General features: G+C 36.7%; 1 protein-coding gene and 1 pseudogene across 1 annotated transcript; both read left to right on the top strand.

The window, feature by feature from the left end:
- Positions 1-48,146: 48,146 nt before the first annotated feature.
- On the top strand, positions 48,147-58,995 carry sall3b (spalt-like transcription factor 3b). Its single transcript, XM_051664423.1, has 4 exons — positions 48,147-48,384; positions 52,102-55,038; positions 55,174-55,517; positions 56,399-58,995. Exons 1-4 carry the CDS (start codon positions 48,300-48,302, stop codon positions 56,792-56,794), a joined length of 3,762 nt encoding a protein of 1,253 aa, XP_051520383.1. The 5' UTR covers positions 48,147-48,299; the 3' UTR covers positions 56,795-58,995.
- A 620-nt stretch (positions 58,996-59,615) lies between these two features.
- Positions 59,616-125,004, top strand: LOC127421641 (probable phospholipid-transporting ATPase IIB; annotated as a pseudogene).
- Positions 125,005-132,916: the final 7,912 nt, after the last annotated feature.

The raw sequence follows: 132,916 nt of genomic DNA, 5'->3' as shown, positions 1-132,916 counted from the left end.
AACTGCAGATCAAAATAATAAGCGCAGATCAAAATAATTAGCAGAGATCAAAAAATAACAGGCATGAATCAAAAATATATAAACACACAAAAACAACAACAACAACAACAGAATTGCAAACAAAATCAAGTTTTCTTTGACTATATTACTGTTTTTGGTGCTCTGACAATTTTGCTCATATTTTCACTTGTTTGTACGCTTGCACTGTATTTTTCTTTGCTTTTGTTTCCAAGTTCTGCACTTGGTTTTCCAAAACTTGTGAGTAGAGTTTCATGTGAGTAAGGGGGCATTTTGCGTCCCCATTGGTCCACTAGTTCTTGATCGACAGCTCCTCCTCTAGCCAGTCATTCGAAGAAGGGAGTTGACGTCATTCCAATGCGACTCCAACGGCTGCTGCTCAGTCGCACAATGGTAGATGAAGATGGATAACCATCAGTTGGCAAATCCTAGACAATCACAGGTAATTGAATATGACTATATTATTTTGGTCACTTGTTTCTGATTTTGCTGCAGTATCGTGGAAAAAGAAACTACATGTAGCCATGCAAATGATGCCAACGTAGGATCAGTACAAAACGGCACATTCAGCAACATGGAAAAGTGGATCATGTTGGGTCCTGAACTCGTGACTACATTGGTACAGCTAGTAAAAACATGCATCAAACATCCACATCAACCCAGCCTTTTTTTGCTTTTTTAGATATGCAGCCAATAATCTACAAACAAGGAAGTCTTAAATAATGCCTAAACTAAAGACTCTGCAAACTAAATTCAGCTGACTTGATACATGTGTCAATGGACTATGATAATGCCTACTCGGACAACACATTGTTTCCTAGAGCTGGCAGAAAATACTCAAAACAGACACAAGCAGCATATCTATCAACCACAAATAATATAGTTATATATTAAATTACCTGTGATTGTCCAGGATTTGCCAACTGACGGTTATCCATCTTCATCTACCATCGTGCGATTGGCCCTGTACCAATACAATATCCCACTTGTGGTTTTGGTCTTGCCTACTTACCCACTTGTCTTACGAGTATACGGTGTTTGGCCACTAGTGTGCAAGTAGACGTGGATGACTTTTGATTGCACGTTGGGACACTTGTAGACTTAAAGATGTTGGTGCTGGTTGTGACAGCTGTTTGTCTTTTCACTCAGCTGTTTTTGGTAGCAGTGATTGTTATAGCCTACTTAAAATAATAAATAACTGAAAATTTTACCCATCTTTTAATTTATTAATACACTACTTGGAAGTGTATTGTGCTGTAGAAAATATGTAAGTAATTTTTTATAATGTTTTTATTGTGTGAAAATTTTTACTCATTTTGATTTTCAATACTTTGCACATTAAACATTTTTAACTGTAAAATTGCATCGTCCATAACTGCAGTAAAATATGAAATATAAGCTATTTCTTTCTACTTTGTTTCCCAATACACTGCATAAAACTTAATTTAACAAAATAAAAACTTTATTCTATAAACCTGTGTGATCCATTAATAGCTACTAATACAAACCATTAAATGATATGCTTTGGCTTGTTATTTATATAAGATGACCAAAGACTGCTTTACACAACAGTATGTGGTTTCATACAACAAATAAAAAACATTAAAACATATATTTTAAATACATAAAGATGAGAAAGAACCTGTGGTAGTAGTTGATAATTTTTTTATTTTAAAATAACATTTACTAGACTGCATATTGTATGCCACACTGGCTGATAAATGACCAAAATCACCAGCAGTATTAGGCAAGAACAAACAAAATAAGGTGATTACTGGGCGAGAAGGATATTTAGGTATATAAATATACACATAAATAATATTTTGTAATTATGATGCTGCAGATAACTCATCCTAAACACCTTACAAAATGTTGAATACTTTCATTTATACTAAAATAAATATATGCTTCACTTACGTTTCATTATCTGATTATAATAAATAACTTAGGTTGGAAAGCTTCCCTTGACGTCATCATGGCGAAAATACACAGATCACTCGGATAGACAGGATGTGGCTCTTGATCGTGATGAACTCTGGGATACACTTAGCCTGAAAGACCGCTCTGAAGCGGTATTCGCACTAGTGTGGATTTAGTGTGGGTTAAGCGCACTGAGCTTTGGCATGTTTTAGACATGAGACAGTCTTGAACACTTTGAGCAGCAGCCGCCAGAGTCGCATTGGAGTGACATCACCTCCCCTCTTCGAATGATTGGCTAGAGGAGGAGCTGTCGATCAAGAACTAGTGGACCAATGGGGACGCAAAACGCCCCCTGATTTATATGAAACTCTACTCGCAAGTTTTGGAAAACCAAGCACAGAATTTGGAAACAAAAGCAATTATTTTGATCTGCGCTTAATATTTTGATCTGCAGTTTTTATTTATTTTTGCACTTATTATTCACACTTATTATTTTTATTCACGCTTCTTATTTTTGGATCCATAACTACAGTACTTTTGACGGGATTTTGATCCCATATGCAGGCCTTACGGGAAGAATTGCAAAGAAAAAGCCACTTTTGAAACAGAAAAACAAAAAGAAAAGGTTAGAGTGGGCAAAGAAACACAGACATTGGACAACAGATAATTGGAAAAGAGTGTTATGGATCTTAACCCCATTTGTGGGATCAGCTAGACTGAAAGGTGCGTGAGAAGTGCCTGACAAGACAGCCACATCTATGGCAAGTGCTACAGGAAGCTGAACAAACTGACAGCTAGAATGCCAAGGATCTGCAAAGCTGTCATTGCTGTACATGGAGGATTGTTTGATGAGAATTCTTTGAAGTGGTTTAAAATTCTAATTGTAATAGTAATTTTTCATGTTATTAATGTCCTGACTACACATTGTGATCAGTTGAATGCTACTTTGGTGAATAAAAGTACCAATTTCTTTCCATAAGAGCAAAATATGTACATTATTCCAAACTTCTGGCCGCCAGTGTAAGTCGTAGAAAGCATGCGCATCCAATCAATATTATGAATACAGATGCATGACCAAAAACGTATGTCCACAAAATCTCCAGGAAAGTCAACACACTGTTGCTCCCAAAAAATGTAATGAGCTCATCACAGAAATTAACAAACATGACGTTTCGAGCTACATGATCTTCATCAGACTAAATTGACACTCACCAACACACCCATATATACACCTGTGTATACCAATCAAGAAATTACATGACAGTATCACATAATAACATCACAAAAATCTGAATATATAAACAACCATACATACCTGTATAGTATAAATTAAAACAAACATTTAATACAACAATCACAATTTTTAGTACATGTTTATATATATATAAATATATACAGTTGCAATCGAAATTTTCAACCCCCCCAAGACAGTAAGGATTTACAAAAGTAAGCTTTTCTGATGACCCAGAATTTTTAAACTTTATATCTATATCAGCTGAGTGACACATTCAAAGTCATAGTGTGAATATATAACCTTATATTTGTAAATAGCAGGATTTTTTAAAAATACTGCCATGTCATAATTATTCAACCCCTATTGAATGTAGCTGTTTCTTAAATATGTAAGGCTACACAAGTAATTGTTTTAAAACTAAATTAAGTCATCAATCTGCAATGGCACTTATTTAAGTTTTAAAATATAAGTTTAGTGTTGTAAGCAAAAATGTATTTCTATGCAAAAAATGCAATTAAAAATAAGCTATCACAAAAGCTAATAGAGGAGATTATTATATTACACAAGACCACAGCTAAAAGTACATTTCCAAGGCACTTCAATTTCCAACAGACAAAGTTGGCAGCACCATTCATACATTTTTTAAATATGGTACAACAGCAACCTTCTTGGGGTGTGGAAGAAAGCAAAACTTCACCAAGGGAAATTGTGACTTGAATATTCAAGAAGGCATTTGGAAAGACCTGTGGAGTCCTGGAAGAAGGTTTTATAGACGTATGACACTAAACTGAAAATGAGTTTTTGATCCATGGGTCAGCAGTACGTCTGGAGTAAGATGACAAGGTGATGACAAGAACGACACCATCCCCACAGTCAAGCATGGAGGTGGGTCAGTCCTGTTATGGGGGTGTTTTGCAGCTGCTGGAAACGGCTATCCTAACAATGTGACTGACACCATGGATTCTTTCAGGTATCAGGCCATTTTGGCATGAAAAATGTGATGCCTTAAGTGTGTAAATTGAAGCTCGGTGATCACTGGACTTTCCAGCAAGACAATAACAACAAGGATACATCCAAGTTGTCCAAAATCTGGTTCAGTCCATCATTAAAATCCCATTGCAAACCTTTGTTGGGATTTCAAGGAAGCAGTGGCAGCACAGAAACCAAAGAATGTCAATGAGCTGGAAGCTTTTGCTCATGAGAAATGTGTAAAAATTCTAATAGAGAGGTGTCTGAAGCCTGAGAACACTTAACTGAAACATTTATTTGATGTTATTAAGGGTAAAGGATGCTCCACAAATGATTGACTTTGGGGGTTGAATATTTTTGACATGACATTTGTGGAGAGAATTAGTTATTTTTTATTTAAAAATTTGGGTAAACTGAACTCTTTGTTCTCAAAACCACTCAAATGTGTATTAAAAACTTACTTTGACTGTTTACTGAGGTTTTAGTTGATGTGTTTTAATTCACATCACCAGAAAGTATTGCTGGTCAGGGGGTTGAGTAATTATATATATATATATATATATATATATATATATATATATATATATATATATATATATATATATATATATATATATATACAGTATGTTACATAAATATAAATAAATATGAGTGAATTGTTATTGCACATGATTATATTGTGCAGTAGTGAGTCTTTGGAGGCAGTTTTAACTGTTAAAAATGGATGGCCTAAGGGAAAAAAATGTGTCATGTGTCTGGCTGTTCTGGTGCTCTGTGCTCTGTAGTGCTGGCCAGAGGACAACAGTTTAAAGAGGTAGTGGCCCTTTTTCTCACGCTAGATGTGTGCATTTCTTGGAGGGTGGGTAGGGGAGCACCAATAATCCTCTCAGCAATCCAACTGTCCTTTGTAGTCTTCTGATGTCCCATTGTACTGTTAATACTCACAAATAATGTGTTTCCTTAGGCTCAATAAACAGGAATAAATTTTTATCTGACTTAAATAACTTTAGTCTCAATTAATAAACAGCTTGCGACTTCAAATGACTTGTTCTTGTTCTATTTTTAATACAGATTATAAAAGAAACCCAAGATTTACTCAAACGTTGACTTAAAATAATACTCTAATAGCCTTTTTATGGAATTATTATGCAAAATAATTAAAAGTCATTTACATAATTAGAGAAGAAGAATTCTCCAAGCACCTGCACACACACACACACACACACACACACACACACATATATGTTGGTGTGGCACCTTATGAGGACTCTCCATAGACATAATGATTTTTATACTGTACGAACTATACTGTAGATTCTATCCCCTAAACCTAACCCTCAAAAAAAAAAAAAAAACATTCTGCATTTTAACATTTAAAAAAACAAAAACAAAACAAAACAAAACAAAACAAAAAACATCATTTAGTATGTTTTTTTAAGTGATTTGAATTATGGGGACACTAGAAATTTCCTCATAAACCACATTTATAGCATAATACCCTTGTAATTACCAGTTTGTAACATAAAAAAAAGTCCTGGTAAACCACCCAAACCCGCCCACCCACCCATCCACCCTCACACACACACACACACACACACACACACACACACACACATTATTATTTTGTGTTCAACCAACAGAGGTCAGGCTTATACAGCATTTCAGGGATTGCACTTCACAATAAAACCCTCTATAGATTTACTCAAGTGTCACGTTAGTGGCACTAGAGCCCTCTTCATACAACCCACTAAACAAACAACATATGAATCCAAAATGATAACGATAATAATAATAATAAAAACACAGCAATAATATAAAAAGTAGAGCCTATTTTCACATTGCAGCAGAATGGAAACAGCAATTTGATAATTGAAACCAATATTTAATGAATAGTTACATTTAACCAATTATAAATAAAAAAGAGACAATAATAATAATAATAATAATTCTGCCAAGTAATATTATTTATTAACCTAACTTCAGGCTTGAATTCAACTGATTTGCGTCTATCACACTCACAGGTGCAGTGGGCTCACCCGAAATTTCTGCTTAGATTTTATTTCTGTAAAAATAATAATAAATAAATAAATACTATAAAATCATAAATATTAATAAAATCATAACAATTATTACAAACTCAAATGACAGTATTGTTATGCAAAATATTCCTTCCAAAGATATTCTTTTTTTTTTGTTTGTTTGTTTGTTTGTTTGTTTGTTTTTTACAGACAATTCAATCACGTTTTCACCATCATCAGCCAGCTAACTTGACATACTGTGCGTACCAGGGACTGCCAACGCAACGAGGTCCTACTTTTGAGTCTATCTATCTATCTATCTATCTTTTTAAATCTAAGTCTGTCAATCATTGCAGATAAGTTAGCACTTGTGGTAGGTGTGGCCAAGTGTTGCTGTAGCCTATAATTTTGATAAAAGAGTACTGAATCACCGGTACCAGTAGCAGCTTGCTACTTCCAGTGTCTTCAGCTCTTGTCAGAAAATGAAAAGGAAAATGCTGAGGATGGGAGTATTTTACCTACCTGGGAGTAGTTTAGTTTACCTCAAGTAACTCAGCTGCATGATATGTATTATCCAGGCTTCAACAGCGATTTTCGAGTCATAATTTATGTTTTGGACTGCAATGACACTGACTTTGCAAAATGTAGTCTACAAGTTAACAAAAACCTTTCAAATCAATTTTTACTGCTTTACTGATACTAAAATCTAAGCAATTTTCTTTACTTTCAGTGCTGAGAAGATTACTTCATAATTTATCAATTAGCCTACTGATTAAAAATTACATGACTAAAATCTGATTCAATTTGTATTACATCTGACCTTTTATGAGCATGTAACAGATCCAGACCAGTTATTTTGTGAATCAGTGTCACAAAAAAATCAAAGGTTATCATAAAAGCACATTCATGTACATTTTTGAAGCTGAGAACAAAAGTAATTTGTGATACCAAAACTAACTTTCAGTATTTATTTGTGAAGAATTAGGAATCTGAACTACTGCCATTTCCTGATTAACATGTAATCATGCAAGCCATACAAAAGTAACTGTAAAATAAAAATAATTACTTAAAATTAATAAGTAATATAGTAATTTAATCCAAGTTTAGATACAATTTTAAATGTAATTACTTAAACTTGAGTAATTTACTCAAATTACAAGTACTTGATTTTTTTTATTTTACTAGTAATCCAGATTACATGTAAACAGTTACTACCTAGCACTGATTACATTGTGTGGAAAGTAGCTCATTAGTTACTATTAAGTGAATACAACCACAGTGCAAATTATGGGGGTCTCGATGGGTCTTTTTTTTTTTTTAATTTGTGGCAAAAAGCTATTTTGCGAATAAACTGACTGTAGTCTCAGCAGATGCATATCTGAGCAGATCCACTCCTGTTTGCTGTAACTTTGCATGCGCTTCAAGCCCTTGCAAAACCGTCACCAATCCCCGCCCAACCGTCCACAGAGAAAAATCGTAGATTCCAATCTTTTCCTTCAGCGTTTTGAAAAATTGATAAACGATGGAAAATGTTTGGTTAAGGGAACCTCTGATTGCCACCTGTTGAGCAGCTATATTTAAAACTGAAGTGTGTAATTTTTGCACCACTAGCACCACCGAACGGAATTGCAAAACTAAACACTGTTTTCAAACATCTCAAACAAACAGATAGTCCCACCCCCAACTCACACCACTGGTTGATTCAGTGTTGTTGTGTCAGGCTGGATAGCTGCTCAAAACAAACAGAGAAATTTTTATAGGCACACAGACACAAAGTGTTTACATTTTTCGAGAAAATTAGTCTACGAATAGCTTACTTATAGTTCTCTCTGCATTTTAAGCTGGAATAGGAGAAAGTACACTATATGGCCAAAAGTCTGTGGACACCATATGTGCTTGATGAACATTTGATTTCAAAACCTTAGGCATCAATTTCCCCCTTTGCTGTAATAACAGCTTCCACTCTTTTTGGAAGGCTTTCCACTATACTGTATGTAGTAACATGGCTGCTGGGATTTGCTCTCATTCAGACACAAGGCTATCAGTGAGGTCAGGAACTGATGTTGGTCAATGGGGCCTGACTTACAGTTGCAGTTCCAGTTCACCCCAAAAGTGATCAGTGGGGTTCAGGTCTGGGCTTTGTGCAGGCCAGTCAATTTCTTCCACTCCAGACAGGGTAAACCATTTCTTTATGGACCTCACTTTGTTCACAGGGGCATTGTCATGCTGGAACAAAAAAGGGCTATCCCCAAACAGTTGCCACAAATTTGGAAGCACGCAAAGCCCAAGACATTACATAAAGAAACATTAAGATTTTTCTTTACTGGATTTAATGGAGTAACCAAATTCGTTAATTAGTAGGGGGTGTCCACAAACATTTGGCCATATAGTGTATTTTAACACACACACACACACACACACAAAAAGTTCAGCTTTAATAACGGAAACAAATACAGTATCTCCATTATACATTTTTAACCCACCCATAACTTTTGCAGCCCCTTCTAGTTGTACGCAGCTTGTCCAATTAGAATTTAGAGTCTGTGATCTCCATTTTTAATTATTTTATAACTGTACGTAAAGGTCAAGAGAGCTCATGCTGCTGTTATATTCCTCTCTCTCTCTCTCTCTCTCTCTCTCTCTCTCTCTCTTCCTTTTCCTCTCATGGTTTCAGCTGATGGCCACACATTTCTTAAAGAGCTCATTTTAATCAATAATATTCCAGGCTAGCCCTCAATATTGAGCTCTGTAATCATATAATACCGCAGCGTTTGTCATTATTTGTCCTGATGGCTGAGGTCTGTGTTATTCTCTGGGGAGCCGTTCCCTGGTCATTACCACTGTCATAAATAATATGCACTAATGAGATATGAATTGATTGCGTGTGCAAGGCTGACATTTTCATCTCTCACATTAAATGCTGTTTAACAATAGATTACCACCCAATGGTTCCTTCAGAATGTGAACAGACCGAGCAGAAGAGTGAATTAACACTCTATCAGACTGAATTAGAAAATGTAGGCCTACATGATAGACAGAGCTGTTATAAATTTTGCACAAATACTGTCAAATCACTGGGATTTTTTTTTTTTTTTTTTTTTTTTAGTCTGTCAAAGAATGACTGATTTCAGTTTAAATATTAAGCATAAATGGTGTGTAGAGTGCAGGTCAGCCTTTTTGTTTTCAGGGACCATTTGCATTATATCACTGAGGATAACAGTATTATGCTGCTTAATTATTTTTTTTTTTTTAATTAACATGTCACATAAAGAGCCTCTCAGAATAGAAAACTGACTGAAAAGCTCAATTTATTAAAAGACTTAAAGAAATGCTAACCTAAAATCTTAATTCACTCAATAGTTCACATATGGAGTGCAACCATATCTATAACATCTTCAGCAACATAAAAAGATCAAAAAGATGAGATACCGCGCAAAGAATGGGAAGTGTATGTGCATGCATGTGTATGCCTGTCACCTTTACTGATTAATGACACTGCCTTCTGATCTACAGTACATTGACACCCAAGAATATGTGCAAGTAAATGTGTGAGACACACTGAAAAAGTAAGAGGGTAAGAGAGAGTAGGAGAGATGGAGATAGGAACATGAAGAGGGATTGGTGTTGGTGTGTCCCTTTGTTCTCAAAGGAAATGGTGTCAGTGGTCCAGTGTTGCTTGCCATAGAGAGGTAAAGATTTACTGTCATCAAAGAGCAGATTAGAATACAGACAAACACATTGATCTGAGAGAGAGAGAGAGAGAGAGAGAGAGAGAGAGAGAGAGAGAGAGAGAGAGAAGAAGGGAAAGAGAGAAAATAGAAAGAGAAAGAGGGAAAATAGATAGAGAAAGATTAACATTTTTGGTGAGAAAACTCATTCCAGGGCTGACAAAGATATGATCAGCTTATTTCGAGAGAGGAGAACATGGCAGCTCCTTCCTGAATGAACGTTGAAAGAAGTAAATTGTAAATATTGATTTTTGCAATGAACTGTCAATCTCCCTCAGTCGAGATTATGCCGATCATCGGAGACGGATAAATTCGAAAAATGCTGACAAAGACAGCTGTATGGGATTCTTTTTAGCAGCGAGTGGAGTGGGCTTTATATTCTGATGGCTGGTAATGGTTGTTCAATTTCATCAGATAGCAGTGGAGATCTCATCAGCAGGGAAAAATGAAACCAAGCATGACACCACAGACAGACCTCCGCAGACAGAGGGCTTTGTCCACCCAGAAAGATCTGAGGCAGACCAGCTCTTCAGTGGTCCTGTCTCACTAAGCATGTCAATTTTGATTTACCGGGCAGGAAACCTTTTCTAGATCTGGGTTAAGCCATTGAACTTATGTCAGTCCTTCAGAATCCAAGCACAGTTTTTGATACACAGTTAACAGAAGTTTTTGTAGATTTAAATACATAACATTTATGTATAGTTACACTGTATGGAGTCCCTTAGAGGACATGCAGGGATTTTTGTTTTTGTGTTTTTTTGCGTTCCCTCACAATAGTTTTGCATCCATCCACAAAGTTTTTCATTCCCTAGCTTTAACCATCTTTTACCTGTACAGGAATTAAGCATGGTTTTACTACAGTAACCATAGTTAAACTATGGCATTTGTTGTAAAACCATAACCACAAAATTTGTGTAGTTAAACCATGGAAGTAAAACCATGGTAAATTTTGTGATTATGGTTTTACTTCAGTAACAACATTTTTGCAATGATATTCAAAGTAAAGCCTTAGTAATACTAAAGGAAAGCCAACACTTTGGTAATAAAAATCATAATCTTTGTGCAAAAAATATGGTTAGTACAGTTTTGCTTAATTTTGGTTAATTTTATGGAATGTGTACCTTGTTTTTAAAACCATGGTTTCCACCAAAAAGACATTTATACAAAAAATAACCATGGTTTTACTACTACAGTGCAGTAATTGCAGTAACCATGACTTCAGTAAACATTTTTGCAGTAAGAACCCTGGTTTTAAAAATCATTGTACGTACATGTACCACAAATTAACCATGATCTTACTGTAGTAAAACCACGGTTCATTTTTGTAATGGAAAGATAAGCTATTGCGAGGGAATGTAAAAGTAATTACAAGGCAATGGAAAACTTATTGTGAGGGAACGCAAACTATTGTGAAGGTACGTAAAACATTTTTTGTGAGGAAACGCAAAACTGTTTCAGAAAATAAATTCCTTTTCTGTCCTCTAAGGGGCTCCGTATTACCTTAAAGGTGAAGTGTGTAATTCTTTCAATGTAAATATATTTTTTCCTATTCTAGGTTAAAGTGCAAATTCCTTTTGTTTGTTTGAGCATACCGGCCAGCCAGACACAGCCACATTAGTTCATGGCATGAGTTTGGGACAGGGCCATCTGTATTGGCCACAACAGAAGACCTGTTTGAATACAGACATAAGTTTTGCAATTCCGTTTGGTTTTGCTAGATGCACAGAAATGACACACTTCACCAAAAGGCCACCAAATTTTGTAAGTTTAAACTATAATATTAAATATTAAACTATATTTAAGAAAGCCCAAAATTTTGCAAACAGACTCTTGAAGCTAAGGCCATTTCCACTTTAATTTGTTTTTGTTTGAAAATGCATCTTTTTCTCTAAGTTTTAGCATTCTGTCCACACTGAGAAAAAAACATTTATCCCAAGTGAATAAATTTGAGAAGCGTCGTCTTCGCACTGTTGTGTGGACTGGAAAAACTGAGATATTGGAAAACTATGACCTATTTGTTGTCATGTGATGCAGCATGTGATCCATTCAACCCAAAACAATCAAGACGGCGACCCATGTTGTAGCGGCGTTGTTGTGCCTGACATCCACTTTGATAGCGTTGTTAAAGAGAAATGTTACTTTGTATAACCTTAACATTGCATTCCTTCAAAGGCGACGAGAAGTTTACTCAAAATTGGTATCTGGCGGCGGAACAACAGGATAATTGCGTTTTAGATCATACATGGAAATGCGATTGTTTGCATGCGCAATCTAAGTAGGATTTCACTTAGGGCCCCCATATGTTCAGAAACAGCCCTGTCTCCCAGCTGCCCCAAGAATACAGTAGCTGGCAGGAGCCTGGCCTGGCATTTTCATACATTTCAGTTTAGACAAGCAAATTTTCGAAAACACTTGAAAATGGCAGTGTGGACGGAGAGCATTTTGAAAATGAAAACACAATTTTCAAATTTATCCAGATTAAAGTGGACGTAGCCTAGAGTTTCTTTGCAAAAACACTAGTTTATTTTTATTATTATTATTAATATTATTTGTATTTTTATTTCTTTGCTAATAGTCTCTTGTAACAAAGGGTTTTGGTACAAAGAGGTATATACAATGATGATGCACTTTAGTGTGACAGAAATAAAGATCAGCAGTGACCTGTGCAGGTTAGAACAGGTTGCCCCCCTTCGGCCAGATCAATAAGGTTTCTCGGCAGGTGGAGAGCGATTTATAATCCTCTGATGAGTTATGTTTCTGTCAAAACTGTGAAAAGGTTTTAACACTAACTCTTAGGACCTAGATAAACAGTGAGTAGCATGTATGGAACAGGGGCATGGGTGACGGTGACAGCATTTGAAATATTAATCCAGACGCGAGGAGTCTGATATGATGGCTGTGTGCTGTTTGTATATTCTGAACTGTCATTCAATCTTCATACTGAATATAGAGATGCTGGAACACTGGGCTTTCTGTGGACTCTATTATTATGTTTTTACTCATGAAGGAAAGGATCAGCCTCCTTCTGATGTTTCACCTGTTAATGTAATCTGAGAACTATAAAGTAAGTCTTTATAAAGGCTTTTAATAAGAACACTATGATATAAAACTATTCTTTTGGGTCATTGTTACTATGAATAATTTTTTTATGTCCTCGTCATATATATATATATATTAATATATTGGATAAAATATTAACTTTTTAAAGATGGAAAATATATAAGTGTATTTTATCACAACATCACAATTAAGTGAACATAGGGGGAATTTTAACAAATGTTACTACTTTTTGTGCCATTTTTGCCATTAAACAACCATGCGTTCTTCTTGCATATGTTATGCAACTTATTTCAGAATATTCCAGATTTTTCTTTTTATCAAAATGTTTAAAACAAAACAAGTTTATTTTATTCCCAGCAAATTTGTGTGATTTAGTTAGAGTTAATTCTGACCCTTTAATAAAAATGTTTTCGAGTGATGTGAGTAGGTGGGCTTCATTACATTTATCTATGATTGGGAAGGTTAATGTTATTAAAATTAGTTGTATTCCAAAATTCAACTACCTGCTACAATCTCTCCCTATAGATGTCCCCCTCTCTTATTTCAAGCAATTTGATAGCATAGTGAAGTCCTTCATTTGGAATGAGAAACATCCCAGATTACATTTCAGTAAACTGCATAGGCTGCAAGGTGGGCTAGGCCTAACCAAGATTTTGTTTTATTATTATGCATTCGGTCTCAGACATTTGGCTCTTTGAACAGGAAGTTCTTGCCCCTATTTTACCATTGCAAAGCCTTTCTATCAAAGTAATCGGAGAAGTTACACCCCATTATCTCATATTTGCACTCTGTATGGACAAAAGTGTCCAGAGTGTTTAATTTGGACATTGTTGGTCAGAGTGGATTGTGTGGGAGGTAAATACACTCGGTGATCTATATGAGAGTGGAGTGTTGAGATCCTTTGAAAATTTGGTTCAACATTTTGGGATTCCCAGATCTCAGTTCTTTAGGTATTTACAGCTGCGCCACCTGCTCTGTGCCATTTGTGGGAGTAGCATACACCCCGCTAAAGTGGCAGATACTTTGGGAGTGTTGATTACTGCTTTTGGAAAAGGTCATGAGGCATCAGTGTATTACTCCCTGCTAATTCAGAGTCTGGGGGATGGAGCTTTAACTTCTATTAAGAGATTATGGGAGAAAGATATAAACTTGGTATTGGAGGGGGGAGTGTGGGCTAGGATTCTAAAAAACGTCAAGTCTGCATCTAGAGATGTAAGAGTGTGCCTTCTGCAATTCAAGATTTTACATCGATTCTATTGGACCCCCTCTAGATTGTATAGGCTTGGTCTTAAAGACACACCAACCTGCTGGTGATGTCATCAGAATATGGAGACACAACCCATGTCTTTTGGGGGTGTGTTAAGATCCAAGAATTTTGGTTGAAGGTTCAGAGTTTTATGTGTGAAGTATTGGGCACTCAAATTTCATTTTGCCCCAGACTCTGGACTTGTGATCGCCAGACAAATTGTTTTAAGGGGATGGAAGTTGGCTGGAGCACCCCCATTTCAGGAGTGGTGCTCGGAGATGGGGAGGGTGGCGGCTTTCGAAGAAGGGTCATCTAGAAGACTGGGGAATTTGGACTCATTTGTGGGGAAATGGGGCAAATATTTGGCGTTCTTGGAGGGTTCTCGGGGAGGGGCAGTGGAGAGAGATGTATAGTTATTAATGTGTGTGATTATTATTATTATTATTATATATATATATATATATATATATATATATATATATATATATATATATATATATATATATATATATATATGGGAGGGGTAATAGTGGGGGTTAAATGTTGATTCTGTGTATATACAGTATGTTTTGCTTTTCTTTGTTTAATGTATGAATTAATAAAATATGTTAATCACAAAAAAACAAAACAAGTTTCCTTGAAAATATTGCTTTGATCAATTTATAGTTTTTTATGCCCTCAAGATCACTTTCCAACCTGTTAGTGTTTTGTAATATCCTTTAAACTAGCAAAAGCCAGTTTCTCAAGGAAGTTATATAATTCTTGCTGGGAAAAACTACAGCACAAACATCAGTATTTTATGGATTTTATGAATTCTGTGATGTTTTGTGGTATTAGTTGGTTTTTCTTACTCAAAAACATTCCATCCTGTTTGATAAAAGTACATAAATCGGTATAATAATATCAATATTTCAAAATATCTACAACTATTATAATAAACTTAACATTGACACCCTCAAGCAGCTTATTCTCAATAACTGAGCACGGGTTAACTTTAGTTTTTTATTTCCAACCCGTTAGACTCCATCCAGTTAATGTTCTTGCCATTGTGTAAATGATTGATACAATTAATAAAGTTTAAAGGTGCACTCAGTAACTTTTTACTTGTGTCATCTTGGACTTACAGTGACACCTAGTGGCCTGGATGCTGCATCATTCAAACACAGTAGTTTTCAGTGACCAATGCCATTGTAGAAATTATCTATGCACAATAAGCCAGGATTAATTTCATCCATGAGTGAAAGTGTCCAATAACAAGAAGGTTACTGAGATTAAGCGAGTAGTATTCAGCTGGTCATGTGATTCTAAAATGGCAGCCCCCATGAGTATGATCCTGCCCCATGTAGAATAAAACAGCTTGTATACGGTTAATGATATATGAATAGAGTCCTCATCTCAAGTGAGTGGTCATGATTTTATACATCTGTTTCAAAATTACAATTCATTTCTTTAGGAGTAAAACTTTTTTAATGGGGAAAAAATTACTGAGTGCACCTTTAAGTGCCTGCAGCTTGACCAGAGCATATTTCTTAAAGTCTGACACACCCTTTTATAGAAATACGTCCTTAAATTACAATAGAAGCATATAAATTTTTTCAGAGTTACAGAGTTCAAAATGTACTGTAAAACAGAAATGACCCTTATACAGTATTTGAGGCTAAAATGATTATTTCCGCATTGTTTTGAGGGAAAATGGTGGATTGCATTATGAAACATCAAAAAAGAAGACAAATGGAACACAGAGCAAAAAACAAGCAAACAGGAAAACATCTTTGCTAAATGTATTTCGCCGATGGCCACAATTCAATCAGAGAGCGCAGCGCATTTGTGAATGATGTGCAGAAAGCCGATGTTGGCACTTTGTTTTGTTAGCATGAGCACATCCAGGTCTCATAACATTAGGTCCACTCAATGCGCTGCTCTTTTGAATTACTGCTCCTGGACCAGGCCTGGGAAGGCTCATTTGCGAGCAATCGATATGGGAGAGGGATTGAGTGCAGATGGAGCAGTACATCAGACCGGCCTTGATGGGGAAATCATTGAGGTCAGCGCTGAGAAGGCTAGAGCTGATCAGCTGTGTTAAACTCCTGCAGTGTCTCAGGCTCTGGAGGACAGGGCCAGACACGACAGCAGAAACAGACTGCTCACCGCTGCATTTTACCTCTGAAACGTGCTTGATCTTACATATAGTACATGATGGTGAGAAGATGGCATTAGGTTTTTAAGCAAGAGAGGTGTCTGATAATCTCTTTATCTCTAGCTGATGTTGCGTTGGACATTACATTACTTTGTCAAATGAACATTAAAGTAACATTTGTAAGATGGCAAGCAGCATACAGTGTTTTTGGCTGTAAATGCCTTCAGATCACATCACATTATTACGATCTGTCGCATAGAAAAGTTGGATTCAGTTCAAAACATCCACCCTTTCTGAAGGAAAGTCTTTTTGTGATATATAGTGTGCACATCTTATACGCTCACGTCACCTGTTATATTGAAATCATATTTGATTGTCTTTTAATAACTATCTAATTGATTTAGAGAAGGCTTGTTTAAAAAACTTAAAGGAATATTCTGGGTTCAGTACAAATTAAGCTCAATCAACTGCATTTGTGGCATAATGCTGATTACCACAAAAAAAGACATTTGAATTGTTCTCCTTTTTAAAAATAGCAAAAATCGAGGTTACAGTGAGACACTTACAATGAAAGTGAATAAGGGCACATTTTTTGGAGGGTTTAAAGGCAGAAATGTGAAAATGTTTACATTAGTTATTTTAAAACTTGTTGTTTTGTTGTTTAAATTGTCATTTTACAGTCAGTTGAGGTGTTATGTTGTCATGCAATGAAGTTTTAAAATTGGATATAACTTTACCCAGAAATGGTTTACATTTTATCACGCTAAAATTATGTTAACATGCATGCTGTTTACGTGTTGTGGCTACTTTTGAAACAGTGAGTATTTTAATGTTTACTGATTGGCCCCATTCAATTCTATTGTAAGTGCCTCACTAACCCAGGTTTTTCTTTTTTTTTTTTTCTTTTTTTTTTTTTTAAAGAAAAGTCAAAATTATTAGAATTAAATTTTTATAAATAACATTATGCCACAAATGCTGTCGATTGTGATTAACTTGTATTGGACCTAGACAATTCCTTTAAGACTTTTGGGGGGGTAATGTTTGGGGATCAGTAATAAAGTCCATTTATTACTTATCATGTAAGGATAATGTAAAGGGTGATCAAATCAGGTCTCATATCATCTGAAAGGGGGTTATTTTGCAATAATGACTGACTGTACAGTACATTATCCTGCTTATTACATGATTTCTTACCATATAAGAAAAATTATGTAATTAAATATTGATTTGAGTTTAAATTATTTTATTACGTCAGAAGAATGAGATAGTGGAGTGATTTGAGAGACATAGTACTAGCACAGTCACATGCAGCTACAGTTTAGCTTCTTTTAAGACTAAATAACAATTGACCAACCACAGTCAAGTATTTCAGAGAACCGTGTTATGAATTAGTGATAGTCCACATGTGCAGCCATACAAATTGAATTCCTCAAAACTTATATGATAATAATAACCATTATTAATTAATTACAAATTAAATACATCCATAAGATCTATTACTCACCATAAACTGTTTGTTGCTCAATAGGCATTAATGTATATAATAACTTATACTATATATATATATAATATGCAGCAAACATTTTCACAAAATTGTAGACCAGTGGATTCAGCATTGTCTAATTTTTGGCTAACTAGCAGTCGTGTAAACGGTCTCGTACCAGTCACTTTCCCAATTATGCAGTGACTGTTGTTATAATGAATGTGAGCGACGATCATTTTTTTCCATTAACACAAATGTGTTAATGGGATTCTTGTTTTCTGGTATGAATACATCCACGGCAAACAGCTGCACTTGAACTTTTGTCCGAGCAATTAGGACACAAGGACAGTGCCTGCAGCACTAGGTGTCCTTTAATTGTCATTTGCATAGTGGGTTAATCATTTTCCAACTCCCCCAATTACTTACCCTCTGTGTCCATGTCAATGACGCTCTCACACAGATGCCCACATTTGGGATTATGGAGGCTTTGTTTTGCTTAAATGGTTATCGTCCCGGGATCCATCACAGTTTGTGCATTTAGAGAGCAGAGCATGTGGTTTTGCATTTGGATGCTTTCTCTGAATTCTGAAAGCACATCATGGGTCCCCATTCATAAAATTGTGCCAATATGTATATATATATATATATATATATGAAATATGTAATACATCTATCTATCTATCTATCTATCTATCTATCTGTCTGTCTATCTATCCAACTACTGTATACCAAAAAAAAAGCAATATATGCAATATGCACCATGATTAGTTGGTACAGAATGACAGTTTTGCATGGGCGTAATTGATAGTAATTGCCTAGTATTTACATCAGTCCATACATAAATGCCTAGCAAAGAAATTATATTTAATGACTCGCAAATGCATGGTAAGTACAAAATGTTTACCTTCTTATCGTGTACAGTAATTACACTTGCATTAGGGATTTCACATTAAGTTATGCTGAAGTTTGTGCTCTGTTAGATTCATTCAAGAGTAACAAAAGTGTTTCCATACTCCATCTCTGCATGTATCATGTGTCATCCAAATGGATATTATTTCTGATGTGGAAAAAGTTCAGGAGGATGAAAGGAAAGCAGGTACTGTATTCTGCAACCTGCTGACTTCCAAATAATTTATTGTTGATTCCCTACAATTTGGCATCTTGTTTTCTTTCCCTGGCTGGCTGTGTAGTGCCGACTTTGCCCTTTGCCTGAAAGGACAATATGAGTGTCAGATTTATGACCTGCTAAACTAGGCTGCCGGCCCGATTGTAATCTACTGCGGTGAGTAACAATGACAGAGTGAGGATGTTTGCCCATGATTAGCAGAAATGCTAGAGGTTAATTACTCAGATCTACGTTTATTGTTCCATTTGCACATTTCAGACAGACTGATCGTTATTAATTAGGGTCACCGATCCGATCGAGGCGAACAAGGAGCCCTACAGCCATTTCAAGCAGGCAGAAACCGAGGCACCATTACCTCGGCGGAACAGTTAGCGCTGTAAGCTATTGGCTTCATCTAAAGAGCTGCATTAGAGTGAAGAGTTGAGCTCATAAACAGTGTGGCCAGAGCTTTAAATGGCTGACTAGGTTTATGTGCTTCTCTGTTTGATAATGCTTTGCACTTCTAATGCATTTTTAAGTGGCCCTTAACATACTCATTTCCCAATAAAGTGGATTAGTTTGCTTTAAGACCTGGTTGGAAAGGCTAAATCAAACTAACAGCCAAATGAGATCTGGGGAATTGTTTTTCTTTTTTTTATCTATTTATTTATTTATTTATTGCATATGGAAAGAATCACTTGGCCAAAGCACCCTTCAGGAGAGTGTTTGCAGCTAGTAACAGGAAGTGTTCTGACTCACTGTAGTGTGACTTCCTGTTTTGTTTTGTTTTTTGTCTCAAAGTAATATTCCGGTTTCAATACATGTTTAGCTCAATCAACAGCATTTGTGGCATAATATTGATTACCACAAAAATATATTTTGACTCGTCCCTCCATTTCTTAAAAACAAATAAAAGCAAAAATCTGGGTTTCAGTGAGGCACTTACAATGGAAGTGAATGGGGGTCAATTTTTGAATGTTAAAATACTCACTTTTTCAAAAGTATAGCCACAAGACATAAACAATATGCATGGAAACATGATTTTACAGTGATAAAATCACTTACTAACCTTTTCTGTGTGAAGTTATAGCCAATTTTACAACTTCGTTGCCATGACGTTGCAATGTCAGCAAACTCTAAAACCCTAAAATGACTGTAAAAATGTCGATTTAAACAACTTTACATTTCAAATAATAGCCTACATGAGTTTTAACAGAAGAATTAATTTAAGTGATTTTATAAAATGATAAGCATCACATTTCTGCCTTTAAACCCTCCAGAAATTGGCCACATTCACTTGTAAGTGCCTCGCTGTAACCTTGATTTTTGCTTTTTTTGAAGAAAAGGAGGGACTTTTGTGACAATTAATATTATGCCACAAATGCTGTTGAGCTTAACTTGTATTGAACCCTTTAAGTTTTTGATGATGCATAACAGTTCACATGCAGAACCAAAAGTGCTTGATATCCCAAAAGTGCAAGAAGTCAAATAAAATCAGCCAATATACTAGTATACTAATGACAAAATGAGAGTTTGATGGTTGACATTTACTAGATATTATTTACTTAAGCTTGAAAATTGAATCAATACATTTTGGCAATTCCATAAATGTAAATGAGATTTTTAAAACAGGATTATCCTCAATGAGGTGATGTTATTCAGAGTCAAATGACTGACCACGAGAAATCAATCCAGCAAATTAGAGAAGGATGAATCAGACGGCATCCATGTGGACATGGAAAATCAATACAATAATTTAAAAGATAAAGGCTGTGGGTCCTTCAACTGTCCCCTGTGGCTACGTGACAGTTTATTCTCATTAAAGTTTTTGATAAAATGTCATGCAATAGAATTCGAAAACGTATCTATTATCTTCTTAAATGTAAGCAGAGTAGTCGTACCACTTACCTTTATGTGATGAGTAAAGTTGGAGTAAACCAGGTGTTTCTAATAAGTAGTTCTACATTGGGCCTTTTGGTTTAACTGAAGAGTAAGAGGTGTTTTGGAGTCACAGCATTCTTCAGCATTAGCTTTATAGTCGAATTTAGAGATCAGATGTTGCGTAAGCAGTTTTCAGCTTAGTGATATCATATCTTTATGGCTTCAATAGACAATATGATGGCAATCATATTTCATACCATGTGGTGGTGCTACAGTCCAGTTCCGTGCTCTGTAAGTTGGAGATAATATTTGTTTGTGACTTCATTACAGCATAGGCCTTATAATTAATTTTAGATATAAATGGCGAATAAATTATATGATTATATTTGAAAGTATAGAGTGGGATTCAAAATCTAATTTAAACATAAACAGTTTAAAGATTTTGAAAAAATAAATAAATAATAACCCAAAGAAATTTTATGACATTCAATGAAGAAAAATGTAAAATCTGTGACACTGACCATGTTAACACTTTTGTACAAAAGGTGAGATTTCATTGCTTTCATTGCTTTCATTTTCCAAATCATGCTGGGAAAAAAAACATTGTCATGTTTTGTACAAACTTGTGAAAGTCCATGCCAGGTTGAGTGCATGCTTTTAAAGGGTGACATAGCAAATACTAAGAAATAATAAAATTCATGTATTATTTATTATAGTACTAATTTTGCTGATAATATAATTTAGAATGTATTGAATAAGAAAAATGCAAAATATGGTCATTTTCACAAATCAACTCCACTGTACGCAAATATATACCATCGAGCAGTGGTTCTCAACCAGGGGGCCGGGACCCACTAGGGGGCCCCAGCACATTTCCAAGCGGGCCTCAAGATTACTTAAAATGATTTTTAAAATAAGAAATATTAAAATAATTAAAATAATCCAACTTAATTAAAATGCTAAAAATACTGTAAGATGTATGCCCACAAATTATAAACAGACTCTTTGTGAAACTTCTAGAATAAAAAATTTCCCATGATTAATTCAAATTAATCCTTCAAATATTGTCTTGGACAGTGGGGGGCCTTGGAGTCATAAAGGTCGAGAACCACTGCCATAGAGAGCATATATTTAGACCTTACCGGGCCTAAACTGATGTTTCATTTGAGTAACACAGAGCTGATGAAGGTAAATAAGATTGACAGTACATTTGACTGATGACGGACTCAGAGTTTCACAGAACAAGTTATTTCCAGGCATAGTGAAAGGTCATACTAATCTCTGAACAGCCAGCCATTGATTTTCAGTTATACCTTTTAATAACGAGGAGAAGGAGACACTTCTTTATATACAATATTTAGTAAGTGCCTCTGAATTATTAGGTGCCACTAAAATTCAATAACTCTCTCAGGCTTTGTTCTAAATCTTCTTTCTTTGTACAATAATGGAAACATTCTCCATGGTTCGACCTATTTAAAATGTTCATAGCCACAATATAGGCATGAAAACCCCACAATGGAGATGGCAAAATGAGCGCAGATTATTATTTTCTGAGAACTAATTGGTATGAATTACTAAAGCTATGGCTGTTTACACCCATCTCCATGTTGGCTGACAGGTCCAGACCCCAAAGGGCAGCCCCTTTGATTGAGAATGAACTCAGACTGCATCTGATGAGGTCAGGCTATTTGTTGATTAATATACAAAAGAGTCACACTAGGACTCCATTAATCAAATGAGAATGTCTCTTTCCGTATGATTTAAATGTCACCTCTCTTCTAGAAATTCTGTTTCGGATATGGCACAGGGTGGGAACAGAATGATGAGGGATGAGAAGACAGGACGATGAAGGGTATTTTAGAGATTTAGCTTACTGTATATGATGTCAGTCTTCGCATTGGGACAAGTTTCATTTACATTGTGTGTGTATCTGTCATAAATCTATCACTTCTAAATATACACATTCAAATGGCACAGCTTTCTGGTGTACATCAACTTGTTTGTTTATTTTTTTATTGTTTCATATTTAAATGGGGATGGAAATGCAAGTGTACAAATTATACTGTATAGTCTCGTTGCATTTACAGTAAATCAGGATTTGGAGAGAAACTGGAGAGGAATCATATAATTTGTGTGTTTAAAGTGGCCCCAAAAAGTATTTACATCATTTTTCTTAGCAATTACTTTTAACCAGCAGGTCTCAAAATAATTTCTAGTGGACGTATGAAGTTACCCTCCAGTGTCCACAGGTGTAGTTGATTACATTAACTCTGGACATGTTCCGCAAAGTTTTGTTTGTGCTATATGTCTTTAAAATAAATGCAACCTCATTTGATATTTTGTTATATAATACAATGATATTAATACAGTTTTAAATGTGACTTGCAATAAGTGTCCAAATTCATGTGGGGCCACTGTACAGTACTGTATGTGTTTGTTTGTTTTTGCAATACATTGTGTTCACACTGATGTATTATTAATAATCATGTATCAAAGGCATAGTTCACCCAAAAAAGAAAATTCTCTCATCATTTACTCACGGTCATCTTTTACCATAAATTCTCCTCCCTGCCCAGTAGGTGCATTTTTTCATGCATATGGCCAGAACTAAAGAAGAAGAATGTGAAAGTGAAAGTGGAGATTTATAGTAAAAAATAACTTTAAATTGATCTGTTTCTCACCCACACCTATCATATCACTTTAGAAGACATGGATTTAACCGCTGAAATCGAATGGATTGCTTTTATGCTGCCTGTATGTGCTTTTGGAGTTTCAAAATTTTGGTACCCATTCACTTGTATTGTAAGGACCAACAGAGCTGAAATATTCTTCTAAAAATCTTCTTTTGTGTACTGCTGAAGAAAGTCATACATCTAGGATGGCATGAGGGTGAGTAAATCATGAGAGAATTTAAATTTTTGGGTGAACTATCCCTTTAATATGATTATAATATAAATAATATGACAATATTCTAATTATTCCAACTTTCCAGTCTGATTCTGATTCTTATTCTAATTCCCAATCTGATTTTAAATCTTTATCTGATTACAAATCTGTTTACAATTCTCTCGACTCCGACTGTGATTTTGATTCTGACTCGAGGCTAGATAAGGTGATAAACCGCACAGCAAGAAGTTTTTATTTTCCCTCTCATGTCCTCTCTCCAGATGTGTGTGCAGGCTGGTGGTCAGATTCTACCCTGTCAGTCAGTGACCCTGAAAAATGACACACTGATTGACTCTTTGTCACTGTGGTGTCACATGGATGGTTGTCGTGGCAGCTGCGGGACGTTTCCGAGCACAAAAGCAAAGCCATCAATCTCTCCCAGAACACGTCTTGTTCCTCGCTCACTGCCCTGAGATGATTTCAGACACCACAGGTCTTTTCCTTCAATCTTTAAAAATGACAAATGCCTGTCAAGACTGCTCTCTCTCTCTCTCTGTATTAATATCTGTGTGTACACATATAGATAAAAATACACAGAGATGGATGAATAGAGTGTGAGAAAGATACAAACATTTTCCCAAACTTATTTTTGATTTTCCCTTCTCTGTGGAAGTTACAACTGTTTAAGAGGCACCACAGTGCACAGAAGCAGATGTAATTTAATTTATATGTGACGTTTCCCAGCATGCCCCATTCAGACACCAGAGCTAAGCAGGGGGGCCACTCTTTTATTCCCCATGTCTCAGGAGACTTTCTCCAGCGTTAAAGATCTCACCAGAAGGTGAAGTCAACTAGCAAACATCCCACAATAATGGCACAAAGTGGATTTAATGTCTCACAAAGCATCAGCCGTAATCCACAAAGATGATTCGCACAGTCTTTCACAGAGTTTTTATGATGCTAATCAGATCACTGACAGCTTGGGGTCAACGGCTGACAGCGAATAAAGCAAATGTAATTTTCTATTTTCACACAACGCAGCTTATTGAAACATACATTTAAAGGGATAGTTCACTCAAAAATGATGTGTTATTTATTTGCATTATTTATTACACATACTTTTTCTCCAAACAATGAAAGTAAATGGTGACTGAAGAGAAGCTAAGCACATTATGCTTAACATCTCCTTTTGTGTTTGTATGGGTTTGGAACAACATGAGGGTGAGTAAATGATGACAGAATTTTCATTTCAAGGGGGCTTTGATTACGGTGAACATTCGTTGTGGCATTATTTTGACAACTTTATGTAATGTCACAACATTTATTTCCATCCAGAGTGGCATTAATTTTTGGCCGAGATTTTGTATTGATGACGGGAGAGTCGAACCACTCCGTAAAGTTTTCTCCAGCACATCCCAAAGACTTTCAGTGGAGTTAAGTTCAGGACTCTGTGGTGGCCAATTCATGTGTGAAAATGATTCCTCATCCATTGATGGGATAACCTGGTCATTCAGTACATTCAGGTAGTCAGCTAACTTCATTTTATTGCCGCATAACATTGCGGAGTTTAGACCTGACCAATTGAAGCAACCCCAGATCATAACACTGCCTCCAGAGGCTTGTACAGTGGGCACTATGCATGACGGGTGCATCGCTTCATGCGCTTCCCTTCTTATCCTGACGTGCTCATCGCTTTGGAATAGGGTAAATCCGGACTCATCAGACCACATGACCTTTTTCCATTGCTCCACAGTCCAATCTGTATGCTCCCTAGCAAATTGAAGTCATTTTTGTCTGATTAGCCTCATTAACAAGTGGCTTTCTTGTGGCCACACAGCTGTTTAGTCGCAGTCTTGTAAGTTCTCGTCACATTGTGCATGTGGAAATGCTCTTACTTTCACTATTAAACATAGCCATGAGTTCATGTCGATTTTTTACGATGTGACTTCACCAAGTATTTTAGTGATCTCCGATCAAGATCATTCAAGATTATTTTCCGACCACATTTCTTCAGCGAAGCTGATGGTTCACCACTATCCTTCCAGGTTTTAATAATGCATTGGACAGTTCTTAACTCAATTCCAGTGATTTCAGCAATCTCCTTAGTTGTTTTCTTTGCTTGATGCAGGCCAATAATTTGCCCCTTCTGAAACACAGTAACATCTTTTCCACGACCACAGGATATGTCTTCCGACATGGTTGTTTAAGAAATGAGAAGCCACAAACTGCATCAGTTAGAGTTAAAAGAATTTTTGACAGCTGAAACATAGTAATCACTACAATAATGATCCAATCATTGGATCTTAAGTATCTGCTTATTTAAATCCAAACTGCAACTTTTATTTTGGCCAGGCAGTGTACATAGGTGAACACAGAGAGATGGAGTGTACAGAGAGAGAAAACAGTACTGCAAACTTGCTGACTAAAGTAAATTCTGAAACAAATGAAGCATAATTATATGAATTGTTTAGATACCTACAAAATTATTATACAGAATTTTGCCTACCATCATATGCGAGAAATCTGCCTTGCCCCTCGTCTACTTATTGTCAACATACTGTATATTGTACTCAACATACTGTAAATTCATACGGGTTTGTTGAGTATACTGTAATATTTTTGTTACAGCATTTTGTTATTTTTAACTATTCTTTTTACACTAATATAATGTATACAGTATATATAATTTCAATATTTATAAATATAAAATATTTAATATTTTATTATCCAAAATACAGCCATGCTTATATTAAGTTCAACAGCATATTATATTACATTATTCAATAATATATGTATACACTGGCAGCCAGAAGTTTGGAATAATGTACAGATTTTGCTGTTTCGGAAGGAAATTATACTTTAATTCACCAAAGTGGCATTCAACTGATCACGAAGTATAGTCAGGACATTACTGATGTAAAAAAACAGCACCATCACTATTTGAAAAAAGTCATTTTTGATCAAATCTAGACAGGCCCCATTTCCAGCAGCCATCACTCCAACACTTTATCCTTGAGTAATCATGCTAAATTGCTAATTTGGTACTAGAAAATCACTTGCCATTATATCAAACACAGTTGAAAGCTATTTGGTTCATTAAATGAAGCTTAACATTGTCTTTGTTTTTGAGTTGCCACAGTATGCAATAGACTGGCATGTCTTAAGGTCAATATTAGGTCAAAAATGGCAACAACAACAAAAAAGAAACCGCTTTCTCAAGAAACTCATCAGTCAGTCATTGTTTTGAGGAATGAATGCTATACAATGTTTGAAATTGACAAAAAAATGGAATTCATACAAAGGTGTACATTACAGTCTTCAAAGACAAAGGACAACTGGCTCTAACAAGGACAGAAAGAGATGTGGAAGGCCCAGATGTACAACTAAACAAGAGGATAAGTACGTCAGAGTCTCTAGTTTGAGAAATAGGTGCCTCGCATGTCCTCAGCTGACAGCTTCATTGAATTCTTCCCGCTCAACACCAGTTTCATGTACAACAGTAAAGAGAAGACTCAGGGGTGCAGGCCTTATGGGAAAAATTGCAAAGAAAAAGCCACTTGTGAAACAGAAAAACAAAAAGAAAAGGTTAGAGTGGGCAAAGAAACTCAGACATTGGACAACAGATAACTGGAAAAGAGTGTTATGGATCTTAACCCCTTTGAGCTTTTGTGGGATCAGCTAGACTGTAAGGTGCATGAGAAGTGCCTGACAAGATAGCCACACCTATGGCAAGTGCTACAGGAAGTGTGAGGTGAAATGTCACCTGAGTATCTGGACAAACTAACAGCTAGAATGCCAAGGATCTGCAAAGCTGTCATTGCTGCACGTGGAGGACTCTTTGAAGTAGTTTAAAAATGTCTGTACATTGTGATCAGCTGAATGCCACTTTGGTGAATAAAAGTACCAATTTCTTTCCAAAAGAGCAAAATCTGTACATTATTCCAAACTTTTGGCCGCCAGTGTGTATATATATATATATATATATATACACACACACAGTATGTATATTAACTATTGTTCCCTCATAATGACTTTGATAATACAAATGAATCATTATTTGTACATACCAAGAAAGTACATTGAAACACTGAGCGAGTGAGAGAGCAAGCGAGAGAGAGAGAGAGAGAGAGAGAGAGAGAGAGAGAGAGAGAGTCTTTCCATGTCTGCTGCATGTTCTCTTTGCCTCAGTCATTAGTGCAGCAGTGTGAGCAAGCGTGTGAGACCTGCTCTCTCTGGCCGCCCTGCTCTCTGCTCTGTTGTTGTTTATGAGGGCCGTGGAAGGGCCGGGGAGTTGCTGAAATGACAGGACATGCCAACAAATTGCATCACTTCTGCCTCAGTAGCTGGGGACAAAGCAACGCCATATGCTCAGAGCCGGCGATGAATGGGGCTCATTTCCATGGCCGCACCAGGCTCCCAGCATCCCCTCTGTCCACCCGGGAGAAAGCTATGCCAGAACATGTGACACAGATGAAACAGTGTGCACTTACCAAAGAGAAAAAGATCTTCAGTGCCAACTACTACTTTTACTATTAAGTAAAACTGGGCCCACTCCTAAAATGAAAGTTAACTTTGCTGGTGAATTCCTCTATAGGCTCATTATTCTCACTTCTGATTATCTGTTCTTATGATCCATCCTGTGTATCTCTTATAGAAAGGAACCACTGTAACCATCCGTCTCTCCGTCTATCCATCCATCCATTTTGAAATATTACATAGGCCATGTCAACAACAAATATTTCTTCAAATAGCACTTCTAAAAAGAATAACAATCATACCTTTCATAACATTTTCCTCATTAATGCTGTCTCTATATCTACCTCCTTGAGCAAAAATACACCATGTACCTTTTGCTTTCTCCTCACAGAGACCTGTCCCCCTCTGCAACTAGCCTCTGCCTCCTTATAATCACTCTAATTAGAGCAGTGTGCTGATAATCAATCAAAACGATGGGGCTAATCTGTTAACCTTCCCTCTCATCCTGCGCCTAATCCACCAACCCATTAGCAACTGTTTACGCCACTAAAAGCTGTTTAACTAAAGTCACGGAAACAGTCCAAAATCTTCAACAGTGGCCAATCTGTGTATATGTGTCCACTGATTAGTTATTTTGAGTGCTTAGTGACAAAGCCAATTACAAATAGAGAGACAGAGAGAGAGAGGGAGGTAGAGAGAAAGAGTGCGAGAGAAAGAGAGATATGATTCTGTCAGTGTTAAATTGAGCATAGAAAGTCCACAGGGTTTAGGCATGTCTGCACAGATGTTGGATGGCTGAGTTGTATTCATTACTACCCTGCAAATGACTGCAGATAGCCGTGGTAATGTACGGGCTCCAAGTGAAATTACCATTGATTAAATAACTCTCACATTACTGAATCAAAATGAAAACTGACATTGATGATAAGATGTTTTTTGTTTTTTTGAATAAATGTAGTGTGTAATCTTTATGTCTGTATTAGAGAATTTTACAACAGAAGCGGTGAAAACTGTCAAGTAGAGATACAAACAATAGACACTGCTCAAATGACAAAATCTGATAACAGAATTTAATATCATTCTGAGTTGCAACTGCCTCCTTATGAAGGTGTTATACTCGCTAACTTTTAGGCCAAACTAGTTCAAGGTTCTTTGTGAGCATATGTTTACTCCGGGGTGGTCTTGGGGCTGACAGGGGTTGGGTTGGGATCCTGAGTCAGCCCTGTTTATGATGTTTGCTGGTTTATACTTCAACCTTCTCCTTCTCTGAGTTGGTGCCAGCTGCTCTGCCAATCCTCAGCTTGGCATAGGTAGAGATCATGCATGCAGGTGCTCAGTCTCCCACCACTCTTTATGCCAGGAGCATGACCCTGAGGTAATTTTTGTGCTAGGGTTGTTGGGCCGCTGCCAGATATGGTGGTCATGTCAGATATGGTCATTAGTGTTGTGAAGATCATGCCAGATGATTTCCTCTTATGACCTGCTAAATGTTTGCACTCTGGGTTTAGAGTAAATCGGGTGTCTGGAGGGTGAAGTAATCTGTCGTAGTATCTTAAATCCTCAAAATGAATGACATATATGGCACTTATTTCTGACAATGAGATTTATTGGGAAAATGTTGTTTACTGTGCCACATTTTCCTCTTGGCAAAGTCGTTAATTAAAAAACTCTTTAATTAAAATACATATATAATAATATCTCTACATATACTGTATATGTAGACTAGATGCAAAAATATACTGTATATATATATATATATATATATATATATATATATATATATATATATATATATATAAAATTCAAGATCTGTTTTTTGCATTTAAACACCTTTTTTTGACACATTTTATGATTTAAAAATAATAAGGAAAAGTTCAGATAAAATGAAGACGAATAAGATTTCATTTTTGTTTATACAATTAGTATTAAATTAATTAAAAAGTAAATATAGAAATATAGATAAATATGTTTTTTTTCCTTTTAAACCAGGAAATAAAAAAGTTTTATGATTAAAATTTTTTTTATTAAATGTTAAGGTATTTGTTACGTTTTTAAGATTTGTTTTTACTTTCATGCACTTACATTTTGCTCAATTTTACTCTCATAATTTTTTTCATATAAATGTTAAAGCTATATAATATATACACTGGTGGCCAAAAGTTTGGAATAATGTACAACTTTTGCTCTTATGGAAAGAAATTGGTACTTTTATTCACCAAAGTGGCATTCAACTGATCACAATGTATAGTCAGGACATTAATAACGTGAACTTACTATTACAATTTGAAAAAAAATTAAGCTACTTCAAAGAGTTCTCATCAAAAATCCTCCACGTGTAGCAATGACAGCCTTGCAGATTCTTGGCATTCTAGCTGTCAGTTTGCCCAGATACTCAGGTGACATTTCACCCCACACTTCCTGTAGCACTTGCCATAGATGTGGCTGTCTTGTCAGGATCTTCTCACGCACCTTACAATCTAATGATCCCACAAAAGCTCAATGGGGTTAAGATTCATAACACTCTTTTCCAATTATCTGTTGTCCAATGTCTGTGTTTCTTTGCCCACTCTAACCTTTTCTTTTTGTTTTTCTGTTTCAAAAGTGGCTTTTTCTTTGCAATTCTTCCCATAAGGCCTGCACCCCGAGTCTTCTCTTTACTGTTGTACATGAAACTGGTGTTGAGTGGGTAGAATTCAATGAAGCTGTCAGCTGAGGACATGTGAGGCGTCTGTTTCTCAAACTAGAGACTCTGATGTACTTATCCTCTTGTTGAGTTGTACATCTGTCCTTCCACATCTCTTTCTGTCCTTGTTAGAGCCAGTTGTCCTTTGTCTTTGAAGACTGAAGTGTACACCTTTGTATGAAATCTTCAATGATTGACTGATGAGTTTCTAGAGAATGCTGTTTCTTTTTTGCCATTTTTGACCTAATATTGACCTTAAGACATGCCAGTCTATTGCACACTGTGGCAACTCAAAAACAAACACAAAGGCAATGTGAAGCTTTATTTAATGAACCAAACAGCTTTCAACTGTGTTTGGTATAATGTCAAGAGATTTTCTAGTACCAAATTAGCAATTTAGCATGATTACTCAAGGATAAGGTGTTGGAGGCTGCTGGAAATGGGGCCTGTCTAGATTTGATCAAAAATGACTTTTTTCAAATAGTGATGGTGCTGTTTTTTACATCAGTAATGTCCTGACTATACTTTGTGATCAGTTGAATGCCACTTTGCTGAATTAAAATACCAATTTCCTTCCGAAACAGCAAATTCTGTACATTTTTCCAATTTTTGTCCGCCAGTGTACACACACACACACACACACACACATATATATATATGTGTGTGTGTGTGTGTGTATGTATGTGTGTGTGCGTGTGTGTGTGTGTGTGTGTGTACAATTTACAAGGTCTGTTTTTTATTCATTTAAAACAGGAAATAAAAAAGCTTTAGGATTTTTGGAAAAAAAAAACTATGAAGAATGTAGATATAAAATGAAGAAGAATGTTTCAACAACTTTTCACTCAAATTATTATACTGTTCGAATAATTTTCAGTTATTTAATTTTGTATAAAATATTAGAAAAGATGCAATATAGAAACATATTTGATAATATATATTAAAAATTAGATTATTATGCTTTTTTTTTCATCTTGGATAGCAAAGTGAAGACGGGACTAGAAATTATTGTGTAGAGAAAATGGAAATAGATATACTGTATCACGTTGTGTCACAGTCCAGATTCGAACCTGCCTTAATCAGTTGAGCACTACTCTGCCTCTACTATAAAAAGCATGAATCCTACCACTGAACCACAGCTCTACCATTTTATTCAGAGAATTTTTTTTTCTTCATAAACATACATTATTCTCTCTTTTATTTATTTTTTGTGGAGTGTTTCAATTTGATCAGCCTGACTTTCACACTTAACAATATTTCGTACAAGAGGAACAATAATGAACTATGATGTACAACTCTTTGATACTGCTCAAGTAATAAAGAACGGAAAGTCTCATGGTGGGTTCTCTTTTTCCTCATCCTTTATCCCGTCTATCCTTCTTTTATTTTCTGAAAGGAGATTAAATGTTTCTGCATGACTGACTGCTGCACTGGCCCCACACTTATTGCTTAGACACACCGAGACGCAATGAAACCCCAAAAAAGCTCCCCCTGTCCCAGCTGTCCACAATGTAGGGGGAAAAATAATTTTCATTGGGAAGACAGAGAGCATGTAAAAGAGAGACAAAGAATTTTATGACCGGTTGCTTCTTTACAGGCAGGAAGAAGTGTCAGTGAAGCACACCAATACGTTTAAGAATACGTTTAACATTACTTCTTAAAGGCATAGTTCACCCAAAATCAAAATTCTTTTGTTGTTTAATCACCCTCTCCCTCATATCCCACTCTTTTCAGTATAATGAACTGAATGATGACTGGGGCTGTCAAGCTCCAAATTAAGAAAAAGGCACTATAAACCTGGTCCATGCAATTTGTGTGTTATATTCCAAATCTTCTGAAGCCATATAAAGTGATTGTTTAAAGAGCAGACATTAAGACAACTTTAAGCCCTTTTTGTCATTTTGGATCTTGACAGCCCCAGTCCTCATTCACTTCATTAAAAGAATCGCCTGGGTGTTCTACAGTTACAGTTGTTTCAGTAATCCAAGTTAGTTCAAGATTAGATCCTCATCTCGTTTTCTCTTTCTGTCTTTTGCAAAAGACAGAAAGATGTAAATGCTCTGATGTGTTGTGGTGGGAAAGGGGCGGATAAGGTAGTGTTCTGAGATGATCTTCTGACATCTCTATTGTGATTTGCCAGGAAGCCGAGACTGCCAGAGTAACTCGGGACACGCATTTATGGCTTCGGCAGAACTGTGTGAAATAACGATTTAATTTTGGAGAAAGTCAAATGTTTTCCCACCCACTTTTTTTCCTCTGTCTTTCAAGCACACCAGCTGACTAAATCCATGAAGTCAAACAGAATGTTTATCATTGCGGTAATTCTCCGTTTCGGATGAACGGCAGCAATATAATCACTGCTTGCACCACATTTTTTGCATAACTCCACTTATACAAACAGTGTTTTGAAAGAATTTAAGTCATCAATCTCGGGCTCCTGTGTCCAACTTTACAATGGTGTTTTATGGCAGATGAGCTGTCTGGGAAACTCAAAGGCTCTCAAAGTCAACTTTTATTTCTTTGTTTTTTTCCCTCCAATCTTCCCCAACTTGGATTTGAAACAAGAAAGAATTTCCTTGGAAACACCAATCTTGAAGAGTAATTTGCTATATAGTGATTCTCTGCATAAGCCCATTCCCTTCTCACTATGACTGCTTAATCTGCCATGGAAATGTCCAGTAGCTCTGTTTCAGGACATTTTGGGCATTAACCCATTAATCTGTGTCCATATTGTTCATTCAAGTTCCCACAATACTTCCCCATATTCCACACTGTGAAAGTTTAACTGTAATCTTAAACATCATAATCCCCAAAATTGTATTGTCAGTTAAGTTTGTCATGCAAAATGAGCATTTGTATGTGGCATGGTTGTGCTTTGAAGAATGAAAGTGTATACCTCGGTCCATGCAAATGTTTTAGCAATTCATGTCAAGTCCAGCCCTATTTAATGACAAGTTGTGTAATTGCTTGTTATGATTATTGGGGGAGCTTATGCTGATCTACTCTGCTCTTTAAGACCAAAACGCAGTAACTATGGCAACACCAACACAGAAAAAAAAAAATGGCTTAAATTTTTTTTGATTGTCCAGCCAAATGTGTATTTTAGAAAATAGCCTCACTCTGTTTTCTCTGAATTTGAGCATTGTCTGTCACAGAATGGATCATAGGCTATGAAATCAGATTTAGGTACGGTTGCCATGAAGTGCAAAACAAAACAACAAATCTAAAAACACAATGGCAAATCCAAAGACAAAATAATTCAGAAACACAACAACAAATAATAAAACACAATGGCAAATCCAAAAAAAAAAAAAAAAAAAAAAAAAAAAAAAGAGCAAATCAGAAAACACAACAGCGAATCTGGAAACAAAACAACAATTTAGAAAACACAACAGCAAATCAGAAAACACAATGGCAGTTCAGTCGAAACGGAAAGGGTAGGTTCCATAGCTTCTCACCTGGTTGGCTGTGTGAATGAGACCTAGTCCTTTCTTCAGGATTGGTTCACTGATTATATCAAAATCCATACCAAAAGGTCACTGACTGAAAAACTAAATCATTTGAAGTGTTTTCTCTCTCAGGAAAACAGTAACAGGAAGTTAGTAAATACAGTGAGCAGGAAATAAAATTAAAAAACAATCTGAAAACTGTATATGTATAATTCCACATCCTGGGAAAATCTCCTAGAGTAAGTCAGCATATCTAATTGCAGCCTTCTAGCCTACAACATTTACAATATGAAAATAATATCTTGGTTTCAGCTATTTTTTTCTAAAATAATTGAAAATCGTACTCATAATTGGATATGCTGACTTTAAATGTAGAAAGTGAGCCATCACATCGGCAGTCTACTGCAACCTTTTTTTTAATAACAGTGTTTGTTATGTTAGAATATGCAAGTCAATTGCGCTTGGACACCGGCATTTTAGCGTAGTTTGTGGAATTTTTAGACGGTCCCTTACACACCGCAGATGAACATCGTACCTAAAACTATATTTTCCCGCTCACTGTTCATGACTCTGTGTCATGAAGTGTCCCATTATTGTTTTACTGAGTGACAAACTACTCACAATTTTCAGTAATTGAGCATTTGGAATGAATTTTGAAATAATCGCACAAGTGGGCAGAGAACCAGTCATGATGAAAGGACTATTCTCCACACAGTCAATCAGGTGATAAGCTATGGTACTTACCCTTTCCGTTTCGACAGAATTTTGACTGCTGTTGTGTTTTCTGAATTGCTTTTGTCTTTTTTATTTATTTATTTATTTATTTATGATTTGCTGTTGTGTTTTCTAACTTGTTTTGTTTCTGTATTTGGTGTTGTGTTTTCTGATTTGCTCTTTTGTTTTCGGATTTGCCATATGTTTTTAGATTTGTTGTTTTGTTTTGCACTTCACGGCCACCGTATTACGGTCATAAAAGTCAGTTTTGACAAAATGTGAAGTTACTGCATTTTGCCTTTGCATGGCAATATTGTATTTTTAACAGTGCTGGGTGTAAACTGATTACAAAGTAGTTAGTTACTGAAATCAAATTACTTTTAGTCAAAAAGGAGTATAACACATTACATTTTAAATTCTAGTCATCAGATTACAGTTACTGATTTTCAGTTAAGCTAATTACTTTTGTGTACACTCCATGGGTTACACATATTCCTAAAAAAGTATTATTTATGTAGAATTTAAAACATGAATTATGTTCATATGCACATCTCTGTGACAGCTAAAGGGTGACCGCCCCTAATGAGTCATTGTAAGGGAGAAACATGTGGTGCTATAACTTGCGTGCAACAGTAATCAAGGAGGAAATATAGACATTATTTAAAATTTGTTGAACAAAAAGCAAAACAAAAAAACCTTTCTTTGAAAAGCATTTTAGAAAGTAACTTTAAATCACAGTAATTAGCAATGTGATCACTTTTTCGACGAAGTGATCTGATTATAATTCTATATAAGTTTTATAAGTAATTTGTAATTTGTAGTGGCTTACTTTTGAGTAGCATACCCAACACTGGTGTTTAGCCCCCTAAAGCTGCAGACACTCTCTGTATGTTGCTCACAGCCTTTGGAAAGGGGCATGAAGCATCAGTGTATTATTCCTCGTTGATTCAGAGCCTTGGTGATGGAGCCTTAACTGTCACGTATTCCCTGTGTTTTTGCTTAGACTTTTATTTTGAAATTCTTGTTTAGTTCCACGTTCCTGTTTCCTGTTAATTTTGTAGTCCTTTGTAGTTTTAGATTGTTTTCCCCAGGTGTTCATCGTTTCCTTGTTTGCCCATTTGTATTTAAGTCCTTGTTTCCCCTGGTTTCTTTGTCAGTCTTCACATGTATTGTCATGTTCTGTGCCTGGCCTGGTTTTGAGTACTTTGTTTATCTTTGGTTTCCATTAAAAGCTGCATTTAGATCCTCATTCCTCGCCTGCCTCCTCACAGAAAGACTGAGCAAGGAATGGATCTAGTGGCTGTCAGAATTCTATTCCTTCAACAAGGGGACTGTCCAGTTGAGGATCATGTCTGTGAGTTTTTAGAGCTGGCAAATGAAGTGCACTATCCAGACTGCTCTCTGGTGGTTTTCTTCCGGGCCGGTCTGAATAGTGCACTGAGGGAACTGATGCCTCCGGCTGATCCTCGCTGGACGCTTGGCGACTATGTGGAGCAGGTTCTGGAACTTTGCGGTTCCCATTATACAGTGGATTATGGCGGGAACCCTGGGCCAAAACCTTCGTCTTCGGCTCCCCGTCTCGAAGCCGTATGATCTGCCACTGACATCGGTGCGTAGGTCCATGAAGACCCTACCTCAAATTGTCTGTGCCCATGCCTGCCATGGTCAACAAGCCAGCGCCCACACCTGCCACGGCCAACGAGTTGCCAGCCTCATCCATCCCAGAGCCAGCGTTGCCAACTTCAGCCATCCAGAGGAGGAAGAGAAGTTTCTGTTCCTGAGTCTTCTCCCATGCCCGCGACCACAGAGGTCATTCCCCATTCATCCAGGACTCTTTGTCTTGAGCCTTCCACGGCTCTACCCCCTGAACCTATTTCCCCAGCGGCTCTGCCCACTCCCCCAGCGACAATTCCTACAGCGGCTCCGCCGCCTGACCCAGTCCCTGTCCTGCGGCTGCCTCCCAGGCCTCCTGTCCCCACCTTGAGGTCATCTCCCTGGTCTCCTGGCCGTCCACCTGAACTGCTCTGGTCTACTTGATCCTCTGAGCCTGCAGCGTCACCCTGGCACTCCATCTCGCTCTGGCTTGGTTTCAAGCCTCTCTGACTTTGCCTTGTTCCTCTGCTCCCCTGAACTACCCATTTTCCCCCATGGACAATTTGTTTTGTTTTTTTGGAGGGTCGGGAATCCAGCTCTGTCATGTATTCCCTGTTTTTGCTTTGACTCTTATTTTGAAATTCTTGTTTAGTTCCTGTTTTGTAGTCCTTTTTGTAGTTTTCATGATTGGTTTTCCCCAGGTGTTTCTTGTTTGCCCATTTGTATTTAAGCCCTTGTTTCCCCTGGTTTCTTTCAGTCTTCACATGTGTTGTCATGTTCTGTGCCTGGTTTCCCGTGTTTTGTTTCGAGTACTTTTCTTTCCATTAAAAGCTGCATTTAGATCCTCATTCCTCGCCTGCCTCGCATTAACAGCTCTTAAGAGGTTATGGAAAAGAGATTTGAATTTGGTATTGGAGGATGGGGAGTGGGAACTAATTTTTAAAGTGTTAAAACTATGTCTAGGGATGCAAGTGTACGCATCAATCTGTTTTTGATTTTGCATAGTTTCTACTGGACCCCCTCTAGATTGTAAATATTTATTTTTAGTTCTCATTGTTCATGTATAACTCAGGTGTTGACCACAGGGATATTTGTTGAGGGTCAGGGTGGGGATTGGGAGGGGGGAAAGGGAATAATGGGGTTAATTTCTGTGTGTATATTTAGCTTTACCCAGTTTAATTTCTAAGCATCAATGTGTTAATAAAAATACACTGTTTAAATTCTCAAATCTTGTTGAGGGGTGTGTGTTGTGTTTTTTTTTTTTGTTTTTTTTTAAAATACCACTCATTGAAGCCAGACCCTATTGTTGAGTCACACTTGCTCATGATATTAGTCAAACATGTCCCAAGATCCAGATCAATCTAGTGTGTGTGCGTGTCTGGTGATTAATGATTGCTGGAGAGAGTTTTGTAAAGGGCAAGAGGGGGCTTGGGGTATATTGAGGGCCCTTCAAATTCTTTAGTTGCCACATTAAAAAAGTTGTATCAAAGTGATCTGCAGTCCAGTGAAACCCCCACAGTATGTTTGAGAAATCCCGGCTCGTTGTAGGAATTCCTACATGATCCTTGCGACATCTGCACCCAGTGTGTGAGTCTTTACATCTTGTTTGTTAGTTCACGAACTCGCGCACACAGTGGATCATGCAGTGCATCAGAAAGAAATCAAGTGTGTTGTAATTTCACAAAAGCAAACACATTTTCTGTGGTGTGCATTTATTCCCAACCGAAGCACTTCATATATCTGCGCTAGCCCACCGAGTCTGCTGAGAACAAGAGCTAAAGTGATAAGCTCATTTTTGATGAGCAACATTTCAATTTGCATGTGAACACACGCATGGTGTGCTCATTCTCCCTCCCTCGCTCTCCATTTCTCTCCCACTCTCTCTCTTCCTGCCCCTTTCCCCTGACCGTGATTAATACACACATGTTGTACAAAGGGCTCCTTGTTAGCTTAATGGCAAGGCCTAAATGGAGACTTATATTTCCAGGATTATATCTGTATTCAATTGCAAATGATTTTTTGGGGGGACTTTTAATACCCTGCTCTCTTGTCTATGAATAATAGTATCATTTAAATGTAGCAGACACCTGGTGCAGGGAGGGGGGAGCTCAAGGCACCAAGTCTGGCTGGGCACCACTGCCAACTTCCCTCTTTCCCAGCCTTGCCTTATCCCCAACGACCAGCCTCCAATTTCACTCCCTTACCTTCAAATGCCATGCACTTGAAACTTTATTCTCCCTTCGGTAAAAAACTCTGCCTCTCCTGAAAGGGAGAGAGGGATGAAAAAAGCGGAGGAGATTTAAGGGAGGGAGGAAAGAAATTCTTATCAATCTTTTCTTAGATTTGGGGAAAAGTCATCTGAAGGGGCCGTGTAATGTTTCAAGGGACCCGTCCAATTAAATACTTTAAAAAAAGGCACAATAACAGTAGCCTCTCCTATACTCAATGGAGACATTAATGCTCTTTTGTTGATTTATTGTACATTAGCTTCTGTGGCTGAGGAGAAACAGGGGGGACTTTAGACGGGGGGCCATTTGTATGCGCCCCGCATCTCCCCCGCGTTTACAATCCGGCCTGTATTACATTTTGCAAATTTATACCAGGATGTTGGTTTAGAGTGTTTCCCTGGAAAGAAAGGAGAAGTTTTTCAAGTAAGTGTCTGCTTTCATGAGCACAAGTGAGTGAAGCTTACAAACAAAGCTTTGTTTCAAAACTCACAGATGTATGGCCGGTGCATGGCTTTGTTCACCAACCCTGAGATGTTTTTATAGATGTTCTGTTCGGGTAGAACGCAGACAAAAAATACTTGGGTGCTGGATGTCTGATATAAGTTTAAGCATTCCCAGGGTTATATTTTCCACCCAAGAGGCTTGTTTTGTATTTATTTATTTTTTAGCATAGAACAGGGTAAAGATTCTTTCTTGATCTCAGCGCTTTAGTATAACTAACATGAAATAGTTATTTTTCTATTAAACTCTATGGAAGACTCCAAGAGCGCTGGAATTTTATTCAGGCAAACAATGTACTTTTTTGAGTTTGTACATTGAACAATAGATAGAATTTCAAGAAGCATAGTGTTAGAAAACAAAATGTCAACAAAGTGCATCATAAAGTTTGGCATCCTTTTTTTCTCTCTCTCTTGAAAAATTAATTGAACACTCATAATATGAACATGCCAATGAACTGTAGCAGTTTATTTTGGAAATACCTGCTGAATTTTGTTTCTTCCTCAGAGTTTTGTCGAAGTCCATTTGCAGCTTTGCAAACAGCATGTGTTGAAACTTGGCTTGCTAACGCTCTTGTTGTGTCTAGACTGCAGGAAATGCAAAATTGCATTTGTTTACAACCATTAGGAAGTCAAAGCCAAGGCAACAATTAAAGAGCAGCTCCCAGGAAAAAAAGGCTTCACACGTACAGCAGATTTTCTAAAAAGAGAGAGGGAGAGAGAAAGCAGCAAGAAGATATGAAGAGAGAAAACGTCTTGTGAAAACATCTTTAAATCTGATTACACTTAAACTTCACTGTTCTTATTGGCCATTCTGACATTTGCTCCTGAAGCCTGTGAGTGCTGCAGTTTTCAGATCTAATCTTGTATCAGTCATTTACTACGCTTTCTTAATGAGTTACATAAGGACATGAGGGGAGGAAGTTGATCCCTAACCAGAAATTTTAGGTTACTAAAGTAGTAGCCTTCACTTCAATGCAATGCTGTTTTAAGAATGTTCTACCGTTCGAGTATTACGGCCTGTCATCTACATACACCACTGCCTGCTTCCATTTGTTTAAGATCCCTGGCCATGTCTTACATACAGTATGTAATTCTTTTTTTGTTTTTTGTTTTTTCACCTTTTGGGAAAATAACAGTGAATCAGGGTGGGCTTGTTCTGTGTTAACGGTGCATTGAGATATGTGTCTTCTCTGTGCCATGAGAATTATTGCATATGAGTTGATATGAGTGGGCTTCACCAATTCAGTGGTGGAGCAGACGTACAGCAAACACTACACTGTTGACTCACTGTGTCTACGTATTTTACACTGTCTGGCTGCTTATTCACTTATTTTAACAAATAATTAAGGCATGATAGTCACAATTACTGTACAGCATGGCATTGCTACAATTAGTACCCTTTCATAAAATTTTATTTTAATATATATTTATATTTATAAACTTTATCTATTTATAGTACATAGATCTAAAATATATAAATAATTAATGCTATTACTATAAACAATAATAAAATGTTTCTATATAAATTATATTTAATTTTATTAAGAATTGTATTATTATATTAATGGATCTGGCTCTTCACCCAATACCTGTCATACACATTTATTCTTACGATTTTTTCGCAATTATGTATCATAAAACATATATAATTGCAAAATGTAAAGGTAAAATGAATCAATCCTAAATTTTATCACTATAATTAATAATAATAATAATAATAATAACAACAGTATGTTACTATCATATTTATTATTATTATTATTATTATTATATTATTATTAATGGATCTGGCTCTTCATCCAATACATGTCATAAACATTTATTCTCACTATAGTATTGCCGCTATAATCCAATACTTTTTTTTTTTCGCAATTGTGTAGCTCAAAAGATAAAGATGTACATATATAATTTATAATATATAGAGAGAAATACATTGAAAATAATACAATAAATCATAAATGTTAATAAAATAAAATAATGTTACTATAAATATCATATTTATATAATAATAATAATTATTATTATTATTATTATTATTAATGGATCTGGATTTTCCAATTCAAAGATTGCAAGATCTGAAATCCTGTGTCCAGTAGTACTTGTTTATATTTGTACAGGAAGCACTTCTTAGCAGATAGCGTTCCAACTTGCAAGCTTGCCATCTGTTGATAAAATGGTCTCATATGTGAAACTAAAGCACTTTTGTAAGACACTCTGGATAAGAGTGTTTGCAAAATGCCTTAAATGTAAATGTAAATCAAAAGCTTGTTCCTCTGCTTTTGCTTTCTGTTCCTATAGGACATAATGGACATTTATTGTTTCAAATCAGCTGAGATGATTGATATGAATTTGGCAAAAAGCAAATGATAAATTCAAGCTCTAGTGTCATTCAACATGTTCAGAATGAATTGTGCCTCTGTTTACACACATAATGGTACTCCGTGATGATAGAGATGGTTTTAACGGAGGAAAACAGGAAGTGCCCTAAGTGACCCAAAACAACAGCTGAATTTAAGCTATTTTTATCGGCTTTTAAACAATGCCTTCAGACCATAAAATATCAGACCTGAAAGTGTAATATATGACAAATGTGTTCATTACATTCAAAGAATTCCAAAGGGAGAACATCTTAGAGTGCAATAGGCCATAATATGGTAATCTTAGGTCCTCTTCCACTTGGGGCATGTATGGTGACTTTGTGATTTGCCTCCAGCCTCTGTCTGAGACATGGAAAGGAAGTCGCTATTGCGGAGTTTACACAGATGGAGCCCACACCTCCGTTGACACTCACATATAAATGGAGCAAAGACTTTTTTTTTTTTTTTTCATTTCAGTGTACAAGGATGTTTATGGAGACACGAAGGTGCCAGGGTTTGTGAGTATGCTATGAGCAAGCAAACATATGTTTCAGGCTAAAAGTGATAAGAAGATTGTTTTTCCTCATAAAGATTTTTAAATTACTTTCTTTTCTCTATTATGGGTGACTAATTTCTCGGGCATAAACAGTTGTTCTTGCAAATACGCAATAAATCAAAGCATTAACAGATTTTCACAGAGCATAATGTTCTGTGAGATAGTGTAAGGGCAAATGAGATTTGTAACACGATAGTTGTTTTCTAACCAATTTAGGTCTCATTACAATAATAAGACAGATCTTTCTTAAGATACACTGTTGTCCAGGTCACTATGACATTTGGTTTTCATTCTGCCATTAAATAAGTAAAACGTCGCTTCTGTTGCTTGATTGTGTGCTTCTCTTGGTTGACAAAACTTTTGTCTGTGGTTTTACAGCAGAATGCTGGGAGACACATGAAAGGTGACTCATAAACCAGGCACACATGTCCGCTACTCACTGTCTGTTTGTTTCTGACAGGTCTTTACAGTCGTACTGTAAATGTCACAAGCCTCTGTGATCTTAGGCCAGTTGTACGCAAGAGATGGCGTCAGCGATTTGTCGTACTTTGTAAGAGAGCAACAAATACTACTGTTGGCCAAGAACCTTTAGTTTTATGCAGGCATTCAGAGGAATCTTCCTTCAATGGGGTCAGGCTTATGTTCTGTCACAGCCACTAGATGATGGATGATCATGCTAACCTGCTTTTGCGTCTCTCTCAGCATGTTCAGGGAAACAGCTTCCTAATCGTTATCTGGTCCCCAGACTCTGAGAGAGTAATTTTGGACATGGAAGGTTAGATGTCCGTCCATATGCTCCTTTATGGAGCTGTCAGTGAGGTTTGACTTACAAATTAGCAGTTTTGTCATGGTGTCTTTGTATATAATCACAGAATATGTCTCACCATTACTTTTGGTCTCTCAGTCGACAGCCTTTATGGCATAATGTTTATTACCACAAAGAATTATTTTGACTCGTCCCTCTTAAAAAATAAAAAAAATAAAAAATAAAATAAAATGCAAAATCAAGGTTATGGTGAGGCACTTACAATAGAAGCGAATGGGGCCAATTTTTGGAGGGATTTTGTGAAGCAGAAATGTAAAGCTAAAATTTAATTTAAAAAGCACTTAAATTAATTCTTGTGTTAAAACTTGTGTGCTACTCAAGCTAAGTTGTTTACAGTGTTGTTTCTACAGTCATTTTAGCTTTTATGGCATTACGTCATCATGGCAACAAAGTTGTAAAATTGTATATATCTTTACACAGAAAAGATCTTGTGGCTATACTTTTAAAACAGTGAGTATTTTAACATTTACAGATTAAACCCATTCACTTCTGTTGTAAGTGCCTCACTGTACAGTTTATATTAGCAATTTTTAATAATTAACAACTGTTAATATTGGTATTATAATTGACCACAGTATTCTGTATATACATTTTATATGTTTTAAAAGCTTTAGCCTTAAAGGGATAGTTCGCCCAAAAATGAAAATTCTCTCATCATTTACTCACCCTCATGCCATCCCAAATGTGTATGACTGTCTTTCTTCTGTTGAACACAAATCAAGAATATCTGTTGGTCCACTCAGTGCAAGTGAATGGTGGGCAAAATACGACTACAGTGGTTAAATGTCTTCAGAAGTGATATGATTGGTGTGGGTGAGAAACAGATCAATATTTAAGTCCTTTTTTATTATAAATCTCCACCTTTGACCAGCCCCAACCAGTAGGTGGTGATATGCACTAAAAATGTGAATCGCCAAAAAACAAAAAAAGAAGAATGTGGAAGTAAAAGTGAAAGTGGATATGTATAGCTAAGTGAATTAAATATTGATCTGTTTTTTACCCACACCTATCATGTCACTTCTGAAGACATGGATTTAACAACTGGAGTCTTGTCAATTACTTTTATGCTTTTTGGACCTTCAGAGTTCTGGCCACCATTCACTTGCATTGGATGAAACAAACAGAGCTGGGATATTCTTCTGAAAATCCTTGTTTGTGTTCTGCAAAAGAAAGAATGTCAAACACATCTGGGATTGTATGAGGGTGAATAAATTATGAGAGAATTTTCATTTTTGGGTGAACTATCCCTTTAAAAAACAAGGAAGAAAGTAGAAAAATGTATGTGTATTTGCTGTATATACACGTACTGTATATACAGTGCCCCCAAAAGCATTTGGACACTTTAGCCTTAAAATGTATGACTGTCACTATATTAGATTAAAAAATATAAAATAGAGTGGCGTCTGCAAACAATGCTGGACCTTTTTTTGCCCATATTTGCCATTACTTTTAGCCAACTGGCCCTTTTTTAGTAAATGTATGAAGTCCCCTCATGTTCACACAGATGCCCCAAAGTAACCACAGGTGTAGTTTGTTTCATAAACATGGACATGTTCCAGTAACATTTATCAGAAAGTGTCCAATATACTGTATATATTGTTTTATGATTTAGAGCCCAACAAACCTCTTATTAGGAAAGGTTTACTTGTGATGTTTCTTTAAGATAAATGCCATTTGGTTTGATATTTTGTAATCTGATGTAATGACATTCAAACAATGTTTTACAGTGTGTTCACCTTGGGATCTTCAGTGTAGGTACAGTAACATTATTAAACAATTATCTACAGAGTAATACATAGATATGGTAAAAGTACATGTCCTGTTATTTAAATAATACACTGTCTAAACAGTCTATATCTGATGACTCCTAACTTCCAACATATGTCTGGATTACATTACATATAATATGTCAGAAGATATCCTCTGTAGCTTTCAGAGAATCTGAGCAGATGGAGATTAAACTCATTCGTTACATGCACTTTTCCTCTATAGCATGCCAATAAATGCTAATAGCAGGGTCTGTTCTTTTTCAGGTCATAAATGTAAGTGAATTACTTTGCGCCTCAAGTCTTCCCTCTCCCAATCTCAGACTGCATACACTCACAGCCAGTAATTAACTACTGTTTTTATTGGCTTCACTCTTGTTTTTGCTCATTACTCCCTCGAGAACATTGAATATATAATATCCTGTTTATGCCTAAAATTTGCTGTCTTTCATAAAAATAGTTGATTGTCATGACGACCCACGTTAACAGAACTGAAACATCTTAGCACGGTTGTTTACAAAGCAAAAACTTTGTGTACGAATTCAGCAAACAGCTTTCACAGAAGTGTTTGTAAATGATATGGGCGAAAAATCTCTATGTGGCTGGTTGCATATCAAGATATATTACGAAAAACAGTGCATACAGATGCAGTTTGTTGCATTTCTAAGAACACAAGCATATAAACACAAAAGGCTCTATCAAAACACTTACAAAAATATAACCATGTCTTTGTGGACATGTACAATGGTATTCTTCTAAATACCTTTGGGTACAATGTGAACACTATGGTATGAATATGGTAAGTATCCAGTACCATTGTATTACCATCTGATGATTGTACTTTTTTGTAAGAAACCTGTATCTCACAGTTAAAAACACTGATTTCGCTCAGTGGTATCAGGTCCAACCTGCTTCACAATAGACCCTTGCTCACCCCTCATACATTGAGATTCAGTTTCTTTTCCCAGCTCAAGTCTCTCCCGTTACTGTCAATCACAGCCTTTATTGGTGGAAGCGGACCTGACACCCTGGACCTCATGTGAAACCATGGCCGACAGGAGGCAATAAGCCGGAGAATAGCAGCCATCTCAAAGTAGTCCTCTATTTAGCAAGTGCTTTTTGCTCTCTTCACTCCAATCCTGCATTAAAGATAGAGAAGAGAAATCAATAAAGGTTCACAGCATTAGATAAAAGTCACAGACTTGAGAAGCAGCTGTGTTAGATGTGGTAAATTAAACCAATCAGAAATTTCCAGAGGGCCACGGCACATAGAACAGTGCTATCTCACATCTGTCCATCTCACTGCTCTGTCCCTGCTTTGTTTGTTCTTCATGTAGTTTAGCCCTGACACTTCATTTGTTGATCTATCTGCGATGATGTGCTTTATACTCTGAGTCAAACCCCCTTCATCGTGTTTAGAGTAGGAAAATATGTTTTCTAGCTGTGGGATATGTTCTTGGGTAGAAGCAGCATTTGAGCAAAAAGAAACAGAGAAATACCACAGACCATGAAACAATTCTAAACATCATTTTTGTTTTAATGGAATGAAAATGAGAAATCACAAACACAGACCTGGACAGAACTCTGAATTCTTTTTAGCAGAATACAACTTGTCTTTAAGTTGTAACTGCATTTGTGTGCACTAAGTGAGAATTATCTTAATATCTTAAATAATACTATTTTCATGTTTTTCATGTTGGTGAAGCTACAGTATAATCTGACTACCAGAAGAAATTGGGATATTGTGACAATAGCTGTGATTTAGAGATCAGTTTTAGTTCATTTCAAATCTAGCTTGCGTGCTTTGGCATAATTTTTATGAAAGCGGATAAGGAAGGTGAAAGAAAAAACAAAACAATTATTTCATATGCAGAATTATAAATATTTTGTCCTAGGCACTCCACTCCATCTGATCATTTTGTTGATCATTTAAAAAAAAAAAAAAAAAAAACTGTTACTAATCCTACATGGAATGGATAACAGAGAGGCCGGAATAACAGCAGTCGTTTTAAAGACTTCCCTTGGGGCTGGATTTTGACAATTCCCACCACTTTGTAATTTTATTGATAATGAAGAGGATGGCGAGGGAGGGACTTTTGATTTTTGCCAGAAAAGCTAGTTAAGGACAATCAATAGTACATCATTGGGAGAGTTTTGTGATAAAAACCCTCGGTTACCCTGGCAATCCATCACTTGGCCATACAGATAGGTCAAACGAAATTATATTGCGCTTATCTCTCTACACCAGAAGAGTAACAGAGACGCCGATCAATAGGCTTATATATTGTTCTACTTGTGTTGTAATGGAAATGATGTCTCGCTGATTTAGAGCCCTTTGGCCGCTATACACCAGTGGTACTGGTCAGATGTGAGTGTTGTCTTATCCCATGAGAATAGTTCAGTACAATGATAGACACATACCTGAAGTTTTCTGTGTTGGAGGAACATAAAATTACCCAATACAGTTAACAAGTGCCTACTTTTGGGTTCTTATGAAAATCATGTTCACATCTGATCGTTATGTGAAGTTATGCAAAAAGTAAACAGGAAGGAGAGCAGGTTACAGAAGGGTCCATGTGTTATCCTAGTGGTCGTCTTATGCAATAAGCTTAGAACAGCCCTCCAGCAACTGTCGTGGATTTCTGCTGGGTTTTACGCGTGGATTTGCAGCCAAATACCAGCGTGCACCCGTTTCAGTTCAGTTTTTCTGGGTTACATCGCTTTTTAATGGACTTATAAGTTTGTCTTTTTGCAAGAAAAGACATAAACTAAGCTTTCGGTAGTCTCGGATCGAATTAACTATGGAGGATGCGCATGTGCGCGAGAAGCGGACCGACAACACAACAGATCGTGTTTGTAGTCGAAAAGCATTGCTCATAAATGGACAGCAAACTGTAAACCATTAACTGACGTCATTGCTATGATAAAACAAGTTTATATATCCGCCTGTCAGAACAAACTTTGCTTGCGTGGACATGTGAAAATGAACCGTAATCTTTAAGAAATGATCAATGCGCTTTGAAATAGCCTGTTGAGGGGTGCTTGACCATTGAATGTGTTTGACCATGAAACGACTGTTTTCCCTTACTTAGGTGATGTTGAACAAACTAGCCTACGGAACACTTTACGCGAAGTGTCACCACAGACGCACTTGTTTGCGTCCAGTTTGTAGTCCTGCCAGACGTGAACGGAGAGCAAAAGGGGAGAAAAGTGAGGAAGTGAAACGGGCTAATTACTCAGTCCATCCCTCATTTCCATACCCACAGAGAGTGTCTACTGGCGCTCGGCCAATCCCTCGTGCAGCGCAACGTAATCCATGACCCTCTATCATTATAACGCCGACATGCGCAATCTGCGCTACGGTAACAACATCTAATAATCTCTTATTCGCTGACCCCGGGACTGTACGGGATTGCCTGCGTCCGATGTATCTGCAGATCGGAGCGCCGGAGACTCGAAGCGCAGAGACATGTCCCGGAGAAAGCAAGCGAAACCGCAGCATCTCAGATCGGACGAAGAGGAGGGAGCACAGTCGAAAAAAAGTCAAGATAACGGTATGTGTATTGAAATTCAATATGATCATATATATGAGTCTTTTCTTTCTTTAGACCTTAAACTACAAGTTTTCTTTTGTCAGAATATGGCAACAATGTTTTATTGTTCTGGAGTTGTGTCGAAACCACTGTACAGACGAAGAATTTGGGACCTTAAATTGTTAAAAGAAAAAGTTGATTTAGTAAGAATAGCCTGTAAGTTTAAATGTAAATCTAAATGTAAATTCAATGTTCAATTCCTATGCAGACAAGAGGAAACTTCAGAAAAAGTTTTAACGGGAGTTTGATAAAGCAGCATTTCCAACAGAGAATGATTACTCATTTTTCTATTCTTTGTGTTTATAAAGGAACATTAGGTATGAAACCTAGTAATGTGTGCTTTTGTAAAATTTAAAAATGTCGATTAGCCCACTATACGTGTCCAACGTACATTACTTGACACTTAACAAAGCAAACATGATTTCTACTTATTTATGCAGTCGTAGTTTTTAGTGTATTTCAATTTGAGTCTTTGAGTTTTTAACTAACAAATTATTTTAAATTCATTAGAAATAATTGTACAGTCATGGACATGATGATCTCCGCGCACATAATTTGCTTTATAAGGCGCTGTACAGGTACAGAGGCCTATTTATTAATTTCTGTGTTTTATGTAATGTGTTTTCAAACCAGTTTTATATATTTTGATTTATCATTAATTATTCATTTTTACCAGTAACAGCAGAGACATCTATAATAAAATAATCAACACCTATGTGTGCTTAATTATGTGATAAAGTACACATATTACTGTATTGTTATATATACTTGTTTTAAAACCTACAAAAGTGGCCCATTGCAAAACCTAAACAAAACCTTTAACATTCTTCTGTTTTCGCCAGAATAATTCCTTTTGTCATGGTAATGTAGTTATTAACGTGGCCACATTAAAAAAAAAAAAAAAAAAAAAAAAAAAAGTCGAAGCTGTGTCTTTATTTAAGTCACGTTTAAAGTATTTAATGCAACACAAAGATCGACCTAAAATAATAGAATCAGAGTTTTGGTTGAAGACAGATGGTAAAAAAGGTTTATTGTTCTTCAAATAAGTTCTAATTAGATGAATCAATTGTAATCAGGCCTGAGCTGTTCGAAGTTTAATTTGCCTAAAGGATTTGACTGAAAATAGGAAACTTTGTAAAACAATGTTAATGCATACTTTTTTTTCTCTTATAACTAATATGTTAACAGTGTTATTTGCTACTTTTTTATTACATTTTTAGAATCAGTTTATCAAACAATATAACGAATTTTGCCAATATAGGCCAAGCAAATATACAGAGCATGGACTGTTTCATTTCTGCTGTTAAAATTATTATTATTATTATTTTAACGTTAGTCATCCTGACCTGAAGTATTTTGAAATTTCTTATAAATAATGTAGATTTAGTGCATTAATATGCATGCTTGAATATACTGGGCATGTTAATTATTATATAAAAAAAGTATAATTTTCATAAACAGGCCCCCTGCTTACATCATCAATATATATATATATATATATATATATATATATATATATATATATATATATATATATATATATATATTTATTTTTATATTTTATGTAAATTTAAAACTTAACTAATGTTTTGCCCCAAATAATATGATGAGTAGATTTGATTTCAGACCTATATCCATGTACACAATGGGTACTCGGGCTATTCCACATCGGGACATAGCTGATTGTTCTCACTGCACAACTATTCAGACTTTCGTGTTTGTTCTAACATCTACTGTGGATGATCATTAGGCCTCAACAGCAACGATTGTCTCAGGAAATCCATTTTAGCCTATTTCTTCTGGCGTCTGAGAGATGTTTAAGAAATTTGTCATGAGAATCTCATGTCATAACCTTTGTGTGGCTTATGTCGAAATTATCCTGCTAGGAGTGTAACATCCTCAAAGCTAACAAAACCATGGTTACCAGCTGAGCACCCTAGGAATCTCCCAAGTTTTTCAATCTTTGTAGTGGCTCATGTCTTTCTGATTTAAGAATCTGATATATTTATCTCATGAACACAGCTGTGGTACTTTTTCACTGGGGTGTCTCCACAAGATGTTTTTTTTTTTGTTTGTTTGTTTGTTAATCTATTTGTACAATTTATTGAATGCTAATGTTATAATGTTGCTAATGTTGACCAACGACTCACTGTAAAACATTTTAAAATTATTTGTAACATGGGCCTTAAGATAACTGGTCAGCCTCACTAGATCAATTTCAGTTTGGTCTCACCTTTCGGTCTTAGAGTAAGTCTGGACCACCCACCCAGTTACTGGAATTAAATGAGCAAATGACCCACTACTCTAAGGGAGGCTCACAAACACTGAAAAGTCACATAACAACAATTGACCACAAAATTATTTCTGATATAATCCGTCACACATTTCTCCTCCACCTCTCTGTCTTTGTCTTTCCCAGTGTCTCTCTAACAAAATATTTGCATTCATTTACTCTATTCATAAACATTTGTTACTGCAACATCAGGGCAAAAAAGAGGTGAAATTAAGCCAATCTGCCCCTCAAAATCTGCCGTTTTTTTTTTTTACAAATTTTTTACTAATATTACAAATTATACAAAATAATCAAGAAAAAAAAAAAGAAAATAAGGGAAAGACAAAAAGATTAGAATTAAAAGAAAGGAAAACATACAGACACAAAAACCACAGTAGTACAGTATTTATTTGTTAAATTATTTGTGTGTATATTTTCCTCAGGAATTTCTGGAAATTTAGTGCATACATTGTTCATAAACTTTATTACTAAGCCCATTACTGCTCACCAGTAAAATCGAAAAGCCAACTACTTCTAACAGTTTCTACGACGTACTGTATTTGTACTCTGTACTCGATGTAACCAAGGCCTTTAATTCTTTATAAAAATCAGAACCAAGTATCAAAACAAAAATCTTACCCCCTTTGTTTTTTTTTCTTTTTTTTTTTTTTTAACGAAATGTGTAAATTTTTTGGCTCACATAATACATAATACACATAATTTTTATGCTTTATTCTTCTTAATGTTCTTGTCATTATATTCTGCTGATTCTGTCAGGAAATGTCTCTGAACAGTTCTACTTATTAAAAGGTCATGCTGACTTCTGAAAGGATCCAGTTCTTTTTGTTTCTTTTTTCTATTTAAAAAAAAAAACAAAACATGACCAAATATTACATGTTTTGAAACAGTTTAAAGTTATTTGTGCATTTTACACCATAAAAACTGAAACTCTTTTTTCAAGGTTGCGGACCCTCAGAAGTGAGCGTTACCTATTTCACTCAACAATGTCAAGTGGAGAGGAATTAGTTCTTCAAATTCTTCAGGAAATAAGAGTATTTGATAGCAATGGAGAGTTCAGATTAGTCAATCAAAGACTCAATTTGCCCTCGACTGACAGTGCAGCTGTGAATTTTATAAAAACATTGGAAATCAATAGCTCCTATAGAATTTCATTAAGCTCCCGTATATTCAATAGATAGGTTGCATAATTTGATGGATTGTGCAAAGAAATTATCATCCAAATCTTTGGAGCATGAGCACAAAGAAGCTAGCTTTCAGTAATTGGTAAAGTGGTACAATTGATTTAGTTTATCTATATTGTTCACTCTGTTGAGAATAGCTGTGAAAAATCTATCATCTCAGGAATTTCTATTCACATGCTTTCTCTCTATGTCTTTATCTCCCAGCACTTCTCTTGAGGGGAGGAGATGAGGAGGACAGCGGCACTGAAAGCCGCAGTGGGGGCGAGGAGACACACGTGTGTGAGAGGTGCTGTGCCGAATTCTTCAAGTGGTCGGAATTGCTGGAGCACCAGCAGAAGTGCACGGAAGACCCTCCTGTGCTGATAGTAAAGGAGAACGCAGAAAAGCTTGTCTCCCGAGGATCGCCCACAGAGTCCTTCTTAAGCACCCACAGTGACTCAGCAGAAATGATGAAGGCTAATGAAGAGAACTCTGAGCTGGTTGAGAAAGTTGATGAGAGCCTCTGCATGCCTGAGGAAACCCAGGTCATCGACGTGGATGAACAAATGGATATTAGTTTGTCTGGTCATAAGACATCCAACCTCAGCCCTCCACCACTCGAGAATGAAAACCCACCCTCTTCCCCTGCACCATCTATAACCAACCATCACGACATGCCCAGCACCAATGTGACCCTTGAGATCCTTCATAGCACCAGAGTGGCTGTTGCTCAGTTCTCCCAGAGCATTCACTGTGCGGGCCCTGCAGGAAAGTTGAGCTCAGCTGCAATCCCTATGATTTTAGAGCAGTTAATAGCTCTGCAGCAGCAGCAGGTTCACCAGTTACAGCTCATCGAGCAGATTCGCAGCCAGGTTGCTGTAATGAATAGGCAGCCCACGCAAGCTGCCCTTAATCCGGCCTCAAAAAGCCTGTCCTCTGACTCCAACACTTACAATTTCCAGAGCATTGCTCCACCCCCTGTACTTCCACTATCTGGAGTCATGCCCTCTGCGGTGACTGGGCAGGCCTCTGTGTCCCAGGCTTCTTTGCTTGTGAGGCCACCACTGCTGTCTACGCAGCCAAACAGCGGGCAAATAAATTCTCGAGCAATGGACAGTGCCACTGTTTCCTTAACAAGTTCAAGCCCTCTCTTCAGCTATAGCGGGTCTTCCCCACTCTTGCCAACCTGTAGTGGTTCACTCTCTAATGTCAGTAACACACAACCCCTAAGCACTCCCAGTGCACTATCAGCTTGCCAGAGTAGCCTCCTTAGTCCTTCTGCCAATCTACCATTACTACCTCAAAGCCCCCCCAACGGAGTCATCTTTCCCAATCCACTGGCCAGTATAGCAGCCACTGCCAGTGCATTAGATCCACTTGCTGCCATGATGAAGCACCGTAAGGGCAAACTGCCCAGTGTCTCCATTTTTGACAGCAAGCCCAGTTCTGAGGATCCGTTCTTCAAGCACAAGTGCAGGTTCTGCGCCAAAGTGTTCGGAAGCGATAGCGCATTGCAGATCCACCTGCGCTCGCACACAGGTGAGAGGCCCTTCAAATGCAACATCTGTGGCAATCGGTTTTCAACAAAGGGAAACCTCAAGGTCCACTTTCAAAGGCACAAAGAGAAGTACCCTCATGTTCAGATGAACCCATACCCAGTCCCAGAATATCTGGACAATATCCCAACCAGTTCTGGGATACCCTATGGAATGTCTTTTCCTCCTGAGATGGCAGGACCTACTTGGTTGGACAGTAAACCTGTTCTACCAACAGTGCCGTCCTCAGTGGGTCTGCAGTTGCCACACACAGTACCAGTTATTGAAAGCTTAAGTGACTCGTTAACAAGTACACCCTCTGACAGATCTCCACACAGACTCTCACCAGCCAGAGGTGAACTTACACCTTCGTCACCCAATCCCACTGGCACTGAGACAGATATGTCAACCATGACATCCTCTCCTAAGTCAAATAGAGAAGGAGAAATCACACTGACCTTCAATGTAGAGGAGGTGCACCTGCCACCAAACAGCATGACCAGAAACGGAAACGACTTCAACTCTGCAAACCACAGGTTGCTTCCACAGTCAATAGGGATACCTGTTAAGGGCAATTTACCTGAGTCCACTGATGCTACTCTAGCAGTTAATAAATCCTCTTCTCCCCCACTGACCTCTGATCAGTTTAAGTTCCCATTTGGTGGTCTCCAAGATTCAATGCAAACATCGGAGACATCGAAACTTCAACAGCTTGTAGAAAACATTGACAAGAAGATGATGGATCCCAATAAGTGTGTGATCTGCCACCGTGTGTTAAGCTGCCAGAGTGCACTGAAGATGCATTACCGCATCCATACAGGGGAGAGGCCATTTAAATGTAAGGTTTGTGGCCGATCATTCACCACAAAGGGAAACTTGAAGACTCACTTTGGTGTTCACCGTGCAAAGCCTCCTCTTCGGATTCAGCATTCGTGCCCGATCTGCCAGAAGAAGTTTACTAATGCTGTTGTGTTACAACAGCACATACGCATGCACATGGGAGGGCAGATTCCCAACACTCCACTTACAGAAACCATCTACGAAAAAGATGCCGATATGGAGAGTTTTGACAGCATGAGCACTTATGATGATGACTGTCTTGATGACATTTCATTCGAGGATGAAGGGGATATCTTAGAAAACAACGAAAACACTCCAAGCTCCTTTTCGGACAGTCCACCTCCAATTTCATCTCTCCCAACCAGTGTATCAGAATCTAAAAATGCAGGAGGTGACTTATCTGTCAGTCACAGTCAATTGAATGGAAAAAAGATTGCCAGATGTGGACCTATGGATAATGATCAGCACGCTCTTGGCTCTACCGCCACAGGAGAGATGGAGAACCAAAGCATGGGAATTAGTTTAATGTCACAGTCATCCAGTTCTTTTCACATTCCTCCCTATCACACAAATAATCAACCTGAGGTCCAACATGAGCATCCAGTCTCTCTGAACCTCTCCTCTAAAAACCCAGAAACAACATTGTTAGTAAAATCAGAAACATCAGATTGTCCTGCAACAAATTTAGTCAATGGGGTGACTCTTAATCAAACAGGAATCCAGTCCATCAAATCTACAGTCAAGAAAGAAAACCCTTTCAACGTGCAGAGTTTCAGTAAAGAACATGGTAAGATAAAACTGCTATATGATACTAGTAAAACATGAACACATTAGTCCGAAAGTGTAACTACTTTAACACATTTTATTTTGCTGTTGATCTGTTTGATTATACCTTTAACTAATGTATTGTTTTTATTCTCAGGTAATGCTCAAAGGTCTGCTGAACAGGATGCTAAAAATGCACCGACTGTAGTTAAAATGGAGATGAGCGCTTGCAGTAGACCGTACATGCTAAAAGAGGGGCCTTTCCCTGCATTTGGCCTGCAATCTCCTGCTCTTCGAACTGAGATGATGATACCAGGCGTCACCTCACTTACTGGACCACCCTCTACCCGACGGACCCCTAAACAACACAACTGCAGTGCATGTGGGAAGAACTTCTCTTCAGCCAGTGCCTTGCAGATCCATGAGCGCACACACACAGGTGAAAAACCCTTCGGCTGCTCAGTCTGTGGTCGCGCTTTCACAACAAAGGGTAATCTTAAGGTATGTGATCGTTACGATTCTGATTTTTGTTAAAAAGCAAAACAGCTGAGGCTGTTCTGAAGTACACTACCGTTCAAAAGTTTAGGGTCACTTACTCATTCTTTATTTATTTTAATTTTTTCACATTTTAGAATAATAGTAAAGTCATCACAACTATGGAATAATAGAAATGGAAATATGGGGATTATGTTGTGACTAAAAAAATCCAAAATAAATCAAAACTATGTTATATTTTAGCATCTTCAGTGTGGCCACACTTTGCCTAGATTTTGCTCTTGGCATTTTCTCAACCAACTTCTTGAGATATCACCCTGGGATGCTTTTTAAACAGTATTGAAGGAGTTCCCATCTATAGCTGGGCACTTAGTGGCTGCTTTTCTAAATTATTCGGTCCAAGTCATCCATTTCAAAAACATTTTTTTTATTTTTTTTTTATAACATTTTAGATTTGTAATTAAATAAATTAATATGTTGGCACAATTATATTTTTGTCTACAAAACTAATTTCAACATTTAAGCATACACCTTCAGATCAAAAGATTTTTAAGATCATGAGAAACATTTCAGGCAAGTAACCCCAAACTTTTGAACGGTAGTGTATATACGGAAAACAAAATTATAATATAATAAATGCAAAGTTCTTGAATTAAAGCTGTTTTCTGTGGTGAATTAAAACTTCATATGATGATGTACAGTAGGCCTATACTGTTCACTCATTCCACTGGACATCAGCTTTTAATTCTAACGAATCTATTTTTACCAATGCATATACACATTGTGTCTTCACATGCATTATTGCTCTTTAAAGGTTATTGTGCTGCAGATACACACCACTGGTGAAAATACCATATTTTTTTCATTTTCATTCTGTTTGTGCACAGGTGCACATGGGCACCCATATGTGGAATAACACCCCAGCCCGTAGAGGAAGACGTCTATCTGTGGAAAACCCCATTGCCCTACTTGGCGGTGACGCCCTGAAATTCAGTGAAGCATTTCAGAAGGATTTAGCAGCGAGGGCTATAAATGTGGACCAAAACTTCTGGAGCCGATATGCAGCAGCTATAACTAACGGCTTAGCCATGAGGAACAATGAAATATCCGTTATTCAGAGTGGAGGAGTCCCTCAGCTCCCTGCCATTACTGCGGCCATGGACAAGGCTAGCACTAGAAACAGCCCACCAATCACAGCCCTGGAAAAAACAGGCATAGACAGAAGTGCCGGACAACACTTTTCCATGATGATGGATGACAAAAAAGACATTGGAATCAATTGAAGTAAAGTTGACATATTCTTTCTCCTTAAGGAATGTTGAGAATAAATGTGTCTTGATTTTTGATTAGATCATATTAAACTCTTTAGAATGTGCTTCATTCATGCGGGAAAAGTTTATGTTTCTCTAATGGCACATGCTCTTAATTCTTCTTTTATAACTGAGGCCACGGTTAGTTTTAAAATTATGCTCACTGACTGAAACCTTACACTTGATTCAAGGGCATTGCTTTGAGATAAAATGATTATTTATGTTGTAAATATGTATTTTATTTTTCTTGTTTTTTCAGTAAAACTTTGCTCTATTCATGGGAAAGGGAACATGTTTGCATACATAAAAGAAGCTTTTCATTCCCACACTTTAGTCTTAATATAGCTACAGCTGAAAGTATGTAGCTTAAATTCCCCCCCCCCCCCAAAAAAAAGAAAGAGTCATTTCAGTGTCTTTGAAAAGATCTGTATTATTCTTTGACATCCCACTGCTTTGCTGCTATGCAATGGATGCAAACCGTTTATTCTCATGCAAATGAAGAACACCATTATGAAAGCTAGTGTAGCTGCCATCAACAATGAAAGGTTCCATCTTATACCAACCTATGTTATTATATTAATGATGATTATGTGTTTTTCTCTGCCTTGTTTACCTTTACATACAGTGCAAATTTAATTAGTGGGCCAACATTAAACTATTAAGTATAATATGAGTGCTAATAAAGATCTTAATAATAATAATAATAATAATAAAAACACCTCTCAACTTTGGTTGTAGAGTTATCTATGAAAGCCCCTTTTGCTGCGGGAAAATTCAATATCTCAATTTAAAAAAAAAAAGTTTTTTTTTTTTTATAAGTGTGTTTTCATATAAAGAACAAAATAAATAAATGTTTCCAGAAACATTATGGGACAAGGGAAAATAAAACAAAGTGAAAACTATACTTGTCTGTAATGACAGCCTATGTCTTATTTACTAAGAGTGTCATGTTTCAGATCTGTCAAGTTACAGGTAATTGTTTTTTTTTTTTTTTGTAGTGCTATTTTTTCTTACAGTGTATAATATATTCAGGGTTGGGGGGTAACAAAATACAAGTAACGGGAATACATATTTAAAATACAAAATATAAGTAACTGTATTCCACTACAGTTACAATTTAAATCATTAATAATTAGAATACAGTTACATTCAAAAAGTATTTATTACTGAAGAGATTACTTTGCATTTTATTGTCATTTGTTTAATTTAATATTTAGTCCTTTCAGATGTAAAACATTTATACATATAAATGATGCGATCCAAAGTGCATTTGAACAGCGGTGAAACACTTTCTTATGATGTGTTACATTCATACGAGCAGACAGAGAAGTATGTTTGAAGTAAGTTTGGAGCAGAAGAAATAGAAATAAACCTTGTGTAAATTGTCAGCTTTACGCTAAGCTAAAATGCAATTTCTAGCCATTTTACATGCACATGTTACCAGGCACGATCATATTTTTTTATCAAGAAAATTCACGTTAGATCATAATTTTTTTTTTCTAGTAAGACCTTTGATATTAGGGCAAAAATCGTATTCTTGAAAATAATTTTTTTATTGTTTTCCTGTGAAATATCTAAAAATCTTTAAAACAAGATCAGTTTGATTTATCTTGTTTTAGAAACAACACTGCATAAGATATTTAGGTTTTTTTAGAGAATGTATTTTTAACATGTGTATTTTGTCTTACTGTACTGGCAGAGTTTTTATAGTCAAAACAAGTGAAAAAATCTACCAGTGCTGAAGAAGTAATCCAAAGTATTTAGAATACATTACTGACCTTGAGTAATCTAACGGAATATGTTACAAATTACATTTTACAGCATGTATTGTGTAATCTGTAGTGGAATACATTTCAAAAGTAACCCTCCCAACCCTGTCTATATTGTTTAGATATCAGTCAGTGTTGAAAAAAAAAAAAAAAAGCAGATTTTCATAAGATAATAAGGTAAAATGGTGAAACAAGTAATGGGGTATTTTATGTGTCCTCTGCATGACAAAGAGACACTATTTTTGTACTCAGATACATTATAACAGGAATTAAACTGTACACCAGGTTTCCTTGTCTGTCTGCACATCAGTATTTTTACATGGAACATCTGAGGTGGGCTCTCAAACACTGACAGAACTGGATTTATTTCTAAGATGCAGTATTGCCACCTCCCTCAATAAAGAAATGTCAAACTATTTTGTTTGTTTTAATTGTGCAACCTCATTTTTGTTTCTTTGCAGTGTTCCCATGGTCATGGAAAATCTAGAAATATCAGATTTTGATTTTGTTTTATTTGTTTTTTTTACAGGCCTGGAAAAGTCATGGAAATAATCAATGGAATGTAAATGGAATTTAGTTATGTGAAACATTTAAAAGTCTTGTAACTTCTCTATAGTGAATCAAAAGTTTTACTAGTTATTCACAACTTTAAAAAAATGAAATTGGCTACAAATTGTTCTTTGTGCATGCAATCTACATGAAATTATTTAGAGTAAAAATAATAATAATATTTATCTTATTCTGTAATCACAGACAACTTGAAAAGTCATGGAAAAGCCATGAAAAATAATTGGTCAAAAGGTGTGGGAACCCTGACTCTCACTCAAACTCACTCTCACTCACTCACTCACTCACTCACTCACACTCTCTCTCTCTCTCTCTCTCTCTCTCTCTCTCTCTCTCTCTCTCTCTCTCTCTCTCTCTCTCTCTCTCTCTCTCTCGTGTGTGTGTGTGTGTTGTGATGTGATATCGGGAGTCAGGCTGTGTTAATATTTTTGTAAGATAATTTAATAATTATATTACTGTTATGTTATTTATTGTATATTAATGTTAAAAGCAAATTGTAAGCTTTAGTTGGGAAAGCTCATATAGTAAGATAACAATAGTAAGAGACCTACGTGGAATAACTCATCAAAGGTAAAATCGTATGAATTAAATCAAGATATTAAAATACATTTAGTAAATAAGGTAGTCAATCAACTGATTAATTAATATCTCACCAATATTTTTTCAAATAGAGCATCAGCAAACGTTTCCTTCACTTTGTTCCGGAAGTGACGGCGTTCTCTACGTAGTTGAGCAAAGATGGCGGACAGCATCCCTCTGAATCCTGTACGGAAGAATTCGAGAACAACAACATATTATAATGCTGGCAGACCTGTTAGGTGCGTAGAGTTTTGAATTATGATTTTAATCACAGATTTTGTTATTTTTTTTTAAACATACGACTGTCGTTTGAGTTATTATAATGTCTTATCTGTTGCTGTTGGGTTTGTTTATGCTTCCGTTCCGGGGTTTAGTGCTCACGAGCTAACAGTGTCAGATTACAGCTGATCAACACTGTGATAGGGCACGAGAGGATACGAGAGTCCTCAGACGATGTGTGTCGAGATATGACGATATGATCATGTAAGATGTATTGTCATACTGATCATACAGGTGCATTCACAGAAGAACATTTAAAAGAATATCTCACGAGTCCTAGAAGTAATCATAAAACATCCCATAGTACTTTTTATGAGCATTTGGTACATTCATAGAACCTCTCATTAGCCACTGGTACATCTATATAGAACATTTCATACAAGATCTCATGAGCATTCAGTACATATGTAGAGCATCTCATTAGCCTTAGGTACATTTAATAATCTTACATGATGTTGAGCGGGTCAGGATGCTTTATCTCTGCAAACTGTTTTCCCACAGTTTATGCGAGACAAAGACGCCAAAGATACTCATTTGGAAACTAATGTCCATCTGGTTTTCCTGAGCTGCATAAACAGCCGACTGCATCGTATCTGTATTTATGGCATCCAGCTGTTTGTCGAATACTGACTTTCTAAGGACCACTTGTGGCAGTGCTTCTAGAGAGTATGAATCTAAACCAAAGTGATTGCTTAATTTGATATCATTGTTTGGGGTATGCTATTGCACATGATCACTGTAAATCATTTTGTGTTTTCATGAGGAGGAGGAGGAAGAAGATGAAAAGCAGAACAACTGACCACAGTTAGGACTGATTAATTGGACCACCAGCTATGCGTGGCTCATATGTTGCTTATTCTGATGTCCTTCTTGATTTATAGGGATGGTTTAGTAGATTTGATGGTGATCTCATTTATTTTATCATACAATTGAATTCAAATATCAGTGGCAGGCCTGTGGGCTGCTCATGTCTTTCATGCTAGAGTAGATTATATTGTTTATGTTTACAACAGACAAATAACTTGATCATCTGTGTCATTTTCTATTCATTATGGCCATTTCTACTCAACAGCTGTTGAAACAATTAACAAAAAAGTTATTTTCTGATTTATTTATTTTTATAAACATCAAAGGCGAAAATCCACAAAGACAAATGTCAGAGTGATATGTTTTTGTTGACATACCTCAATAACAACTAGCCTGTTGTGGCAGGAAGCAATTACTCTTCGTAGCGCTAATATTTGTCAACTTTTAAAAGGGTGAATCTCACGAAATCAGTCAAGAACATGCCCAGTACATTTTTCGCCCTAAACACAAAAGAAAGAAGTATGAAATCACAAAATGAAGCTTTATTTTTTATTTTTAGGATTTTTATTTTTATTTAAAGGAATACGTAGTTCACCAAAAATGAAAATTCTCTCATCCTTTACTCACCCTCATGCCATGAGAGATGTGTAAGACATTCTTTCATCTGCAGAACACAAAGATTTTTAGAAGATTATCTCAGCTCTGTTGGTGGTCTTCACAATGCAAGTGAATAGTGACCAGAACTCAGAAGGTCCAAAAAGCACGTAAAGGCAGCATAAAATTAATCCATAAGGCCACAGTGGTTTAATCCATGTCTTTAGAAGTGATATGATAGGTGTGGGTGAGAAACAGGTCAATATTTAAGTCATTTTTTACTACCGGTCCACCTTTGATTAGCCTGACCAGTAGGTGGCTGAAAGTGAAAGTCTCTTCCACACCAGAATTTGAAAGTGAAAGTGGAGATTTTCAGTAGTGGTGGTGATTTTGATTTATTAGAGTGACTCGATTCTTTTAAATGCATTCACCAAAGAGATGACCATTTCTTCAAGTTACACCTTTGAGCCTATAGATGGTGACAAAAGACCATCTTTTAAATGATTGTATTGAACCAAAAGCAGTCATTTATGGCCAGAGCAAGTCTAATATCCTTTTTATAAAAAATTTCTTGTCTACAATTCTGCTAAGAGACTGGAGCACTACAGTGTTTAAGCATCATAAGCATTTCCCCACAAATGACAATAAAGCATATCTATAATATTCTGTACTGCTGAGCAAGACTTTTTTTATCAAGCTGTACAAAAAAAGGCAACAGTACTAGCCTAAAAGTATTTATGAGTTTCAATAACGTCCGTATATCATTGTAATGTGTGGTCATCACTCACTTTTATTCATAATTAATCCGGCCCCTCTTCTTGTTGAACGAGATTGACAAACTGAATGAATGACATGCAGCTTCTCCTCTCATTCAGCTGGTCAGCAGATCATTCATGAAAGAGATGAATGATTCATTTAATTTTTTTAATAAAATAAAAGTTTGTGAAGGAGTTCTCCAGTACATTCAGTTCATTAATGAATGACACCTCATCTCGTTCAGACTTAATGAACGACTAGTACTAGTTTAGTGAAGAGGCGTATTCGTTCAGCATGTCAAACCAATGATAAGCTCCTTCACAGCTCACACACAAATGCTATTGGCTCACGGTATAGTCAGTCTTTACAGGCATAAAAAGCCACCAAAGCAGTCTTGCACTTCAAAAAACAGCTTATTGGCTTTGAAAGGGAAAGATGTCAGTGAAAGAGTCAGTGTATGGAGGTGAATGAGAACAATTCTTTCACTTAAAAGATTCGTTCAAAATTACAGATTTGTTCACAAATGAAACATCACTAATTTTCAGTAAAAAAAAAAAAAGGACTTAAAAATCAGTTTTTTCACCCACACCTATCATAACGCTTCAGAAGATATGGATATGACCACTGTTGTTTTATGGATTACATTTATGCTGCCTTTATGTCCCTTTTGGAACTTCAAAGTCTTGGTCACCATTCACTTGCATTGTGAGGACCAACAGACCTGAAATATACTTTAAAAAAACTTTCTTCTGCTGAAGAAAAAAAAAATGTCATACACATCGTGGATGGCATGAGGATGAGTAAATGATGAGAGAATGTTCATTTTTGGGTGAGCTATCCCTTTAATGGTCCTAAATTACAGTGGTCACATTTCTCACAGAGGAAAAGAGCGTTTTCAAACTGACTAAAGGCAATCTGGCTACAGCAAAGATAAACTTAAAAGTGATATAATTTTTTTAGTTAGTGCTGCAGCAAATACACATTCACCAATAACTAGGGCCTAACAGTTTGGTTTACTGTATTTAAAGAAGCAGCTGACAGAGTTCAGTAAGTGAAAAAATCTTAACCACACAATGTAGGAGTACAGTGTGTTGCAGAGTGATCAAATAAGAGTCACGTTCTGTGATCACTCAGAAATCTGTATTTTCCTGATTCACTCTGTTAGAGGAAAGGTAGTGTTTCTTTGAAATCATTAGGACTAGAGTTTGTAGGTTGTTGGTGTTCGCCATTGTTTGTGTACTACGTTTCTTTAATAATTTAGCTTACATAACATCACTACCAGAGACCTGTTAAAACAGCATTGCCTGTATTTGGTAAATATATTTTTTTATTCTTCTTTCAAGGTTCAAGTCCAAAAGGCAGTTTGTGTTTGCATTGGTCACCGAGGCCTAATTGGATGAATTCAATCTATCCACTGATAGCTCTGGAGAGAAATGGAAACGTGTAGGTTTTGACGCTAAGGCCAAAGTGGAGCCGGTGCAGAAACGGCCGGGCTTTTGTGTGGATGGAAGCTGATATCCTCGCGGGACACCGGCTGTTTCAGAGTGTCACAATAGTGTTCTGCTGCTCTCGATTTGATATGTATGTGAGAATGTTCTTGATGCAGGGAAACAGAATTTGAGAGAGGATCAGATCCCTTAACTTCTGCTTTTTGTGGTCAACCTATTCATGTAGGTGACTTTCAAACTGTCCTCATTTCGTTGAACAATGTCTTTGTATTTATTTCTGGAGCTGATAATGGGAATGTTTAGGGGGTAACAAAAACTGCCAGGGCCCCCATTGATTACATTTGTAGCATGGCGTTTTTTTTAAATAGCCAACGCACATTATCATAATTTACTCTGCTTTTTCCATTTATGTAGCTTTCTTGGTTAATTGGCTTCTTAAAATTGTGTATTATTGTAAAGCGATACATTAACCCACACCACTACCTTGATGAAGGCTTTCTAAGCCGCAATGCGTCAGTTTGTGGAATGTTTTTAACCTAATAGCCATGCTTTTTAAATGTAAGAGTACCTTGGACTACTGCTTTTGTGTATTAACCCACACAAATTTGTTTACCTATCATGTACACCAGTTTTTGGTGGTATAATATCATTTTGAACTTTAAATAATTTTGTTTCAGATATCAGATTGAAGACAAATTTTCGAACCTTGATGAGATGCCGTTGATGATGTCAGAGAAGGCTTTTGAAAATGATGAGAGTGACACCGATCAGACGCTGGTTTCTCTGTGGTGGGTGGAAGGTCCAGTGCAGCAGGTAGCCTAACTGCCCCTTCAGGAACACGAAATTATTGAAATCTAAATAAATGTTGAAGGAATGTTCCGGGTTCAATACAAGTTAAGCTCATAACAGCATTTGAGGCATAATGTTGATTTAAAAAATAAAAAAAATAAAATCTATTTCAAATCATCCCTCCTTTATTAAAAAAAACAAACAAACAAATAAATAAAAAAATGCAGTTACAGTAAGGCACTTACAATTAAAGTGAAAGGGGCCAGTCCATAAAATAGGGGTGGGTAAAAAAATATTGTTTTTCCGATTAATCGTGATCTTCATTTGAACGAGCACGATATCGATTCTTATGTCCCAAGATCGATCTTTTACTCAGTGCACAACCCTCTAATACAATAAGTGGAAATCACTTGCATTTGCAACCAAATTTCACGCTATGTGACTAAAGTGAATATATTTGGCAGCTGTCTGGTAAATGTTTACATTTCTCTCACCAGTAATTGTGTAGTTTAGCCGTGAAGTGTTCAGCAGCGGGATCCTTTCACAGTGTGTTGAGAGTAAAAGTTTTTCCATGTAATGTGTGTTCAAGACGAGATCCTCGCAACCCATTTGTCATTGAATACTGTCTCTTTTAATACCCTTTCTGTTCTTTACAGTCAGTTGTTGATCAAAAACCACTACAAAAAACATTGTAATTGTAATCATGCATTGCACAGATGAGGTAAAGCCATTTGAGTCCTCTAGTTAACATGCACTCATTTAAAGGTGCTGTTTACAGAAATGCCGTTTTTTTGTTAAAGTGACAGTATCAGTTTTAGCACGTGTTCAACAAATGAATATAAATACTTGTAAATAGTACAAATTATGCAATTTAACAATAAATTTGTAACAAAAATAATACAGTATATGAAATATAATGTCTTATTTATTGATTGAATACATTTATTTGTTCATTTTTAAGAAGCCAAAATGTGACCAATTATGAAAAAGTAATAAAATATAATTAGTAAAATTAATATTTTCCTAATGTACCTAGTTAAAAGGTCCCCTGTATAATTAACAGCATTAGCTGGGAGAGAATTTATTTTATATGTAAGCAAAAGGAACATTATAACTGAAATAATCCCATGTGAATCTATATCGAATTGGAATCGAATAGAATAGAGAAATCTGTATCAATACCCAGCCCTGTCCATAAACATAAAAAAAGTACACACTGTTTCAGAAGTATAGCCACAGGATGGAAAAATTGATAACATGTTACATGTTAAAATAAAATCACTTACTAACCTTATTTATGTAAGTTAGATCCTTTATTAAAATATTTTGTCATGACAATGAAACCCTGTAATCTCTGTATTAGAAATAACTTTGCACAGAAAAGGGTAGTAAGTGTTTTTTATCTCACTTAAATCATGTTAACACAATGTTTATGTCTTGTGGCTATACTTTTAAACCACGTATTTTAGCATTTAAGGTAGACTGGCCTCATTCACTTCCATTGTAAGTACCTTACTGAAATTGCAATTTCAGCAAGGATTTAAATTATTTTTTTGTGGTAATCAACATCATGCTACACATGCTCTCGATTATGCTTAACTATTGAACCTGGAACATTTCTTTAATAACTAATAGTTAATGAACAAATTGGTTAATAGATGTACCGATAGCTGCAACTGATATGATCCTGATAGGTCTTTGGTTTGAATCCCAACGAAAAGTACATCCTGACAAATTGTATAGTTTAAATGCACTGTTATTTACCTTGCATAAAAATGTCTGCCAAACGTAAAAAAGTGTCAACCAAGATCATCTACAGTTGAAGTCAGAAATTTACATACACTTAGGTTGAAATCATTAAAACTCATTTTTTAACCACTCCACAGATTTAATATTAGCAAACTATAGTTTTGGAAAGTCATTTAGAACATCTACTTTGTGCATGACACAAGTAATTTTTCCAACAATTGTTTACAGACAGATTGTTTCACTTTTAATTGACTATATCACAATTCCAGTGGGTCAGAGGTTTACATACACAGTTTACATACAAGTTTACATACACAGAAGTATACATACACTGTGCCTTTAAGCAGCTTGGAAAATTCCAGAAAATTATATCAAGCCTTTAGACAGTTAGCCAATTAGCTTCTGATTGGAGGTGTACTGAATTGGAGGTGTACCTGTGGATGTATTTTAAGGCCTACCTTCAAACTCAGTGCCTCTTTGCTTGACATCATGGGAAAATCAAAAGAAATCAGCCAAGACCTCAGAAAAAAAATTGTGGACCTCCACAAGTCTGGTTCATCCTTGGGAGCAATTTCCAAACACCTGAAGGTACCACGTTCATCTGTACAAACAATAGTACGCAAGTATAACAGCATGGGACCATGCAGCCATCATACCGCTCAGGAAGGAGACACGTTTTGTCTCCTTGAGATGAACGTAGTTTGGTGCGAAAAGTGCAAATTAATCCTAGAACAACAGCAAAGAACCTTGTGAAGATGCAGGAGGAAACAGGTAGACAAGTATCTATATCCACAGTAAAATGAGTACTATATAGACATAATCTGAAAGCTGCCCAGCAAGGAAGAAGCCACTGCTCCAAAAACGCCATAAAAAAGCAAGACTACAGTTTGCAAGTGCACATGGGAGATCTTACTTTTTGGAGAAATGTCCTCTGGTCTAATGAAACAAAAATGGATCTGTTTGGCCATAATGACCATCATTATGTTTGGAGGAAAAAGGGTGAGGCTTGCAAGCCGAAGAACACCATCCCAACCATGAAACATGGTGGTGGCAGCATCATGTTGTGGGGGTGCTTTGCTGCAGGAGGGACTGGTGCACTTCACAAAATAGATGGCATCATGAGGAAGGAAAATTATGTGGATATATTGAAGCAACATCTCAAGACATCAGCCAGGAAGTTTAAGCGCGGCCGTAAATGGGTCTTCCAAATGGACAATGACCCCAAGCATACCTCCAAAGTTGTAGCAAAATGGCTTAAGGACAACAAAGTCAAGGTATTGGAGTGGCCATCACAAAGCCCTGACCTCAATCTGATAGAAAATGTGTGGGCAGATCTGAAAAAGCATGTGTGAGCAAGGAGGCCTACAAATCTGACTCCGTTAAACCAGTTCTGTCTGGTGGAATGGGCCAAAATTCCAGCAACTTCTTGTGAGAAGCTTGTGAGAGGCTACCCAAAATGTTAGACCCAAGTTAAACAATTTAAAGGCAATGCTACCAAATACTAACAAAGTGTATGTAAACTTCCACTGGGAATGTAATAAAAGAAATAAAAGCTGAAATAAATAATTCTCTCTACTATTATTCTGACATTTCACATTCTTAAAATAAAATAGTGATCCTAACTGACTTAAAACAGGGAATGTTTTCTATGATTAAATGTCAGGAATTGTGAAAAACTGAGTTGAAATGTATTTGGCTAAGGTGGGTGTAAACTTCTGACTTCAACTGTAAATTGCTAAAAACATTCAGCAGAGGTTTGACAGAGGATCTTGGCTTTCACTTTTAGTTAATCAAATGTCACCATTGTCATGCAACCTACTGTGTGTTTGTAGTGTGCTTGTGCCAGGTTGGCTTGGCTTCTTTCTAACGCACCGGTAACTGTGCATGAAATACACACACAAGCTCAGGTCGTGTTTTTGGTTGAGGTGTTCTCTACACATCATCAGTCAGAAGGTCAAAGACTCTGAAAATATGCTTATCCAGCCAACAATGATGCTGCTAAATGGCTATTTTGAGCTGACATTCAAAGAATATTGCAATGCCATTTTGTGTTACGTCAATGACATATGACACAAGTGTCTTTAAAAGAGATATTAGTAATTTATGGTTATGAAACTGTGTGCTTCACTCCTCCACTTATTCTACATTATCAGTGGTGCATCTCAATTGTAAGCTGCATATTGATTTTTGTTCTCCTAATGAACAAATGGGATTTTGCACAGCTGACCAGTTTGCTGCTTTCCAGTAATTTTCTGTGTGCTTAGGCAAAGGATTATGAAATGAACAAATAATTCAAGCAGAATAACTCTGCTTATTCAAACGGCCCTATTATTTGAACTACATTCATTTGAGCAAATAATCTGTTTATGAATCAGGGTGCTGGCACTTACAGACTGGAGACAGAAAGGGCCAACACAAATATTATTATTATTATTTTTATTTTTTTCAAAGTTTAAGTAATTTAGTTCAGTGCCAGCCGAACCAATCGGCATGACTGTGTACACTGCAGAGTACTGTCTTAGCACCTCAGCAGCTTCGCGGTATTCCGCAGGGTTGGCGACAGCTAGATTATAAAATGAATATGAAGGTCAACAAAGTGTTTGCTGCTGTCTCTGACCTTCACAGCGAATCAGATGTTGACTTTTAGTAGGGAGGGGTTTATCAGGCATCTACAGGTTTGTTGTTAATTTTAGGCCACATCCACATTAATCCGTTTTCATTTGAAAACTCTGTATTCAGTCATCGTTGTCCAAAGTATGTGGTAATGGAGAGCGTTTATGAAACGCTCCACTTTCGGTGAAGGAAAAGGCTGTTTTAGTGTGGATGAGAGGTGTAAACATATCGAATTTGACCCTATTTTTATTCCACTACATGTTCCCGGTGCATGCTATTTCCAGAAAAGAAAAAAGGAAAAAATGTCCTTGTGATCTTCTATCAAAATGTAATAACTTGTTCCACCTCTGAAACGACTTTCTCTGTTGGCTGAAGTCACCAAACCCTCTTATATTTCATTCACTTCAATCACCTTTCTCCATTCTGGTATTGTCCACTTTTTACAGTCCAATCAATCCCCCATGGATAAAAGTGCCACCCAACATTTTTTTCTCATTGAATATTCTTTCACTTAGAAATATGTCATATGTCACCATTCCATGTTGACTTTTACCGATTTTACCAAATTGAAATCTGTTCAGCAGATTTACCTCATAATCAGTACAGAAATTGTGAGTAAAATGCACAGATTGCACATGGGTCAAGTTATCACTAGGTAAATGTTAGACAAGTAGAATTCAGTAGAAATGTAAATATTAGCAGCGGACCATTTGAATTTTTTTCGTGACTTTCACATGGTGCTGTTGTAGAATAATGTCTTATTAGGCTTTATGAACAGTCCTTCTTGAGCAACCTAGCGTTAAGCTCTAGTACACAATGCCAATAAATCAAAAACTTGCCACTTGTGGGATTCTAGCCTGCAACCTTTTGGTTATCAGCCTGGAATGTTAATCACTAGGCTAGACTGCCCTGAATGCATGTGTTTACTCTGCAAAGTTTATGACTAAGCTTATATCTCTTTTCATGAGGTTCAGTGAGCATCCTCTCTCTCCATTTACTTTTATCATGTTCTTCAATTTCAGTTTTACTTGGTGTAAGTGCACTGTCTTGTCTGTTTAAAGTTCAAGTGAAACTAGGCCGAGCAGTCTTCAAACGTTCTCTGTTAAGCTGCTTACATTAATGTTGCATTAACATCAGCTGTATTTCAAGTGGAATCAACTCGATACATGCGACTGGTGGCAAACTGCAAAAGGACTTAATGTTCAAGATCAAATGTATTCTAAGTGATTAATTGTACAAAATCACCAGTTTTCAATTTGCAACCCCTGAATTAGAGGTAATGATCAGCTGTATTTGTTAGGCTAATTATGTAGTGAGTGATATATTTAAATTAAGACTATTTAGGGGAATCCAAGCCTAAACTGTGCCTGTAGCACTGTGTCCTTCTCTTTGACGAATTTATCTAATCACTGGATAATAGTTTTCCTCCTGTGGGTTCTGTCACGCAGCTGCTATGAATGTCTGGTTCACACATGTCACAGGAAGAAGGAGCTAAAGGCTTGGACAGTGTGGCTGGGACATCCTGAGAAATGAGAAGAGAAATACCCCAAAAATGCCATCATGAACCAGAAATACAACACTGTCTCGTTTGTGCAAGGGGTAAGGCCATATAAAAAAATGTGATGCATGTCATTTTGTTTCTGAGAATGAGAGTGCTAAAGTAGATTTTTTTTAACCAAGATAACAATAAGAAAATTTTGTATGATTTACTTTTTTAAATATACACATAAATTTACAATGTAAAATCTTTATTTAGTTTGTAGATTTATTTTTTAATTATACATGTGTGTTTATCTATTTTCTTTTAAAGGGATATTTCACCCAAAAATGAAAATTATCGTTTTCTCACACTCATGTTGTTCCATATATGTGTGTGTGTATATACAGTTGTGCTCAAACGTTTGCATACCTTGGCAGAAATTGTGCAATTTTGGCATTGATTTTGAAAATATGACTGATCATGCAAAAAACAGTCTTTTATTTAAGGATAGTGATCATATGAAGCCATTTATCATCACATAGTTGTTTGGCTCCTTTTTAAATCATAATGATAACAGAAATTTCCTGAGGTTACCTGTGGGTTTTTCTTTGTATCCCGAACAATTCTTCCGGCAGCTGTGGCTGAAATCTTTCATGGTCTACCTGACCTTGGCTTGGTATCAAGAGATCCCTGAATTTTCCACTTCTTAATAAGTGATTGAACAGTACTGACTGGCATTTTCAAGGCTTTGGATATATTTTTATATCCTTTTCCATCTTTATATCGTTCCATTACCTTGTTATGCAGGTCTTTTGACAGTTCTTTTCTGCTCCCCATGGCTCAGTATCTAGCCTGCTCAGTGCATCCACGTGAGAGCTAACAAACTCATTGACTATTTATACACAGATACTAATTGCAATTTAAAGCCACAGGTGTGGGAAATTTACCTTTAATTGCCATTTAAACCTGTGTGTGTCACCTTGTGTGTCTGTAACAAGTCCAAACATTCAAGGGTATGTAAACTTTTGATTAGGGTCATTTGGGTGATTTCTGTTACCATTATGATTTAAAAAGGAGCCAAACAACTATGTGATAATGAATGGCTTCATATGATCACTATCCTTAAATAAAAGACTGTGTTTTATTTTCAAAATCATTGCCAGAATTTCACAATTTCTGCCAGGGTATGCAAACTTTTCAGCACAACTGAATACACACACACCGATCAGCCACAACATTAAAACCACCTGCCTAATATTGTGTAGATCCCCCTTGTGCCGCCAAAACAGTGCCAACCTGCATCTCAGAATGCTATTCTTCTCACCACAATTGTACAGAGCAGTTATCTGAGTTACCGTAGGCTTTGTCAGTTCGAAACAGTCTGGCCATTCTCTGTTGATCTCTCTCATCAACAAGGCATTTCCATCCACAGAACTGTCATTCAGTGGATGTTTTTTGTTTTTGGCACCATTCGGAGTAAATTCTAGAGACTGTTGTGCTTGAAAATCCAAGGAAATCAGCAGTTACTGAAATACTCAAACCAGCCCATCTGGCACTAACAATCATCCATGCGATTATCTAATCAGCCAATCGTATGGCAGCGGTACAGTGCATAAAATCATTCAGATTCTGGTCAGGAGCTTCAGTTAATGTTCACATCAACCATCAAAATGGGGAAAAAATGTGATCTCAGTGATTTGGACCGTGGCATGATTGTTGGTGCCAGACGGACTGGTTTGAGTATTTCTGTAACTGCTGATCTCCTGGGATTTTCAAGCACAACGGTCTCTAGGATTTACTCCGAATGGTGCCAAAAACAAAAAACATTCAGTGAGCGGCAGTTTTGTGGACAGAAACACCTTGTTGATGAGAGACAGAGAATAGCCAGACTGGTTCGAACTGACAAAGTCTACGGTAACTCAGATAACCGCTCTGTACAATTGCAGTGAGAAGAATAGCATCACAAAATGCTATTCTGAGATGTGGGTTGGCACTGTTTTGGCAGCACGAGGGGGACCTACACAATATTAGGCAGGTGGTTTTAATGTTGTGGCTGATCGGTGTATATATATTCCGTGGAACACAAATGGAGAAGCCAGGAGAAGTGTTAGCCTCAGTCACCATTCACTTTCATTGTACAGAAAAAGGATTCAATGATAGTGAATGGTGACACACTGAAAAAAAATATGTGTTGGATTTACTTAAAAAGTAAAAAAAAAAAGATTTCTTGTGTGAAGCTTAAATTCTGCCTAACATCTCCTTTTGTGTTCCAAGAAATAAATACATTTGTGAAAAAGGAAAAAAAGGGTCATAAACAAGTATGGAACAACATGAGGGTGAGTACAGTAAATGTACTTGCAGAATTTTCATTTTTGGGTGAACTATCCCTTTAAATGTGCTAAATGTTTTTTTTTTTTTTTTTTTTTTTCATTAAACACCTAATGTTCGGCAAGATAGTTTACCGGCATTTGGGTCAGACTTCGGCAGATCTTGCTAGGCTGTTTAAAGTGAAATCTCTACCCCGAGAACTTGCAGCAGATTTGCTCAGTAATCAGGTTAATGTGTAACTAGCTGTGAAGTAAAGGGGGGGGGGGGGTAACAGCAATCTAACATATCTTTTTCCACTGAGTGTGTAAGCGATCTACTGTATTATGACCGCTGGCAATGTCTTATTCAGAAGAGCGCACCTTGTGTATGTGCCCTTGGCAAAGTTTTTGCAGCTTGTACAATGAATTATGTGTAAGCCAATCAAGTGCGCCTCCAATGCACTTCTGTGATGCCACATATCTCAGCAGACTGTAATATAATAGATCTTAAAGGAATAGTTCACCCAAAAGTGGAAATTCTGTCATAATTTATTCACCCTCATGCCATTCAGAAACCTGTTTGATTTTTCTTTTTTAAGGAAGCACAAAAGCAGATATTTAGGCAGAAGGTTAGGTAGGGCTGGGTATTGATACAGATTTCCCGATTCGATCCGATTCACAAGCTTTAGATTCCGATTTCGATTTGAAAACGATCCACATGGGTTTATTTCAGTTAGAATGTCCCTTTTGCTTATATATGAAATAAATGATTTTCCGGCTAATGATGTTAATTATACAGGGGACCTTCTAACTTGGTACAATACGAAAATATTAATTTTAATAATTATATTTTATTAGTTTTTCATCATTTTGGTCACATTTTGGCTTTTTAAAAAAATAAACAAATCCATGTATTCAATCAATAAATTACATTGTATATTTCATATATATATATATATTTTTTTTTTACGTTTATTGTTTAATTGCATAATTTGTACTATTTGCAAGTATTGACATTGATTTGTTGAACACGTGCTAAAACCGGTACTGTCTCTTTAACAAAACCGCCATTTCTGTAAAAAGCGTCTGTAGATGAGCGCATGTTAATAAGAGAGACTGGAATGCCTTCTTCTCATCTGTGCTATGCATGATTAGAATTAAATGTTTATTTTTTGTTGTTTTTGGTATTAAAAGAGACATTATTCACTGACAAATGGTTCGAGTGGATCTCGTCTTTGGACACGCATTACACAGAACAACTTTTACTCTCAACACACAGTAAAGGATCTCGCTACTGAATACTCCACCACTGTACTACAAAGTCACTGGTGAGGGAAATCTGAACATTTACCAGCCAGTTTAGCCGTACAGCACAAAATTTGATTGCAAATGCGAGTGATTTCCCTCTCATTGTTGTAGAGGGTTGCGCCTAGAGTAAAAGATAGATCTAAGAATCGAAATCGAGATTGTTCAAATGATGATCGCAATGCATTGGAAAGTCAATATTTTTACCCACCCCTAATGTTAGAGACTGACAGCCTCAGTCAGCATTCACTTTCATTGCTTGGAAAAAAGATGCAATGAAAGTGAATGGTGACAGAATGGTGCCTAACATCTCCTGTTGTATTCCACAGAAGAAAGAAAATCATATGGATTTAACATGACAGTGAGTAAATATTTTTGAGGCATGCTGATGATCAGACGTTGCATCAGATTTTCCAGTTTGTCTCTTTTGTATTTATTGGTGCTTTCTCTTTCTTGTTTTGTTTAGGTTATCTACCAGCAGTTTAAATTCTTCCTCAACCTGTATTTTCTGGTGGTGGCTTGTTCTTAGTTTGTTCCATCACTAAAAACTGGATATTTGTACACCTACTGGGCACCGCTGGTGAGTACGGCTAACCTTACGAAGGTGGAAACCGATTGTAATCCTGCCCCGTTCATTCCACAGTATATCTGAACATGTTTTTCTGATCTCTGAACTGTATGTAATTTATTCAGGTTCAGCAAGTGCTGAAGTGGAACTCCTTCAATAATGTTTGGAGGAAACAGCTTTATATGGTTCCTCAACATTTCTGATCTATTTACCAGCTAACAAATATTCCCATCTGACAGTTCATCTCAGGTTTTGTAAATAAATTGTTCTTGTAAAATGTTATATTTATATGTTTAAAAAGTATCTTTTATTAACTGTAAATTTAAAGCGGCACAGGTCTCATTTATTGCTTTATCCATTTCTAAGTAATTAAAATAAATCAATATTTAGCATAATTGCAATTATTTGTCTGTATCTGTTTCCACAGGAAAAGTGCAATTTAAAAGCTCCGACATACAGGTTGGCGATTTAATCATTGTAGAAAAGGTTTGTTGTCCTTTTTGTAGTCCCTTCCACCCTCTTATGTTGTGCAAGGTATCAGCATAAACGTGCTGCTATGTGATCCGTCACATGAAATCCTGTCATTCTTTCAGTGGGACATTGTGTCTGTCTCTCCCCTCGCTGTCTGTAGTTCACTTTAATTGCTTGCTAGGAAAATGACCTTGTTCAATTATTCAACCAAACGCTTAAATTGGACTAATGTTACAGAAATGGAGTCACTAACATACTGTACATATACCCACATATTGTTGATAAGTTCAGCATAGCTAATAAATTAAAGGTACCGTTTACCCAAAAATGGAAATTCTGTCATTAGTTACTCACCCTCAAGTCATTCTGTACAACAAAAAGACAAAGTAATTAGAGTTTGGAACAACATAAGGGTGGAGAGCGGAATAATGAAAGAATTTTCATTTTTGGGTGCACTATTTCTTGTCAACAGCTTATAAGCAATAGTTTTATCCTGGAATGATTTATAGAATAAGAATATGAATGACAGGTGTTTCAATTTTGTGGAAATCTGCAGTGCTTTCCACAAAGTTTTTGTGGGTGTAATATGAAATAAAATCTCAGTAGCTGATTTGAAACACTTCATGGGCAGCAACGAAATTGTGAAATACAGTTTTTATGTTGATACTTTGTAATACTTAGTAAAAATATGCTCATTTTTGTAATCAACTCTGTCCTTCATGTGCTTTAAATAGTGTTTGTTTAGGATTACATCTATGATGCCTAAAAATATTGCGTTGGTTTTGTATTTAGTTTTGAATTCTACCCTTAAAACTTTTTTTATTTTTTTATTTTTTTTAGTTTATATGAATAACATAGAAACGCTGTATGTCCTCTGGCTAATGTGTCATGATTTGTTTTGTAGAATCAAAGAATTCCTGCTGATATGATTTTTCTGAGAACCTCCGAGAAGACTGGTGAGTTTCTGCTCTTCACCTACAGCAATACCTTTTAAGATACCGGTCAACTTCTCCTATGTCATTTTAATTATTTTAACTAGATTTCAAAATTCAAGCCTTCAACATAGTCCTGAACAATGCAGTTTCATTCAGTGCTGAATACTGTCGTGTGATATGCGTGATTAGTGTAATGTCTTGTGAATTATGTAACTGTGAGGTAATCAGTTAAGTCATTAAATTGTGTGTTTGAAGTTTCCTTTCATTCTTTTTATGTACTTTTCTTACACGTTGTCTTAGCTCAGAATTTCACTTAAACCTTTTTCTGCTCATTTTCATTTTACTATGCCATAAAAAAAAAAACTTGCAGATCAGATTTATTTCTAAATGGACATGATTTTAAAAAGCATGTATTAAGCACATAGTATTGCAAGCTTTAAGTGTGCTTTAATAATCAAATTGAACTGGAATTTGAATAACAGGAATTTAAATAATCGGAATAACAGGAACAGGAATTTACTGAATTGAAATTCACAGTCACACAACAGAGGAATTTCATTATTCCCCCACAAGTTTGTGAATCATAATTATGAATTTTAAATAATTATGCATAGTATTTCCGTGATTAAACATGTTCCTCTACTAAGTTCAATTTCATAGTCAAAACCTAATAAAAATTAACATCATAATTGTAATGTATTGATTATTATATATGTTATAGAGTATTTGGAACGTTCTGCTAAATGTTCTTCCATAGTGGTCCATAAAGTAAAAGTTAATTTGTTATACATGAAATAAATGAATTAAATATACATTTAAATAAGTGATATTTCAAATATTAATCATGCAATGTTTTTGGAAATACCTCGTATATTAAAATTAATATATTAATTAGTAAAAAATAAAAAAATAAAATGCACATTTAAAATTTCTTTGACTTTCATTCCATTTGAATTTTTATTCCTTTTTTTTTTTAAATATAAATTACATTTGTACATCCCATTTGCTACCTAATTTCAAATTTAATTCAAATTCAGGAATTGAAGTGGAATTTAAATGCTGTTCTCAATTCACGAACCTCATTAGACAAAAACAGTACAAACATGTGTTACATCAATGTGCTTTTGAAGCTGAAGTGTGTAATTTCTGCACCACTTGCATCACCAAAAGGAATTGCAAAAATTATATTTTCAGACAGATTTTCCGAACCTCCATTGGTCGATCAAACAGATATCCCTGCCCCAAACTTACGGCATTGGTTGAGCCAGTCATATTGTGTCAGGCTGTGTGTGTTTCTCAAAAGAATTGATAGCCAGCTATGGTCACAAGTTCCATAGTTACAGCATAGTTCAACGATTTGGTGTCTCCCGAAACTGTAGTTCTAACGAACATTCGCAAACAGCATCGCACAGTTGTGTGGTTGGAACTACAGCTCTTTACCTGTGAAGAAGCATAGGTCCTTATTAGTTTGATGTGTGGACATCATTTGACTTAGCTGAGGCTTCTATATCTTTCATTCCATATATAGCTTTCTTTCTGAAAACACTTGGACCATGTTTTCATGCATTTAAGAAAACGATTTATTCTAGGGTTTTGCATAAAGCGGCGTTCTGAAACGTCACACGAATGCTGCCGTTTAAAGGATTAAAGGCTGTTAAGAGAAAGTGCTTTATCACATGGTTTCTGACAGAGAACACGGCTTTTATGTGTTCATGTTAACGCACAAGTGGTGTTAATATGTTTTTGAAGAGTATGCATGTGCGTATATGCTCAAGTGCATCTGGGGAAGACCTAAGTCTAATGTAGAGGGAAACCCATCTATTGCAGTGCATTGCATCTGTCGCATTAAAAAGTGCATGTCGCTTTCGTGTCTTCAGCAGCTTTCTCACATTAAATGGCTTTCTAGTGTTTGTGCAAGTGAGTTATTATAACAATATTTAAGTCCTTTTTTTTTTTTACTATAAATCTACATTTTAACTTTTACTTTCAGATGTGAAAGTGAAACTAAACAGGCACCACACATGACTTTCAGATGTGAAGGTGAAAGTGGAGATTTAGAGTAAAAAACAACTTAAATTTTGATCTGTTTCTCCCCCAAACCTATTATAGCTTCTGAAGATATGGATTTAACCACTGGAGTCATATAGATTACTTTTATGTTTCCTTTGTGATTTTTGGAGCTACAAAGGTCTGATCACCATTCACTTGCATTGTATGGACCTACAGAACTGAGATATTCTTCTAAAAATCTTTGTTTGTGTTCTGCTAAAAAAGAATGATACACATCTGGGATGGCATGTGGATGAGAGAATTGTCATTTTTGGGTGAACTATCCTTTTAAATGGCTTTCTTAAAGATGTCTCTACATATTAAGCTAGTTTCTCATAAACATAAAAAAAACTTTAAGGCTTTAAGGCATCTTAAAGGTTCAGGTTCAACACAAAAATATAAAATATTCACACACACACACAAAAAAAATGTTCACCCAGATAATGCACACTGAATTTTCGTGTTTCTCTGAAAGTTTGAATACCTGAATTAATTGTTTGCCATTCTAATAATTATAAAAATGAACCTAGCTAAGTTAAATAAAATGACAAAAGACAAGATTATGGCATAACTATTTTGGATTCTGAATGAACTGAAGGAGTTTATAGAGTTTAAGCCTGAATAGACCTTTACCTAGTACCAAAAATGTATGGTTTTGCTAAAAATAAACAATATTCAACATAAGTCATCAAGGTACCATGATTTTAACCATCAAAAGGCATCATCACTGATCTGCCAGAAAACTGTCACATTCCAAATCACATTTCAACTCCTGTTCTGTACTCGGATGGGTCTGTAACTTTACCCCAGTACGCAGTGAGTGATGTGTCCCACACTCAGACTCTCTCAGGCTGATGGTAGGTAGGCTCATGTTTGATATCACTGTGTATCTGATTTACTGGCCGGAGGGTTTGTTTCACATGGGCTTGTAACTTTACCCCGAGAGACAACTGGAATCCGCCAAACGGCCTGTCTCCCGGTGCCATCGTTGTGGAGATGACACTCACCCCGAGCAAGGGTTCACGTTTGTATTTGCCTTTCCAAAACCACTTAATGTGATCACAGAATTAAAATTTCAGCAAGTTGCCGAATGATTGCTGCAGTAAAGCAGCAGGAGCGGTCGGATCAGGTGTCTGGTGGGCTTGACAGTTTCTAAAACGTCCCTGTTTTTCATACTTTTAGATTCATCTTTAAATGCATAAGTCATTATCATTTGTAAGCAATTCATCAAAGTTTAATTTAGTTTCAATTGTTTTGTTTTGTCTACATTATTGGTTCTCTTTGAAATATAGACTTGTGGCAGGATGTCAGAAGGGGCTTATTTTCATGACAATCACTCTGATTGTGAGTCCGTTTGAGTCTTATTATAATACTTTGCACAAACAAGAGGTTGGGTTTTGGGTAAAGCCTAGAACTTTGTTCATCTAGCTACATTTCTGTTGTTGATTTATTGTGTTAAAGGGATAGTTTGACCAAAAGTGAAAATTCTGTCATGTTTTTCAAAACCTGCCTTTTTTTTCTTCTGTGGAACACAAAGGGAGATATTAGGCTAAATGTTAGCCTCAGTCAGCATTCACTTTCATTGCATTTGTTTTTATTCCATACAATGCAAGTGAATGGTGACTGAGGCTAACATTCAGCCTTACATCTCCTTTAGCGTTTCATGAAAGAAAGTCATATGAGTTTAAAACAACATGACGGCAAATGATAGCGTTTCATTTTCGGGTGAATTATCCCTTTAATTTTTTATTTCTTGACCTTTTGATTTGTGTCAGCAGTATATCTTCTCCATCAGCACGTATGTTTATGCCCAGAAGCCTTAATTGGACATTCACAGTTTCGAGGGGAACTTCACAAGGGTAAGAGAAATGGCTGTTAATTAAGGAATTTTTACGAGGCATCGTTTAGCATGTGTCGTGACGTCATGGTCCCAATTGAAACCTGCTGTTAGATTTTTGTAGAGGTATTTAATGTTGTGATGTTGCCCAGTAAACTAAACCTAACCGCTGTTTTTAATTGCACATTAAAATAACATGGATTCTCATAGTGTGCCTGTTCACATGACTATGGGCTGCAGTGTCTCTGGAATGTAAAACCGGCCAATGAGCCGCATTCCTTACAATGCTGATGACATCATGGGTTGTTAGGCTCCGTCTCACCCCATTGGCTGAGCAGAGTTCCTTATTAACAGCAGATTAGTGCAGCACCGGAGAAGGAGAGAGGGGAAAAAAGAGACCCCCCACATGAAGCCTGTCTTTGTTTGAAGTCTTCACTCTTGGCCACACAGCACACAGGGGCAGAAGATAACTTCCTGCGCTGAGTCACCCTCCTGAGCCTGCTTTCACAAATCTGCAGCTTCCACATACTGTTTCCCACAGTTTTTTATAGTGCAACATGCTTGCTACACCTGATTGGCACAGCAGAGTTTTTTTTAAATAACTTTCATTAAGATCTTTATAGCCATTTAAAAAAATTAGATTATTATATGTTTAATTTTATAATACGTAACAAATGTGTTTTAGCATTTTATGACGCAGTGTTTTGCTAACATAATTACAATTTGTTAACACAGTAATTTACGTGATCTAACTGAACAATGCTTTTACGGAATTTGTTGATCTTGGTTAACGTTAATTTCTTCACGTAAACATACGTTTTTTCATTAAAGTTACATACTTAAACTGTAGTTAATGCATCATAAACTAACGTCCACGAACTGTAGTATTATGATAAATGAACATTTAAAGGAATATTCTGGGTTCGATACAAGTTAAGCTCTATCAACAGCATTTGTGGCATAATATTGATTACCACAAAAAATAATTTTGACTCGTCCCTCCTTTTCTTTAAAAGAAGAACAAAAATAGCAACATTTAAAACAGCAAAAATCAAGGTTACACTACAGAACTTACAATGGAAATGAATGGGGCCAATTTTTAAATTTAATAAATTATAATGTAAATAAAACTCATGTATTATTTGAGCTGTAAGTTGTTTAAATCATAATTTTCACAGTGGTTTGAGGGTTTACAGTGTTATGTTGTCATGGCAACGAAATTGTAAAATTAGATATAACTTTACCCAGAAAAGATTATTAAGTGATTTTTATCAAACTAAAATCATGTTAATACACATATTGCCAACGTCTTGTGACTATACTTTTGAAACAGTGGGTATTTTAACGTTTACGGATTGGCCCCATTCACTTATATTGTAAGTGCCTCACTGTAACTGTGATATTTTTTTTATTTATTTTTTTTCAAAGAAAAGTAGGAATGGAATTATTATTTTTTTTGTGTGTGTAGTAATCAACATTATGCCACAATTTCTGTCGATTGTGCTCAACTTGTATTTAACACGGAATATTCCTTTTACCAAGATTAATAAATGCTGTAAGAAAAAAAAAAATGTTTCATTATTAGTTCATGATACCGAATGCATTAAATAATATTAACTGCGACCTAATATTTTAATGTAGTTTGTTGTACAGTGTTTGTTTTTTACACTGACACAAATTATAGATGCATATAATACAGCCCCTTAAGTTGACGCAAAATATGGTATACAATTATTTTTCTTTGAATAAGTACCTTTAACATTTATAATAAAAATTAATTGACATTGTTGCATTATTCTGTATGTCAGTCGCTCTTAGTATTGGAGAGGTCAGTCCATCTGAAACCTGATGCCTGTATCAAACCCTGATGTTATTTCAGCTTATTTCTGTATTTAAACAGGTGTGTATGTGTACATACTGAGCATTATTTTGGGCATAAAATTGTCCCCAAAAGGGAATTAAATCTGATAAAAACTCATTGAGGACATTCAGGGATGTTCTCAATTAAAACATAAATTAATAATAGTATGTATTAATTAATAGTTTATATAAATGTAATTGATCCTAGCTACTTATATTTTTTTTTTTGTATTCTAAAATAGTAAACATTCATCTTTTAGGGTTAGGGTTCTCTATAGTAATTACAATTAGCTTTATATAAAAATAATAGAAGTCTATGGTATTTTCCCATTTAGATAGTGTGCTTGCTTGAGAGCGTGTGTGTGTGTGTGTGTGTGAGAGAGAGAGAGAGAGGGAAGAAGGAGGGAGTTTCTCTAGATAGAGATTCAAACATAAAACAAACCAGTTCACTCGCTATGGAATTACCTTCTCTTTCAACCTGTTTTATTTGTTTTTTATTTATTTATTTGCAAAGCTAACCCATTTTATTATTGATCAAAGGTCATTGTTCTTTTTAAAAACACTTTTCAATTTTAGGTAGATAATTCTGACAGATTGCAATTGCTACATCTGTCAGCCAAATACAGACACGTGACAAGAGCGTATGGGCCGTCGTGAATAGAGGACACATCTCTTGCTATGAGCGTGAATGTGCATGTCTCTGTGTGGCCCCCTTTCTCACTGTATATTATGCCCTTCTGACAGCGCATAATTAGATATCATCCAAATTCACCCAGCCGCAGATATGTTGTATGGATAAAAGCATTTAAAGATTTAATTTCTGCGCTTCTCCCTGATTTATGGCATGGTGTCAGAAATTCTGTTCTGCTCAGCACAGAGCATGCTAGCACTAAATGAGGCCTTATTATGATGTTCGACAAATGCTGTTTTCATAAACAAGGCAAATCAAGTCAAACCGATTGCGCCGTTCCCTCTAAATGGACTGTGTCGCTTAAGCAGGCATTAGTGTAATTCAATTTTTCGGCTAATTCCCTACTTACCGTTCATCGTGATGAAAGTTCATCGATTCATTTAGTTGTTTGTGGAGTCTGTCATTTTTATTGACCTGCTTTTTAAAGGCCATAATTGATAACCGCTTTATCCAGTGCTGAATAACCATCAGGTTTCCCACAGTCATAGAAAATACCAGGGAAATATTACATTGTGTTTTCCAGACCTGAAAAAGTCATGGAAATAAATAAAATCTTAAAAGTCGTGGATATTTCTGTAGTAAACGCATTTTTGTTGCAAGATTTTGCTCTAAAGCAAAACCAACAGTTTTTTTGGTTGGATATACAGTATATACAGTTTGTCGAGTAAAACTTGCTTGCGAGACATAGTGATGTTTAATTTGTGAGTGGAATTGTTCTTTTGAGTAGATTATATTTAAGTAATTGGTGAAGCAGTTCACAAATAAAAATTATTTAAAAAAGTCCTTATTCAGTTATCCCAAATGACTGAAAAGGTCATGGAAAAGTCATGGAAAAGTCATAGAAAATCATTTGTCTAAAAGTGTGGGAACCATGAATCCAAAATAGATGAAGAAGTATAAAACAATTGGGGGCCTGGGTAGTTCAGTGGTAAAAGACACTGGCTACCACCTCTGGAGTTCGCTAGTTCGAATCCCAGGGCATGCTGGTCTCCTAAGCAACCAAATTGGCCCGGTTGCTAGGGAGGGTAGAGTCACATAGGGTAACCTCCTCGTGGTCACTATAATGTGGTTCGTTCTCGGTGGGGCGCGTGGTGAGTTGAGTGTGGATGGCATGAAGCCTCCACACGCGCTATGTCTCCGTGGCAACGCGCTCAACAAGCCACGTGATAAGATGCGTGGGTTGATGGTCTCAGACGCGGAGGCAACTGGGATTCATCCTCCGCCACCCGGATTGAGGCGAGTCACTACGCCACCACGAGGACTTAGAGCACATTGGGAATTGGGCATTCCAAATTGGGGGGAAAAAGGGGGGGGAGGAAAAAAAGTAGTATAAAACACGATGAATATACATTGTCCTGCTCTCTGATTCAAGCTTTTATTTCTTTCCCCTAGGAGGATTGCGACCCTCCCATCCACGAGAGCTTGAGTATTGAGAACATCCTGTGGGCGAGCACTGTTGTGGCATCTGGTACGCAAAGTCTCTTCCAACACACACACAGAGACATACCACGCCACCTTCTGCACGACCACAATTTTTTGGCTCCCCTAAATTGTATGCTTCTATTATGGAAATATAAGAAAAATGCAGCTCTCCAAGGTCTGAAATACTCAACACAGGTCAAAAATCTTTTGAGTTTGTTTTAGAAGAGTGTGCTGTCGATACCAAGGCGATTAGCCAGCATCACTCAAATCTTTCCCATTTGTTTGTCACTTGAGATTGCCATACTCATCTGCTACTGTTCAAACAATCTCAGAGAAATATGAGGAGCCATTAATGGCAAGCCAAAGTGTCTGGCTCTTTGCAGTCCTCTCCCTGTGGTGCAGATGAAACTTTTCCCCAAAGAACAGACCCAAGATCAGTTTTGCTGCTATGCTTTCACCGACATCTCCTAGGGGTCTGTTGTGTAGAACCTGATCTCAGTCCAACAATAACAGCAAGGCCATTTCTTCAAGTGGCGGGCACTTGTGCCAGCAATCGGCCCTTCATTGATCTGTGGTTGCCCGTTTCTTGGTTCTCCTGGGGGTTTTAGAGGTTCCTCTCATTCTCTAGCTTGGTGTGACCTTCAGCAGAAGAAAGTTCTTTCACGTCTCCCCACAAAACGCAATGACGTCATCTCATGCAACCAAGCAGACCCAACACAAAACACCATCGGGCGAGGAACAGATATGCCCTAAAGCCCTAGCCCATTAAACACCCCCTTGAGAGCAGTGTAGGTTTCGTTCTTTCCAAACATGGCACAATGTATCAAGCTTAAAGAAAGTGGAAAAATATGTGTGTTGTTTGCACCACTAGCCTCATCAAACAGAATAGCAAAAATGTCTGTTTTCAAACAGGTTTCCTGAAAACTTCCTATTTGTTAAGCCAATGTCACTGTGTTGGGCTGGTTGATTTTCAAACAAACAGAGCAATTTGAAAGTACCACAGAGCCATAGTGTTTACACTTTTTGGAGAAAACAGTCTATTTATATTCAGTTGTGATAAGAAAAAGTATTTTAATATCTAAAAAATACACACTTCTCCTTTAAGTTTGGTCGCACCATATTTTATGTTGTGTTACTGTGTTTTAACAAAAGTTGAACTTTGGATGTTCCTCATTTAGCAGTAAGGCTACATACTCCATCAGTAATTAGTTTACTTTAACGAATCAGCCCATTACCAAGCAGCACCATTGATCTGACTATAATAGGCCTAATTGTAACAGTTTATTTCTGGGTGTCCCACATATTGAATCATTTGTCTCGGCTGCATCCGTTAACTGGAAACACACTTTTTGAGCTAATTGTTCATTAGACCAGCCAGAGACATGTTGCCTATTTATTTATCGTCCTCATTGTTTGCAATTGCTCATCCCATTTTGTCTTTTTTGCAGGTACTGTCATAGGCGTGGTGATTTATACTGGGAAAGAGACTAGAAGTGTGCTGAACAATTCACAGTCCAAAACAAAAGGTGGGTAGTTTCCCTCCCAAAGGTTAACCACCCAAAAATGACAAATCTGTCATCGTTTACGCACCTTCATGGTGTTTCAATCCTGTATTAGTTTCATTCTTCTGCGGAACTCAAAAAAAGATATTAGGCAAAATGATAACCTCAGTCACCATTCACTTTCATTACTCCTTTTTTTCATACAATGAAATTAAATGTTGACATCTCATTTTGTTCAGCAGATGAAAACAAAAATATCAAGTAAATGGTGACTGAAGCACCGTATCTTTTGTCTAACCTAATTTTGTGTTCCATGGAAGAAAAAATGTCATATGTGTGTAAATGATGACAGAATTTTCATTTTTGGGTGTACTATCTATTTATAGGGGTAGTTCACCCGAAAATGAAAATTCTCTCATCATTTACTGACCCTCATGCCATCCCAAATGTATATGACTTTCTTTCTTCAGCAGAACACAAACAAAGATTTTTAGAAGACTATTTCAGCTCTGTTGGTCCTCACAATACAAGTGAATGGTGATCACACCTTTGTAGCTCCAAAAATCGCATAAAGGAAACTAATTCATAAGACTCCAGTGGTTAAATCCATATCTTCCGAAGTGATGTAATAGGTGTGGATGAAAAACAGATTGACAGTTAAGTCCTTTTTTTACTCTAAATCTCCACTTTCACTTTTACATCTTAAAGTCACATTTGGTGCCTGATTAGTTTTACTTTCACATCTTGAGTGGAAGAATTAGAGTAAAAAAGGACTTAAATATTGTTCGGTTTCTCACCCACACCATCACTTCTGAAGATATGGATTTAACCACTGGAGTCTTATGGATTACTTCTGTTTCCTTTATATGATTTTTGGAGCTACAAAGGTCTGATCACCATTCACTTTCATTGTATGGACCTACAATGAGAGATTTTTCAAAGAATCTTCATTTGTATTCTGCTGAATAAAGTCATACACATCTGGGATGGCATGAGGGTGAGTAAATTGAAATAAGTTTCATTTGTAGGTAAACTATCCTTTTAAGGGCAATATGTTTCTAAAGTATGAGCTGCAATATACTGTGATCTACATTTGTGTTGTCAATATGGGCTAGACATTACACCGGGACTGTTTTTCCTTATTGTAACCTTTCAATAAAGACTTGAAGAGGACAGAATAAAAATGGCGAAACAGATGAAGTGGTTTTCATCCCTGATCTTAGTGGCGAATTTGGACCTGTCGATGTGAAAGGTCAACCCCAGAGAGATTAATCTAGAGGGAAATTAACCAACCAAAGACTTGCGTGACATTTGTGGCAGAACCTTCTGAATTCCCTTAATGATTAGATACAGTGGATGTCAATGCTGTAAAAGTAAACAAAAAAAAAATAAAATAAAATCCCATTACACTCATTACCCCTCCTCTAACTGACTTTGGTGTTTTTCTTTTTTAACTTGTTCACATGTTTGCGAGTGCTGATTTTGGTTTGCTTGTATTTACTTGCACACGTGCGTGTACTAAACACTGCCTTCATCATTAGATAAATCTTATCAGAAATTATATCATTAGTCAGCCAATTTTTACTATAATATATGTATTCATAACTCGGAACCAAATTGTGAAGTTTAGAAAGCATCCTTGGAAATAAAGGCTATTGAGGGTGGAGTTTTGTTTTTAGACCCAGCTATGCATGGCATAGCGGTTTTCTGAACGTTACTTGCTTGGCTTTTGATGTAAGAGTCAATGTGAAACAATGTATGCCACCTTTACTTTAGAAGTCGGCATATTTTTGATTTGAAACAGGATATTAATGAGAAAAAATGTAGGGCGGGACTTTTATCTAGGGTTGCAGCAACTAATCGATAAAATCGACCATTATCGATAATGGAAATCATTGACAGTGAATTGACATGTTGACAGAGGGTGTGTGCTGTTTAATCCGCTTGAGAGTTGTTTCCGCATTTGCAATTTGTAAAAAGAGTTGTTTACCGCTATTTTATATGTTTAACAATGTATACATGTTATGTATTCATAATCAGGCGCGTATTTACGCGTTTCGCTAAACTGTTGCGAAAAATGCGAGTCTCCGTTAAACTTCACAGAGCAAACGAGCATTCACATCAATCAAACCATTTGTGCAAATCATGTGTTCTGCTTTCATGGAGGTCAAGTTGTGCCAGTTTTAAAAGTGTTTTATAGATGATTTCTCCTCCTTATGCGAGCGCATGTAATACAATGTGCAACAGTGCTATTTTCAGCACGAGAGTGAATTTTCACTGCGTTTACAGATAATGGTACTATATTAAACTGTGTATAATGCTGAATATAATGTAGAATAATACTAAGGGTCCTGATATTTGACAGTCCTCCTGATAATGCCAAATGTAATGTCTGATTTTACCAGTAAATTTATACCATGGCAAACATTATTTTACTGGATAGACACATTTTTGAAAAAAATAGTTTAGAAACATGTAATCAGTGACAATACTATGTACAATATTACTTTAAAATACTTGCAATGTACGTAATCAGTGACTGTGTACAAGCATATGCATCTAACAGAAGTATGTATCTCAGAATCAGAATTATTAATATTTCTGTTGTGGTGTCACCATTGATTTTTCTGTCCCACTCCATCCCGATGGATCAATACACAATGAACAGTAATTTTTGTTAAGTTTTACAAGGAAAGGAGCTGTTATGCATATGTCCTCAAATTAATAATAATAATAAATTCATACTTTTCATGATTCAGGCTTTGTTCAAAGTTTTATGAAAGTATAGAATCGTGAATTCAGTACTTTATCTTTTCAATAAAGAAAGTGTGTGTGTGTGTGTATGTGTGTGTGTATATATATATATATATATATATATATATATATATATATATATATATATATATATATATATATAAAATACAGGAAATACAATTTTGGGTTTTATTCAATTAATCGATGAAATAATTGAAGATTAATCGATTATCAAAGTAATTGTTAGTTGTAGCCCTACATTTATCAATCAGTAATTGATCGGATCATGGAAAGTGGAAGAAAAAGATTACAAAGAACTTTTTTCACGTGTACTGATAAATTGTTTGCAGTAAGACCAGGAATGTGAAATAAAAATGTTTAGATTTCATGTTGACTTTAAGGACATGCAAGGCCTAAAGCTTATTACACCTTATTCTTCATCCATGAAAAACCCATATATTGTCAAGGCCAGTCAATCAAGCAATATTAATCCCACTAAGAAGATTAGCAAAAGAGAACACTCCCCCTAGTGCCAATTCTGAAATCTACTGACAGCCTTGTAAATGGATAATGGGAATTTTCTTGTTTCAAATATTTTAGCGAATTTTGAGCAAATATTGCGTAAAATAAATGTTCCTTTAAAGGTGTACTCATTAATATTGTTTGTTGCAGTGCATATTAAAACACTCCATTACTGATGTCATTGTAAAAATTCAGTCATGCATGATTAAGGTTTTCCGCCAGTGAAAGAGTCCAGTTTTAGGCGATTATTGAGATAAACTGAGTAACGTTCGGCTGGTCATGTGATCTCAACATAACGGCACTCATGAATGTTTTCCCAGCACCATATGTAGAATAAAGTGGCTTTTACTCTATAAAAAAAAAAAAAAAAATACATAAAATAAAATAAAAAAAAATACTATTCTACTATTAATATTTCTTTCTGTTTAAAGGTTTTGCAGTCAGCAAAATAATTAGTGCACCTTTAAACAATATGACGTAATTTTATCAGCAATCGGCCAATATACTGTACTTTCTACATATCAGTATCACAAAAACCTGTCGAGAAACCCATATTGCTTGACCACTTTTCTTCCTGTCATGAAGTGTTTCAGATCCTGTCATGCATGCTGGTAGGTGTGATCTCAGCTGCTCTAGCAGAGCTCATAGATCTGCTGTGTTCTGTGTGCAAGTTGCGTCTGGGAGTGGAATTCAATATCTCAAGGAGATGATGTCAGAGGTGCCAATACAGAGAACGAGACGGGGTGGGAAAGTCGATACGACTCTGCGAAAGTTACAGAGAACGTTTTCGCCTCTAATAATCTGTTGTGACATTCCTTGCACAAAGCTCTAAGCTCTCACTAGAAGCTGCTGACAGCACATAAGCTATCACTTTACACAGTATGTGCGAGCGTGTGTCTGTCAATGCAGTAATATGGAGCGATATTCTCTTTGAGGATCGAAACCTTGGTGGCATGAGGGATGTGACAGCTCTCTTCGCTAACCGAACATCTCACTACTCTGGGAGATTTGAAAAGAGCATCTCACTTGCTTCCAGTGATGTTTAAGCAATGTATAGATGCACATTTAGAGTTAAAGGGATTGTTCATCCAAAATGAAATTTCTGTAATTTACTTACTTTCATGTTGGTCAAAACCTGTACCTTTTTTTATTTTTAAATTTATTTGCAAGCCGCTTTCAACTTGCAGCTCAATGTGTCAAAGCATGTGCAATAACTGCTAGGCCACAGCTACAACAAAAAGCTTGGTTTTAAAAGATTTGTAAGTCAAATTATTTGAAATCTGTAACTATGTAAGGGATAAACATAGTATATAAAGCAGAAACTGTTTAGCTGAGATGGGCCACTTCTATTAAAATGAATGGGAGAAATTGGAATGCCCAGCCAAGGAGCTCTAGCGCCCAACGGTCAATGGATGTAGAAAGAAAGTCCTGCCTTACTGGTTAAAGAGCCAATCACCTTTTAGGTACAGACATCGTCTGTCAATCAACTCGAGAATGCGCATGCACATTAGCAAAACAAACTGCTAAAACTGCATTTTTCGGTGTAATCTGAGGTAAAGCACAATTTATAATACCAGTGTTGTTTGATTTTATGGCTGATTTAAAATATGTTTTTTAATCGTTATCTTGAGCAGCTGTTTTTGAGATTTTGGTGTTTCCCCATTCAAGTATTAGGAGTTGCACTGTCATGACTGGAACTAGCCTTGCGGGAGCATTCCAAAGATGGCAGGCAGTGGACCAACTTGCTAGAAAGACTTTGATATAAAGTCAACCAACTCTTCATTATTGTAAAATAAACACCAACAGTTGCCTAGGACAGTGGTCAAATATACAGTTTAGCTATCATTATATAAAATATTTGACCACAGAATGCCTTGATTGACCAATCAGAGTCAAGTATTCAAGTATGTTCAGATGTTATGGATACAATACATTTATGGTATATGAAAAATTATACTGATTGTAGATTTCTAGCATGGTTGAATAAATACATTCTCTTGCAGTAGCAGTTTAAACTTTGATCAGTGTATTTGAGCCAATAGTTTTGGAAGTCATGTATCTGGGAAGAGTTTAGAAAACATGATTAAGCCATTTCTAGGTTTCATTTAAGTCTCACCTCACCATACATGGCATGTTCCATTAAGCTGTATTGCATACCCAGTTCCTAGAGTACTAGTATAATGCCATATTGTTGTAACAGCCTCAGTGTACTTGATGGATTTCAACCAATGAATATTCATTATGCAGGCACAAAGTCGTCATCAAATTTCACACACAAAACATACAAGCAGCGAGGGCAGGTTGAATCATTCCTTTCACTTTAAACGAGGCCCGGATGAATAGAGTAAAATATGCGCTCTCGATTCATTGATAGCATCTTCAGCTTGAGGTAATTGAGTCGCTTTTTCCTCCCAGCTTGAATGAATAACGACTTCACCCGATCCCTGGCCAGCTTTGCAAAATTCAGCCTCTGCATTGTTTTGCCCCCATAAAGGGGGATTCCTCCCTTTCAGCTGGGAACTGTGTACTCTGTCTTAATTTTTCTTCATTTTAATCCTTCCATTTCCCCCTTTTTCCTCACTAGCTGAAGCATGAAGCTTGCAGTGGGGCGACAGGCCATCGTAGGGGTTTGCCAAACTATAACTGATCAATCAGACAGCACCCCTCACTCCCAGTGTCTCCCAGTTTACTCCAGTCCTCCGGGGACTGGGGGGGCATAGCCATTTGGGGGATTAATTTTGCTTGCATTTTTTTTTTTTTTTTTTTTTTGTCTTTTCTGTTCAACTTGTCCATTCCCCCCTCCTCCTTCCCCCTGTCCTTTTCACGCAGATTCTTTTTCTCAGGGGATGGTGTTATGTGTTGCTGTTTTTATGAGTGCGCTGGCAAGATGAAAGGCCTCAGTGTTTTCACGCAGGCCGCGCCGTTGGCCCTTGCCAGAGGGAAACAAGAAAAAAACTTCTTTTTTGACATAATTTTCCCACATATTCCATTGGCTTAGGGACATACTTGAGAGAGAAAGAGGAAAAACTCAAGCTCTTTTGTCAGGGGGCCGTTTCTATGAAGAGGCATTCTGCTTTTATTTTTCCGGTTTTGCCTCCTGTGCTTTTCACCGAGGGATGACAACAGCAGTGAGCTTCTTGGTTAAATGGCTCTCATCATTTCTCTCATTCGCACACACTATTAGCATGAGAAAGAACGGCGGTCTGGAATAGGCCTGGAGGGCATTGATCAGTGCTGGCTTATGGGCAGGTTGTTTTATTTTACATAAGAGTAACATTTCAGATCCTTCAGATGAGAGGAGCCCTCAGCTCAAGGTTCTTGTTCTCACAGGGATATCACATGCCGTGAGAGCTTTTGAACCAAAAGTCATGTGTAGGGCTGTCAATCAATATAACATTTTTATAGAGTTAATTACACAATGTGTCACTTAATTAATCAAATTAATTGCATATGAATATATACTGAGAAAGGCCACCAAACAAAGATACTGACCTCATCTTCTTGAGATCAAAGGCATCATCTTGGTCATAGGTTGGACTACACTTTCTTTAAATGGAATGCATAGGCAATAAATGAATGCCAACTAAAACCTTCAACAGCCAAATACGAATTGAACCCAGTCAATTTGGGATGGACTTCAAAGACACTTAATTATTAATCTTACAGTTCATACAAGATCCTTTAGTTTTAAACATAGCCCACCAACATCTACTTAATTTACTCAAATAAAACATGAGATGTATTAAACATAGATAACTAATATTGGCATAATATTCATGCTCTGTAGCCAGAGGGCGAACTGGCTCCCCCAGCTAAGCCAGTTTTTTTTTTTTTTTTTTTAACATCTTATGGAGTTTTGGGTTCCTTGCCACAGTTGCCTTTGACTTGCTCACTGGGGGCCTAAAGACAAATAATTTTTAAATATTTTCAATCACGAGACATTACAGCATAATTTTCTGTTACCGCATAATTTTCTCTAAAGTTGCTTTGAAACGATGTGTGTTGTGAAAAGCGCTATACATATAAAAATGACTTGACTTGAAAGATAATTTAGTATATTACAATTTAAATAATAATAATAATAATAATAATATAAAATAAATTTTATAATGCAAAAAATGTAAATACATGATATCATATACAACCCCAATTCCAAAAAAGTTGGGACAGTGTGAAAAATGCTAATAAAAACAAAAATGAGTGATTTGTAAATTATATTCAACTTTTGCTATGTTGAAAGCACTACAACTACACATTATACAGTGTGATGTTTTACCCTCTGATTTTCATTATTTTTTATTTTTTTTAAAATGTACAGTAATTCCAAATCAGATGATTGCAACACGCTCCAAAAAAGTTGGGACAGTCAAGTGTTTACCACTGTGAAACATCACCATTTCTTCTAATAACACTTAAGCTTTTGGGCACTGAAGACACAAGTTTGTTAAGTTTAGAAAGTGGAATTTTCCCCCATTCATTCATTATGTAGGTCTTTAGCTGTACAGTTGTATGGGATATTCGTTGCCATATGGTGTGCTTCATAATGCACCACACATACTCAATTGGAGACAGGTCAGGACTTCAGGCAGGCCAATCTAGCACCCACACTCTCACTAACATAGCCATGCACTTGTAATCCGGGCTGTATGTGGTTTGAAGAAAATGCAGGGATGTCCCTGGAAAAGACGGTGCTGGATGGCAGTATACAGTGGTGGCCAAAAATATTAGCACCCCTGGTAAATATAAGCAAAGAAAAATCTGCATTGTTTATCCTTTTGATCTTTCATTCAAAAAATTCACAGTCTAACATTTAATTGAAGTAAAACAATTGAAAGAGGGGAAATATCTCATTAGAAAATAAATATTTTTCTCCAAAACACGTTGGCCACAATTATTGGTACCCCTAGAAATTCTTATGAGTAAAATATATCTGAAGTATATTCCCATTCATATTTTACATATTTTGGTGCACCTGGGTGACAAGGAACATGAAATTGTTCAGCCATGACTGCCTGTTTCACAGGGGTATAAATGAGGTAACACACAGGCCAAATTCCCTTAATCATCAATCACAGTGTGTTAGACTAAAAAAATATAGTTATGATGTGTGGAAAAAAGTTGTTGAGCTTCACAAAATGGGAAGTGGCTATAAGAAAATAGCCAAAGCATTGAAAATGCCCATTTTCACCATCAAAATTTAACAAGTTCGAATCAACTGGAGATCTTGAGAATCGTCCTGGAAAAGGACGTGTGTCTATATTGTCTCCACGCACAGTGTGGAGGATGGTTCAAGAGGCCAAAGAATCTCCAAGGATCACAGCTGGAGAATTGCCGAAATTAGTTGGGTCTTTGGGTCAGAATGTCTAAAAAAAAAAAAAAAAATACATAAAAAATGAGACATCACCTACATCACCACAAGTTTTTTGAGAGGGTTTTAAGATAAAAAAAAAAAAGCCTCTGCTCTCATCCAACAACAAACTCAAGCATCTTCAGTTTGCCAAACACTACTGGAACTTCAAATGCGACCGGGATCTATGGTTAGATGAAACAAAAAATTAGCTTTTTGGCAGCAAACACCAGAAATGTGGTGCTGGATCGTTAATGTTGTGGGGCTGTTTTTCTGCCAGAGGTCCTGGACATCTTGTTTGGATACATGGCATCACGGACTCTATCAAATACCAACAGATAAAAAATCAAAACCTGGCTGCCTCTGCCAGAAAGCTTACAATGTGCCCTGGTTGCATCTTCCAGCAGGACAATGATCCAAAACAAACATCAAAATCAACACAAAAATGGTTCACTGACCACAAAATCAAGGTTTGCCATGGAGCTGTTATTTTGGCAAAGGGAGGTTGCAAAAAGTATTGAATAAAAGGGTGCCAATAATTATGGCTAATGCGTTTTGGAGAAAAATATTTATTTAATAATGAGATATTTCCTGTTTCAATTGTTTTACTTCAATTAAAGGTTCGATTTTTGTGTTTTTTTATTTTTATTTCACAACCTTCTTTGCTCATATTCACCAAGGGTGCCAATATTTTTGGCTACCACTGTATGTTGCTCCAAAATTTGTACATATCTGTCTGCATTCATGGTGCTCCCACAGATGTGCGAGTTACCCATGCCATGGGCACTGACACCCCTGGCTCATACAGACAATGGCTTTTGAACCTGATGCTGATTACAGCATGGATGGTCCTTTTCCTCTTTGGCCCAGATAACACGACGGCTTTGTTTTTCAAAAACATTTTGAAATGTGGATTCTTCAGACCAAAAAACACAGTTCCAATGTTCTACTTTCCATCTAAGATGAGACCGAGCCCAGAGAAGTCGGCAGCGCTTCTGGACATTGTTGATGTATGGCTTCTGCTTTGCATAGTAAAGTCTTAACTTGCATCTGTGGATACAGCGCGAATGGTGTTGACTAACAAAGGTTTACTAAAGTTATCCCAAGCCCATGTTCCTGATATTCATTACAGATGAATGCCTTTTTTTAAGACTGTGACATCTGAGGGATCAGAGATCACGCGAATTCAGAAGTGGTTAATTTGACCAGATTCCTTGAATCTTTTAACTATATTGTGCACTGTAGAGGGTGAAATGCCCAAAATCCTTCCAATTTGTCTTTGCGGAACTCAAAGCGCTGGATTATTTGCTTAATCATCTGTTGGCAAATTGACAAATCTTGAACAATCCTTGCTCTTGAAGGACTAGGCTGTTTTTGGTGGCTCCTTATACAGTATAAAGTATTATGACACAATTGCCTCATCTGTTTAATATCTCCTGTTTCACTTTGCCTTATTTCATCAAGTCAAATTGTTATTAGTCTTAAACTGCCCCTGTCTTGACTTTTTTGGAGCGTGTTCCAAAACTACTGTACATTTAAAAAAATAAAAAAAATAAATAAAAATAGTTGTAGTGCTTTCAAGATAGCAAAGTGTGAATATAATTTACAAATCACTCCTTTTTTTTTCATAAGCATTTTTCATACTGTCCCAACATTTTTGGAATTAGGGTTGTACATAAATTGTGGCAGCAGACTAGTTAAGCATTTAGACAATACAAAAAGTATCTTTAATGTCAAAATATTGTTTTAGTTCTGTATCATTGAACCAAACCCTAGTATATGCCTAATTCCATCTGCACTATTTTTAAAGGGATAGTTCACCCAAAAATGGACTATTCTCTTATTTACTCATCCTCATGCCATCCCAGATGTGAATTATTTTCTTTCTTCAGCAGAATCATAAACAACATTTTTTAGAAAAATATCTTGGCTCTGTAGGTCAATACAATGCAAGTGAACGGTGATCAGACCTTTGTAGCTCCAAAAATCACATAAAGGAAACATAAAAGTAGTCCATATGACTCCAGTGTTTAAATCCATGTCTTCAGAAGTAATATGATAGGTGTGGATAAGAAAAAGAACTTTGTAGAGCTACAAAGGTCTGAACACCATTTACTTGCATTGTATGGACCTACAGATCTGTGATATTCTTCTAAAAATCTTTGTTTGTGTTCTGCTGAAGAAAGAAAGTAATTCACATCTGGGATGGCATGAGGGTGAGTAAATGATTAGATAATTTTCATTTTTGGGTGAACTATCCCTGTAATTGTTGCTCTGTGTACTTATGCGTCACACGGACTCTTCTGGATTGTCTCACTTTGGTTGCATTGCATCTCAATGGTTCTCAAAGTGCTGCTGTGTTTTTTAGGAGGCTGTGTCAAGTTCAACATAGTTGACTAAAATTGTAAGCTTCACAATTTTGCCTTTTAAACCCTCCAAACATTGGCCCCATTCACTTCCATTTTTACTGCCTCACTGTAAACACGATTTTTTTTCTTCTTTTGAAGAAAAGGAGGGACAAGTCAATTATTTTTTGTGGTAATCAGCATAATGCCACAAATGCTGTTGTTTGAGCTTAATTTGTATTGAACCAGCAATATTACTTTAAGGTGACATTTAAGGGGGAAAAATCTGCCTCTATTTTAGTACAAAAGCATCAAATAATACACAAAGATGGAGGATATACAGGGTACCATGATTTGAGTGAAGATGATCTCAATTATTCCATTTATCTCTCTGCCTAACGAAAGCTCTGTTCCTGGCCCAGGTCGTTTTGTCTGTTGTTACGGTCACTCTGCAGGGCTTTCTTGGGCCATGGTTTCATAACCTCTTCCGTTTTGTGGTTCTGTTTTCTTACAACATCCCCATTAGGTACATTTATGGTATTATTGCCCAGATTACACTAATATGCAATATTACAACTGCAAAATCATCATTTGATGATATATCATGATAAGGGTAAAGCATTTCAAGATATTTGTATCTATGTGTCCAGTCTGAGAGTAAACCTGGACATGGGGAAGTCAGCATATGGTTGGATGATTATGAAGGATGAAAATATTCCAGGTACTGTGGTTCGGACAAGTGCCATACCAGAAGAGCTGGGGCGTCAGGTAGACCTGCTCACAGACAAAATGGGTACTTTCAGACTTTTATCCATTTATTATAGCACTCATCTACAACTCTTAAAGGAATAGTTCCAAAAATGAAAATTCTCTCATGATTTACTCACCCTCATGCCATCCCAGAAATAGCTCAGCTCTGTAGGTCCATGCAATGCAAGTGAATGGTGATCAGACCTTTGTAGCTCCAAAAATTACATTAGGGAAACATAGAAGTAATCCATAAGACTCCAGTGGTCTTACTGAATCCATACAGGTGCATCTCAATAAATTAGAATGTCGTGGAAAAGTTCATTTATTTCAGTAATTCAACTCAAATTGTGAAACTCGTGTATTAAATAAATTCAATGCACACAGACTGAAGTAGTTTAAGTCTTTGGTTCTTTTAATTGTGATGATTTTGGCTCACATTTAACAAAAACCCACCAATTCACTATCTCAAAAAATTAGAATATTTTGACATGCCAATCAGCTAATCAACTCAAAACACCTGCAAAGGTTTCCTGAGCCTTCAAAATGGTCTCTCAGTTTGGTTCACTAGGCTACACAATCATGGGGAAGACTGCTGATCTGACAGTTGTCCAGAAGACAATCATTGACACCCTTCACAAGGAGGGTAAGCCACAAACATTCATTGCCAAAGAAGCTGGCTGTTCACAGAGTGCTGTATCCAAGCATGTTAACAGAAAGTTGAGTGGAAGGAAAAAGTGTGGAAGAAAAAGATGCACAACCAACCGAGAGAACCGCAGCCTTATGATTGTCCAGCAAAATCGATTCAAGAATTTGGGTGAACTTCACAAGGAATGGACTGAGGCTGGGGTCAAGGCATCAAACACACACAGACATGTCAAGGAATTTGGCTACAGTAGTCGTATTCCTCTTGTTAAGCCACTCCTGAACCACAGACAACGTCAGAGGCGTCTTACCTGGGCTAAGGAGAAGAAGAACTGGACTGTTGCCCAGTGGTCCAAAGTCCTCTTTTCAGATGAGAGCAAGTTTTGTATTTCATTTGGAAACCAAGGTCCTAGAGTCTGGAGGAAGGGTGGAGAAGCTCATAGCCCAAGTTGCTTGAAGTCCAGTGTTACGTTTCCACAGTCTGTGATGATTTGGGGTGCAATGTCATCTGCTGGTGTTGGTCCATTGTGTTTTTTGAAAACCAAAGTCACTGCACCCGTTTACCAAGAAATTTTGGAGCACTTCATGCTTCCTTCTGCTGACCAGCTTTTTAAAGATGCTGATTTCATTTTCCAGCAGGATTTGGCACATGCCCACACTGCCAAAAGTACCAAAAGTTGGTTAAATGACCATGGTGTTGGTGTGCTTGACTGGCCAGCAAACTCACCAGACCTGAACCCCATAGAGAATCTATGGGGTATTGTCAAGAGGAAAATGAGAAACAAGAGACCAAAAAATGCAGATGAGCTGAAGGCCACTGTCAAAGAAACCTGGGCTTCCATACCACCTCAGCAGTGCCACAAACTGATCACCTCCATGCCACGCCGAATTGAGGCAGTAATTAAAGCAAAAGGAGCCCCTACCAAGTATTGGGTACATATACAGTAAATGAACATACTTTCCAGAAGGCCAACAATTCACTAAAAATGTTTTTCTTATTGGTCTTATGATGTATTCTAATTTTTTGAGATAGTGAATTGGTGGGTTTTTTTTAAATGTGAGCCAAAATCATCACAATTAAAAGAACCAAAGACTTAAACTACTTAAGTCTGTGTGCATTGAATTTATTTAATACACAAGTTTCACAATTTGAGTTGAATTACTGAAATAAATGAACTTTTCCACGACATTCTAATTTATTGAGATGCACCTCTATTTTCAGAAGCAATATGATAGGTGTGGATGAGAAACAGAATTTTTTTAACTCTAATTCTCCATTTTAACTTTTATTTTCAGATGTGAAAATGAAAATAAACAGGCACCACATGTGACTTTTATGTGAAAGTGAAAGTGGAGATTTAGAGTTAAAAAAGGACTTCCATTTTTTATCTGTTTCTCAGCCACACCTATTATATTGGTTCTGAATTATACTAAACATATTTCCAGATGTCTTAGAATGAGATGTAAATAGATTTAGATCTCATTCTCTGTCTCTTCCATTTTTCTTTTTTCTCACTTTACTTGTATGTCATTGAAACTGTTTTGCACATCCAAAAGTTTTATAATATCTATTGATTTCTCTTTTGTATTTTATATATTGTGTGCTGTTTCTCCAGGCACTCTGACCCAGAATGAGATGGTCTTCAAGCGTCTCCAACTCGGTACAGTCTCGTACGGAGCTAACACTATGAATGAGATCCAGAGTCACATCATCCAGTCCTATGCTCAGGTGTGATTGACATCTTTCATTGTTAACATCACTACTGTGAAATCCACTGCCATCATGTTTATAGCAATTGTAAACATCCAGCTCCTCGCAAAAACTTTTCTAGTGCCTCTTTGTAGTCTTTAGTCATTTTGCTACTTAAAGACCCCTTATCTTCATAAGTGATGACATGTATTTCTAGCTGTAATCGAATTGTGGATGTGTGCGGGTGTGTGTGTGTGTGTTTTGTGCCATCAACTGTGTGACACAGTGGTAAAGCCTCTTAAACAATTGATTTCCATGCTTCATGGTCCTTTATTAATGTGATGACAAAGTGGCAGGCAGGTTGAAATGTAACCATGATATGAGCGATCATAGCCTTATTATGTCCCCCCTCAGGATGTGTCAGAGTCCGTGTCCAACAAGTTTTGTGAAATCGAATTTGACAGGAATCAATAAACATAATGTAATTTACAGCTTCTGCATGGGGCAGTTATAGCTCTGATTCTCTCTGGAGAGTTATGTGTATAAAGAAGTTGATATTAAACACAGCTGATGTTTTGTAAAGGTAGAATCTCATAGTAAGATTTGGCCAGTGTGAGTGTAGAGACAGATCTCATCTGTCCTACAAGCATTTTCAACTTGAATGTTTTTTTTGGTTTTTTTATTATCAAAACCAGATATTCCAATCTAAAGGATATGGTTCAGTTCACGGTTGCAAGACCTATGCAACCCAATATGTCAGTTCTGCCCAGAAATTGTTCTTTGTGAATGCAGTCTCAATCCAGTAATCACGAACAACTTGAAAAGTCATGAAAATTAATTTGTTAAAAAGGTCAGGACAATTGTCAGTAGCATGGATAACTTGTTAGCTCTTCAGAGAGAAGTGGGAAATATATATATTTTTTTCTATTCATATCGAATGGTCTGAGAAAGTGCATATGACTGCTTTTTGGTGGTATAATCTCACATTTTGAAAAATTGGAAATATAGGACCTTTTTCCAAGTATGGCTCTTACAATCAAAATGGATTTATTAAAACCTGGCTTCTGAACTGGTCAAGGTTGAGTACCACAGTATCACCGGTTTAGTGAATAAATTTTGATTGCAATAGCTGAAAGAGATATTGGGCAAGCAGTCACAATTGGGTTTCATATTTACCATTCATATTTCCAAAAGCAGGAAACCTGCACAGTAAGCCAATTGACGGTCTTTCTCTGTACTTGTGAGTCTGTGAGAGGAGACTGTGTGCAGGTTGTCATCTCTTCCCCTCAGCAGAGCTCTGAGGAAAGAGGAGTTCATTAAGAGAAATCTCCTGCTCCAGTGGAGCACAGCAAACTCTGTCAAACACACACGCACACACAGACTCACAGCTCTTATGTAAATTGATAAGTTTCAGAGACTGTATGGGATTCAGATGCCAGGAGACATGCTGATGAAATCTTTGTTTTTTTCCTCCTTTTTGTCCTAGTGTGAAAGCTCACAATTACACTTCCTGAGCTCATACCTTTGTTGTAATACTACACACTATGGCTCAGAAAAGACAAGTGACTGTAGAATAGAGTTATGGCATGTTTCTTCTACATTTACATTTTTTGCATTTGGCAGATGCATTTATCCAAAGCCACTTACAGTGCCTTCAAGCTATATATTTTACTGGTACATGCATTCTCTGAGAATCGAACCTGTGACCTAAGTGTTGCTAGCACAAGTTGTGGTACAGGATTCAGTTTATTCTTTCAGGGTTTACCTTCAAGTTGATGTGTTCGGTCTTTCTGTCTTTGCTGAATAGAATGATTCTGCGAATCTTGTTTATTTTGAACTTTATATTTGAATTTTGAATGCTTTTAAAATCTGAATTTCTGTGTGGTGTGGAGAGACACTGAAGAAACCACATTTTTCCCCAGTGAGGTGAGACGTGCATTCATATTTACTGACTCCATTACAAAGTTCTTATACAATATACTACGTCACCAGAATTGTACATAATTTAACTGATTTATGAATGTGTTTGACAGGATTCCCGCGGATCCTTAAAAAGTCTTAAAATGTCTTAAATTTTTCAAAATTTAAGGTCATAAAAAGTCTTAAATATCTTAAATGATACAACAAACGTCTTAATTTATATTTAAAGATGTCTTAAATTTGGGGGTGGAAAGACAGGAATCTTGATATGACCTAATGTGATTATTTAACTTCAAAAGAATACGATTTAATTAAATAAATGCATGCGCTGCATCTTTCAGAGTGAAAACGTGACACTGTTGTATTTCTCCAAGCACGTGGAGGCTTGTGAGTGTTTCCAGCTGTTGCAGAACAGTTCACAATCATTAGGCCATATCGGAAATTTATGACAAGCCATCACTAAAGATCAACTGTTGCTGATGATGATATAATGTTGATGAAATATGACAGTGTTTATATTGTAATACGTTATAGATTAGTGTAGGAGTGCACATTTTATATCCCTAATTTGTTTGAATGAGCAGCTGGAAGCAGTGAAGCACAAACATTTCAAAATAAGAGTCACCGGTGTATTTCAAAGTTAAAGTGCCTTTAAAAGTTAATCAAAAGTTCCATGCATAAAGTGCATCTGGAATTTAATTAAATTTGAACTCTTGTAGCCTCTGTCTGGCCCTCTTCATCACAGGATGGAAAGACTAAGAGCATCAATATAGGCTACAAATTTTAAAAGACTAACTGGCTTTTTTTCAACACATTATCAAATCAGCACAATCCAATATCAGTCGACCTTTAATTTGTGTCTATTCACATAATGGTACACAAACCAATTTTAATGTGATATATATGTGGAAAACATGTCTTGAGTATTTTAAACTTGCATATACAGGTGCATCTCAATAAATTAGAATGTCGTGGAAAAGTTCATTTATTTCAGTAATTCAACTCAAATTGTGAAACTCGTGTATTAAATAAATTCAATGCACACAGATTGAAGTAGTTTAAGTCTTTGGTTCTTTTAATTGTGATGATTTTGGCTCACATTTAACAAAAACCCACCAATTCACTATCTCAAAAAATTAGAATATGGTGACATGCCAATCAGCTAATCAACTCAAAACACCTGCAAAGGTTTCCTGAGCCTTCAAAATGGTCTCTCAATTTGGTTCACTAGGCTACACAATCATGGGGAAGACTGCTGATCTGACAGTTGTCCAGAAGACAATCATTGACACCCTTCACAAGGAGGATAAGCCACAAACATTCATTGCCAAAGAAGCTGGCTGTTCACAGAGTGCTGTATCCAAGCATGTAAACAGAAAGTTGAGTGGAAGGAAAAAGTGTGGAAGAAAAAGATGCATAACCAACCGAGAGAACCGCAGCATTATGATTGTCAAGCAAAATCGATTCAAGAATTTGGGTGAACTTCACAAGGAATGGACTGAGGCTGGGGTCAAGGCATCAAGAGCCACCACACATAGACATGTCAAGGAATTTGGCTACAGTTGTCGTATTCCTCTTGTTAAGCCACTCCTGAACCACAGACAACGTCAGAGGCGTCTTACATGGGCTAAGGAGAAGAAGAACTGGACTGTTGCCCAGTGTTCCAAAGTCCTCTTTTCAGATGAGAGCAAGTTTTGTATTTCATTTGGAAACCAAGGTCCTAGAGTCTGGAGGAAGGGTGGAGAAGCTCATAGCCCAAGTTGCTTGAAGTCCAGTGTTAAGTTTCCACAGTCTGTGATGATTTGGGGTGCAATGTCATCTGCTGGTGTTGGTCCATTGTGTTTTTTGAAAACCAAAGTCACTGCACCCATTTACCAAGAAATTCTGGAGCACTTCAGGCTTCCTTCTGCTGACCAGCTTTTTAAAGATGCTGATTTCATTTTCCAGCAGGATTTGGCACCTGCCCACACTGCCAAAAGCACCAAAAGTTGGTTAAATGACCATGGTGTTGGTGTGCTTGACTGGCCAGCAAACTCACCCGACCTGAACCCCATAGAGAATCTATGGGGTATTGTCAAGAGGAAAATGAGAAACAAGAGACCAAAAAATGCAGATGAGCTGAAGGCCACTGTCACAGAAACCTGGGCTTCCATACCACCTCAGCAGTGCCACAAACTGATCACCTCCATGCCACGCTGAATTGAGGCAGTAATTAAAGCAAAAGGAGCCCCTACCAAGTATTGAGTACATATACAGTAAATGAACATACTTTCCAGAAGGCCAGCAATTCACTAAAAATGTTTTTTTTATTGGTCTTATGATGTATTCTAATTTTTTGAGATAGTGAATTGGTGGGTTTTTGTTAAATGTGAGCCAAAATCATCACAATTAAAAGAACCAAATACTTAAACTACTTCAGTCTGTGTGCACTGAATTTATTTAATACACAAGTTTCACAATCTGAGTTGAATTACTGAAATAAATGAACTTTTCCATGACATTCTAATTTATTGAGATGCACCTGTATCCTACACTGTTTTACTGAAAAGCAATGTTAAGTCTATGTTGAATGTGTGCTGCTGCCTGTTTAAGTAAGAGTCTGTGATACATGATTTATTTTGAGATTGTGTTGGTTTGTTTTGGTATGGGCATACAGTATTAATTTTATTTGTTCAGGTCTTGAAAAAGGTCTTAAAAAGTCTTAAATTTGATTTTAAAAACTCTGCTGCAACCCTATTTGGACTAAAATGTTTTAGAAACATTTGCTTGTTGTTGTTAGTGAAGGGTAAGGGAGGCTTGTTCAGAGACATTTGTGTTTTATTGGTAATCTGAGTACAACTTGATATTAGAGGTCGACCGATATATCGGATTTACCGATTAATCGGGCCCAATGATTGCATTTTTAACTATAATGTACACAATGCACGTTATTATTATTGTCATGGTACAATATATAAGTAATTTAAGACAACCAAAGGTAGTTTAATAATTGATTTGTTTGTAACTAATCGCTGCACTGGAGAATTGCATTGCCGACAAGGTGGAGAGGACAGTTAAATGGACATTAGCTGTTTTTTCAGGTATAAATCAATCATTAATGGGAACCTTATATGAATATGCTGCCTGAGTTTTTGTTTTTGTTCAGCTGTTCATTTGCTTTAGAAGACCAAGCGCATTGTGTGAATGCACGCGCATAGGAACAGTTTAAGAGTTTTCCGTTTCGTTGTTTTTTGACTATAAAGTTTCCCAAACTTTTCTCCATTCTGACAAAATGAACTTCTGTCCAAACTTCCTAATTTTATGACGTAGGTAGTTATGTACAAAAAAGAGCATGGTAAAATATATCCGTCTGAAATTAATTTGATATTCATGAGTGGGCACATTGTAATATAAAACAATGTGTTCATTTGAGGGCAAATGGATATATACCGATCAGCCACAACATTAAAACCACCTACCTAATATTGTGTAGGTCCCCCTCGTTCTGCCAAAACAGCACAAACCCACATCTCAGAATAGTATTCTGAGATGCTATTCTTCTCACCACAATGTAAAGAGTGGTTATCTGAGTTACTGTAGACTTTGTCAGTTCGAACCAGTCTGGCCATTCTCTGTTGACCTCTCTCATCAACAAGGCGTTTCCATCCACAGAACTGCCACTCACTGGATGTTTTTTGTTTTTGGCACCATCTGGAGTAAATTCTAGAGACTGTTGTGCATGAAAATCCCAGGAGATCAGCAGTAACAGAAATACTCAAACCAGCCCATCTGGCAACAACAATCATGCCACGGTCCAAATCACTGAGATCAAATTTTTTCCCCATTCTGATGGTTGATGTGAACAGTAACTAAATCTCCTGACCCGTGTCTGCATGATTTTATGCACTGCAGCCACACAATTGGCTGATTATATAATCGTATTTATGATTGTTGGTGCCAGACAGGCTGGTTTGAGTATTTCCTTAACTGCTGATCTCCTGGGATTTTCATGCACGACAGTCTCTAGAATCTACTCAGAATGGTTCCAAAAATATCCAGTGAGCAGCAGTACTGTGGATGGAAATGCCTTGTTGATGCGAGAGGTCAACAGAGAATGGCCTAAGTCTACGGTAACTCAGATAACCGCTCTGTACAAATGTGGTGAGAAGAATATAATCTCAGAATGCTATTCTGAGATGCGGGTTGACACTGTTTGGTGGCACGAGGGGGACCTACACAATATTAGGCAGGTGGTTTTAATGTTGTGGCTGATTGTAATATAGACAATGCCATTCTAAAATTACCTTTAAAAAGGCAAGACTTGAGTTGAGTTTATTTCTATCCCTTTTTCTCTCTAACTTTCTTTGACATCATTTATAGATTTAATATGACAATAAAATAATATAACAAATATTGTCAGTAGTGATGAAGCATACAATCGCTGTTTGGCTTTGTAAGGCAGTGTATTATGTAATCGCTGAACAACAAACACATTTGACCTGTAATATTTTAATTAACATTTTCATTAATTTCAGATGGCAAAGGCTTTGGAGAGAGTACCAGTGTAGGAGAAATTTATTAAAGTATGGCCATGGCAAGTAATACTTACAAAAGTTCAGCATTATTTTACATTGAGTAGAAAGTTTTCATTCTTATTATACATTTTAAAAACTATCACCTGATTAATCGGCTATCAGGCTGTTTTCCCACCTTAGTGATTGGTATTGGCAAAACCCACTATCGGTTGACCTCTACTGGATATGTGCTGTATATCACACATTGGCCAGCTGAACCCAACACACTTCGGTAAATGATTGCAGCAGTCACATTTTCAGTGGGAATATTGTGCCTTAAGCATTTATTAAGTGAAATTATAATGATTTAAAATTTTAGGGAGAACTCACATACAAGCTCTGGGACTTCAGTGAATTCAGACCACTCTCACGCTTTTGCTTCATGTGCCACCTCTCCAGGTGAGCTCGGCACAATCTAATGGCAGCATTGTGAGTTCTACACCATCACATAAATTGCTGCCGCCTGCACCAAAGGTCCGGAAGAGCGTAAGCAGCAGGATCCACGAGGCCGTGAAAGCCATTGCCCTCTGCCATATTGTCACACCAGTGTACGAGTCCTGCGCTAACGGTGCCAGCACAGAACCGGAGAGAACAGAGGCTGACTAGGACTTCAGCGATAACAGCCGCACATATCAGGCCTCAAGTCCTTCAAGTAGGAGTGGTGATGGCATAGTGGGCTAAAGCACATAACTTGTAATCAGAATGTTGCTGGTTCGATCCCCACAGCCACCACTATTGTGTCCTTGAGCAAGACACTTAAATCCAGGTTGCTCCGGGGGAATTGTCCCTGTAGAAAGTGCACTGTAAGTCGCTTTGGATAAAAGCGTCTGCCAAATGCGTAAAATGTAAATTGTAAATGATGAGGTAAGAGTGCATACGGGACATCACGAAAGAACTTTTGATTGAACAGATGTCATTTCTGTATGTATGTGTGCTCAATGTACTAGCCAGAATATACACAATGGAATTATTTTTGCCACTTTTTATTGACAGTATCTGACTGGAATCAAACCTGTGTGTTCTGAACGAGCACCCAGGGCTCTAAACATTGTACCACAGCTCTGATAGAATTTTTATATTAAGCAACTTCACCTCTCTTTACTACCCAACAATATTTTTTTTTTTTTTTTTTTTTTTTTAATTCTTAATTTCACCAGCTTCCAAACAAAAAGCAAGGCAATCCTTTATTTCTGTTTATTTTTTATTTGGAAATCAGACAGATTGCATTGAGTCTGGTCTTCTCATTTCTCTAAAGGTGTAATCCTATATATCGCTGTTTTAGTATTTATGACTCCCCCACTTTAGCCTTGAATTTACTGCCTTATTGGATGGTAATATAGAGTCCGTGTTAGTAGAGAAATCTGAGAGGGCTCAATAAATATCAGCGGCAGAGGGGGCAGGGGTAGGTCACACACCAGGAAGGACTCACTCATCATTTGTGTTGAGAGATCATGGATATTTATAGATCCATTGTAGAGAAACAATATTTTGAATGAGTTGTTTAAGAAAAGCACATAATGGAGAAATGCACTGAGACTGAACTTATATCACAATGACAGTGGTCTTCAATTAAGGGAAAGGACAGACTCATTATAATTAAATGAAATTTTAAGAAAGAGGCTTGACTTGAAATCATTTACGCCTCTTTAGGTCGTTCCAAACCTGTTTGATTTTCTTTCGTGGAACACAAATGACGTTTAGCAAAATGTTGATGCTGTTCTTTTCTATTCAATTAAAGTGATGGTGACCAGGGGTTTCCAAGCTCCAAAATTGACAAAACCCAATAGAACTAGTCCATACGACTCCCATATGCTATATTTCAAGTCTTCTGAACACATATGATGGTTTTGTGTGGAAGGAATAGACAAAAGTTTACATTTAAGTCAATGTTTTCATTAACATCAAGATTTGTCAGGTTTGACCAGTGATAGCAAACATCATTGGTTCTTATGTGTTTAGAAACTAATCATGACATGCCAAATTTGAATGCACATATTCAAGTTGCTTAAATGAGATTTGAAAGCTACGGCAGAGGGGAAAATGTTCAGTAAAGCAATGTTACATGAGCAAAAGTGCTGTATGACCCTACATCAGCACGGCTGTGATTCAGCCGCAGGCACAAAGCCGCAGGCCGAGTGCCAAAGGTAATCACAGCTGTGCTGATTTAGAGCCATACAGCATGATTGCGAGTGTGATATTGCTTTTATACAACAGTTCAAAGAACAAGTACATAAAAAAAATGAGGAAAACAAGAGTTTAAACTTTGAGAACTTCCCAGAACATCTTCAGTGTGTCTGATATCAACATGCAGGGACACAGATGAGAAGCGTGAACATCTGAAGCTCCTTTAATCAGGTACTCCACTGAAATAAAAGAATTCAGCTCGAATTGCTGTGTTTGTGCTTAGATTAAATTTTAACTGCATCTGGGAAAAACCGCACCAGTTTAATTAATGCTTTCTTTGTCTTTTATGACTTTTTTGCTGTTAATTTAATGCAGTAACACACTGACATAGTGATTGATGTATGTCATCAGAGATCCTCCACTCGAAATCCGAACACAAGTGGTCACAGGAGACGCATTTAAGCGACCAGGTGTAAACGACAGTGTGTCTCACCTGACCACATGTGATTGGATCACCTGAGACGCATCTTAATACCAGGTGGAAACGGAGTCATATAGCTCACAAGTCATATGGACTACTGTTGTGGCCCATTTTTGGTGCTATTTTGTCAGGTTTTGAAGCTTGACAGCCCCTGGTCACATCACTTTCATTGTATGGAAAAGAGTAGCGTGAACATTATTGCCTATCATCTTTTGTGCTCGATGGAAGCTCAAAATCGTATGGGTTTGAAACAACATGAGGGTGAGTAAATGCTGACAACATTTTTTATTCCTTTATGGAGTCAGGTGATTCATTGCAATAATTTCAAACAACAAAGTATTACTAATGAAGGCCAATCATTTTCAAAACAAGAAAATATGCCTCTTAATATTGCTATATAAATTGATAATTTTCCAAAACTGTTTAATTTTTTGTTTATTGTTTTTACAGATCAACATCTTTTTCTGTAAGACCCTCTGTAGAAATAGATATCTTTTGAAAGTGATAAAAGGAAAAGAAATCGGTCCATCTCCCTCTTTAGTGGAATTGCCTGTCCTCTCTTCTACCTTGATGTGTCTGCTTATTTATTTTCTTTAATGCCCAGGTCTTATCTCTCCAACGTCTTCACTCCAGGATTGATCAATATTTAATTTTCTCTGAGAGACTAGCGGTTAACACTAGTCCTTCTCTGCATGTCACTCTCATCAGCGTCTGTGTCTGCTCGCTCAAAGACCTCTAGCCTTTTCTCCCTTTAATATGACGCACACATATCTTTGATATTCGTAAAGAAAGCTTAGTTCAAGAACTGAATAACCCTGTGCCTTTCCGGACACTTACTTTAAGTCATTTGTGACCTTTGATCCCACAGTATCATGGGTCAGAGATTTATCGTGACCTTTAATGATCGGACATTCTCGTGAGCAAGACCGTTTGTTATGTCCGATAATGAAGTTTTACTTATGGGAGGGTAATAGAAGTTCACTGGTTTTATTAGTGGTTTTGGGGTATTCAGATTAGATGGCTGCATTCAGTGGGTGTTAACCTTTGGTTCTGCAAGGGAAAATATAATGCATTAGCCTGTTAAATAGAAGTTGTCACAGAAGGGGGTGGGGAGGGGGGTCATACAAGAGTTATAACATGTTTGGTTTTTTAGAGCGGGTTTGACTTTAAATTGATTTCCTCTGGTTTTGTTTTATTACTGTAGAATGATTCAACGAATCCAGTTTTTGAAATTTGAATTTGAATGGGAATTTTATTTGGATTTAGATTTTTGAATACTGAGTTGAATTTAGACATTTAAAATCAATTGTTCTAGACTAACAAATAATAGTGTTATACAGGTTAAGCAAAAGATCGACTTCAGAAAGCACAACATTCTAAGATGAAGCGGCAGATAAAACCATCCTCTTTTTGCCTTCTTTATTACATTGTAACATATTTTCTGTCACATCTGATATCTTTATGAAATAACCACTTCTTCATGCTATCGTAGGTCACATGGTCCGCTTCTGTTCCTTTCTGCTTTTTGGGTGCAGTGAGCTTGGTTTATGATTACAGATTTTCTTCCTCTACTGTTGAAATGATTGATGGAGTGTATTAAAGGCTCTCCCCTGTATTGTAAAACAGTTCCCTGCTTTCCCCACCACCTGAGTTACAGTTGTGTGCCTGCCTGTGTGTGTGTGTGTGTGTGTGTGTGTGTGTTTGTGCGTGCGTGCATTAGTTAGCAATGTCAGGCAGGTAGAGGGTTGGTCTACTTAGTCATATCACATTTAAATATGTGCAACAGTGTCATATATACAAGAGTTCTAACTGTTCTGTTTTCTGTCTTTTGTATAAAAAAAAATAAATAAAAACAATTAAAAATAAGAATCAAGAAAAATAAATTAAATAAGAATCAGAGCCATGGCACATTGCTTGTGTTTGTAGTGCATGTGTAAGAGCCGTTATGCTCAGGGGGACACAAGTTTAAATCCAGCATGCGTCACATCCTGATTCCATTCTCCTCTCTCCCCTTCATCTTTCTTCACCCAAAAATGAAAATTCTCTAATCATTTACTCACACTCATGCCATCCCAGATGTGTATGACTTTCTGTTTTCTGTAGAACACAAACAAGTATTTTTAGAAGATCTCAGCTCTGTAGGACCATATTTTGTTATGTAATGCAATGAAATGTGTCTTAAAAGTCCCAGAAATAAGTTTTTGGGCCACTGTGTATGGTTAAATAAAATCTATTTCCCTATTTATCAATCTGAGAATTGTGATATAGTCCACTTTGTTTTAAAAGACGATGAAATAGGCCCTCTGTGTGGTTTAGAGATACCTCAAACTCCTTGACAGCAAAAAGACACACACACACACACACACACAAAATCATGAGCTCTTACACATGTTGTGTAGGTGGCCCTGGTGCACTGGACCGAGAGTGTGGGTTTGACTCTGGTCAACAGAGACTTGACGTCCCTGCAGCTGAAGACACCAGCAGGACACATCCTGACCTACTACATCCTGCAGATCTATCCCTTCACCTCAGAAAACAAACGAATGGGCATCATTGTCCGGGTGCGTTTCAACACTGTGTGCAAGTGTGTTTTTATGTGTACGGAATGTTCATGATAGTGTAAGCAAGTTGTTTTTGTAACAAAAACATCTGCAAAGAATGCAAATACCATATATGAAAGTTTGGGTGTTTGTGTGTGTGTTTGCACATATTTCTGTACTAGTGAGGGCCAAATTATAATGTGAAACATCAAAAACTGACTTGTGAGGACATTTAAAGTGGTTCTCACTATTTGAAATGCTCATAAGTCATTCAATGATGTTCTGCTGTTTCTTTAAGGGTTAAGTTTAATGATAGATATGATTTGGGATTTAGCAAATATCACCTCAGCATAAACAACACTAAAAATCTATGCTGACCTGCAGAGGTAAAACGCACATTTTACTACACATTTTGACAAAATTGAGCAACCATATGAGAAGTCAGATCTCTTGTAATGTGATTTCTACTGTGACAGATGTGTTTAGCTCAAAATTTCAAGGATTCAGAGAAATCTGACACTTAATAAGACTAGATATTCCGACTTTGGCTTGAAAGGAAAATTAACTATGAAGCCATTTTACGGTTGGTGTAGTTACTGCATTTTGCCATTGTAGGACATTATGAGATGTCCTCGCTAATAGTATAGTGAATCCAAATATACATTCGAAGTCAGTTTACATACACTTAGGTTGAAGTCATTAAAACTCATTTTTTAACCACTCCACAGCAAACTATAGTTTTGGCAAGTCTTTTAGGATATCTACATTGTGCATGACACAAGTAATTTTTCCAACAGTTGTTTGCAGACAGATTGTTTCACTTTTAATCACAATTCCAGTGGGTCAGAAGTTTACATACACTAAATTAACTGTGCCTTTAAGCAGCTTGGAAAATTCCAGAAAATGCCAAGCCTTTAGACAATTAACCAGTTAGCTTCTGATAGGAGGTGTACCTGTGGATGTATTTTAAGGCCTACCTTCAAACTCAGTACCTCTTTGCTTGACATCATGGGAAAATCAAAAGAAATCAGCCAAGACCTCAGAAAAAAATTGTGGACCTCCACAAGTCTTGTTAATCCTTGGGAGCAATTTCCAAATGCCTGAAGGTACCATGTTCATCTGTACAAACAATAGTACACAAGTATAAACACCATGGGACCACGCAGTCATCATACCGCTCAGGAAGGAGACGCATTCTGTCTCCTAGAGATGAATGTAGTTTGGTGCAAAAAATGCAAATCAATCCCGACTACAGTTTGCAAGTGCACATGGGGACAAAGATCTTACTTTTTGGAGAAATGCCATCTGGTCTAATGAAGCAAAATTTGAACTGTTTGGCCATAATGACCATCGTTATGTTTGGGGGTAAAAGGGTGAGGCTTGCAAGCTGAAGAACACCATCCCAACTGTGAAGCATGGTGGTGGCAGCATCATGTTGTGGGGGTGATTTGCTGCAGGAAGGACTGGTGCACTTCACAAAATAGATGGCTTCATGAGGAAGGAAAATTATGTGGATATATTGAAGCAACATCTCAAGACATCAGCCAGGAAGTTAAAGCTTTCACAAATGGATCTTCCAAATGGACAATGACCCCAAGCATACCTCCAAAGTTGTGGCAAAATGGCTTTAGGACAACAAAGTCAAGGTATTGAAGTGGCCATCACAAAGCCCTGACCCCAATCTGATAGAACATTTGTGGGCAGAACTGAAAAAGCGTGTGCGAGCAAGGAGGCCTACAAACCTGACTCAGTTACACCAATTCTGTCTGGAGGAATGAGCCAAAATTCCAGCAACTTCTTGTGAGAAGCTTGTGGAAGGCTAACGCTTGACCCAAGTTAAACAAGACAATGCTACCAAATACTGACAAAGTGTATGTAAACTAACCCACTGGGAATGTGAATGAAAGAAATAAAAACTTAAATAAATAATTCTCTCTACTATTATTCTGACATTTCACATTCTTTTTGTATAAAATTTTTTTATTGATTCAAAGAAAAAACCCAACAGAGAAAAACACAACACACACACCGAATCAACATTTAACTTTTAATCCCCACTAATATCCCTCCCCAAACACCAACCCCACCCTAACCTCCAACAAACTCCCCAAAATAATACACACACAAACAAACAAAAAATAAAATAAAAAAATACAAATAATAAATAAAATATATAATAAACATACATAATTAAACTAAACTTCTCTCTCCCCATCCCTTCCCCGAGAGTCCCCCAAAACTGCCAAATACCTACCCCACTTTCTGAAAAACAAGTCCCCAAACCCCAGCCTTCTACCTGCCACCTCCTCAAAAGCTGCCACCCTCCTCATCTCTGCACACCACTCTGGAAATTATGGCACTCCATCCGACTTCCAACCCCTTAAAATAATTTGTCTGCCAATCATAATACTAGTCATAACCCAATTTTGTATATATTTGGTGTGTCTTTAAGACCAAGCCTATATAATCTAGAGGGGGTCCAATAAAATCTATGTATAATCTTAAATTACATAAAACGAACCCTCGCATCTCTAGATGCAGACTTAACATTTTTTAGAATCTTAGTCCATGCTCCTTCCTCCAATATCAAGTTCAAATCTTTCTCCCATAATCTCTTGATAGAAGTTAAAGTTCCGTCCCCCAAACTGTAGATGCTTATTTATCATCGTAATGACTCCCCTGCTCTTACTTGAGCCAGCACTAAATAAAACATGTCCACCCCATATCTTCCCAAATTTTTCAGCTTCCTGCAGGGAAAGATGTGTTTCTTGAAGAAACACTATATCATATTTCTTATGTTAAAGAAACGAAATAACCTTCCTTCTTTTTATGGGGTGCCCCAACCCATTCACATTCCATGTGGAGAGAGACAATCCACTCATTAACTTTTGACATATTAGAAAAAAATAGATTGTGTGTCAAAAATAAAATTATAAAGACCATATTCCAACATTATAGCCACAGTCAGACCCTGAACTTCCCCCAGAACCAAACAAACAGAAAAAAGAAAAACGTGCACATTAGCCCCATGCACGACAGCGCCATCCCTCTAAACTCAAAAAGTCCATGTACGCCTACGAGAGTCCCCGCGACAAATTTGCCGTCAGATTGCTCAAGTCTGGTGCTTCTGTACAAATTTTGTGAGACAGAATTACATAACAGAAAATAATCTATAAAACAAACTCCAGCCAATAGGCAGAATAAACACAAAGAACGTGTAGATTCATTCACAAAACTGTCTCGAAGGTGTGTTCCGCCACAAAAGAAAATTGCAGCCGCTAGCAGAACCAGCACATACATTTTTTTTTAAAAAGCCGTTCAGTTTCCTCGGACAGTCAGACGAATGTTCAGTGAGCCGGCTGTTTCATAAGTGCAGCAGATGCTCTAATCCTTCCAATGTCCTACAAAATATACTCCACAAAACAAACTCCAGCCAGTAGGAGGCATAAGCATAAAGAATGAGCAGATTCATCCACAATTGTCCCGAAGGAGTGTTATTCCACAAAACATACTCCAGCCGCTAGGTGGAACCAGCACAAAAAGAATCAAAGCTTCCCAGCTTCCTCTGACGATCAAGTGTATGTTCAGTGAGACAAGCTCACTTGGAGGCATGTGAGAAACACACCATGATTTCCTCAGTCCATTGATTTTATGAAAGACATCGCTTGTTGTGGGCATGTAAATATTTTGCAGCCATCCTTAGTATCTATTCTCAATTTGGCTGGGAACTTCAGTGTAAAAGTGACCCTTCGTTGATGCAAAAGTTTTTGAAGGAGTGTTATTCCACAAAACATACCCCAGCCGCTAGGTGGAACCAACACAAAAAGAAACAAAAAAGGTGCCCAGCTTCCTCAGACAGTCAAGTGTATGCTCAGCAAGTCAGGTTCACTTGGGGGCCACATGAGAAACACCAAATGGTTTACTCACCCCATTGTCTCTATGAAGGACAATGCATGCTGTGGGCATGTAAATATTTTGCGGCCATCCTTAGTATCTATTCTCAGTTTGGCCAGAAACATCAGTGCAAAAGCGATCTTCCGTTGATGTAAGAGTTTCTTGCATTCCTTGAATCAATCATATTTCTCTCTTGTCGAATTCGCAAAGTCTGGGAACAAGAAAATACTGTGATTCTTCCAAGAAAGCTTTCCTTTTGCATCTCGCCTCGCACAACACACAATTTTATCAGATGATCTCAGAAATTTGGCCAGAATTGATCGGGGTCTGTCTCCCTCAGCCGATCTGTGAGCTGGGACTCTGTGAGCTCATTGATTTCCAGCTTGTGGCCTGTTATGTTGAGTAGACTCGGGAAGAGCTCATCTAGGAATTTCACCATATCTCTGCCTTCTTCATGCTCAGGAATTTTTCCAACAATTCGGAAGTTGTTTCGCGATTACGATTCTCCAAATCCTACAGTTTTTCCCAAATGCATTCCAAGTCTATCTTGGTTGCTAGCGGATTAGCAGCTAATTCCCCCACCGATGACTCCAGATAATCGATCCATCCCTCGATGTCCCCGATTCTTGTAACCAACTTTCGTCAGCATCACAGACATGTGCACAGTTGATATTGAATTTCTCCCGCGCACCGTCCAAACCGAGTCCCTTGTCTGCGGGCCTTTCTGAGGTATCAGCTTGAGCACGTAAGTGTCTTTTAATATCTCCAGAGCCTGAGGATTTTGAACTCTTTGCCATGTTGATTTCAAAGTACAGATATGTAGCAGGGTGTATCGAATCTCACCAGTTTATAACATAAAAATAATTAAAAATTAGCAAAGTGCATAGTGCCACGTGACTCCGACAATTCACATTCTTAAATAAAGTAGTGATCCTAACTGACCTAAGACAGGGAATGTTTTCTACGACTAAATGTCAGGAATTGTGAAAAACTGAGTTTAAATGTATTTGGCTAAGGTGTATGTAATCTTCTGACTTCAACTGTATGTGTGTTTCTTTGAATAATCTGAGTGAGTTCCGGTAACCTCCAGGACTCTGTGTACTTGATGCTATATGTTTGTTTCTCTGTGTTTGCTGTCAGTGTGTTTGTCTGTTACACTGAATGCATATGAGTATTTGTCACTGAGCTTTGATCATGTGTGTTTGTTTGTGAGCTCATGCATTAGTGCAGATCATCTCTGTTTGGTTTCTTATCTTTTGATAACTTGCATTTGACTGTTGGCATAGTTTTGTTCTTCCCTACCGTATGAAAAAATTATATTTTAGACATTACATTTTGCATGTTTTTTTTTTTTTTTTTTTGCATCCTCAATTGATTTGATTGTTTTTCAGAGAAGGCAACCTGCGACATCAAGTTTTACATGAAAGGAGCTGATGTTGCCATGGAGAGCATTTTTACAGTACAATGATTGGCTGGAGGAGGAGGTAAGAATGGATTATTGTGGCTGGAAAATTGTCATCCTGCTGTTTGTGTGGGCTGGTGAGCTTATGAATGCAGTTTAAACCCTCTAAACCTAACTGTTTCTTTGACCCTTTATGTCCTTTGTGGGGGGGTTTTCTCTAAAAAAATTTATATTTGATTTTTATGTAGAATTTTTCCATATTTTGGTTTTCAGTATTTTGGCAATTTTTACATCATCCAGTTATTGCAAACACTAATGTTGAAATGGTATTAAATAAAGTCCAAGGAGGATAAGCAAACAATATGCAGCTAATGTCTACATTACCAAAACCTCATACCTTAACTAAGATTCAGTTGCATGAAAAATAAAGAAAAAAGGCAACTATTCATTCACCACATCAGGATTTACCTGGAAAGAAACCACAACAAAAAAAGCTTCATACATTTGTAATTCAAACAAAGACTGGGCGATATAGCTTAAAAATTTTAGGTTTTTTTTTCAACATTTCGATATCATTGAAAGGTTGAAAAATAGAGATGTTGATGCAGTATATATATTATTTTCAATTAGACCACACATCCTATGTAGCCAAGTAGAATCAAAATGGTTAAGCCAAACAATAAAATACAGTAAAAAATATTGATAGCATGCTTTCCATGCTGTTTTTCAGTGTAATAGCAGTAAAAAAAAACCAGCAATTTTTCTCTACATATATTTTTCAGTAAAACGTTGTAATATATGAAAACTGCCAGTGATGATGCAAATGAATTGTTGAACAAGTTTTGATTTCAAATCAATTTTTTTTTATTATTATTATTATTTTTTTTTTTATTGAAGTAGAATCAAATCACCTTTTGTTAGCTAGTGTTAAATAAACGGGTATGCACACAACACTTCTTCCTTGTTCTGACGTCAGCCTGTTCTAACCTCTCTGTGATCAAATACAGAGTGCATGCAGCCCATCATCACCCATGCATTTCTGCCTTTGTTGATTATAATTGTATTGGCAATATGCAGTCAATGAGGGGCAGAGATGAGGCTTATTAATTAATGAATGACCCAAATAAAGACGAATGACTGGGAGCAGCATCATGTCATAATCCTCATCAGGCTATTCATGATGTGCTCTGTATGTGTGTGAGATGCTGCTGTGGGGACAGGTCAATAAGTAATCAGAGCTACACTTTCGCCTGTTTGATTTTCATATAAAAAATAAACCGCTGTCCCACATCTTTTTACAGTGTGCTTATATTCCCACAGGCAGTGTTGTATTTTTCATGATTGATTGCTACTGTGTTGAAGTATATCTATTTGTGTGCCAGTTTTTTGATGTTTCCAGTAAATACAATTGTGTTAAAAGCATTGTTTACATCTTTGTACACATGCTTTCTTAATACTAATTGAGTTCTTTGTCTAATACAGAACCCCACACACTCCTTCGCTATGTCTGTTGCTGGTGTAACTGTAGATTTGTGTTGCATTTTGTTGTTCTAGTGTGGAAATATGGCCAGAGAGGGCCTGCAGATACTGGTGGTGGCTAAGAAATCATTGACTGAAGAACAGTACCAAGATTGAGGTACAGATATACCTTCTTTATTTCTGAACTCAGTAAGCATAATTTCTCTTGATGTCCCTCCATTAATTCAACTCATTGTTTTCCTGTATGTATGGACATTGTTTCTCATTAAGTGTAAACTGTGTAGCTCAGCAGGAATGATATGTTTGCAGATATACATAGGTAATTTTTTTTTTTTTTTTTGATTTCAGCCTGGTAATGGCCTGTTTACACTAAGTCTGAATTGTTAGCACAAAAAAACAACAACATTTTAAACAACTCATGCCAAGTTTGAAATATTGTACTGATGTGATTTTTTTTTTCTTTTTTTAAAAAAAAGAAAGTGATATGCGTAATTTTTTCTATGATAAAATTGTTTCCCTTATACCAGCATAATAATTAGATACAATTATAAGTAACCCTTTTTTTTTTTTAATTAATGACACAAATTCACCATTCGAGTTGGTATGTATAATTTTAGTGGGAATTGTCCTACAAAGCTGCAGACCGCAAACCTGGTAACCGATTTATGAAACTAGATTGGAGGTGTGGGTTAAAGCTACTTTGAATTATAGAAAGCAATCAAAAATTTTGAGTTTGCTATTCACAAGAAGCATCTGCTGACGTGGACCATGCCTCACAAAAAAGAGATCTCAGAAGACCTACAATCAAGAATCATTGCTTTGCATAAAGCTGTAAAGGGTTACAAAGCTATTTTGAAGAGCTTAGATATCCATATGTCTACAGATAGACAAATTTTCTATAAATGGAGACGATTTGTACTGTGGCTACTCTACTTAGAAGTGGCCGTCCATCCAAGATGATCCATTTTCCCTGAGGAAAAAGACTGTATGTTTTTTCATGTAGATATATCTGCTGACGGTTTATTTAGAAGTATATAGATTGCCACAAAGTAACAGAGATGGACTAAAAGCCACAAACACTCTACTTTTGACTTTAACTGGTGTTTCAGGAGGTAAAACAGGCATCTCTGGCTGCAGATTTCTCCATAACCCAGTTTAAGCACATTGGCAGACTGCTAATGGTACATGGACACAACAGTTACAAACGCTCTGCAGCTCTCGGCCAGTTCATCATGCACCACAGCATGATCATCTCCACCATGCAGGTAACACACATAAATGCAAATATACACACACCACCACACCTAGTAATATTGAGATCTCTGAAGTGACCAGAGTCATTATGGTAAATTGGTTTCCTCTTAAAATAAGAGCAGCACTTGTTGTATCTGCGGTGCAGCCTCTTGAGTTGAAGTGTTAGTGTCTTGATTTGAATATTGATTCAGTCTGTATCTCCTCTCAGGCTGTGTTTTCTTCAATTATCTACTGCATCTGTTCCTTTGTATCAAGGCTTCCTCATGGTGGGGTAAGTGGTGTCCACGTCCAGTGCTTGTTATGAACAGAAGTGTTTTTTATAGATCTGAGCACAATAAAGGTGTTTTCTGTGGATACAGTATGTCTCAAAATCTAGTTGCCATCATTTTTGACATCACTGAAGGCATAACTTTGTTTGTGTTTGCTGCATGACAGTCATGTTGACTTTGGTTTTCCCTCCACTAGGGTCGCTCCCTGTCCTTTAAGACCTTCCTGATTTGGGTTTTGATAAGTGTGTATCAAGGTAATGGATGAGTATGTTATTTTTTGTTTGACCACAAATAGCAACTGACCAATTCCCTGTACTGTTTGGATTTTTGGCATGATGTTTAAGTTGTTTAAGAATGCAGTCTGTGCATTTAACTTGTGAATTCTCAAAGCCATAGAAAGGATTGATAAAGGAATACTTCACCCCAAAATGATAATTCTCTCATCAGTCACTCACCCTTATGACATCCCAGATGTGTATGACTTTCTTTCATCTGCAGAACACAAATTAAGATTTTTAGAAGAATTTCTCAGCTCTTTTGGTCCATACAGTGCAAGTGAATGGGTGCCAAAATTTTGAAGCTCCGGAATCACATAAGTCAGCATAAAAGTTATCAATAAGACTCCAGTGGTTAAATCAATGTCTTCAGAAGCGATATGATAGGTGTGGATGAGAAACAGATCACTTTTACATTCTTCTTCTTGTGTTTTTGGTGATTCACATTCTTCATGCAAACCGCCCCATACTGGGCAGGGAGAAGAATTTCAAGCAAAAAAGGACTTAAATATTGATTTGTTTCTCACCCCCACCTATCATATCACTTCTGATAATATGGATTAAATCACTTGAGTTGTTTGGATTACTTTTATGATGCCTTTATGTGCTTTTTGGAGTGTCAAAATTTGGGCACCCATTCACTTGCATTGTATGGACCTACAGAGCTGAGATGTTCTTCTAAAAATCTTCGTTTGTGTTCTGCAGAAGTAAGAAAGTCATGCACATCTGGGATGGCATGAGGGTGAGAAAATGATGAGAAAATTTTCATTTTTGTGTAAACTATCCCTTTAATGAAAATTCAGTACATTGATTAGAGAATTTAATAATTGCTATAATAATGCCCCACTTATTATGCATTTATTTCTCATTCAAAATATAACTTTTGACCTATTTTCATTTGTAAAATGTATTTTTGTAAAATACTTGTGAATTGTGCCAAATAAATAAAGTTGAATCAAATTCAACCCAATCAAATCATAACCAAATTTCAGATTTTTTGTAGCTTTTTTTCCCACTGTGCCTAGTTGCGATAGATGAATTGTCTCTGTAGTGAATAATGTAAGTGAAATCAAACACAGCATGATAACAACACATATATATATATATACCGGTAAATATAATGTATAAAACAAATTAAAAAGCTGTGGAAATGCCTTCTAGAAATAAATCCTGGAGCGTTTTATTGAAGAAATGAAAGAAACATCGAAGCGCTCTGTAACATTTGTCCCGCAACTTTTGAGTTCTTTTCATGAATGTGATTTTCGGACCATCGCCAGCTCTCACATGCACATGGCTCTCTTATCCGCACTCTAAATCATTCTGTGCAGTGAGCATGCAAGATCAGTGTCCCCGTCTGACAGCTCCTGCTTTTTAATTAAACCTTAATACAGAGAGACAAGAACAACAGTGAAATATGAGCAAAGATTTCATTTAGTCCAGAGAGTAACCCAGAGGAATGTTCACTGTATGAAGAGAGGCAATTATGTGATCAGTAAGAGGCCATTAGGCTGGATTGCGCTGGCATTTATGATTAAAACGAAAGCAGAGAAGGTTACAGTAGGCTGAGGAACCGAGTGAGCGTGGAGCCTTGCGAGCAGAGGTCAAGGCTCGTCACAACGTCCCGACAGACTCAACACACTCATGTGTTTGAATCGAGAGTAATCCGCGAGAGATCATGTAAGAAACACGTTTAGGCTGAAGTTCTAGATGGACATCAGTTAATCAGAGTGTAATTGGTTGAATAAATGGAAAGAATGTAAAATCAACACTTTTGAGACAAAAATTTTGCTAACAAAAGTTAAAATGGCCTTAAAGTGGAGGCTTTCAACCTTTACAGACCCCCCATCCAGAATAAGCCAACCCAGAGACCACCCAGAAATATAGAAAACCTAGATTTTTTAGGAACACTTTAAAACTTCTTTTCCTTTTTTACAGCTAAATAGATCACTAATGTACCATATTTAGAAATAATGCTTATTGATGCTCATTATAACATTAAATGGTTAGTTTATCTCAAAAACTCCCTCTGTTTGTCCACCAGGGGGCATTCTGATGTACCTGGTGCTGTTTGATTAGGAGTTTGTGCATGTGGTGGCGATTTCCTTCACTACTGCTCTGATCCTGATGGAGCTGCTGATGGTGGCGCTAACCATCCGCACGTGGCACTGGCTCATGTGGTCGCCGAGCTCATCAGTCTGGGCTGCTACCTTGCCTCCCTTGCCTTTCTCAATGAGTATTTTGGTAAGAACTTACTGTGGCCTGCAACACTTTTCTCAAACGTTCTTCTTAAAATAAAAGTTTTCTTTTTTTGTTGTTTTCATTTACTCTTTGTAATTTTTTGTATTATTTTAATGTATTTATTTATATATGTATTTATTTGGTTTTATTGTTTCCAGTTTTTGTATTTTATTTATTTCTGTGTTACTAAGTTGCAAATTTCCCTGTCTATGTGTCTGATGTGTCTGTCTGTCTGTCATTCTGTCTATGTCTGTCTGTCCTTCTATCTAATATTATCAGTCATTCCATCTCTCTTTTTATCTATTTTTTTGTCATTCTATCTGTCATTCTATCTCTTGTTTTATCTGTCGTTCTCTATCTGTCATGTTTATCAGTCAACCTGTCTGTCTGTGATTCTGTCTATAAATCTACCTGTCTGTCCTATCTATCTTGTTTTGTCTTTTGTTCTATCTCATTTTATCTCTTTTTTTCTGTCATTTTATCTGTTGTTTTATCAGTCAATCTATCTTTCTGTCTTTCTGTCCTTCTGTCTCTCATTCTGTCGTTCTGTCTGTTATTCTGTCTCTTGTTTTCTCTGTCATTCTCTATCTAGCTGTCATTCTATCTGTCATTTTATCTGTCGTTCAGTCTCTCATTTTACCTTGTTCTATCTATCTCTGTCGTTCTCTGATGTTTTATCTGTCATTCTGTCTCTTGTTTTTTCTGTTATTCTCTATCTATCTAGATGTCATTCTATCTGTCATTCTGTCTCGTTTTCTCTGTCGTTCAGTATCTCATTTTATCTCTCATTCTACCTATCTGTCTGTCTGACGTTTTATCTGTCTGTCATTTTGTTTCTTTGCTTATTATGAGATTGTATTATTACAATATAATTATGTATACCACTGATTGTCCTTGTGGTTGGTTTTCCTCAAGCTTTGACCAACAAAGAAATTTAAGGCCAAAATTAAAATATCTTCTGTGACAGATGGCCTAGAGGCTCTGGTTACTATATCCAATCCAAACACTCGTACCAGCACAGCCTGGTTGTAACCACAACTTTTAGACTTTCTCTCTCTCTCTCTGTTCTTCTTTTCTCTGCCTCTGCCTCAGGCATAGCTTGTGTGACTTTAGGAGCTTTCCTGGGTAGGTTTGTCTTTCCCTGTATTCTGACTGTCATCCCACCAGTTTTCATTTCCTGTATGCATTAGGAGGGCACACCTGCAATGGCTTATTGTCTACGAAAAGATGCATTTCAAACAAATGCAGCGCAAATTACCATACATGGAAGCCTTTAGATACGTTTAAAAGGCAAGGACAAAATGGTTGAATAAGCTAAGTTTACAACATCGTAAGAAAACAACCAACCAATTTTCTTGCGACAAGAAGTCATGTGTGATTGCCTTAAGCCCTGTACACACATGCAGCAACATATCGCTTGAAGTCGCTAGTCTCTTTACTGTGAAGTCGCTCGTGGGTGTCTGATCATAGATGAGGCACTTTGCCAGTAAAACTAAGATATCATTCTAATTTGACAAGGAATCAGTTTTCTTGTCCCAAAAAATGCACATTGTGCAGGGGAGAGTATTTTTATATGAACTGCAGCAGTACTCAGTGCATATCATTAATAAGATGGAATGATCTGTCAATGTACGAATCAAACTCATTCAGACTGCTAACTATTTATTTTCCACACATCATTTTATTATATCCATGTATGTGGTTACAGACAAATCAGATAAAACAGTGAAATCCCTCACTGAAACTTTAACTTCTCCTCCATCTTGCCTGCATTCGACTGCAGTATCTCAAAAGAACATGAGTGAAGTGAGTCCCGCTGACTCCCTCTTCTCTCCTATTGGTTGTCGCTCCCAAAAGTTGCTCCTCTTTTGCATAAAGTTAAACTTTCCTCAACTTTCTCAAGTCGCTGGACACGCCCACATCTAGTCGTCAGAGGTCACTGTCGCTCGTGTCGCCATAAATCGCCAGCTCTCAGTGAAAAATAATGAGATCTTGTCACTTGAAGTCACTGTATGTGTTTATGGGGTTTAAATCAAAAAACGAATTGTGAGATGCTTCCCAAAAATTTCCACTACAAGTATTCCCACTCCTAAGATTCCTACTCCTAGTCCATTCTCCTCTTTTGGTTTCACTCTTGTTTGTGAGCCCCTGGATGAGAAGGAGCCACTGAGATGTGTCATAACCCTGCTATCACTCATTTGGAACATTCCATCAGTGCAGTACAACTCATCCACTTCAATTCACTCTTTTTCAGAACAGTGTGAAAAAAGCACAAACTGTCACTTGTTGTATGAACGAGTGTGAAGAGACGTTTGAGTTTGACGTTTTAATTTCTTGATCTTTGTCTTTTGTCTTCAGATCTTTCGTTTATCACAACACGGGTGTTTTTGTGGAAGGTGTGCGCCATCACTCTGGTCAGCTGTCTGCCGCTCTACATCATCAAATATCTGAAGCGGAATTCTCCCCCGCCCAATTACTCCAAACTCTCCTCCTGAACGTTCCTTCACACAGTGTCAAAAGGCATGCAAACACATTTATAAGCACACATCAGATTCTTCTAAACAGATACAAAGTTCCAAAAGTGCTTTATGATGCTGTTTATATATGCTTTATGAATGCTTATTCAGTGACTTAGTGTGACACACCTGTATACTTAAAGATTGTTCAGAGGGAGGACAAGTGGCAGTTGTCAGGGAATACGGTGAATAGTATTGAGTACTTTAAGAGACTAAAGTACAACAAGAGATCAAAACTTTGTTGTTTAGGCGGACCCATACTCAAATAACAGGCCCAAGCCTGCCACTTTTACTTCACTGTGTGTAAAGGTTAAATCAGCATTGCATTTCTTTATTGAAGGCTATACATTTTTTGATTGATTGATTGATTGATTGATTGATTTGATATAATGATATTGTTTAATGAGACCGTTGAGTTATTATTTCCATACCTAGCACTTTTCCTTAATTTTTTGGCACATACTATGTTTTTAAAGGGATATTTCTGTAGCACTTTATAATAAGGTTAAGTTCGTTAACATTATTAGTAAATGCATTAGGTATCATGTACTAACAATGAACAGTAGTTTTTTTTTTACAAAGTTTTTTTATTTTTTATCTTTGTTAATGATAGTTAATAAAAACAAAATACATCTGTTCATTGGTAGTTCATCTTAGTTTATAAAGTTTATATATAGTTTATTAAAGGGATAGTTCACCCAAAAATGCTAATTCTCTCATCATTTACTCACCCTCATGCCATCCCAGATGTGTATGACTTTCTTTAATCTGCAGAAAACAAAGATTTTAAGATAAATATCTCAGCTCTGTTGGTCCTCACAATGCAGATGAATGGTGACCAGAACTCAGAAAGTCCAAAAAGTGAATAAAGGAAGCATAAAAGTAATCCACAAGACTCCAGTGGTTTAATCCATGTCTTCAAAAGTGATATGATAGGTGAGGGAAAGAAAGAGATCAATATTTAAGTCCTTTTTTTACTATAAATCTCCAGCCCCAAACAGTAGGTGGCTGAATGTGAAAGTGAAAGTCACTTCCAGCCCAGAATGTGAAAGTGAAAGTGTAAATTTACAGTCAAAAGGACTTAAATATTGCTCTGTTTCTCACCCACACCTATCATATCACTTCAGAAGATATAGATTTAACCACTGGAGTCTTTTGGATTACTTTTATGCTGCCTTTGTGTACTTTTTGGGCCTTCAAAGTTCTGGCCACCGTTCACTTGTGTTGTATGGACCTACTGAGCTTAAATATTCTTCTGAAAAGCTTCATTTGTGTTCTTCAGAAGAAATAAAGACATACACATCTAGGATGGCATGAGGGTGAGTAAATTATGAGAGAAATTTCATTTTTGGGTGAACTCCCTTTAACTAATGTTTTTAAAAATGTATTGGTATATGCTGAAATTAACATCAACCAAGGTTTATAAATGCTGTAAAAGTGTTGTTCATTGTTAGTTCATGTTAACTAATGTTAACAAGTGTAACCATATTTTAAAGTGTTACTGATAATGCACCCCAAAATGAAAATTTGTTATCATGTACACACCCTCATGTTGTTACAAAGCCATATGAGATTCCACAAAAGAAAGAAAGTAATGTGGGTTTGGATCGACATGATGGCAAGTAAATGAAAGGAATACAATTTGTATGTGTCCTAACCCTTTTACTTTGTTTTTAATGAGATCTTTGAAGGTGTGGGGCTTCATAAAATATTTGTGTTGTGATTTGAGTGTTTTGCTTGCACGAGTGTTGCATACTGGAGTTGAATTTGGGCAGCTCTGATTTCCTGCACTGCTGTTGTGCTGTGGCTGCCGCTGCTATATGATCCAGCTTCGACAGAATTTACTTACCCTCATTTTGTTCAAAACCAGTATGCTTTTCTTTCTTCAGAGGAAAGCAAAAGGAGGCAGAATGTTAGGGACTGACTGACTCTGTCACCATTCACTTTCATTGCATCTTTTTTTTTTTTTTTTTTCATAAAATAAAAGTGTATGGTGACTGAGACTAACATTCTGTCTAACATTTCCTTCTGTGTTCCTCTGAGGAAATTCATACAAGTTTGGAACGACGTGGGTGAGAATTAAATTTTTTGTGAACTATCCCTTTAAAATTACATGTGACTTGACAAATCTATAATCATTTAAAATGGTGAATTATTTGTTTTTAGAGTGGTAACTTGAAAGATACATGACTTCTGTCACTGATTGTTAAATTGGTGGGATTGTAATTCCACTTCTTGTCCAAGAAACAGGACTTGAATGTAGTATTTTCTTTGAATTGATGTTATAAATTAATACATTTTATAAGATATCAAAATGTATAAGATAGGATTTCCGAAGCTGCTTAGAGAAACTCTGATATTTTTGCAGTTTTAAAATTGACATATGACACTCGCTTTCCAGCTTTTTTAATGTTCAGGCAAGGTGACAATTTAAAAAAAAAAAAAAAATGTAAGAAAATTGCACATCACAATCAGCAATTATTTGGGAATTTTACAAAAAAATTCATTGACTGAAAAATACATGGTGCACTTGTTTGGCTCAATAATGTGTAAGATCATCTTGCCTTATCTATATAAAGTAGTCAGTATGTGAAATGAGTTTTATCATTCACTTTATTTTCTAAACTGTGTGCATGCATGTTTACAATACTGTCTGAGACAATGCCAAGTACATATGTGTGCTGTATGCTGTTCCTTTCTTGCTGTGCATAATGGTGGATTTCTGTTCAGTTTTGAAAAAGTTGACTTTTATAGTACTGTACTGTTCAGTACTTTTATTGTACTGTACTGAATTTTTCACCTGTTGTATAAAAACCATAAATGAAACTTGTGAGAGCCTAACAACAATAGCTTATTTATTATTTGTGTTTGCGTACTTTGTGTTGTTGAGTGATACATTATCGAAAAATGTCATGGTATTTCTGTGGTATTGTTACTGCGACTGCTTCTGTGAGTGTGCTCTCAATGTCATCAGTACTATGGTTTAATCAGAATAAATTTACATTAAATTTTTATTTACATTTAATATTGATCAAAGAGCAATATGTTTCCAAATTATCTGGTGAATGCTTAATTTAATATGCTTTAACGTTTTAGAGATTTTATGTCCTGTTAGCTTTTTTCTAAAGTGAAATGGGCGCAAAGTCCATGTTCTTTAAAGAGACAATTGTTAGATAAACTGTTACTTTACGTGCTATTGCATGTTCAATAACTAGTTTTGAACTCATCAAATGCACGTCTCATTCTTTTGCCCAAACTAGCATTTTGTTTGGTGACTTACGGTAAAATTGTACATTTTATTTTTTTATTTGTTTATTTTGTTTATTGCTTAAAAATAACAAAATAGGGCTTTAATCTAAATTCAGGTGTCCCAAAGTTTGGTTACAGGGTTGCAAACATTGCAAACCTCATATTAAACAAAACGGTTCATATTTACTATGACTGCGGGCGAAGGACATTTTCTTAAAGTTAGTTAAAAACCATTCACGGATGACTTCATTTTTATGACTTCATTTTTATAGTTTCAAGACCTATTTTGCACCTTATTTCTGGAAAGTGCCATTTAATGTGACAATTATGTGCGCAGTTATGGTACAAACATGAATGGGACAGCAGAACTTGAATGTGTACAACTCTTTGGCTCTGAAATCTTAGCACTATGCAGTATGGTTTACTCTTGCCTCACAGTATCATGTTAGGATTGCTTCTAACCTCTAGAGGGAAGCATTTACCCATTCTTTATTGTTAGTGAAGCTAACACTCTGGGCCTAAATACAAACTGCATTAGCATTTGAGGATTTTATTGCTGCTCAAGAATAGACTTTCAGATTCATAAATAACCATATTTATCAGGAAATTAATTAACAGTATTAATTAAATATTGATCCTCATCTTGTTTAAATTGAATGTAATGTAATTCTTAATAACTGCTTTGTCCCCCTTTTGCTTTAATGACAGCATGCACTTAAGCAGGCATGGACTCCACAAGTTTGTGGAAAACCTGATGATCCATGTTTTCTAGCATGATTTGAGATTGATCCAATCAGCATCTTGTGTGCTTCACTGGAAGCAAGGACGTTTTACCTTTTGTACGAATGAGTTTGCACGGTCAGTGTCACAAATTTGCTTGTCTGAGATTAGTGACCTAGACATAGTGCAGAATCTTAAAAATCTTTAAACTTTTTAAAACTTTAATTAATTTTGTCATTACGAAAACATTTCTTTGTTTCAAATATTTCAAAATGCTCAAATTTCTATTGATTTCTAGGTTTAAATTAGATTTTGAATCGCAGATTTTCAGTGTGCACTCAGACTTTGGAACTTCACTCTATATTTCGTACTTACTGTGAATATCACACTAAAAAAACACAGATGCTGTGTTATCAGTCCTCCTCCCTTCCTCCACCCATCCTCACCCACACACAATCTACTGAACAGAAAATATGTGGTTTACTGGGACCCTGTACTAGATGTGATGGTCCACTGACATTAACATGCCAGGAAGCTTTCTCTTTCATCTTATTTCTCTTTCTCTCTTACCCCCTTCCTCTTGCCCCTCTTTTTCTATATACAGTACCTTTGCTCCCTTTTAGGTAAAAAAAAAAAACTCCCTGGGCATATAAACAGAGAAAACAAAATCCTGCTGTGCCAGCTTTTGCTTAAATTGATTGAAAAGTGCAGTACATGCCCGTATAGAGTCTCCAATCTTTGATGTGCTTGTGCGCTGGACATTTCGCAGTGATTGTGGAACAGTCGTGTTTTTTTATCAGCCATGCGTTATGCACAAAACGCGTCACACTGTTTTGCTACTGTTTTTTTCAAAGCATTGTGTTTCCTGTAGGTGGACACCAGTTGGGAAACGCCTTTAGCTGAGCACTTTCTAACTGTAGATAAAAACTCTTGATTGGTACCATGTACAATATGCCCTCAGATTCAATAGACAAGGAATTCAACATTAATTCAGCATTTAAGAATTCTTGTCCAGGATTAGCTTACCCCATACAAACCCCATTTTAAATTGGTTATGATGATAACCACTTGCATTTTAACAAAGAAAACGAATGAACATGATTTTTTCTATCTGTCCTATCTATCATTCTTTTATCCTATCCATCTTTCTATTTGTTGATCTATCAATACATGGTTTTATTATTCTATCTATCATTTGTTTGTTCTCTCTCTTTCTGTCTATGGTTTTATCATTCTGTCTATCGTTCATTCATTCTTTCTATCTATCTGTTGTTCATTCTGTCTATCTATTGTTCATTCTATCTATCATTCGTTCGTCCGGTCTTTCATTCGTCCTATCCATCTGTTTATCTATTTTGCTTTTGTTAGTTTGTTCTATCTATCTATCTATCTATCTATCTATCTATCTATCTATCTATCTATTGTCTGTTCATTTGTTCTATCCATCTATCTAGTTTTTGTTCATTCTATCCATCTATCTATATGTTGTACATTTGATCATTAATTAGTTCTATCATCTATCTATCGTCTGTTCATTTGTTCTATCCATCCATCTATTGCTCGTTCATTTGTTATCTATCTATCTATCTATCTATCTATTGTTCATTTGTTATTCTATCTATCTATTGTTTGTTCATTCTGTCTATCTATCTGATGTTTGTTTGTTTGTTTGTTCTATCCATCTATCTTTTGTTCGTACGATAATTTTTTTTCTATCCATCAATCTATCTATTGTCCATCCATTCTGTCTGTCCCATCATCCATCCGTCCATCCATTCATCTATCTAATCCCTCCCTCCCAAAATGAATGGTTTGATAAAAGTAAATGAAACTGGGCAAAAATAAGGAATAATTTGGATTTCTGTTTGTCTTAAATGTAGCATTTTGAAATCTTGTGTGTTGTTTGTTAAAACCTTTTATTAGAACTGTTTCATATATTGTACTATATATGTATACCATGCAAGTGCTACATTTAAAGAAACAAATTCTCTTAAGTGGGGTTGTTCATTATTTTTGGCCAATTTTATTCGGTTACCAGTATACCCAATAATTCTACAGGAATTCATTCTCAGGGGCATTCTTTGCTTAATAAAATTCTCTCTAAAAGTAATTACATTAACTTTCGTGCTGTTTCTTGCTCAACTCACTGTGTGCTATGGATATGTTAGTCACTGTTGTGTCTGGCCCCCACAGAGGGTCTGTGTTTGCTCACTCCTTCGCCTGTGGGAGCCCACGAAATTCCTCCCCTTTGGAACCAAGCCACGGTGGCTCAGCAACAGCCTTACACAACAGGAAACAAACTTGGGGATTCCGTCACTGCACCGAGTCAAAGAGAGCATTCAGTGGAGACAGGAAGCCCCAAGGTACAGCAGGTCTATAACCAAGGCCATCATCATGTAAAAACCTCCTCAAATTGCGGTTGCTGTTTCTACTTTTTATCTGTCAATAGCTTGCCTGGCATTGTGGCACCAATACAGGCAGCAACGAATGCTGATTATATTGGGTTGCTCCTAAAGCACTCGTTGGCTTAGATTTTGAAATCCAACTTTTGCATCCAAACCCAATGTTTTATCTGTTTTATCTATTAAGGATAGAGGGAAACAAATGGAAACTTGAGGTCTTTTCCAGAAGACCACCATCATGACCACGTCATTCCCAGTATACTCACCCACAAATATGGAAAGACCTGCCAGCCAGATGGAGAAGTGGCTTGTAAGGAGAGGTGAGTGGACCTATGACATCAGTGACTCTCTGGACCAGTCGTGGCACAGATAGAGGAACAGTTGGGTGCAGATGGGGGGGGGGTATATGTGGTTTTGGTGTATTTTAACAACTTTTAAATGCTGACACATCATTAGTGATGCACATGCATGATATGATTCATGCTATTGTTATGAGTGTACAGCCTTTTTTTAAACAGTCCCCATGATGGATGATTCAACATCTGTGGCATTAACTACAGGTTTATTTCTCAAGTTACATAGAGCTATATGTCTGTGCTGCCCATATTGCTGTCTATGTATTCTGTTGGGAAATATAATTTGTCATTTGTGTACTGTTGAAAAACAGTAAACACAGCTACTATGTATTTGTATTATCCCTTTGACCCAAGAGTCATGCAACTGTCAGTATGTCTATTGGTCAGAATCTTGCATCTCTGAAAAGAGGCGGCTAACAACAATTAGCAATGATATCATTAATTTATAATCACTTTCATTAGGGCTAGTAGATCTTGTAGTCGTAAAACCAGTGGCAGTTGTAAAGCGCCTCCCATTGTTGGTTATATCAGCTGATAACATTTCATTCAAATGAAATGAAGAAAACTGTCAATTAAATTTATGTCCCAGTGTATTGCAGTGAGTTAACGCACTGACTTGCCTTTGTGGGGTGAGTATGGGCAAAGAAATCTCATTTTGTTTCATATAAATTGTGAATGTTAGGGACTGACAGCCTCAGTCACCATTTACTTTCATTATATTGATAAAAGCAACATAAACATTGGTCAGAATTTCTTTTCTTGTGTTTCACAGAAGAAAGTAAGTCATATTGGTTTGGAACTACATGATGGTGATTGGTGAGTACATGACAACAGAATGTAAATTTTTTGGGTTGACTATCTTGTCACAGTTTGAAGATTGAAAAGGATTCTTTGAAAATGTACAGTGGCGTGCATTGTAGCAATCTAAAATATATAGGGGAAAAACAACAACTAAAAGTCTTTGTAGGCATAAAGTCCACTAGCCTTTGGCATTATGTATAGTGCAAAGCTGAGGCAAACATTTCCGGAACTGTCTGGCCGGCACTTAACAAATCTTGCCCTCAACACCGGGCAGGCAGAGTGGAAAAACTACAGGCCAACTGACGTAGAACTAGGTGCACGTCAATCAGCACAGTTAGCACTATTTATTACCTTCAGCCTGGAAGAGATGTTTACAGTGGCACATGGCGCACTTTTACATAGCTGGGGAGGACAGGGAGGCCCCGCCCACACCCCTTCAAGCGCACTTAGGGGCCTAACCAGTGGGTGATAGCTTTCCATGAGGTCAAACAAATACATTTGACCCATAGAACAGCAGGAGAGAGAGGAGTGTAAGAGAGGGTAAAGGCACAATTACCATGTTCCCATGATGAAAGAAACGGCTAGCATTTCATAAGTGCTCTCATTCCTGATGAAATAATATATCATCCTGTGCGTGTGCGGCGAAGGTTATTTGGTTCCCTTTTGTTCCTCGACGTGGATAAATTATTAGTGAGGGCAAACGCTGTGCAACTATTTCAAAACATGAAGCCACTTAAAAAAAAAAAAAAAGACATGTATTGGCCTAATGAGAGCAGCAACCGTGTACAGCATGTAGAGCTTTGTACATTAAAAGCCTACGACACATGCATGTGGAAATCTCTGTGCAGAGGATCAAAATAGCAACCATTTTGGCCTCAGTTTACTTTATTGTTCACGTTACATTGTAATTACATATGTTAGTACTGTGTAATACACATTGTGGAGCTGCTTTTAAATACTTTTCTATTATTACTATTGCATGTAATAAGTTTAACATGGACACTGTCATGTAAAGTACTGCCATTCACTGTTTTATATTGCATTTAACATTGCTAAAAAGCCAAAGTGTGTAATCTTTTCCCTTGCAGGTGCTAATTGTTATAAATGATTTACATTTAATTGTGCAAGGAAACCCTTTGATGAGAAACAATGAATATCAGAGTGCTTGTAAATGTTACTCTTGGTCATTCTTCTTG

The sequence above is a fragment of the Myxocyprinus asiaticus genome, chromosome 30 (assembly GCF_019703515.2).
Source record: "Myxocyprinus asiaticus isolate MX2 ecotype Aquarium Trade chromosome 30, UBuf_Myxa_2, whole genome shotgun sequence".
In the NCBI taxonomy this organism is placed as follows: domain Eukaryota; kingdom Metazoa; phylum Chordata; class Actinopteri; order Cypriniformes; family Catostomidae; genus Myxocyprinus; species Myxocyprinus asiaticus.
The sequence above is the reverse complement of the archived record's forward strand: the minus strand, read 5'-3'. Positions and strand labels throughout refer to the sequence as shown.

Bases quoted from the DNA above. Each gene is read 5' to 3' on its own strand.
- sall3b (XM_051664423.1), top strand. From the start codon at position 48,300: ATGTCCCGGAGAAAGCAAGCGAAACCGCAGCATCTCAGATCGGACGAA. The intron at 48,385-52,101 runs GTATGTGTATTG...TTTATCTCCCAG, and splicing joins GAAAAAAAGTCAAGATAACG to CACTTCTCTTGAGGGGAGGA. The intron at 55,039-55,173 runs GTAAGATAAAAC...TTTTATTCTCAG, and splicing joins GAGTTTCAGTAAAGAACATG to GTAATGCTCAAAGGTCTGCT.